This window comes from Psittacula echo (assembly GCF_963264785.1).
Source record: "Psittacula echo genome assembly, chromosome: 4".
Lineage (NCBI taxonomy): Eukaryota > Metazoa > Chordata > Aves > Psittaciformes > Psittacidae > Psittacula > Psittacula echo.
Genome location: NC_137738.1, coordinates 49637190 through 49781368, shown reverse-complemented (window position 1 = coordinate 49781368; position 144179 = coordinate 49637190). Strand labels below are relative to the sequence as shown.

At 38.9% G+C, this 144179-nt stretch overlaps 2 protein-coding genes across 2 annotated transcripts; one reads left to right on the top strand and one right to left on the bottom strand.

The window, feature by feature from the left end:
• Nucleotides 1-44849: 44849 nt before the first annotated feature.
• AKAP7 (A-kinase anchoring protein 7) lies at nucleotides 44850-130554 on the top strand (the record flags this gene model as incomplete). The annotated part of the gene is made up of 8 exons (XM_080616154.1): nucleotides 44850-45036; nucleotides 48083-48232; nucleotides 49231-49373; nucleotides 53051-53187; nucleotides 58354-58514; nucleotides 70777-70889; nucleotides 81704-81848; nucleotides 130352-130554. The coding sequence occupies 8 exons, from the start codon at nucleotides 44850-44852 to the stop codon at nucleotides 130552-130554; spliced, it is 1239 nt and encodes a 412-aa protein (XP_080472280.1).
• On the bottom strand, nucleotides 74812-77727 carry MSH5 (mutS homolog 5; the record flags this gene model as incomplete). Its single annotated transcript, XM_080616152.1, has 1 exon — nucleotides 74812-77727. One exon carries the CDS (start codon nucleotides 77725-77727, stop codon nucleotides 75298-75300), a length of 2430 nt encoding a protein of 809 aa, XP_080472278.1. The 3' UTR covers nucleotides 74812-75297.
• Nucleotides 130555-144179: the final 13625 nt, after the last annotated feature.

Genomic DNA, 144179 nt, shown 5'->3' with positions numbered 1-144179 from the left:
TGCAGAGGGGGTTACTATCAGCATGACCATCTTCTTGCCCTCATCAGATATCCCTTATCCTCTCTTTCTCCAAGTGCACTAAGGAAGGAAAAGGAGACAAGGGGACCAAATAGTACCCATCCCCATGGAGCTTTCTGCCCCACTGCAGGGACTGGGATTTATAATCAAAACTGTCTGGGACACATAGACTGCTGCTAGGGTTGCCTGCAATGCTGGCAGGCTATTGAAGTTACAAAGAGAGAAGTACGAGCCAAAATATGTACTCTTGCTTGCCAAGCATATAATCCTGGTGCATACTTCCTGATAGGAAAAGGATTTAATAAATATGAGACAATTTCCCTTTCCCTTTGCTTAGAAACTATCTTCTTTCCCACGTGCTTAAGGTCAGAGAAAAAGAAACAACACAGTTTCCACGTTTAAAAGAAGCCTAGTTAATTCTCTGCCTGGAATACTCAGCTTCGTTTGATTAAGAATATTCCATATTTTCTTAGCAACTCAGGACAATGACCAGGACAAGTTCTGTAATTTAACACAGAGACTCTGTCTCCTGTTACTCATGAAACACTTCAAAACACATTGGAGGTTTAGATTTTTTGGAGGATATGGCCTCAGCTGTTACTGGGTCTGCTCTACTGAGTGGTCTACTAATAGGTTGTCTCCTGGTCTGAAACAGTAAAGGAATAAATGTGAAGGATTTCCACTTGAATCATGACATGCCCTTGGTTAAAAATAGAAGGAAAGCTTGTTACAAACTTTCCACTGCCAGATGTTTTAATTAAATAACAGGATACATATAAATTAACAGGTAACTTCTGATGCTTAAAAGGCAACAGAAGATAGTAAGTAGAAAAGAAAAATACAAGGTTTAGGGAATCAGCTAACAGACAGTATTACATCACTGAGGCAATTGTTCCAGTAATTAGTTTAGTGTTAACACCAAATGACCGATACTAGTAGACAAACCCAGCCTAAGACTTCAAAAGACTCCTCGTTAAAGAAAAACTAAGAGTAGCTAACAGTAAATTCAAAAGATCTTGTTGGAGAACAAATGTGAAAGAGGTATTAATAACTACTCTAAAACCCTGCATCAAAGATAATCTTGAGGCACTTAAGAAAATTCTTACTTTCATAATAAGGTTTCCAAAGAAGAATCAGGTGAGATTTAGGTCTAACAGACAAAAGCTTTCCATGTACTAAAAGGTGCCCAGCAAATGACTTAAGTGTTGCTAAGGTAACAATCATGACTGTATTTTCCCTAACATGCAACATGTTAACATCTTTTCCTATTTGTAGGAGAGGAGGAAATAAGACCTTTTACTCATGACAAGCTGTCAGAAATTTCAGTTGATAAATATGATATACTTAGCTGAATGAACTTAAAAGCTTACAGAGGATATAGCAAAAAAGTTGACATAGTTTTTGGAACAAAAGCTGTAGTGAGCAGGCATCAGTCTTTTCTCCCAAGTAACAGCACAAGAGGAAATGGCCTCAAGTTGCACCAGGGGAGGTTTCGATTGGGTATTAGGAAAAATTTCTTCATCTGAAGGGTTGTCAGGCATTGAAACAGGTTGCCCAGGGAAGTAGCAGAGTCACAATTCCTGGAGGTATTTAAAAGACATGTAGATGTGGCACTTAGGGACATGGTTTAGTTATGGACTTGGCAGTGCTGGGCTAATGCTTGGACTTGATGATCTTAAAGGTCTTTTCCAACCTAAGTGATTATATGATTCCAAAAACTCACAGATTGAGTTTGTATAGCAGCAAAATTTGCCTGACAGCAAAAGGCAGTCTAAATACTAATTTTTACCAGAAGTACTAACCATTCTTTAAGCAGAAAGCCTGCTGAAGTAAATTGGAATTCTCAAATGAAATTGGAAACATTGGCTTCTGTCTCCCAATAATAAAATTTCCATAACTGCTCTCAATCTAACTACTGTGCCTCACATACGGAGTTCAAATCCCACCTGACATCTCCTGAAGATATACCCGTACAAGTAATGATCTAAATTAAACAAAACAGAAGCTAAATCATGTAACTTTTTATTTTTAACCATTATATTACAAATAACAAGCTAGGCAAACTTCTTATGTATACATACACACATACTTAAAAGTAAACCCCATTCTCTGTATTGATCATCTTTTCACTAATCATATCTTATCCTATTACTACAATACCTTATACGAGCCAGGAAGCTGGTCTTCAAAACGAAATATGAACCATATGTTCTTATAAGGAGTGCCAAGGTTATCATGGGCAAAAGGTACACAGACCATACATGACACAGCATTACAAGACAAACTAGTGGGACCCTCCCCCATATCTAACTGATGCCTATAGATTCACAGTAGACTTCTCTGCCACCATGCCTCCACTGCACATTACAGTTTGCAGGTTCATCCAGTTTTAGGTTCTCCTGTACAAGACAGCTGAGGATATACTGAAACAAGCCCAGCTAAGATGACTCAAGGCTTGCAGCATCTGCCATATGATGAGAGGCTGAGAAAGCAGAGATTGTTTAGGAAAGAGAAGGCCTAGGATCAGGTGATCTTATCACAGTGTATAAATTTTACTACTTCGGAAAAGTTACCCACACACCTAAACTTTTGCAGCTCACAAATCTAAGAAAGCAAAACTTTAGACAGTCATTCTGGAATTTTGGCAGCAGCAATTCAGACTACAAATAAATTATGTCATCATTTCTTTACCCCCCATCACAAGGGCACAGAATTTGTTGTAGTTTAGTTTATTGGGCATGGTGACCTCTTAGACTGGAAACAGAGAGCACTGTGCATGGAAAGAAGTGTCATGGCCTCAATCAAAAGGTTACCTTTACTCACAGCTGGGTAGTCCAATTACCTCTGATCTGAGCACCAATGGACAGTTTCAAAACTGCAGTGATAGTGCACACAGACTCATCTTCACATGCAGACAATTCATAGAGCACTTTAGTCTCACTCAGGGAACTGACTATACCAACTTCCATATATTTTTCTTTTGAAGAACATACCAAGTCCAGTAGGCTATGTTAAAGGCTATGTTAGAGGTAAATACATCAGAGAAGTTCATTTGCAGTCTGTGTAGAGCTTAAGCTGCTTAAAAAAATTTCTTGACTTGGAAGAAAACAATATAAATTAAGTTACAATACTCTTGAGACTCTGTGGGGAAGAAAAAAAAGTGAAGGATCTTTGGCATCTTATTACAAAAACTCAGCACATCTGATTTACAACTCTCATAATGGCATCTCAACCTTTTCTGAAAGGTCAGGAGATACCTCATATTTAATAACACTCGGGTCTCCTAATGCTTATGTAAGCTGCAGAATGACATAGATATAATACTCATAAGACCACCAAAAATAAAATCACTCAAAAGCATTCAGAAGTATCTTAATACATAAGTCTTTGCATTTTGGCGGTAAAAGAAGCATAATTTTCACCACAACAAATCCTTCCCAAAAACGTATTTTCTGTCTGCCTATCAGCTCCTATATTACAACACCTCCTTTTGTGTGAACTTACAGATTCATATATGAGTGACAGATTATAAAATAACTCTATATTTATAAATGTCACTCTAAATAACAATTTTCATGCAAGAACTTTTTTAACTGAGAAGTCACATTTATCACCCCCAAAGTTACACCCTCTTTAGCGCTGCAATCAGAAATCAAAAGCTAGTGGAAGTCAAAGTCCAGGACTGGTACCTATTTGTTCCATACGCACTATTGACTTTTCTCTTGCTATCACTTCTCCTTGTGCTGCAGCATGCCAAGAATTTAAACAAGGGTTCCTCAAAACTTCTACACTAAAATTTCCAAGTGTGTTTTGAAGAACAGCAGCAAAACAATAAAGCGTACAAATGATTCAAAAAAGTAACTACAACCAAATCACTAGATGTTTGATCACAGATTTCCAGATTAAACTGGAAAACTGAATATAGTACACAAGCTCTCTTGGCTGAAAAGCACTGAACTTCTGACAAAACTCTCGCAGAATATTTTAGCCCTCTGCAGAATTACCAGCCCTTCAGGGTATCAGCATCAAAAGACAGCTTTGTCATGTGAATGACTGCATATCGTTGAAGTGTAAGTATGCCTGTGGCAGTGTTTCTCAAGCATAGAGACAAGTCAGTAAACTGAAAAGTTTTTCATGCAAAGGAAGATATACCTGAGAAGATAATGAGGCATCTCCCTTAGTCTAGCCAGGTGAAAGGCACAACAATTGTTTTCAAAACAAAAGTTTAGAAGTCTTGCATGGGAGAATATTCAACTTAGCCTGGTTTTGCAGGAGAAGAATCTTTATATTCTAATCATGAATATAATTATCACAAATATATTTATATTCTAATAATTCTATTTATATTCTCATCATGATGATGGTCTATATTAGGTTCTCATTTGTAGAAATAGTTACGTTGCCTATTTTTAAACAAAGAATTCTGAGGCATCTGCTTCAATTTCAGGTAAAGCCCTGTATGTGACTACCTTCATATAAAGCAACAAGAAACCTTCTATATTAGTGTACCATTTAAAAACCCAGCTGTGGATCAGGTAACATTTTACTGCTTGCAGTGGAGACAAAGTTATGCATACCTTTGCATCATATCATTATCAGACCACTGTCAACTCATGCCAAATGTTTCTTTAGCAATGACTAGCAGAGGAAAAGTCATCTTCAATTCTTCAGGAGTACAGGACTTTGCAAACAACAGTGGTGTTTACTTCAGAGTTAATTCAAGGGGAGACCAAAGAGACAAGAGAACAGAAGAAAACTAAGTGGGGAGGAAAAGTTACAAAGTGTTTGCTTGGAGCAGAAAGGATGATGGGGGAGGGAAAATACAGGGAACCATGCCTTTAGAGGATGAACTGAAGTGGAAGCGAGGAAAAGGAAAACACTCAGAAGAGTACATCTATTGCTGAAAATGGAAGCCCAACTTCAGTTGCGTAACATAACCTCCATATAGACCACAGATATACTCAGCCTCCTATTTTAAAGGCATCTCTAAGCACATTCTTGTTTTTAAAGTCCCATGATAGGAGAGATAGTTCAAAAGTACTGTCCTTGAAGGATCCATGGACACAGAGCTTCCCAGCGATATCACTACTTCAATATGCTCAAATCAAGTATTGAAGAAAAAAAAGTTACAATCTAATTAGCTGCCACATTTGTTGTTCAACTGTTTGTACCTACCAGATACATATGACCAAAGGTACAAAAGTCACAGTCTTCACTACAAGCTCACCAAACCAGGCAAACAGTGTCATAGTCAGAAGCGTCTCTAGTATCTCCAGTTTCAATTCACTCCTACACAGTGGCACATTTTCCCTCCATGCTGTCATAGTTTACATACCATTTGAGACTAATAATGCTCTGCAAAAATATGTTGAAAGAAAACAAATCTCTGTAATTTTATTTTATGATATTGTAAAGTAGAAATAATTTGAAGCCTGCAAAAATCTAATGGCAAAGCATGGTCTGTCATCTATAAAAAGATTTGTTAATACCCTAACAGCAGCAAACAAGCAACTCGAAAAATGGTATAAGTGTAATTCCCATGATAGGAGAATCTTGCTGTTCTAATAAGAATGTTTAGTAGTCATAAAACTTTAACAGATGTAAAAGTTGCTATTTTATGATTGTTATTCTTTTATAACAGAAGTACACACTGCAAAACTTTCCAAGTTAGTTTCTGCACAGAAAATTGTTCTGTCATGTGAGAAAGTTAAAGGAACTTCAGTAAGAGAATTTCCACATTCAAGTATCAGAATCATCAGAAACTATCAGAGATTATTACTACATATGAAATCATCTGGAAGAGAAAAAAAAAAAGAAAACTGAACAAAATCAGACATTTTTGCATCTGCATAACAAAATCAGACTAATCCGAGTCATAGTTGTCATGAAACACTGTTGTTTTTCCATAAGCATACAGAAACCCTCCCCTCAAATCAGGAAGAGATCATTTCAAGAATTAATGCCATCTGACAGCAGACAAATGCCATTACGACACAGTGCTGTCCAGCAGATTCCCCACACACACATGTAGCAGCAACAGACTAGGAGGTAAGTGACCAGCTCCAATACACTGGTTGTAGGCAAAACCTGAAGCAGAAGCTGCTCTTCTCTGAAAGAAAATTACAAACTCCATACCCCTGCAAAACAAACAAACAAGCAAACTACTTTGTTTCCCCCCCAAAAAATGGGTTCATCTTTAATCCACTTTATACTAAAAAAGAGGGTGGTGGAAGAACAATCGAGATTTGACAAACTTGCCACAGAAACTGTGGGCAACATACAAGTACTACCTAACACAGTACAATTCAAAAAAGTTGATAAAGCTGGACATACTTCCAGAAGCACTAAGTGCCCACTGCACCACTAAGTTTCAGCTCAAATAATTACATATTAAGTCACCTAACTTGACTAAAGTTTAAAAAAAAAAACCAACCCACATATATAACAAACTACCTTTTCTACTAAAAAGTCACCTCAAAGAGGGGAAACTGCAAAATTTAATTAAAAATGGATTCAAATTTAACAGAGAACAGCATCCAGTAACAAATAGAAGGTAGCACTCAAGAAAAATACAACTGACTCCTAGTAAAAAAGTCATAAGCCATTACTAAGGTTGGAAGAGACCAAAAAAAATCCCATGGCAACATCAATGCATTTTATAATATCATCTTGCACTAGCTCCTGATGCTTAAAACTTCAAGCACTTTCCCTATTAGAAGAACTAGGATAACTTCCTCATACACCATGTAATACAAATTCTAATGCACAAAAAAAAACCCCAACCACCAACCTAAAAACAACAACAAAAAAACTTCACCGGGCAAATTAATCTTCGCACATCATTCAACAGTTTAAGTATACATGATGTTTCTAGAAAATTAGGGCTCATGACAGTGACTAAACAGTTCATCCAATAAAAACTATTTTCATCTGGTCCCATTCCAAAGGTTTAATGCTGCTATATATGGCATATGTCTCATCCTTTATCTAAAGCATATGACATACTCTAAACCAGTACCAACAGCTGGGGAATTTTATGGTAAACCAACCATCTTCCTAGTAGGTGCTGCACTGTGATGAAAGTTAAGAGAATGAATAAATAAATCAATCAATCAATCAGGGGAAACTCAACAAAAGTCTGAAAAAAAACCAAAGAAGCTGCATTTCTATAAAAGCAAAAAAATGACTGAATCAAATCTGCTCCAAATATACAGGAAGCATGTTTTGGTTTTTCACATAGGCTTTTAAAAATCCATTTGCAGGCAATAAATAAAACATTCCTAGCCCAGTACTTCCAAGTCCCATGATTCCTCAAGATAAAAAGTGAAATTATTTCAACTTTTGAATAAGTCAGCATAGTAAAATACACCTCAGCTAACATATTAGTATTTTTATAGAGCTTCATTAGGCTTTCTTGAAACACAAAAAACACAGGAGTTGTGACACGTAACAGAGACAAGTAATGAAGCTTCCAGCATCATGCTTTTCTATCAAAGCCAAAATCGCACAAACTTCTCCTCCATAAAGAACTGTCTCACATTTAATAACTGATCTCTAGTTGTTGTGGTTTAAGCCCAGCCAGTAACTCAGTTAAGACTGCAAATACCCTATCAGGATTATTGATCTTTTAATGATTGACGGATGAAAGTCAAATGTAGGGCTCTATGTTTTACTAAATTTGCCAAAACAAGTCTGCATGAGTGTGTGGGGAGATGGAAGGGGGGGTGCCATGGTAAAAGTTTCTATCTTCAGCCCCTTTAGGTCTTCAAAAAGCAGGAATATCCAGTTAAATTCATTATATGTGGTTTCTTAAAACTATTCTATTTGAATCAATCATGCTGGCACTCTCCCCAGGTCAGAACACTGTCATTCACTACCGTGCTCTGTAGTAAGATTTCATTTTGGTTTTGGATGAGGTTTTTAAACATAAATCTCTAGTAATGCAAGTCATTTTATAGAACGCTTTTCTGGAGAAGGCACCTTTTTCCCCCAGCATTTTCTCACCTGCAATGCAGGACTGAAGTATTCCCAAATTCACTTACGTACAGCATCCTTACTTTCTGAAATTACATTCTGACTAAATTTAACTGAGATAAAAAAAAAAAAAATTGTTTTAATATGCTGTGTTTCACCTTTTCTATTGAATGGAATTAAGAGATAAAATCTGAGAATATGGATCTCAGTCTTCAGAAATGTATCTTACCCTTCTGGCTGAAAATATTACAATCTACTCAGAAAAAGTTACAATGCTCTCATTGCAAGCAAATGTCATACTCAAGGATAGGAGGGGAAAGAAAAATTGTAAGTGCACAGATCTCATTAAACATTAATTGATTTCTATAAGACACATCCTTAAGTACACAAAGAGTAGAGAAAGCACATTGTGAAATTGAGTTCAAATATCCAACAGCTTAAGTTAATTAACATGAGATAACTGCAGGTCCAAAACAGGTTTAATACTAAAATCACTTGTTATTGGGGTTTGTACAGAAGTAGTAGCATTGATATGTAGCAATCTCAGCCTTGATCCAAGCAGCTGCCTCTTACCATTATGTAGATAACTTCTTGTCAAAGATCACTGCAATACAAAACCGTTCACTACAGAGGGGACAAAGCAGCCTTAAAACCAAACATGGACTTAAGTATGAAGTTTATGCTGTGACATTCTTTGGGTTTTGGTAGTGGCTTCTGTCCCACTTCCCCACCTCTTTTCCTCCAGATATTTGCTTCAGATTCATGGTCCAATAACGCAATATCCTACCAGGAAAAGTACCCAAAAAGCTATTCAAGGAAAAGGATCCAGTGCCCTAAGACAGTATCAGTGATGTACTGGCTTGCTCTTTTGCCAGATTTCTTTAACCAATTGATGATGGAACAACAGCAGTTACAGTATTATTTAAGTACAGCATTCAAGTACAACTTCAAAAGGAGAAAGCCAAAAAGGGGATAAAGCAGCTTCCAGCTTGGGAAACAGCTAACAGCTCATTTATATGTAGTGACTACAAAGTACAAAACTTGTTCAATTTGGAAATTGAACAAGAACTTGCAGTTCCAAAGTCAAAATGTTTAAACTCAAAGGAGCTCGACTCAATGTCCTCTAAAATATTTTATTAATGAATTCTGGTTTTTGTGAGTAACTGGAAGCAATAAAAATGTTTCAACAAACATGAAACCTAAGTATATATTTTTATCATCAGATTCTAATTTTGGTTTGATTTTCAGAAGAAGTAGGATACATGCTGAGTCAATCAGAATTTAAAAGTTTGCCTAGTCCACACTCAAAAGCCTGCAACAAAAATATACATTTTAATCCCATATAAAGGACAACTGAATGTTTCAAATTAGAAAAAGCTGTTTTAATTTTCCACTGTGGTAAGACAGCACATCATGCATTTTAAATATGTACCGAAGAATAGTTTTTATATTTTTAATAACATCTTCTTAAAACATTGTAGTCAAATTCTTATTCAGGCCACTAAAAAGAATACCACAGTTAAAGTCTATACTTCTCAAGCCACAGTAATGGGATAGCAGTAATTTACAGTAAAATCTGGTGTTACATTTAGCTGTACAACACTACTAATTATAGAGTAATTTCAACAATAAATACTTGGTTAAACTCTGCTTTGTCATCAATGCAAGCAATTTAAGATGAAACTGATCTTTCAAAGAGTCCACACTTTTTTAGAGTCTATTTTTATTTTCTGGTAACTGAACATCTTCTCCTACAGAACGTTTCTCCAGAACTACCGCTTTGCAAACAGAAAACCACATAGACAATGTAGAAGCAAAAGGGAGATTCAAATTTGGAGCACCAAGGCAATCCATAGTTCCCTTTAAACTGCCCTTGGCTAACCCTATTTTACTATTCGTTATCAAAGTCTTCTACCAGTGACCGTAGAGCACACAGGCTGCATCACTTAACAGCAAGGTAAGTTAGAAGACAGGTCAGAAAGAATGCAGGGAAGAGAAACCAAGACACAGACAAATATGAGAACCATGGTAGATGCAATATCAAGTAAAACACCCAGTTAACCCCCTAGACACTGACAAAGTCTCCAGTTTTAAAGGGAGTATCTTCCTGCAATGTCCCTTCTCAATGAGGTCTCTGAAGAGCCAAGCTACTATTAATGAAAGCACTATACAGATGAACGGCAGTAGGACCTTATCTCCATTAGAGAGACAAAAAAAAACCAAACTAAAAACCAATAAAATATAACTACCTGCTTCTGAGAGTATTCAGAGCCAGCCAATCAGTTTTTATAAAAGAGGCCAACCTAACTGAAGTTAGGCCTTCAGAGAATCTCCTAAGCCCAGTCATGAAACAAGTGATGTGCAGAACAAAAGGTAAGCATCTGAAATTCTCCTTTATGAGATCTCATATACATTATCTACAACTGAGTAAAGAATTAAAGGAGATGCAGCCCCAGTTTTCCCCTAGAACTAGGAAGATAACACAGAATGCAGGAATGTAGAAGGCAAGAAGGTGAAAAAAATTACTGGAAAAGGGAAAAAGGATTTGTGTTTTGTTTGGGTTTCAAGTTTTACACATCTAGTCCATAGATTTCTCCTGATTGTTTCTATTTTCAAGGTAGCGTGTCAGATGTAAGGAGCTACATGAATAATATAAAATGGAGAAATCAAGCCATGAGCTGGAAACTGAAATCAGACAGCACTATTCAGCATTATTGTCAGCAATGCCTACACAGCTTGCTGGGCAGGCAACAGCACTTGTATAGTTGCTGTAATGTAGTGTTTGCACAGTGCCACTAACCTATCAGACACTATTGCAATGGAAACAAACTTTTTTTCCCCCACGCAAGTTAAAATAAACAAGCCTGTATTCCCGCTGAGCTGCCCCACTTGTGTGACATGCAAGTCTATAATCTCATATCATACACAGAACATTCTTTTCTTATTTGACCAGCCAAAGAGCATGGCCATTTTTGGATTATCCTATACTAATTAATCAATGATCTGTTGATGTGGCCTTCACTTAGAGTGTAAATCTTCACAAAGCACTCAAAGTGAAGTCTATGTAGGAAATAAGTTACCAGTAAAATTACCTTCACAGAAGAGCTTATATCACAAATATTTTAATTAATAAATAAGATTTGCTAAAAATCTAAATATTTACAGTATCGTTAACATGTTCTTTCCTGTATAACATTATAAAACTGACAATTTAAACCATGTAAATTTATTACAACAGCAGAAATATTGGACAAGTTGAAACAGAACACAGAACTTCATCTATTTAGTAAATTCCTACAGTGAATTTTCTGACATTAAAAAAAAGTTAAAACCAAGTTACCTTTCACTCCAATAGAAGTCTTTAAGATTAGTAGAATCCAGTCAACTGTGACAACTGGGTAAACAGCACAATATCCTCTTCGCCTGTCAGAAAGAGTTAAATTTGGAGTCAAAGTACATCGAAAACTATCCCACCCACCAAGTGAATTAGAAAACCAGAGAAGTGAAATTGAACTGTGCTTAAATGAGAAATACCTTTTTAAAATGTGAACACCCTTCCACATAGGAAGAAAAAAAAACCAAAACCAAACAACCAAACCACCCACCAACACAATCAATTAACTTGCTCCTTGATTTTATCTCCTTTTAAAAAAATGGAAGTGTGGCAGTTAATTGTAAAGTCTAACACTCTTAAATCAAGATTAGTCTTTCAGTTTAGAAAACTGAAAATAATCCCTTACAATGTAGTTTGACTTCTTGTATAACCTAGGCTATAACACAATCAGACACTTCCACATCCCCTTTTCTTGCTCCCATCCCCTTTCTTGTGTCCGGACATTGTTCAAGTATACAACAAATAGTTTTCCAAAACTACTTTTCCTGGGTTAATTTTGCCTGCAATGAGGAGAAAGCCCACCTTCCCTCCTCCTGATCCCCCCAACTTATGATCAGTTCCAGAATGAAACCACCGTTAGAATTAGTGCATCTTTCTCAGGAAAGCATTTAATCTTACTTTAAAGATATCTAATGGCAAATATGCTATACACAAGAGCCTTTGGTAAAACCATTTTTACCCTACTGAAATTTACACATAGTAAACCAAAATGTAGAAAACTTGTCCTCTTTCAACAATTAGAGTAATGCTGTACACTAGAGACATAACTATTACTAATGTAAACCATTTAGATCCTTTTCCAGCCACTAAATCCTTTCATAGCCATGATTAATGGTTGTTGTTCACATTACAGGCACAAATATCACCATTTTAGTTTGTTCCATCCCTTTTTAATCCTTAAATAGATGAATCTTTGTACTGAAACATGCTTCCCAGTTCTTCACTTAACTTCTGCAATTCTTTCAGGTATTACTCTCAACTTTCTGAAGTTTAATGCCAAAAGTGAACACAGAATTCAAAAACGAATCACATAAGCACCAACTACAGAAAGGTTTTATTATCTTGTCATGTATTTTATATGTCGTTTATGTGCCTAGCTTAATTTTAACAACAACTTACAGGAACTTATGTTCAAATTATTATTATTCACAACCCACAATACGTCTTTCAAATGTATTTACTTCCCAGAACACTTTTTCATTCTCCATGACCCATGTTCTTCATCCTTAAATGTATGCTTAGGAGATGGCCACACGAAAAATGCATATTTTGCCTATATTTGACCTCACTAGATTATTCAGATTATATTGAATACAATAAGAAATGCAATTATTCTTCAGGTTATCCTCTCTAAATGAGACATATTCAGTGTTGCTGCTAAAACTCCATTAACTCACATCAACAAGTCAGACTGGCTTCAGAGGGCTGCACTTGCTCCTACTTTTTAAGTTGTGCAAAAAGTGGCAATAAAATCTATTATGAATTGACTGCAACTGCTGGAGATTTATCAAACTGGAAGGGGAACAACAGGTATATTTTCAAAGAACTGAAGCCTGGAAGTCCATTCCACATGGCCCTGACTGTTCAGTTTGAACTCTCCCTCTTCTCTACTGCAAGATGTGTGCACACAGAACACGTACAATTTCTGAAAGCCTTATCTGGACCATTCTAAATGCTATTGCTACAATATAAGCTCATCTGCCATGGGTACAGACTGTTGATGAAAACTTTGAGATCCATAAACTCTGAAAACATGAAAGAGAAGGTCACAGCGTAAGCACAAAGGGAATCAAACTCATTAGAACTCTGCAATTTAAGCAAGAGAAAGCAGTTTAACTTCCCACCATAGAGGTTAAGACCAGACAGAAAACAGCATGGCAAGCAGAAATGGAAACTTGTTGGAAAGGAGTACAGTAGGCTGAAGCAGGATGCTTCAGCTGAACACCCTTTCAGGACTGCTTCTGTGTAACCCAGGATGCCACAAAACTGGTTCTGAACCAGGTCTGTTCTATAACTGGACAGCTCTGCAGCTTAGGGGCTGAATTTATGTGATGTTTGAAACTTAAAAATATCACACCACTTTTGATTTCAAACACTCCAGGTCTGGAAATACGTGTTTTTGTGAGAATTTGCTGAAGGCTAAGCTCTGCAGAACTATGTGCTTGTTGCATTTCACTAACACTCTGGAAGCACCCATGCTAGCACACAGGAAAATGAGGCAGTAAAGCCAAGTAAAGCACTACCTGTCAATGAAAAAGCTATAAATTAGACTGTTTTAATTAAAAATGGGTCTTAGACAGCTTTACATGAAGAAAAAAAAAAAAAACCAACTAATTGATCTGCTTGCTAGTCGTTACTGGTATCAAAGCACCTTAACCTAAATTTACTTCCTAACTGGTTACTACCTGTTCCCTGTCAGTGATTTATTTCAGAAGCTGTTTCTGGAAATCCTAATCAATAAAAAGACAAACCCTCAAACCAACTCCCTTTCTGTCAATCAGCGATCATTCATACAGTAACCTCCTTTAAGTCCATTCCAGCCATACACATGCATGCACAATACTATTAACATCAAAAGGCATTATCTTGAACTCAGTGGTATCTTCACCTGTGGAAAAATGATGCACTAAAAATGTTACCACAGACTTAATAGTTCTTTTGAGAGTATTCAGACTTTACTGCCCTGTAATCAAAGCCTCCCAAAAGAACAATAGGAGATGAACCTCGGACCTAAATTTATAAATAACACCTCAATTTTTTAAAGATGTCAGTGCTTAATGTTCACACAGAGGCCAGGTCATCACATGTTGAAAGGTAGACTTTTTTTTTTTTTTTAATAGTAGATAAAGAACACACACACAATAGGATTCTAAGCTGCCTTTTAGTCTAATTCTGAAGAAAATTAGGAATGCGCAGTCTTCCTCAACTTCATCCCCTACCTAGTTACTGATAAACAGCTCTAGCGCAGAATCCTATTTAGCACATTCTTCTGCAGTTGCTCACTTACAGCTGAAAGAAAGAAACTGCCCAAGATGCAAACAGATGAAGTTATCAGAATGAAGAGTGGTGCTCTAACAGGAGAATTAAAAAAATTAAACACTCCTCTCGCAGTATTCACACGACGGGTGCGGGAGAGTAACCAGCAGAAAACAGGACATATTTTCAGGGAAAAATCCTCCTCTCCTCCTTGCCTCTGACGAAGGAAGTGGCGGACGCGACAGAGCAGCAGATGCGGGGCCGGGAAGGACCGCGGGAGCACGCCCAGCCCTGACGGGCCGTGCCCCGGCAGGCTCGTAGGGCACAGCGGCGGGTGGGCAGTACCCGCCGGGGCAGCCCCGCGAGGGAGATTTGAACCTGAGCGGCGAGGAGCTGCTCCCCGCGGCGCGACTCTCTGGAAGTAGCGCCCAAACCCGTGGGGAGAAGCGGGAGGAAGAAGCCGGCCCCTTCAGAGACCTCTGTCCGCCCAGGAGCGTGGAAAGGCCCCAGGGCGAGGAGGGGCTGCGGCACCAAGACGATCTCCCCCACCGAACCTACCGCTCAGGACACGCTTCCTCAGGGCCGCTGCCGCCCCCTGCCGTCCCCGGCTCTGACAGCCCCCACCGACCGACCTCCCACCCGCCCAGCAGCCCCTCGGGGCCGGGAGAAAGGGGACAGCTCGGCCCACAGGACGATCACCCGGCCCGGCCCCGCCCGCGGCCCCCGCATCCCGCATCGGACCGCGGAAAGCGCTGACGGATGCAGGGCAAAGCGGCCCCTCGGCGCCCAGCCGCCCCCCTTCGCCGCCGCAGCGCTGCGGCTGCCCGGAACCCTCCTGCCGCCTCCGCCGCCAGCGGGAGGCCGGGCTGCGGACCGCAGTGCCCGAGGACCCACTCCTCGCCGGTACCTGCCGCCCAAACGCCCGTCGCCGTTGAGCCTCACACACGATATCGAAGTTGCAACTGCACCCGTCAGCGCAGTCCGGGAGAACCCCCGCCGACACCGCCCCACGACCAATCCGCGCCACGGCCGCCCCTGATCCCCTCTGCCATTGGCTGGCGCGCCCGTCAATCGTCACAGAGGGCGCTTCGCCACCGCCCCCTCTTCCTGGGCCACTTCCAGCAGCCGCTGCTTGTGAGGGGTGCGGTGGGGTTGGGTCACTTGGTGGAGGAGTTAAGCGGTGGGGTGGGTTTCGGGGGTGCCACTGGGGCAGCCTGCACGCCCGCACCGGAGAGACGGCTGCCTGGGAGCGCCGCAGGCGAGCCAGAGCACCGGGCGGGCTGTGCGGTGTGCCGCAGGCGCCGCCTTGCCCCTCCCCTCCCCTCCCCTCCTCGGCTCGCCGGCCACGGCTGCGGACGGCGTGATGCCGCTGTCCTGCAGCCCCTTTCGTATCTGTGTCACCACGCAGGCTCGTAATCCGCTGGTATTAGGGGGAACGAGCTCTTGCGGGGCTGCGAAGGAGGCCAGTGGCACGGCAGGTTGGGCGGGTGGGAATGCTGAAGAGGCGGTTACCCTTGCCAGCGGGGCCCCGTGCCGGGTGGACACGGACACGCTGGAGGGAGCTCAGCTGGATGCCAAGGTGGCCGGGCCAGAGGACCCCTCCCGTGCTGGGAGGCTGAGAGTCGGGACTGATTTAGCCTGAGGGAGAAGGCACGCTGGAGGGCTCACAGCAACCCTCAGCACCCATGCGAAGGTGGTTGAGAAGACACAGCCAGTGCTGCGTGGTGGGAGGCTGAGGGGAAGCAGTCGAGAATTGAAATGAGAGGCTTAGGCCGGGTGTAAATAAGTTTTCCTTGCTCCTGAGAGCAGACGGGCAGTGGAGTGAGTTCCTCGGGGGTTTTCCACTCCAAAACGAGAACAGCCCTGAGCAACATCTCCTCTGACCATGCAACTGGCTCTGATGTGAGCAGAAGATTGGAATATAGATCTCCTTTCAACCTGTATTTTCTAAGGTTCTACAGTGGTGATAGGGATTGTCCACTTAGCTAAAGAGCTTTCAGATGACTTTGTGGATGGTGACTGCTGAGAGACCAGATATGAAAAACCCGATGTTGTGTAATGGCAGCTAGTGGGCCACACAGGCTGCAGGCCCCAGGGATGCCATGGGCAATCTGCCCTTGACACCACCTCAGCTTAAGGGCAGGTCTTTAAGCCTTTGGGCTCTCCTTTAAACCATGTATAGCCTTTTCATGCTCTTTGTAACTTCTAGCATACAAAAGGTGCGGCAAATCGTGGACTGAGAGGTGATATTTTGGCCTGCAATTTGTGCATGTATGTACAAGAAAAAGAAAACGCTGGGAGAGAAATGTAGTACCAACAGGTGTAAAAAAAACCCAACAAACCCCAAACAACCAAAACCTGAAACAACTAAACAACTAGCTGGTTAAGGAAATGAGGCCTCTCTTAGCTTTGATCTTTTTTTCTCATTGCATGCAGTCATACTGAATTTACATAATCCAGCACACAGTATATGTTGCCTGTGCAACTTTATCCCGTTTATGAATTATAACCTAAAGTTAACCACACACTTCCCATCTCACCCTCATATGCACGCCAAACGATGACTATTTTTCTACTTTGGAGCAGAGCTGTGCAATGAAATGAATTCATTTGTATGTAATTCCTGTGTCATTTCTAGAAAAATTAGAAAGGGCAGGCGGGGGGAAGAGCAGGATCATGACAGGCTGCTGAGTGTTCTTTAAGAATTCTGTAGAAATTGTAAGATGCCAAGTTTCCTTTGTCAAAAATGTCTGTGTGATGCCATGTGCCACACTTGAATCTGATTTTGTGAAGGGGTTGAGGGATGTGTTTTCACAATGCCAATCTTAAGATGCTGGGGTCTCATTTAGGGTAACTTACTACTGAAAATTAAGTCAACAGGCATTATACCATAAATATTCTGGGTATTTCATAAGATCGAGAAATCAAGTCCTATTAGAAACTGATTAATACCTTTTCTTTAATCTTGGTGCTTCAGAGGTAAAAACAACCCTGCAGCTCATAGGAGTGCTGTTAAAGGAAATTAATGTAAGCACACAGAGAGGCAATGAGTTGGCAGTGAATAGAGAGAACGCAGTTTTAGATACCTGTGCTTAATTCCACATTGTTCAGTGAAAGAGGTTAGGAATCAATAATTAAAGAAGCAATTATAATACATGTGCACAAGCAGTTTTAATTCTTACTAGCTATATTGCTTTATTTTGTAATCTTCATGTTTTATTTATTATAGTGTATAAATTAAGGTAATGAAATACTTTCAGTATCTGTTGCTCTACATTCAAAAATGGCATTAAAAAAAGCCTTTGACTCTTTGAAAGAGGAGGTGGAGTATCATTTGTATAATTTTTCTTTTTCAGGAAAACCACTCACTGTGCTTTTTTTTAATTTATTTTCTTTGATATGGCAGATGCTAAAATTACCACAGCACCAATTGATTAGGATCTTACCTCTTGGTGCTTCTTACATGCAGAATGGACTCTAAAACTCTGTATGGGATCTTCCCTGGTTCATTCCTCAGATGCTTTGACATAAGGAATGATAGATTATGCTCCAGTTTCTCAAGAAATAATATAGCAGCTGCACATGCCTGCCTAGAACCAATAGCTACTACTATAAAAGGCTTAATTTACAGGCTCACTGTTGGTCTCTGCAGCTTTCTGAGGCTACCTGAGGCTGCACCATCCAAACTGCTCTTTCATAATGCTAGCACTTGTCTGACTGCCAGTATTTAATACCATTGGCCTGACAAAGTTTAATTGGCACAGTACTACAGACAGCTGCACCTGCAACAATCTGGTCTTCAGTAATGTTGCTAATGTTGATAAAACCAGTGGAAATGCCTGTAATGAAATTTCCCTACTTGCAAAAAGTCAGGAAGAGCCTGAAAGAAATTGCTTCAGGCTCTTTTTTTCTTCATCCCTCAGAGAGACTCGAACACCTCTGCTGAGAATCCCAGTTAGTTGTGCCTCCCCAAGAGCTTTAATTGTGCCGATGTTTCTTCTCACACTCGTTTTGGGCCTTTTTTTTCCTGAAAAGATCTGCTGCCTTATGACAAACTTTCCTTCTTTTCTGATGTATAATTCTGAAAAGTAAATAACCAGTTTCACTCAATTTAAAAGCCATGCTGCTTTTCTTTAAATGGTATAAAATATAACACAATTTTTGGTGTATGCTTTTCCTTAACTCTTTTACTGTGGGACGTACGTGCCCTAAAGAGTAGATGGATACAGACAATTTGATAAGCAGAGTAATGAAACATCTGGGTAGCCAGATAAAGTCTCTGTCATTCTCCCTTCAGCATGTCAGGTGGCAGGTTTCATAATCTGCTGTTTTCTTTGGAGATACACTGCTACTGCACTAGTACTAGAGAAATGCCATTAATGCAGCTTCAAATATTATCCTCCATGCCCTTTTCCCTCTTCTGAGTTTACATCTAATTTTGTGTAGGTGCCACAGTGGTAAGAATGTTAGTGCTATGCTGTTGCACTCAATATGCAAAATCTCTTGAAAGTGCTGATACAACCAACACTTGTTTAACAGATATAAAGACTGCAGCAATACAACTGAATGTAAACACAGCAAATTTCGAACCTCATATTGGAGCTGTTGTTTCTATAGATTATAAATCTATAGTCAAAGTGGCTGCTTGCTCAGCTCTTGCACCAGTTGGCTTCTTGGCTTTACCTAAACACTTGGGTAACTCCTCCTGTATAGTGTTAAGCCTGCAGTCTACACATTAACCTCATGGCACAGCCATCAGCACTGTCTGTTATAAAAGAAAATCAGGAAAAATCATTTCAATTTCTAATTTAAAGCTATTTTATTTTAAAAGAAAACACAACATAAGGAAAAATGCTGCCTTCTTGTTTATAAAAATGTCTCCATTTCATAAATTTAGGAAAAAAACCCAAAAAGCAAATAAAAAAATTCCAAGAAATTGACAAAGTAAACACAATAAAATTACATATTCTATTCCTAGTCCAATCATAGAACTACTGTTAAACTTAATTTTAGTTAGTTCAGCTATTCAACATCATCACTGTGGTTTTTAATGAGTAAAATACAGAGTGGTCTAGAAATGGGTCCCGAAAGATTGTCTCTCCTCCTGTAAAGTTACTTATAGATGGGAATAAGCTTCTAAAAGGCAGCTTTCTGGAAAGGAAATGTTTTTCTTTTTTTGTCCAAAGGTCTGCCTGCTGGCGTTCAGAAAGTTTCAAAGGCATTGGAAAAGTAGGTGAAAATATCTTCCACAATGAATAGAAAATGTGCTACAGCATAAAAATGTGCTCTAGGAAAAGAAGTTCAGGTACCTGAAATTCTACTGTGATAAAACAGCATTACTGATCATGATGCTCATCATGGACAGTACTTTAAATCTATTGGCACATGAGGCTTCATGTGCCCTGTAATATAATTTGTATGCAGGGTTTCGGGGTTACATGACTTAGGCACATGCATGTGGTCATGTGAAAGGTACCCTGTGGCATCACAGGAGTGGATGTTGCTACCTTTGATTGCTCGTCAAGGAATGTGTGACTCTGCTTTGCATTTCTTACAGTAGAATAGTGCTGTGTGTTCCCTCTGGCCTCAGATTTTGACACATCAGATACAGCCCGAAACAAGAGACAAGTTATATTGCTGTAGTGTGAAGGCATGAGTTTTCTCACACCCCAGCTGTGGTGCTGACAGAGGGGACAAATGTAGCAATCCCACTCTGATAGCTCTTATATGGTGATTATAAGATTATAAATGTAATTGTGAGGCTTTGGAATTACTGAGATTCCAATCTTGCAGACACTACTGGTTAAAAGACTCTTTACTGTGAACGCACTTTCTGAATTGCTAAGTTGCTTCTTGGTTATTGCTATACTGGTTTGAGGGTTGTCCTCAAGTTAGGACATGTCGCCTCTGTTGATTGTCAGACCATACCATTAAAGAAAAGAAGCTTGCTTTTATCTCTGGAAGAAAAGGCACACCTTAAGGGGGGCATTTGCACCTTTTATAGCAATAGAAGTTGTGGAGTGTTAACGGCAAAACGCAAAATAACAAAAACCCACAGAATATGAGCAGTATGTGATGTAAGGTAAACACAATGAATTTAAACTCTATTCAGCTGGAGATAAGAGGGAGGGAGAGAATTGCATGGAAAGTACACCATGTTGGTCCTAAAATTGGGTGATATTTGTCTTTTATCTTTAGATTTGTTTGATTCTGTAGTGGTGTTAAGTATCAAAATCAATGCCATAACATGAATTCCCCTGAACAGCAAAAAACAACCAGTAGTTCAAAGTGACTGCTGAAGTGAAAAGCCTGTATTCTCTTGATGTTGCTGCTTGGCATTGCTACTGACTGGGTAGTGAAGCGGATAACAAATATTGGCATGGGTAAGTGGCAAGTGTCGCTGAAGACCTAGATTTTGTTTGTAGAGCAAACATCCACAACAGACTGAAAGATCCAACTTGGCAGACCAGCCAGGGCTTGAAATCAGTTAAGGCAAAAGAAACGTAGTTGAAACACTATTGTGTGGTAATAAATAAGAGAGTGAAAGTCATTATGAAAGAAAATAATTTACATACTTCACAGCTGCACCATACCAACCAAGAGAGACTCCAAGGAAAAAATAATCTTAAGAAAAGCAAAGGATGCATTTTTTTGTAACTTAGTGAAAACATGATTGATGTGTCTCTGATATTTCAATTGCAAAGCTGATAATTCTCAATTCATATACAATCTGTTAACAACTCTAAAATGTCTCTGATTCTAATTTATTTAAGTACTGATGAAAGCTTCAAGACTCTGGTAGGAGAGAGTTTGTCTTCATCAAATCAAAAGCTGTGATGGATAGATTTGGCACATATACACTAGCTACATCTTTTAGGTGTAAGGCCATAAGTTATAAAGCATTTGGGATGAGAGAATGAACACCTTGTAAAGAGGCCAAAGCAGCTGTTTCAGTCATACAGTGTAAAAGAAAGAAGCTGAATATAAAAGAGAGGACTGGAAGAAAATGCTGTCTCTCTAAGATACCAGTGTTAGTGTAGAAAGGATTAGATAAAATGGATACATGTGCATTAATAATAATAGTAATATCATCATCTAACTTGCAGAGGCACATCTTACTGCTGTCCCATTAAGATAATTCAAGGACGGAGCCCACGTTCTTTGTGCAGGGATGTGCATAGGTGCTATTGCAGCAACACAAGGTTTCTGTGTGCCTATATAATCTCTAATCTCTACTCCTTCTTGAAAAATTGTTGCTACCAAAAGCCTGTGGAGTGCACTGATCATACTGATCTGTTTTCCTCCTGGGGGTAAAGATTTTCTTGTTTTGACTTTCAGTGTGCAATTTCAGAGCGAGCAGATGGGGTTGTGTGAGAGAGGGCTCTCACTTAGCTTAGAAAAGATATGGAGAATTATCGCATTTGAAAGGCATTTTCATGCAGCTGATAAATAGAATCTTGGAAGAAATGAAGGCTAGGAGGGATGTTTTTTATTTATATTGGAGTCCCATGAAAGCTGTGCCAGATAGGCTAAGGTCTCACTTTGGTCCTATTATCCTGGATGGCAAAATGGATATTTATGTCACCAGCGTGGTATCTATCATACGTATTTCTAGAATCATCCAGCTAAAAAACTTGAAACCAAGCTGTGGGCAACCTTACCAATTAGCAAAGTTCAAAGAAGCTGAGTCTGATTATATATATGTGAGATATATATATATACTCAGTATAAATCACTTAACTGTTCATAGGAACAGACTCACCATTATTCTTTAAAGAAGGTCTTGTATCACAGTGGCCTATGGTAGGAAGCGAAACCATTCACCAAGAATGCTTTGGAAAGAACATACTGCAATGTGACAGACCACACAATGAGGAAAGATGATATTGGTTAATTAGATGAGTTACATATTAACCCCACAACTCTGCATGGGAGTCTTGGCCTCACTGCTCTGACAAAGACAAACCAGAATATGTATCAGAATACTTGTAAAGGAATAAAGTTAAATTCCTGCAAGAACTTTGAACAGAATATTTCTATACTTCCCCTATTGCTTTATAAAATGTTTCTACCACTTGCTGACTTTATTTTCCTGCTAAGCTTTGAAACTTTCCAATGGCAAAAAGTTAACAGGAATTCACAACATAGGCACAAAATCAAATCAGCAACACCTCTCAAAAACAACCACTAAAACCAACCACCATCCAAGCTTGGTAGTTACACATTTCTTCTCCTCACAGTTCCAGTAAAGAGCAAAAAACCCACAGATTTGATACCGTATCCAACCATTTTCCTGGAAGCTAAAACTTTTTCAAAATAAAAAACATACCCAGCATCCACTCTGCTTTTCTTTGGGATATGTGCTGAGGATCCTCTAAAGCAAGTTTTCTGAGGCCGTAGTGAGGGACACAGGATACTGGCGGTGTGTGTCACCTCCTATTTAATTTGTGGAACAGGGACAACCACAGCAAATGCTCCAATGGAAAAATAGTGTTAAGGAAATATTTAGGTTCCAGCCTTCACTTTCTCTGTGAGGACCCTGCATATAAGGACACAAGAGGTAGTTAAGATACTTATTTCTGTCCCATTCCAAGTTCTTAAATAAGGTCCCTGACTTTTTTTTTTTCCTGGCTACTCCTCTGAGTATCTGGAAAGAAGAAAGCAGCGCTATGTATCATATCATCTACAGACCATTAGAAAATTGCCTGCTGATCCCATCTTGGAGATTGCTGCTATGGAAAACACAAAAGTTGTGTGCCTGTAACTGTAATAATAAATCCATTTCACTTGATTGTGACATAAAACTTCTCTAATAGTTCAAGCTTATCAATAGCTTGGTCCACTGCTACAAAAACCCAGATATTTACAGAATATCTTTCTCTCATACCAGTACTTGTGTGACAACCCAGCTCCTCATGCTGTGACTGTGTTCCCACAACTGTGTAAGCCTTTCACAGAGCAAAGAAGATATAATTAATAATGTAATAAATAATGTACATTTGTAGCAGCTGAAGCAGAACAGAATATTCAGGTTGGTGTTAGTATGTGAAAATAAAATTTTCTGATCAGCAAGGGGGTTATTCATAAAAATGTGTCACTGGACGTGTAGGATGTTATGTGTATTTTGTGACACTTCATCACAACTAAGAGAGACTTTTTCTTCCAAATAACTGAGTTTTTTCTCAGTGCAGTCCCAGTGTTCCTCTCTTAGTTTATCCACATACTTTTCTACAATTAGTGTGTTTTGTAAGCACACATTTCCAGTATCTCTGGGCTTGCTTCCCAGGGTATGACCCAATCATTAAGGCTGAACTAGTCAAGTGATTTAACATACAAGGATTTCAGGTAGGGTGTAACCGGAGGGGGGAATGCAGCCCACCCAAGTCTGAGCCCATGAATGCCAAGTTTAAGTAAATTTACTAGCAGGCTTCTTCCCTGTAACCCCCCTTCTCCCCCAACAAAACATAATCAAAAGGTGAAGAGTTCAGTTATGGAACAAACAGGACTTCTTTAAAAATATGTAGCTTGCTGTAGCCAAAGACAAACTATGATGTCATTGGGTGGGAACTTCCCCTCACTGTATGCGAGCAGCATTGGTGTGATGTGATGCAAGATGAGAATAAAATCACAGGGGTGATTTTAATACATTCTGGGGTTTAGTTGTTACAACTAATCTGCAATATCAGTGATTTTCTGTTTGATACCTTTGACCATTGTTGTTCATCTGCCATAAATTGGGGTCTGTGCAATTTTCCGGTCCTGGCCACACTACTGTCATACACAGACTGAAAACTAATCTGATTTGCAAAGTTGTCAATCACAGCATCGATTAGGTGGTAGATAATGCTGTTAATGCAATCATTAAATGGCAAGCAGCTTTTGCAATGTTTTCTTTGAATAGCTTGTTGAGCCCCATCTATATTGCAACCATGGCTGATTCGGAGGACCTGGCTATTGACAAGTTACCCTATAACTGGGTTTTAATGTTTGTATTGATTGGCCCAAGGTTGCTAAGACCTCAGTCCTGGAGACCTTTAGGTACGTAGTTCATACTTTTGTCTGTTTGCAGAGCTAGAAACTAGCCCACAAGAGATTTCCCATGCAGCCAGTTAGGCTTAGATACCTTCATAGCAAATGCCTTGAGAAAAGACCATGTGCACCATTGTCAGAAAATGTGTCACAAAAACATATTTTAAAGCAAAATTGTTACTTACGTTGATGTTTCTAATTCTCACCATCCCAGTAAAAAGTCAGTCCACTGACTTCAGTGGTGATAGGAGAAACAAAGGGCAAATCCTGGCTTCACTGCATCACAAAAAAACAACCTCTCTTGACAGTAACGGGACCTGAAATTTATCCTGTATGTTTTACAGCAGTGTGAACCAACTCTTTAGAGCTTAGATGAAAATAAGATGAAGAAGCAAATGAGCTTGCTGGTTTTTTCCTACACAGTGTTTTCTCATGGAAAGGTCAGGATTGACTTCTGGAAGTTTTTTTGGTCTGTGATGAATTACATTAATATATACATCTGAGAGAGATCCAGATAAAACATCCACCTCTTCTACATTTTGCTTTTCCCAGGAAGAATGGAATGAGTATTTCATTTTTAATCAATTAGAGTTTACAATTTCAATTATGTGATTTTTTATTATTATCAATCACACTCAAGAACAAATAGTGGGTAACAAGCAGCTTCACAACTGGCATTGATTTTCAAAGAAATCTGTTACAAGTTTTCAAGTACTATATTCCAAAAGGTCAATAAACTCAAAATGCATAGACTTACAGTTTGAGCCTACAGAGTGCTGAGGGGAAAATGTGCATCATGAAGAGCTAATCTCTTCAAAATCATCACTTTGAAGTATTTGCCTCAGGTCATTTCTTAGCATAAAAAAAAGCATACTATGTATAGCCATGACATTCCCAAGACATCTGTGATGTCTTGTATCAAAAATAATGAATATCCTGATTTTCAGATAATTTAAAATTTGCCTGACCCAGAGCCAAAAGCTTTACAGTCTTCTTTTTTTCAATATGGATTATTCATTTTGCTTCTTGAAAGGAAGAAATTACAATGAATATAAATATTGGGCCCAGTTATTCAATTTCCAATTTTTTCTTATTGCACATATCCATAAAATCTTTAATCAAAATGGTTACTATACTGATATTTATCATGATACTAACTTTGATTGTTATTCATATGACATCGAGTAGTATTTCAGTTTCATACAAATAAAAACATCCCCCACTGTTAAAAATTTATTTGGCTGATTGTATCATTAGTGAGAAACATGGTTATCCTGTGTGCAATTTTAGATTAATGTGAATTAGGCAGTGATGTTGTCCTCTGGGTGAGTGGAAATAGCCATTTTATATATATATATCTATATATAAAATCAGAGACTAGCAGTAACAGTGTATTTGTTTACATCACTAGTGTTTTGCCCAGAAACTCTTGGTAACTAACTTTTGCATTCAAGATCTGACTTGTACACACAAAGTAACACATACCCATGGGAGTTGTGCCCAGAGCAGGTTAGAGTGTGTTGCCAATTCCATATGCACAAAGTAACTTCACTTTAAATTGATTTAATGTGCCTGCACAGCAGGTGCGTGCTAAGTGTGTGATTCAGGGGAGACCAGGAGTGCATTTCTCTGGAGTCAGCCTCCTACAGCTTTTGAAAAAGAAATGATAGCAAAATCAATGTTGCTTGTAATGTCCTTTGGAGCTGAGCAGAACAGTAGTGCCCCTTGCAGCCCCTCCCACTGACTCGCTGCACTACTGAGAGGGAAGAGGAGCCTGGAGTAAGGCATGGCTGACTTCCCCTCAAATGCCCTCACAGTCCATAATCCACAAACCCTGCTAATCTGCACTGGGGCTTCCCTGCATTATTGTGGATTAGTGATATTCTGCTGTATCATATAGTGTTTGCAGACCCTGTGCAATTTAACTCATGGCAAGTATTGGTCTGTAATCTCATATACCGCCAACCTTGTTTAGTACAGGTATAAATTAAAAAAAAAAAAAGAAGTATATAAAAATAATAGGTATAAATAATATTATGCTTACTTTACAATAAAGTTCTATACTACATGTATACTTTATAGCCAAACAGTTTTTCACAGCCTTGCAAAAGGAGGTTAAATATCTCTCGGCACCTTCAGCTGTTCCTTCGCACAATGGCAGCCTCTCACAAATCTGTCATTTGGAGGTGGTGGTGTTCAGGGACTTTGCCTGGATTCCCCTTTACTCCACAACTCTTTTCTAGTGGCTTGGCTTCCAGCCTAGCAGCATTATTTATTCTCCCTCTCTCAAATAAAATCAGTAAGCCTCTATCCTACAGGAAGCCTGACAGTCCTAGCCTCTCTGCTCCTGCAGGCATCAGTCACCCTGGTTTTGTGAGGTCTCTTTGTAGTTTTCTGCCAAGCATGGCTCTGTTGAAAAGTGGCCCTGACTAATTCAAAAGGAGCAGCAATTTACAGGACTCACTGAGTTCCTTTAATCATAGTATTTGTTGGCTCTCTTCCCTACCCATCACCATCATTGTCTCTTTTCCTCCACTTTTCATGGTGAGCCAGAGGGCAAGCTGCTGTAGGTGAGATCAGGAGGACCGGGAGAGACCTTTGCCAAGCTCCCCAAGCTTCTTCTGGTCTTACCGTGAAAGGTGCCTGGCACTCAGGATGGTGGTGGCCCCTCTCCTCCCCCTTCCATTACTTCAGTCCACAGTCTCACTGTGCATAGCTGCCATGGGAAGCCACCATCGCAAATGCAAAAATATCCGTACAGGCACTACAGAAGGATAGCAGCACTGAACCATTTTCTCTTGGTCGATAGGAAGGGCTGGAGCCAAGCAGTGTGGTGCAAAGTGCATGACCCAGAGAGGAGATATGGGGTTCTGCGGAAGGACAGGGGGGTGACTGAGCAAGGAGAAAGGGCAACCAAATGCCTCCTAAGAGTCTGCTAACGGCATGTGGAGACAAACACAAACAGTTCTACATGCCTCACAAACACTTGCATTGCAAATCCTCTTAAGTTCTCTTTCTTTAAGAAGAGAAAATATTATAGCTGGAGTTGCTGCGGATAGTCATGTCCGTCCATTCCTTCAGGGCTCAGCCAGGGCACCCCACATGAAACACTTTTCTTTTTAAAACTTGCACCTCACTCAGCATCATCTGCAGCCTTTTCCCTCTCTTCCTTTCCCTGTTTGACTCGCTGCAAGGCCCTGTATTCAATCCCTGCTTTCTGTTAAAGCTTCAGCTGAGTGATAAAATGTGACAGGGACAAGGGGTAGGAAAGATTTTGATGCTGGTGAGAAGGTGCAAGCCTGAGTCATATGGAAGAGTAATTTTTGTGACAATGAACTATTGACTACTGCTGTACAGTCTTCAGCTCTAACCCTAATTTCACTGTGAACAAATTCCTGCTAGTCCTATATAATAGGTACTCTTGTGGCTTGCCACACTTGATGTACCATTTTTTATGAAAAGACTTAAAATAGAACTCAAAAAATATGTCCTTCTTCTCTTCTAATGTGGATGAAATTTTAAGTTTCCTTCTTGGCCTATTTTATTTTTTTACTGGGATCATAACTAATGTGAAGGCAGGAAAGTTAACTCAGATGAATTTTGTGGTCTATCAATCTCTGGACTACTTCTATCAAAGTGTCTGGAGATGTTACCTCTCTCTCTTCTCCCTTTCCTGCTCCATCAGTTGTTTTGGGTTTTTTATGATGCACAACTGTCTTGGGAAGCTGTCCACAAAAATAAAAAGTATATCCAGGACCTCCTGCATACAGTAATGACAGCACTGAACTGTATTCTGTACTCTCTGAAAAATGTAAAGGTTTAGTACAGGGGTGCTGTATCTATGGAAGCAAAACCGGTAACACCTACTGAAGTTATTATCCTTATTGAAGCACTTTTTCCTCTTGACTTGGAAGCATCTTGGAGAGGCTTCTGTAACTTGCATCTCTTGAATTTTGTACTAGATGCAGCATTTACCAGCATTTCTGAGGAAATTTCTAAGCAAACTGAACTGTGAATTGGCTATATGTATGACCGTGGCATACTCAAAAGAAGTTGCATACTTCTTTAGAGAAGTAGGAGGAACAGTCTTCACACAAGATGCACAAAACCTCTTATGATTTAAATGTGAACAGACTATGTATCTTTGCTATGTTAGCTCAGTAATCCAGACTTCCCTCGGGCAAGTTGCCTGTGTGTCTAAACAGCACACATCTGTTCTTTTCCACCACTTGTTTACATGTTCTTCCTAGCCATGTGCCTGCACCATCCTCATTTTAAAGACATTCCTTAATGCTTTGTTTATTTCTCACATATATTTCACAATTGCATGCTGTAACAGTAGTATGTCTTGAGTGCTGGTTTTATACAATTTATGATCCAGTGGGATTTTTCTTTTAATATATTAGTGTGTATTAAGAATAACTCCACGAAGTCATTCAAGGTTCAAATCTGGCTTTCTGGCTTCAGGCTGACTGGGCAGCATCATGAAATATCACATTGCATGGTAATGTAACTAATGCATCTACAATGATATATACTATAATACAGAGTAAGGCATTTAGGAGAGCAGGAAAAAACCTAATTAAAGTTAGCAATTTAAAAAGCTTAGCAATAGTGGCATTCAAAACAATATATTTTTAGTAAGCATAGTAAGAGGAAAATACACATTGAATTAAGAATCACAGAATGATAGAATAGTTAGGGTTGGGAAGGACCTTAAGATCATCTAGTTCCAACCCCCCTGCCATGGGCAGGGACACCTCACACTAAACCATGCCACCCAAGGCTCTGTCCAACCTGGCCTTGAACACCACCAGGGATGGAGCATTCACAGCTTCTCTGGGCAACCCATTCCAGTGCCTCACCACCCTCTCAGTAAAGAATTTCTTCCTTATATCCAATCTAAACTTCCCCTGTTTAAGTTTGAACCCGTTACCCCTTGTCCTGTCACTGCAGTCCCTGATGAATAGTCCATCCCCAGCATCCCTGTAGGCCCCCTTCAGATACTGGAAGGCTGCTATGAGGTCTCCATGCAGCCTTCTCTTCTTCAGGCTGAACAGCCCCAACTTTCTCAGCCTGTCTCCATACGGGAGGTGCTCCAGCCCCCTGATCATCCTCGTGGCCCTCCTCTGGACTTGTATCTGACACATGATTATTTTTTAAGTAATGACTTTATCTTTAATTTTCTGTTCTCAGGTGTTAAACAGCCTGATTTTCATAAATGCTGAGCAAATATGTGTTCAGTAGTGCTGAGAAAATAATGCTGAATTGCCCGGGGAGGTTGTGAATACTCCATCCCTGGCGGTGTTCAAGGCCAGGTTGGATGAAGCCTTGGGTGGCATGGTTTAGAGTGAGGTGTCCCTGCCCATGGCAGGGAGGTTGGAACTGGATGATCTTAAGGTCCTTTCCAACCCAAACTATTTTATGATTCTATGATTCTAAGTCCACCATCTTTGCAACATCAGTAGAATACTGTACAAATATTAGGAAAATGAAGATGCTCATTTTACCCTAAGGATGGAGGAAAGCATTGCTGCTGTTTGAGAATTATTGCTAGAGCAGCCCAGTTCTGAGCACTGCCTTAGAGACCTTTTCACTTAACATTACTTTCTGTTATATCTTTACTATTTAAAGTGTTCTACAATTAATAAGCCAGATAGTCTGAAGTGACTTGTTTGTTCCTCTACTGAAATGACAATTGGTGCTACCAAAACAAAGCACTCAGCACAGGACTTGTTTACATGCTTAGTCTGCTTGCTTATCATATTTGAGTGCTGGTAGTGCTGCCTCAGTCTCTTTCTCCAGAGCCTCTGCTTGCGAGAGTGGAGTGGAACCTGCAGTGTGGGGTTTTATGAAAGGCTTAGCAATAAAAAGAAAATTCACAGAGAAATATTTTCCCTTCCTATGTAGAAATCAGAGCAATAAAGCATACGAAAAAATCTATGACATGAGAAATGGGCACATCTGACATTTCATTCCTATAAAATGCGCCCACAGATTAACAGTGCATTGTTTAGAAAGGAAACCCAAGTATTTTCAAGGTACAAACACAAACTAAAAAAGTATTCTGGTACATGACTGGAAATTGCTGTAAGAAAAATGGCTTCAGCTGATTTATCTGTGCGAATTACAAGATCTTAAAAGTGGCAGAACAGATTGGTGTAGAATTAAAAATCAAACCCTAAGGAACTCATTGAGATAATTATTCTGCTCCTTAGGCTATTTTTTTTCTTTGTAAAGTAACTTAGCAATGCACATCTCCTGTTTGTGATGGCTACAAAGGAACAAAAATATTTTTGAGATGTGTATAAATACTATTGCATATGCTATATTGATCTCTGCCCATTGTAAAAGCAATTCCTTCAGACAAAACCCTCTGTTCATTAGCACTGAATGGTATTTATCAGTCTTTTTCCTGTTTAGACAATTTGTTCAGTGTTGATATATTTAAAAACATTCAATTGGTTGGAATAGTATCTGCAGCTTCCCATCAAAAGAGTGATGGCGGTAGCCGTGGGTCTAAATCTCAAAGCACCACTCGGTAGACTTCCTAAGTGATTAGTACAGAGTATTATCACTCTCCACCATCTGGCTATCTAATATGGAAATGATGTTAAAGGAATCAGAAGACCTATACAGGCTTCAACACTTCAGGCATAGTGTTTCACAGGGCAAACGTAAAAGCTGTGTTTAAAACAAGAGATATGCTTAAACATAAAAGAATTATTTCTGTTTGCAGAGAAGATATGTGTCTGTCTCCCTCATTTTAATTACTTGCAAGTGTGCAAAGCCATACATATGTATGGCTATGTATGAGATAATACAGCTTAGCACATACACGCAGGCTGAATGTTTAGCATGCTAGGAGTGAAATCTGTTTAAATTAAGAGTCTCATTCTGGTTTTGATGTCAGACAATTACTTGATGTGTTGGATGGATTCTGGGGCTTCGATTTATTTATGCTTTAAGGGTTTTGAAGTTAAATGCTTTGGATGAGGCGGAATTAAAGAATCATCAGAAATTTCTGTGTTAAAGCCTCACAATCCAATACATAAAAACACTTGTAATTCAGTGTACTGTATATCTTTGTGTATAAAAATATCCCTTTATAAGGAAGAACAAAAGATACGCTTCCCCACTCCAGGAACATTACATGGAATAAAGAGCCTCTGAAAACCTCCAAAGCACAGAATGCAAGCTTGTGCTGCCAGACAAAAGTGAAAGCCTATCCTGTTTTCTCTCTCCCTGATGTAGTTGCTGTGTCAGATGAGGGCATCAGGGCAGATTCAAAAGTCAGAATGAAGAAAAGAGAAACGGTGCAGAGAGAAGTGTGGTGAATTCAGTCCTACGAACACCTAGGTTTTCCCTGTGCAAGCCCAGATTTAGGCTTTTTAATTTGTTTGGTTTGCAGAATTGCAGATAAAGGTGGTAATTAAAAATGGGCTATCAGATTCCACTTATTCATAGGTGTTATGCTCCAGGATATTGGGAGCTTTGTATCCGGTAAAGAGGAAAGCAGAAAAAAGAGAGGTCTTTTCTCCTGTTTCCTCCAAGCTGTTCAGGATGTTATTTCTTTACTTCTTTCTTCATGGTTTTATTTTTACCTCATAATAAAAATCAAACCATTTATTTGCATTGCCAGAGAATTCGAGGCTAGTGGTCTTTCACTTGCGCTCATGTCAGGAATGTTCAGTAGCTGTTAATGAGGAAACAGCAAATATTTTGCTGAGCAGCACAACTAATAGAGTCTGGTTAGGTAAAAATCTGTCTCTTCTGGTCCTGAAATCTCCCGCCCTACTGCAGTGATCTCAGGTCCTCCTCTGTCTTCTGTGGCACCTGCCCTAGACAAAGGAGAATGTGACCTGTGGCTAACCTGAAACAAGGAGAGTAGCTGAGCCTAGGGTTCCATCTGCTAAAGAATTATTTTGCTTTCTGTTGTAGCCAACTGTGGGGTCTTTTACAAAGCTTGTAAAATGTTAATTATCTTTAAGATCACTACCCTCTTGCACACATGACTCAAATTGGTTACTGGCTTCAAAACCTAAAGGCTGACAATACAATCACATGCGCCTTAGGAAACTAGGCATACTATGGAGCACTGCTTTTGGTAGCAAAGTCATCTCAAGTCAAGTCAAGCTGATGGACTCTGTTCTACTGCTCCTGATCTTATCAAATCAGTATTGTGCTTTGCATCCACATCAGCTGTGTGAACACAGCTGTCTGTGGACGCTAGGGTGAGGTGGCTTGCTAAAATGACTAGGAATAAATATAAAAACCCAAATTAATTTTTTTTAAGGTACTGTTAATCCAATTTTTTTCCAAAATTCTCATTCTCATCTTTTCCACTTCAGTGGTGCAGGGGCAAATGTGCACAGCTGCAGTGAGGAAATGAGCAAGGAGATGAGTCTTAAAATGGATCTGCTGTTAATGAGGAATTAATTTTGAGTTACCCCTGAAGTGTGAAATTCTGTCCTAACTGAAGATACCAGAAAGTTTGTCTTTTACTGCAGAGTGGGTAGAATTTCATTCTGTGCAGCCACAGAGCAAGGGCAAGAATACAGCCCCCACCAACATCAGGAGTAAAATATCCCATGAATTCAACGTCTTGGCACTGAATAAACTCCAATAGTTGTGACTCTGTGCTAGGATAGCAGTAAAACCTGTGAAACATTATCTGTGGGTAGAATCTGCCCTGCCATTACGAATTCCAGTCGCAACTATGGAAAAAGAATTATTAAAGGACCAAAAGGTAAAATTAGTATTGCTCCAGACTTAAAACTATGCTGATCTTTTCAGAACTTAGTTAAGATATAAAAAGCTTTTAATTCCACTGTGCCTATATTTACATTCATAGTTTAGGCAAATATTTTATGCAAGTATTTAAACTTTCTTGGTTCAATTTCTTACTTAAACCGGCGCCAGCTAATACAGACTGTGACCTGTTTTCCATAAAATTGGCATTAACAGTGCGGCCAGAGATATGAACACCAGAAATTTAAATAGTTTTGCAGTATTCAAAATATGATTTTCAAATGCGTCAGAATAAAATCAGGTGCTGGCAGGATATACAAGGAGAAAGAAAGAGAACTGCCAGCCTCTCTGCTCAGTGTTCAGCCAGTTCCTAATGACCTTCCATGTGCTGGTTCATAATGTACAGAACCCGCTCATGAAGTCCTAATTCTGGCAAAAATTCCTTTTCCCTGAGTAAGAAGAATACAGCAGCCTTCACAGTGAGCACTCGGAGACAAGGCATGGAAAAACTAGCACAAGATAGTAAGGAAAAATACAGTAAATGCATTTTCCAAACAACTTAGATACTTTGTCATCTGGTTTATACTCAGCTATTTCAATATAGTCAAGCAATTGTAATAAGCTAACTCTGTTAAGTATATTTGTACTCAATTTTTGCTCATTGTTAGGCATGTATAGTCTGGTTGAAAGCAGGAACACAACAGCAACAGTGTTGATTTCTGATCCTAAGGGGACAGTATTTTTGGCAGAAATTGCCCTGATATTCCAAAAGCTACCGTCTCCTTTCAGTGTGCTAGTAGTTTTGTAGTAACTGTTTAGCAAGAAGCAGATGGATTTAACCACTCTTTGCCAGCAAGAGGAGAATCACACACAAAAAAATCTGAGTCCAGCAGAATCACGGTAAGCATATACCCCTTTTGTCTGCAAAGGACTTATTTAATATTCTAGTGTCCTCATTGTAGAGAGGCAATATACATTATTTCCTGTTTCATGGTGTAAATCAGGGGGAAAAAAACCCCACCACTTTCAAAAAGGCAAATTTAAATAAAATATAAAGGACTTTATAATTAGATGGATAATTCCTTCTAGTACAGATTTTATTACAGCTTTACATCCTGGATTTCTACCAACGTAGATGTCAGCTCGTGTAATTAACTGGATCATTTTCAACAGTGTTGGATGCAATAAGTCCTTCAGAAATCAACATTAGGAAATATACCTGGAGGAAAGTATACTTCTCAAGTAATACTACCTTAAAAGATTCAGGAATAGGTATTTGCAGGAAGATGTGCCTTTTATGACACACAATTTACTGGTATTTTTATGGGTTCTTTTTGAAGTTATTTACTAATAATTTAAAATGAGATTTTAAAATAAAGGTTTACAAAGGGATATCAGCTGTCCTGTCAAGGCTTGAACTGATGTATATATCACACAAACAAGAAGTTTCTTGTCCAGTTTTCATGAGCCAGATTATTGTTCTTTGCTGTTTTTCTAGTTTTAAAGCAGACAAGCTCCATCTAAGATAAATAGACAGGGATATATACAAGGGAGCCATAAGCGTTAAATGGCTTAGAAGATCGTCTTACTGCATTACTAGCTCAGCAGTTGTAAGGATTAGTGTTGTTGTTGCTTGGGATTTTGTTTTTTCTGGCAATATCATAGCAAATAACAGTTTCAAGGAGAATAACAAAGAAGTTTTGCTGGTGCTAACAGCATTTTTTTTTTTTTTGCAAACAAAAGAAGAACCATAGGAAAAAACATGGATTTTGTATCTGCACAGTAGTAATGTAATGATGTGCACAGATATCTGAGCTGCTTTCGAATGAGTTAAAATCACACTGGAAGCAGAACAAATTCATTAGTGCAGCATTATCTTTAGGTTGTTTACCCACCTAAGAATTACAATCTATTCATCTAGATGTACAGCCACAGTAATACAGCCACCTAGTTTCCAGTACCCAAGACCAGTTGTTAAGATCTGGTCTGTTTCTCTTGAGCTATGCAGGCACAACTGATAGCTCCTGTTTAGAAATTAAGTTACAAATCTTCCAGAAAAATAAATCAACTTTCTCAGTATTAAACAAAAGACAATTAACCATAAAGAATGAGTCATGACACCTAAATTGTTTGCTAAAACACAGAAGCTGTGGAGGAATTTAAAGATAGGTGACATTGCCAAAGCTGAAATTCTAGAAAAATTAACTTTCCAAAAACTTTCTAAATTACTGCATAGGGGTATTAAATTGTATTTGTTGAGGCCAGGGTAAAAAAAGGATGTTTTAGTATTAGAGATGTAAGGTGAAGATCTGGACAAGAATTTCAACAGTAAGCTTTATAGGTTACATTGACAAAATTCTACGTTAGATAAAAAGTTAGCTTCTGCATAACACATCTTATGACAGATTGAGCAAAAACCTTTGAGAGGTTTGAGACAAACAATGCCTATATGATAGGTACTAACTGATGGGCAGGAAGATGTGGCTTGTGACTGAAGGAGTATGGAGAGATAGGACAAAATGTGTTTCATGATGTTGTACGCAGGCTGGAAGCTAGGCATCCACAGGCAGACTGACAGTCAAAAACAGGCTGAGAACTTAATTAGACAAATATAAAGGACAGAAAGACCTGGGAGTGATCTTGATAAAGATGGTAATTTGTGCTTTAAGTGAAAGAGGGTGAGAAGTGAAGGGTATACAGAAAGGTTAAAACAAATCCTCCAAAGGCAGTGCTGAAAAATGGGAGAATCATAAGTCAGTGTTGTCATAAAAAAAAGCAAGCAAGACAAGACTTCAGTGAGAGAAATCTAACCATATGATTTTCAAGATGTCAGCTAGCCACTAAGAATATTGATCGAGTCTTGTTTCTAGTACTTGGGACATTTGAGACTTGGGTGAAAACATTTCAGCTGTAAGACAGAAACTGCACTGTAGAACATGCAATTTTAGGAAAATTTAGACAGCAAATGTAAACAGTGTATTGAGTGAGTCTGGAGCTGAATGGGTAAGATGTGTAACTTCTATAAATACAAGTATATACAGACTTATTATCAAAGGGACAAAGGCCCCCTAGGTTGCCAGTTCTTATGGGAAGTCAGTGAACTCTGTCTAATCACTCTCTCTTGCTCTGAAATCTCCCTAATGATCATTCAAATTGCATGGATATGACAAGTCAACAGTCATTAGTGGTACTTCCCATGAGTCTCTGGAGTCCTCCAAATACAGTACATAATTGGTAACATCTGCTGTAGATCTACACATACATTTGACAAAAGTGCAGCTCAGCATTTCCTTTGGCAATTCAGTTTGCTTTTTTTCTGCCTTATTCTTCTGCTGGTCCTGCTCCTCTTCAATTAAGGCCATATTACACCACTGAAGGAAAACATGACTTCTTTCACTGAATGCCCTTCAAGTGAGTGATCCTATTACTGCTCTTCCTAACTGTCCCAAAAGCATAACACAACCTTTTCTGGGGCGGGATCTCACCCTTTTTGAAAGTCTCCATGCAGCTTACATGTCTCAGCCAGCTAGACTGTGAGGAAGTCTATTCCTAGGATTGTAGATACCATTGTGCCAAGACATAGCAGGAAAACAACTATATGTCCCATAGTATTATTTGTTGCTATTTTCAATTTGCCTATTATTTGCAATTTTGATGCTTGTCTGTTTTGCTCAAAATAATGATGATGAAGTTTTTTAGGACCCAGTACAAATTAGAAAGAAAGAGAGTAGCCATGTCACAATGCTATGTTACATGGGAAGTTATATCATTTGGTCAAAACTGAATGCAAGCATATCTGATACTGAAATATTTTGAACTGAGTTTGAATGATGTGTCAAAAAAAAAAAAAAATCATTGATTCTCTGGCTGCCCACCAAAAGCAGAGTTCTTGACAGAGTTCATTTTCATATATATCTGAGCTCCTGCCTTTCAGTGTTTCAGAACATGTGTTCACCTTTCATGACTTTTAAGCTGTAGGCTGATTTTCTTACATAGAAGTGAGTCTGGCAAATTCAACTCTTCAAATGAAAATCACCTAGAAACTAATTAAAAATGACTTTTTTTCTCTCCTACACAGGTACAAGTTCTTATGGTAAGACCAAATAGCTGTTGTGATCAGACCAAATGAATTACAGTTCTTCTGGAGCCCTGGGAAGATGCTTTTCCTCACCCTCTCCTCCTCCCTTTGTACTAACTGTATTAAACAGCTGTTAGTCCACTTTCACAGATACATGGTAATGGGCATATGCTGGTTTATGGAGACAGGCTGGATGCCTGACAAAATGACCCAAATCTGGTCCTTGCAATAGGGCTGCTTAAAACACTGTTCTAACCTGGACTGAAAGTCAGATTTACCAGTGGAAATGTAAATGGTTTCCTGCCTTTCAGTTATTGCAACATACCTAGTGCTACTGTATTAGTGAATGTGAATTGAAAGTGGCTCAGCAAAAGCCTGCTGGACTGAGCAAGAACTGCAAGGGACCGACTGCTTAAGACATAGCAATGTGCTAAGCTGGAAAATTAAAACATGTCTCTTTCCCCATTATCCAGAATGTGTTGAGGTGTTTTTGTTTAATTGTGTTTGTTTCCTTTTTCATGCTTTGTCATAATATGAGAATGTGGACACAAGTCTTTCACTTAATGTAAGTTAAAAATAATGATCGTAAATAGGGGAGCTTTAAATTGGTTTGTCCTTGTGACTTGATACATTAAAACCTTGAGCCTCAAGAAGAGGATAAGGAAACTCCACGGTCAGCAAAGAGATGGCGAATGCCCTCAAAGCAATACATACAGACTGATCCTGATAACTGCAAGAGATTTCAGTGGCAGAAACTGGATGCCAGATCACATTGCTCCAGGTGTGAGTGGCAGCTAAAACAATGTTAGAACTGAGATCTCTCATTTCTGTTTAGGTAAGGGACCCCTTTCTCCTTCAAACAATAAGTTACTGTTTCCCTGAATAGCTCCTAGGAAAGGTATTTTGAATATCACCCTTTTTTTGGTTATACTTCTGGTTAAATATAAACAGACACCTTAAGAGACTGCTGGTATGAAAGCAGTGGGTGGGATTTTTTGCACAGTTAGGCCCAGTAACACCAGGGGTAAATCAATTTCAAAATTCATGTGAAACACAAAACAACACCGCTTAATTATTTCTTACTAGGTAGGCTCTAACTTGGCAGAGTCCCAAAACCTACACTGCGTGAAGTTTTCTGAGCTCTTGGGCTTTGTAGCACTAGCCATAGCCATCATCAGGTTCTAACTGGATGAGGGTTAATATAATATTTGAGAAAGGCTGTTTTGACACAACTGTTTCCAGTTAGAGAGTAGATGTTGAATTTAATTGTCTGGGCTCCAAGACGTTTTGCCAGAGGCTGAAATTTTGAGGCGGAGCACAAAGCTTTTTTCCTAATTCTGAACAAGGTGATCGCAAAACTCAGGGCTTGATCCATTTCACCCAACCTGAGCCTTCTAACTGACATGGCTAAGCAGGACACAAGTCGAGTTGTCCTAGCCAACTCTGTTGTCCATGAGGAGAGAAGAACATCTCTAGAACAACTCTTACTATGTGAATTACATTTTGCCTCTGGAAAAGACTCAGTCCGGCTGAAGAGTCCCAGGGCAGGTACATTCATATCTTAGGCTAAGTTAGCAATTGGCTGAAGCTCTGGTAGTGCTTGTGAACTAATGTCTCAGCTGCTCTTAGGAAGAAATGATTGCAGGGCCAACAGTGATGATCTGAACTTCAGGAGACACTGTCTTAGGTTCTGGCAATAAGAAGCTTTGATTTGTTTCCTTTTAATTGGACTTTGTGCTCTGCAAACGTGCATGAAAGATACTGCCCCTATTCCACATAACATCGTAACTTTACAAAAGTCCATAGGTAAAACAGGAAAAAAGATACAAGGCCACACATGAACCCTACACAGTAGCAACAAATACATAGTCTGTTTGTGCAGTACCTGTAGTGGGGAAGGTAAGGAAGCCACAGCTAAAACAGAAGCTTGTGGCTGAAGGAAGAGACAGACAGAAGAGCAGGAAAGAAGAGGAGAGCAGGGAAAACACAACAGAGAAGCAGCTAAGAATCAAGATTTTTCACTTTAGACAATAAATACGTATTTCTCCCACCCACATCTGGAATAATATGAATTTTGGATTGAGAACTGCATTCTTTACTTGCCTAAGACTCCCAGTAAAAGTGTCTTTTGCTCGAGGAATGCAGGATCTAGTGTCTCAGCTGTATGACTTCCGCATGTAGTTGGCAATATTCACTGCATTCAAAATCAAACTGTTTTTTCATTTCAGGCAGCGTCTTTTTAAATAAAATACTTTCCCTCCACATTTCTACTGCATGTACTTTTTAAAAAACTTTATTTCAGTCAGAATATAAGAGCAGCTCCAGGAAGCTGGAGATTCTGGATCAAACCTAACTTGACCTTTAGAGCTAAAATGTCCATCAGGTTTAATAACGTTCCTGAAACAGAAATGTGTTGTTATTTCAGTTCATGTTGCTGATCTGTGAAGGCTTCCTATCAAACTGAATGGTATCTTCACTTTGCAGACTACCATTCCTAATGGTCTCCAGAATATTCAACTTTTTGCTGAAATCCAAATTATACATATCAAGAGTAAGAAAAACAAAATTGTAGTCATCAAAATTAGTTAAAGTTATTTTCTATTTAATGATTTTGTTTGTGTGTGTATAAATGTTTAGTAAAAAGAAAGCTATCTTCTCATATCATAAAATATGAAGGAGTAGAAGTATCCCATTATATTATTTGTATTCTAGTTACCCTATATTTTGGAAACTGAAGCTATGTATATCACATTGTTTGATGGAATTTGTACTTCTGAGACAAAGGTAAAGAAATTAATAGTGTCATTTAACCTGATGGTGGAGCAACACAGGGAAGACTGGTTTTGTCGACTATAGAAGGACGATGTAATGGCTGCAGAAGGAGGATTTACCTACACTATATGACTTGTGGTGGATTTTCTGTGCTGACAGGTGAAAGAAGAGTTAGATTAGGAAAGCATACTCTACCCCTGCTGCTTCAAGTATTTAAGAGGGAATGTTAAAACTAGCCAATAAGATACAATTTGCAGGACAAATGGGTAAAGGAACTAGGTCTAATAGTTGCTTTTTTTCAGGCAACAAGGGCTGTAGGAGTTCAAGCTAGAGATTACACCCTACAATAATGCCCAGCGCAGAGTCCAAGTTAGTAAAAAATGTCATGGACTGTAAGTTAATGCAGATGTGTATCCAGCTGCTTTTGCCAAACCTCATCTGTCCCAGATGCAAGATTTTATATTTGTCTTTGTTGAACTTCATGCATCAAGCATTTGTTGTTCCACTTCTCCAGCTTGCTGAAGTGCCCTAAATGCTAGTCTGTGTGCAGGAACGTGGAAGGGTGCCCGAGCTTGCAGCTTGCTCAGGTTGAGGGACAGCCTCTGCCACCATCCTATCCTGCATCTGCTTTCCCATTATCTACCACTAATCTGTCAGCACACCTCTTCTAGCTTTGCAAGTTTTCTTCCAGCTTAGGTTTGGTGGGACTGCTTCATCCTTCAATAACCTATTTTAAAGCTCTCCTTATGAGGCTGGCAAGCCTGTTGGCAAAGACATCCATGCCCCACTTTGTTAGGTGAATCCTCTCTGCACGCAACAGTCATCATTCCTCAAAAAGCCTGCAGGAACCTGGAAGTGTCTGAAAAAACACCTTGACATTAATAGCATACAAGTGTCCATGCTGATCTTTAGCCAGTGTCCCTCCACTGCAAGTGAAGAGTTGCTGCTCTGGGTAATCAGTTAATTTTTTTCAACTGATTCCCATGGTTCCATTCCCTCTTCCTGCAATGTAAATGAACTGCTTGTGATCAACAGATCGTGAAGATATCCACTTACCTTATTCCTTACACATTAATCTTCACATTCATGTTAGATGCCAGTCAAATGTAATTTCTATTCATTAAATACAACTGATAATATCTTCATGTGCTTCTTCCTTTTATACCAGTTATTGTAGAAACTCTAGCATATTTGCTTTTTTGATCTTTGCATGAAATTACTTTATCCCAGGCACTCCGCCACCTCTTTTACTGCAGTTCTGCAACTCATATTTTAATTTGTTTCTCTAGCAAATCTTTTATGACTACCAGATCACAGTCCATTCTTCTCTACTTGTCAGAAAACAAGTTGCTGTATCATAGTGTCACTAATGAAGCCTTGTTTTGTACCAGTTATGTCCTCCCTTCTTATCACAATAACCCAAGCTTCCCCTATAGTCTCCATGCCTTCCCACTACAATACCTTACCTCCCTCCCACATCCGACACAATATCCCAATGTTCTGATATTTTGGCCTTCCTGTAACACATCCAGTTCCTTCCCCTTTATTTCCTAACTTCTCACAGTAAGTCATGTCCCAAATCATAGAATCATAGAATCATAGAATAGTCACAACTCCCCCATATCTCTTGCTTGACTAAGATAATACGTAGTAAGTATTGATAATATGTATGAGGGCCTATCATATAACAAGCTGGCCAATACTCATGGCCAGACACTGTTTCATGGAAAAACATACACATAGCACTGAAGGAGCTGGCGAATGAAGTTGCTAAGCCACTGGACATCATATTTGAAAAATCATGGCAGTCAGGTGAAGTTCCCGACGACTGGAAAAAGGGAAATATAACCCTCATTTTCAAGAAGGGGAAAATGGATGACCTGCGGAATTACAGACCAGTCAGCCTCACCTCTGTGCCTGGCAAAATCTTGGAGCAGATTCTCCTGGTAGGCATGCTAAGGCACATGAAAAACAAGGAGGTGACTGGTGACAAACAGCATGGCTTCACTAAGGGGAAATCCTGCCTGACCAATTTGGTGGCCTTCTATGATGGGGCTACGGAACTGATGGACACGGGCAGAGCAGCTGATGTCATCTACCTGGATTTGTGCAAAGCTTTTGACACTGTCCCAGATGACATCCTTGTCTCTAAATTGGAGAGAGATCAATTTGATGGGTGGACCACTCGGTGGATAAAGAACTGGCTGGATGGCCGCATGCAAAGAGTTGTGGTCAATGGCTCGATGTCCGGCTGGAGACCAGTAACGAGTGGTGTCCCTCAGGGATCGGTGTTGGGACCGGTCTTGTTCAACATCTTTGTCGGTGACAGGGACAGTGGGATTGAGTGCGCCCTCAGCAAGTTTGCCAATGACACCAAGCTGTGTGGTTCGGTTGATACGCTGGAGGGAAGGGATGCCATCCAGAGGGACCTCGACACGCTCGTGAGGTGGGCTGATGCCAACCTTATGAAGTTTAACCATGCCAAGTGCAAGGTCCTACACCTGGGTCGGAGCAATCCCAAGCACAGCTACAGGTCGGGCAGAGAAGAGATTCAGAGCAGCCCTGCAGAGAAGGACTTGGGGGTCCAAGAGCACTGGAACAGGTTGCCCAGAGGGGGTTGCGGAGTCTCCTACGTTGGAGATATTCAAGGCCCGCCTGGACAAGTTCCTGTGTGATGTACTCTAGGTTACCCTGCTCTTGCAGGGGGGTTGGACTAGATGATCTTTTAAGGTCCCTTCCAACCCTTGGGATTCTGTGATTCTTCTTTTCCTCATTTGGAAGCTAAAGAAGTTTCTCTTTTCTCCCAAAACACTAATTTTCAGGAGAGGTGTGGGAATATCATACATCTGAATCCTCTTACTCTCTCCTGAATTGAAGTTAGAGGGTGGATTAAGAGACCATAAGGTGGGTGAGAGGCTAACAGGTTTGGGCAGTGTGATTCTGTAAGCAAATACATTTGCAGAGCTTACACAACTACTTTCTCTTTCTGTTAGTGTCACTGTCATTATGTTATTCTTTTTCCTCAAAGGGACAACTGTAGTGCTGAGAGGCTAATCAGAAACTCTGCTTAATACAGGCAAGGCCACATAAAACTGACACAGTGCTGGCTTTGGCCCCAACCTCGGCAGTAGTGAGAAACAGTTTCTGCCAGGCACCAGGTCAGTGACCTCTGTGAAACTTGCGCAGTATTTGGGCAGCCAGAAAAATCACAAGTTGTTACTTCATCTTTTAGTCCCCAGTTGAACGCTTCCCTCCAATGCCACTTCTATGCCTTGTAGGGACAATTCATGATAACTGTTACTAGGTCCAGCTAAGGTACCTTTCATTTCTTCCTTCCTCTCATCCTGGAGATAGTATATGGAGGCACACTGTGAACCTAAACATGTACATGTTTGCGCTAGGCTAATGGGTTAGATATAATTTTAGCTCCACTAAAAATACATTTTGTTTTCAAAAGAACCATTAAATGCTAACTTACCTAAACATTGCACCGGACTTCCTTGTCAACTGTAAAAACAGAAATGTTTTTCTCCAGTGTTTTCTTGCTGAAGATTTGTGTGAAACACCTAATGAATTGGAGTAGTTTCAGATCCCAAGCTGCATTTTAAATTAATATTTTTTTAAAGACATTTGATAAGAGAAGATTTTCTCCCAGTATTTGACTCTCTGGAATCAAATTTTTATGGAGGTATCTTACTTGCCAATGCTGGCAGGCTAGGAAGAGGTGAACGCTTACATATTTAATTTCCTAATGATAGTTGACGTTCAGCTGAAATGCATACAGTAAGAAAAACTGCCAGAAGCCTCACCCTAAAGCTTCTCTTGGATCCCTCAAAACTCAGACTTCTGTGTCACATCCAGCCTTTGGTCTCCACAGGACTATACAGACCAAATGAAAATGCTGTCTGAAAGGTGGTGTAAGCAAACACCACACAAAATCATTCAAAAGAGTGGTAAAATATTTCCAGATTTTATCTCCCACAAAGTGAAGGCACAAAGGAGCCAAATACAGAAACTGACCTCATTTTTCACTCTCAGGTTCTAACATTCAGCACCCACGCAGCTTCCACCAACAATTGGTTCCCTCAGATCTGGTCTATGGGCACAGGCTGATCTGCAAAAGCACCAGGCAACATTTGGCTTGGCTTCTCCCACAGAACACAAGGATGGGATTTGGCTTCCCAGTGGCATCAAGTTTTTATTTCAGCAGGAAAAGCGCATCTCCCAGGCCTCTCCTGTATGCTTCAGAAGCAGATTCCCAAAAAGAGACTGTGTGGTCACCTCAGACCCCTTAGTGCCAGCAGTCAGGAGATGCCAGGGCCATCCAGGCCAGCTATGTAAAAGGAAGGAGTTTAGAGCAAATTTAGAGCAAGACTATGCATTCTTCCCCAGACCGCAGCTAAAGACGTCAATTACTGTTGTGCAGCCCTAAGCAACAACTGGTTATTTTGCGGAGACACCAGCCCAGACCACTCCCGGTGGCCGCAGCCCTTCTCTGAGACGAGCACCGTCAGTAAAATACTGGGTGAAAGCAGGACACTGAAATGCGGACCGCACGTTTCAGGACACGCTATCCCAGTGCCTTCGCTGTGAACAGGTCTGCTCTGCCGCATATTGTCAGCAAAGCGCAAAATGCGGACGAAAACGACGGGTGCGAACTCGCTGAACTCCCACCGCCGCCCGGTCGAGACTCTCTCCCTCCACGCCGCACATGGGCCGCTTGACGCGGAGCACGCCGGGAGCTGTAGTCCTGCGGTCGTGCGGCCCGGTTCCCGCTCTGCCGGGTGTAGGCATTTGCGCGGCATCCCCTCCGCCCCGCGGTGTCTTGGCGGGCAGCTCTGCTCGCTTACACCGGGCATGCAGGGGCTGCTGCGGCGGCTTCTCCCAGCACTTTACGCGGCGCGGCCGGCCGCGGCCCGCTCCCTCCTCGCCCGGCGGGCTCTGCCCGTGCTCCCGCGCCTCATGGCGCTGCGGCCGGCGGCGGGAGCCGGAGAAGGAGAAGGCGGCGGCCTCTTCAGAGCAGGCGGCGAGACCCCGAAGCACGGTGAGGAGGCGGCAGGGAAAGGGGCAGGCGCTTGCGAGCCCCTGAGTTCCGCCTCTCCTGCCGACTGCGGGAGGGTGCGGAGGGAGAGGCGAGAGGGGTGAGCCCGGGGCTTCGCAGACGCCTCAGCGCGGTCCGGGCGCCCTCCGGTGCTGAAGGGCAGCGTGTGGGTCTTACGGTCCCCCCGCCGTTGCTAATGTCCGTTAGGCGTTAAACGGTCACGTTGGGCAGAGCGACTGTAAAAACTATGGCTTGTATAGGCATATTCAGGAATCGGATGGAAAGGGTTCATAGCAGGGGCTGTGGAGATCGTAGGGGAAAATGATTCAACGTAAGTGCGGGCTGTCGCTAAAAAGTCTGGAGTTTGTTTTCCCTGTCTGCCCAGCTCTGCCTCTGGGCTTGCAGTCAGTGTAAACGTCTGACCTGGCCGAATACTAAATCTGCAGGTCTTTTCTCCAAAGTTCTCTGTTTGTTGTTGGTTTGTTTGTTTGTTTTTCAATTTCCTTCAGTTCTCTAACAGTGTAAGCACTGGTGCCAGCACTAGCGGTTCAAAATGCCTGGAGAATAAGACCATCTATTTAAGTTAAATTGTGTCCAAAGGATTACTTTGTTATTAAACATATGAACACAATCATTAAACATATGAACATAGAATCATGGAATGGTTTGGGCTGGAAGGGACCTTAAAGCTCATCCAGTTGCAGCTATCGGTCACAGGCAGGGACACCTTCCACTAGACCAGGTTGCTCAAAGCCCTGTCCAACCTGTCCTTGAACACTGCCAGGGATGGGGCAGCCACAGCTTCTCCGGGCAACCTGTGCCAGTGCCTCACCACCTTCACAGTGAAGAACTTCTTCCTTATATCTAATCTAATTCTACCCTCTTTCAAATTAAAGCTGTTATCCCTTGTCCTGTGTATAGCATAAACATATTAAACATTAGCATAAACATACTAAGCAGGGAATGGTGTCTGGAGACCTAATCTCACTGTGATCTGTGATGTGTAGGTGTCAAAAAATAGAAGATTATTTGAAATTATCTGAAACTGTAATCTATGTGTGGGGGAAGAGGGCCAGGAACAGGGTGCAATCAAATAGGTTTTATTGTTTCTTATTGTTTGCATTCTCTCCTTTATGAGCTAAGTGTATGAGAATTTTTTTTTTTTTTTCTGTTGGAACAGTTGACTTAAATACTGCTGAAAATCAGCAGCCACTTAAACAAATACAAATATGGGAATAACGTATGCACCTGTTCATATATGAAATTCAGGCTACTTAATTAAACATCCAATTAAGAAAAAGGAGTTTATCTTCTAACAGTTTGATGGTCAAGGAGTGCCTATGAAAGCTGATTTTGTTACTGTAGGTCTCAGATTTTTGAGCAGAGCAAGGTAAACACTAAATCTGCAATATACACCCCTCAGATTCATAAGAGTCCTTGTTCTGTAGCTGATGCTACCTTAAAAAAATCCCTTTTGCTCCTAGCTGGTTCTGATTCTGAATTTCTGAGGGGTGTTGATAATTTTTCTGCCTCAAACTGACCTATTTTTTTGTTGGCTTCGTGGATTTCTGTCTTGCCCTTCACTTCGAGATCTCTTTGAAGGAAGGGCTGTTGTTTTCTGCATGCAACAATCTGTTTTGTGTGAGCTTTAATCTAAATGTTAAATCCTGATTTCATTATTGCTCTAACATGTTTGTTGTGTGTACTTCTTTAGTGTCAACAGAGGGAACAAGCAACAAATTAAATACTTTGTTTCTCTTTAATAGCCTCCAGGATAAAGACAGGTGTCAGACCACAACTACAGAGTGATTATGACTCCCTCCTGTAGACTGGAGTGAATTAGCATTTGGTCAGGTTCTTCTTTTACTTATCTTTTCTAGCATAAAGCAATATATGCAAGAAACATTCCACAGGATGATAATAACCCAGACTGGGTCTGTAATGTTGATTTTTATATATGTAGTGTAGCTTTGCATGACCCAAGAATATAATATGCACTTTTACTGCCAAATTTTCCCCATGGGCCAGATTTGGACTATCTGCACTGGTCACAAAAGGAGCTTTGAAAATGCGTTTTCTGTAGTAATGAGCTGTCCTGGGATAATCTGCAATTCTGACATAAGGCTTCTTCCACTACAGTAATCCCATTGTGGAGTTGTCCCAAAAGAGTATTGCTGGATGCCTTGTTATGTGCACATTTTTTGCTGCTAGAGAAGATTTTACTCTTTCATTTTCTAAGGTATAACTCAATACGCCAATATTAGAGTTTACTGATGCAGAAACATGAAGCAAGCTTAAGGAAATGACTCATGCTTAGTTAGTACTCTGGGGGAAAAAAGACATTTTTAAAAACTTGTTAGTGGAAATTATTCTGTCGTTGTGGTATTACTCTGAGATAGAACTGCATGCATATCTTTATACATGCAAGATGAAGTTTGATTTGCATTGATTCCTTTAGCTTAAATACTAAAAGTTTTCAGAGTGAGAAGTTCAGATCATTGCGGTCTGTAAAATGTTTTATGGTGTGGGAGATGCAGGGATAGAATAATTGTCTCGTGTCTAAATGATATAGTGAGCTGAAAACTCTTTGTTATATGTGGAGTGGTAGGATTCCCTTCCTGTTCCTTCAAGCCTTATTTTCTGTGTGTTTACACATTGGAATTCATTTGCCAGTGTTTGTCTGCACTGGATTCATATGCCATGCAGTTTTCTAAAGTGAATGTTGTGTGATGTCTGAAGACTTTGTTTTTTTTATGCTCAGTTGTATCATTTTTTTTCTTGCATGTAATTCCTTTCACTTAGAACCACACAAGACCAGAAACTATTAAATTAGAATGCTCAAGTCCCTTGTTGTTGCTGTTCCACGTAAAGCAGTAAAGTATTTTTGCTGATATGTTGACAAGGAAGAAGAGCAGCATTCTGAAGGGAGTTATAGGTCAATATTTATTTACTGATAATTAGATAAATATATACTTGATATATTGCCTGTGTATAATATCTCTTCACTGTCAAAACCTAAGACCCAGTGTGTTGTTTTAATATATTTCAGGTGGGCTAGAAAATGTACAGCAGAAGAAAATCTTTGAAGAGAATAAGAAAGAGACAAAACAGATGGAAGAGCCATGTCCTGCTGATTCAGTAGACTCTCTGATGGCAGAAATGCCATTTGTCAACACAGATATTGAGGATAAATTTATTAGTAAGTACATTAAACAGTAATGTAGAAGCATAGACACATCATGCACATAGCAGGCTGTGTACATGGAACAGAGTCTCTCTGCAAGCAGGATCCAGTCCAGAGTCTCTCTTATTAGTACTCAGTCCTGCAAATACTGGAGTATATTAAAAATTTACCATTTGGGGATCCATTGCAGCAATGAGTCACAGAATAAAGACACCTTGTGTGTCACATTACTGTATATGAACTTCTCAAGTGACGGCTTTTATGAGGTGTCTTCCAGTATGTATATTCCCAACATGGGGCTAGAAGTACACCTCTAATTAGACAGTGGATATCTGTAGCCTGGTCGTCTTTACAGTATGTATCAGGCCACATGGTTGGAGAGGGTCTGCAAAGTAGATGGGAGAAAAATAACTTGATTGGTGCAGAAGAAGAATTGAGGGCACACACTTTCACTATGTTGGAAGGTGTCTTTGGGAAAAAAGGTAGAGAATAGATCTGGCTTGGATTAAATTTTCTTCTGGGCTGGGTTTGGTCCTTGAAATGTAGGTTGGCCAGGCCTAGTCTAATACAACCTTTTTCTTTAATATTCCTATGTATTATGTAATGTATTATTGTGCTTTCTATTTCAAAATGCAGCATGCGTGGGATTTTTAAAACTTAATATTGGCCCTTTTGCTCTAAAGCCATGTCCATATTCAAGTGTAGACAATTTGGAGGTCCGTTACACTGGAGTTGGCTAAATGAAACATAGTAGTTTGAAAGCTGCATATCAGTGTTAGCAGCTTGTAAACTCTGCTTAGTAGCGTAGGCTCTTAGTTCAGGTATGCTCTCCACTTGTCTGACTACAGTAATTCAGGCTGGATTAGGATCTTGTCAGTTCAGAACATAGGCAGATTAGATGGCTGGCAAGACACCCTCCAGTCAGTTAACTGAAGTCCAGCTCCTGTTGTCATGATATTGTGTTTTTGTTCTGATTTGTCTATATGCTGAAAGTAATTTTTTTATCTCTTCAGTGCACACAACCTCTGAAATAAATATAAAGAAGAAAAGAAAGAAGACTAGTGGGAAGGAAATTGAGGAAGACACTGAGAGAAAGAAGAAGAAAAAACAGTATCAGCCAAATTATTTCATTTCTCTTCCAATTACTAATCCAGAGGTGAAATTCTTTATTATACTGATTTAGTATAACCAGAATTATCTCAACAGTTGCATATGTTTATAAGAAGAACAGTGTCTGATCTTGAGCAAAATAGTTTTTTCCAGGTAGTTTTAAAGGAATATTAGAATCCTATTCAAAGAATATATTATGTAAGATTTTTGTGAATAAAATTGCCTACCTGAAAAAGAGTAGGAGAAAAATATGTTTTTACTGAGTTTGTCAGTCTTATGGCTTTCACATTATTTTGCCTGAAGCTGGCTTTGTACAGTTCCAGTATTGCTTATTTTGTCGTTTACTTAGAAAAAGGGAGACATTCCTATTTAATTTAATAAGAAAATCCCCAGCAATATTTTTAGCTCTCCTTATAGATAAGAATTTGGATCTTTTACTGTTTTAACTGGTCAGTTTGTAGTTTAACGTTTTCCATCTTATTTAAAATTCAAACAGTCCATTGTTTTAGTGAGATAATGTTCAAATGGATTCAAGAAGTACAGAGAGCTCTTTAAGAAAATGTATTTTCTTGTAATAGCATGTGTTGTCTGATTTGGACAGTAAATGAGAATGATTTATTGCATGCTACAGGATGTCTGGTACAGCTTTGGTACCTTTTCTGTCTGCAAACGAGAAAAGTAGATACATAATGTTCAATCAATCAGTTTACCACCATTTCCAAATTTAGGTGTATTTTTTAATACCAGAAGCTATCTTAAGTGAATTTTAATTCATCGTACAGCTATACTATCTGTTCTCTGACAAAGTCAAATATTAAAAAATCCAAAATGAAAATAAACCAATGTAGGTTTGAAAATTACAGTGCAGTCTTTGAATCTTTAAAACATACTGTGTGAAGAAGAGATTGCAGGGGCTAGTTTCATAAGATCCAGGATGGCCCAGCACAAACATTGTGGGAGATCTTTTGTGCCATCTTAGTCTTAGTCTGAAATACCTTTTCTTCCTGTCTGTTCCATGATTTAACAAGTGCAAGAATAATGTAGGGGTTATACAATCTGATAATTGAGATTTCCAGCTCACAATTGTTACTATGGCTGGTTAAATGGCTGGTTGAGTGGAAAATTCTTAGCTGTGCATGCTTTTTTATATATCATGTATTTAGCCTTGTATAATTTACAGAGGTAAAGGAGCAACTATACCGAATCTCAGAGCGTTAGGGAATTCCAGGACTTTGCTAGAAAGTTTTGTTTATACTTGTAGAGTTGTTCTGAAACAGAAAATACATGTTGGGATTTGTATGAGCAACATTAGCCAAAATTTAGACTTAAGACACCTGGTTTCTTCATAGCCAGAGGGAATGTGATAATTTACTGGTAGTATTTCAGTTAGCAATGAGAGACCTTTTTTTTTTGAGCATCTGATTTTATTCTACTGAAGCGTTTTAAGCATTAGCACTCTATATTTTATGTAGCATTGCAAGCTTTACACAGAATCATTTTGTACTAAGGGATGTTTCTGGACCATTTAATGAACTCTTCCTCTTGGAAATTAAACACTTTCCTTTTTATTCCCTTTTTGTCGTTTTAATTATGTGTTGAATCTTCAGAAATAAAATGTGGTATACCATTAATTTTGAATTTATCTTGAATTTTTATTCCGTTTTTGTCGTTTTAATTATGTGTTGAATCTTCAGAAATAAAATGTGGTATACCATTAATTTTGAATTTATCTTGAACTTTGCATTATTACTTGTGCAAAAATAGTTAAATGGATGATTATCATTGTATCTTTTTCTTGTAAATTTTTTTTAAGTTGTGTTCCATTTGATGAAACCACTTGGTCAGTTTGCCTTTCAGCGTCCTCCAGTCTTGCTTATAATTGTAATTAATCTGTTAAATCTTTAAAGCTTACAGTCTTTTTATTCACTTACTAATAGCATCCTTGCAGTAAGCAGAACTAAGTTATTATATTACTCTTCAGAATAACATATGCCAAGTAATGAGAGAGGGGACCTTGAAATCAGAATTTGAGGCCTTATTTTGGAGCACTTTTTAAAATAATCTGAGTGGGAAATTGTTAAGTATGATCTGCCTTCTGACATTTCTTTAAGTTAGCAAATATCAAGTTAAAAGAAATAGCATGATAGTAGTTGATACGGAACATAAAACTCTGTAAGGTAACGTAAGTAGCAGGTTAAATAGCAATTTAAAGTTTTCATTTATGCAGTGGGTCATAACTAGTTATACAGAGAAGCTGGAAGAGTCCTGTTTCACTTAATAAAATTCAGCACGCTCAACTGTCAATTGCACCTTAGATTTATTGACAAAACCAGAATGAATCTAAAGTTTTATTATGCATTGTGATGGCATAGCTAGGCTACAGCTGTTGTGTTACATTTTGACAACATAACTTCTGGGAAAACATATTAAAAATAAACTGAAAATCACAAAAAAAGACTTGATTTTTTTTTTTTTTAATTAATTCCAAATAGTGTAGATTGTGTAGAATAATGTCACTTTAGGCAGAAAAAAATAACCTACAGTCTTCAATAGAAATTTTGCCTTTATCAGAAAGGCAGCTTATTTCATAATTTCTTGGTGGGTTCAGCAGTAGCTTGTCTCTGAAACTGCTAACTGTCCATCTTTAGAATTAATCCTGCTCCAAAGATATGTTATTTGTTACATTATTAGCTTGATTTCCTAGTGGATTTTATGTAGGTGTGAGCCTGCTTATCTCTTTGCCTTGTAACCTCTCTGGGGTTTTCAGCCTTTACACCAAAACTCATTTATCTGTTAGGTCTTTGCTTACCATGCTTTAAGAAGTAACTCATTTTGTCAGATGGTCAAGGTTATTGGATTTAATTTAATTTCCAGTAACATATTCAAGAATTGTTGTAGATTTTTTGTTTTGTTTTGTTTTCTTTGGTGTTTTGGGTGGTTTTGATTTGTGTTTTGTTTTGTTTTCTGGTCTGTTTTGTTTTGTTTTGTTTTTTTTTTAATCACTACAATAAAACTATTATTAGTTTTAATAGTTTTTAATTTTTTTAATAGTTTTAACTGCAAGCACAGTTAACATTTTGTATACAATTTATAAAGCAGGTATAGCCATACAAATGATTTTCAACAAAGAAAACCTAATTCAACTAATTTTTAAGAAAAAAGACTGAAGTTTGAACTGTGTACACGTTGTATGGAATTTCATTAAAATATGTTTGAAGAGAATATATAAATTATATCTGTCTATTGGGTAGTATAATCAGAATTCTAGATCAGGTATCTCTACAAATTATTTACTAGATATTCCTGTTTTGTATGATCCTATGTGCCTGATCCTGAAAAGTGTCTTTCCAGACACATGTCTGCACATAGCTGCACACAAGTTTAGCAAAGCAGGCAGAGAAAGTCCTTGAAGAAGCTTTTTATTTGGATTAATGGCAGTATAAGACTGATTGATTTTAATCTTTTCCGTGAATTTAGCGTACATATGGAAGCAGACTCCTATTAAGATGTGATGGGGAGTGTCCAGTGATTTATTAATCACTCCATTTGTACCCACTTTGGGTTTACTCAGCTCAATTAACACAGCTTTGTCAGATGATAAAACTTTCTTCTGCTAGAATGGTTTTTACATAGAAGTTTGATTTCACTTTGTGTGTTTTCACTTGCATGATGGGATACAGTAATTGTAACTGCTAACTGTTGTTTCTACGTCTTTCTTCCCAGATTAATAGGAGTATTCAGGCTGTCCAAGATGCAGTAATACAAAAGGATCAAAGATTTTCCAAGGCAATGGTTCACTCTGGCTCATTGCATGTCACCATGTTCGTGATGCATTTATCCAACGAAGAAGAAATTAGCATGTAGGTATTTGGTGTTAAATTAGGCATATACAAGTATTCTTGCTGGAGGAGTTCATAAAAAGGGGAAGGGGTAACCGATGGTTATTTTTTGCAATGCAGGGCCTTAAAGTACTAGGGTTACTGAATATTTACTTCTTCTTGTTCTTAACATGCTAATATTAATGTTAGTAATTTTCATAATTTGCAGTATGTCATGAGCTCTGAACTAAGTATGAATTTTTCCCTTGCATTTTCCTTATTGTGTGCTGAACTTGCATGCACAAATCTCGTGTTTGCTAAAGTAATTATTTTAAAACAATGTTTTGTTGCAAAGCCCAATGAGCAGATTATCAGGGGAATTTTCATAGTTTAGCGAATGTTATAAGCTGAATTAGTAATTGTTGCTGAAAGACTTCAATGAAATAAACCCTAACTCCAAGGTTTTTTATGCCTCATGCAGTTATAGGTTTGCTGCTTTTTTTTTTTTTAATGTCCCTAAATTAATTTATTATGCTCAAAATTTACGTACACTTAAAAGAGAGGCGGCTGTTAGGCCTTATCAAAAGTATAATTTTTATGTTACTTCAGTGACTGCTGGTTTTTTTTATCATGTAAAAGATAGAAAAGTTGTGGAAAGATGTATGTATTATTATACAATGATGTCTGTCATGTCTAAGATGCAACTACTTCCTTTATAAAATGCAGTTCTTTAGTTATTTTTTTACTATTTATCACAAGCCTTCTTTAATGTACAAGTTCAATGGTTGATACAAAGATGTTCAGACTTCAAAGTCTGTCTATACAGCTGTAATTTATAAATGTTCAGAATAATAATTTATGTGTCTAGTTGTAATTTTGAAATGAAAACAAACAGTGTATTTAATAGTCCTACTTTACACAGACTTTCTTGGCAGTTTCTGTTTAGATGTAGTACGTAATAGCTTGCATATGTGATGTCTGTATATTCACATATTATAATTGCAGAATTGATATTGCAAACACTTTGGTAACTAACAGAATACTATGTGAAGTGCTGATAAATGGCCTACTGGCATTATAAGAACATCTGGGAATCCTCCATTGCTTATGTGTCAGTTTTGCAGTGAATTGCTAATGAATTAAAATTCATCATATCCTTTTCAGTCTGCGAAAGAGAAGCCTCATGGTTTCGTCTCCCACAGATGTGTTCTTTCAGGGCCCCTCTGTCATATATATGTGTGTGTATATATATATATATGTGTGTGTGTATCTTACTGGCTTTCTCTGCAGTGTTAGCACGCATGTGGTCCATGTACTGAATTACCTAGATAAAATACTGAGTAAGTGCAGTGAGACACTGCTTTGGTTATGGTACAGTTACAAAATAATGTGTCTAATAAGCATATGTTGAATATTTTTTTCCTCCAAAGGTTTGGCTGTTAAAGTGCAGATTGCTCATAAGAAAGCAAGAATCCAAGACAGAACATAAGAACCATTTGGTAGTCAAGGGCATGCTTCTAATAAGGAGTATTTTAGCTAAAAATATTTAACGCACCTAAAAATGACATACATCAGTATATCTAAATCAATTGCCCTGCTTGTTTTTTACACTCATTTCCTTGAACGCTATATCCTTGAGGACTCTACACTCTTTGACTATTCTGTGAGTATGCAAGTCTGTCAGCAACCTTGGTTCCAATGGTCTCATCTAAAGGGAGAGAAACAGGTAGCCAGGAACATAGAATGTAAAGGAAAGCAGAGGATATTACATCTGGTAGACTCTTCTCTCCATGTGCCTTTTGTCTCCTGGGGTAGACACATAAGCTTCTTCCTGCCCTGCTTGATGAGCAAACTGTAGTAGCACCTGAACATGGGTGAGAACAACCACTGACTGCATGCCTGAGATTTTTTAAAAAAAGGGTTTGAAGCATGAACTTTTTAAAAAGGGAATGTGAGAGGGTATCTTGAAGGCAAATATGCCTCCTCATAAATACTTTTTAAAGTCCTAACCTATATCAAGCGAAAATTCTCAAATTCAGTATACTGTGCTACTCCTGGAACTCCTTCTCAGCTTTCATTGTCTGACTGCCACCCAAACACTTACTTACGGAGTTCTTTTTTGCCTCTCCCAGCAGAACTCCACAGTTGAGGCACCCAGGAGTTGTCCTCTAGTCAGCAGCAGCTTCTCCAGATTCACCCCCTTCCTTGGCCAGATGCCTCCTGTATGCATCTAGCTCAGATATCTTCAGGTATTCTAGATTGCATTTTCTATTAGATGGGATTCTGCTTTCTGTTTTTTCGTGAGAAATTGAAGAGTAAAAAGTTGAATTTCTTTTCTTTGCTTCACCATTCTTTGATAGCAGGTTAATGGGAAGAAACCAAGATCCAGGCTGGCAAAAGGACCTGTGCATAATGTAGGCTGACAGTAATCCCTCAAATAAAGTGCAGGTAGTCAGTTGGGTGTAGGAGAGTTCGCAGAACCTTGGGTTTGGATCCATTAAATTACTTAGATATCTACAGTTTTTCTACTGTGTTTGCACAATAGTGCCTCTGTCTATACAGAGATGAAATGTGTTGAATGCTATTTGAAGTCAAAATGCGTGATAAGAATGTGCTAAACATAACATTCAATTCAGCCCAAAGCCCTTTGTATGCTATTTTAGTGCATACAGCTTTCACCCTGAAAATGGAAGATCTGTATTCCAGGCCACTCTTTCTAAGGGAATCCAGACCTGCAATACCCCTGCGAGTTTCCTGACTGATTTGCTGTGGTCTAGCCTTTATGAATACACTTCACATCTCTCTTTTTAGGACTATATGAAATCAAGAATGTGAGATTTTAAAAACCATAAAGAAAAGCAAGCACTCCCTTCAAGCAAAGAAGTTCTAGTCCATGCTAACTGTATGCATAGCCATGTGATCATGGCTAGAAATCAGGATACCTGCCTTTGTAGTAAATGCCTTCGTTACGAGACCATAATGTCAAGTTCTTCTTCCTTCTTACATGTTAAGGACTCTGTGAATCTAACCTTTTCATTATAAATATGAGAGCTGGAAGGATTCAGTTTGGCTTTTTTTTTTTTTTTTCAGGGTTACTTTTTCTAACACGTAATCAAAATTAACAATTCAGAAATTTCTAAAAAGAAATCACTTAAAACTTAAATGCTATAATGTTAACATTACAACAGTACAGAAAAAACCAGGCACTGCTTCTGTAATCCTAGTTTGTATGGATTTAGAATATTCTGCTTAAGGCTTTTTTTTTTTTTAATTCCCTTTCCCCACTTTGGAGCAAAATGCTTGTAAACTTTTTTGTTATCCCTGAGGGTTAGTTGCACTGAGTGTACTGAGTGTAACTACTGTTTGGCATCGTAAATACTATTTGGTATGAAATAACAAGAAGATAGTACTGTTGTGTTTGTTACTATTGACTTCAGTGGAAATGTTTGTCCTTGTGCATTATTCTTAGAAAGCAATTGTTAGATGTTATAAAGTGATTGATAGAATACAAAAATATAAAATATGCTAGAGTGAGATGACAGCTATTCTTCTAAATATTTTAGTGTATACAAGATTATCTATTAAAGAAAAAGAAGAACTAAATCTTAAGTGACAGAGTGCTAAACTGAAAACACACTCCACTCTTTAAATTGGCCTTTCATAGACCTAATCAGGTGGAGTTGACCTGGTCAGTGAGTTCTCCTGCACACCCTAAAATATGGAAATACAATACTTTGTTCAGCTGGGGATCAGAGCTTTCCATGGCTCTCTGTGTACTAGTTCTCAGATACAAAAAAATCCAGAGATTGGTTTTAGGTATTTGCATGATTCACTACTTGGAAGCCTTGCTGCAGTCTGACACAGAGTATTTGAAATACCTTTGGATTATTTGGTTTGGAGCAATTTTCAGGTTCATGTGAGTAAATAAACCTATACATGATTACCTGAGAAGTAATCTGACAGGTATAATCAATATTAGATGGTGGGTTTAAAGGGTCTTGAAGTATAGCACATATGGAAGACACAGGAACAGGCTTGTTTAACGGTAATAAAAGGGTAGCTAAGTGGCAGAGATTATGATGAAAGAAAAATATCTTTGCTAAGGAACAAGTAATGGCATTGTTGTTTAAAGTGGCTGTATAGGATATAAAGTACTTTGAGGCTGTAGATTAAAGCCGCATAAAAAGCCACAGGAGGACTACATCAAATAAAGGTATTTTGTCATGTAGTCCACCTTAACACCTTTCTTATCCTGGCCTAGGTTTCAATTAAATGCATAGTTCTCATCAAGAGTACATCTTGTTAAACACAATGGAAACGTGTGTAGGGTTATTTGTAATTGTACAGGCTTAAAGACTATAATTTAGCCTGCTTTAGAAATCATAACGATGGTTTTCATCCAGCTAGGACAGAAAAAGTGAAGTATATTCTTTTGAACGTTTTTAACCTGTTACTGCCATCTAGCGTTCAGAAAGTAAGGATAGGTTTAGTGAAAATCAGTTTCTTTCAGTAGAAGTAAAAACTGTGAGCATGTGAGAGTGCTTTAGAAGACGCTAAGAATGCTTATACGGTTTTTGTTTAGCAAGTGAATCACTTCAAGTGCAGGTTAAAACAAATATTTCGTGTAGTCATACGTACACTTAATGTGGCTAATAAAATTATTAAAAAGCTACCAGGCTTGCGCCTCTTTCCTAAGTTACACGTACATTATGTGTGCGTGCTACTTATCCCGTAAAGAAAGTGAGCATCGGTTTAGAATGCTACTTCTTTTAATAATTGGAAATTCCTGATAGCTCAGCTGAAAAAATTAATGAAAATTAATGAAAAAAGTTAATTACTTTAAAAATGGAAAACCGAGGGCTTCTAAGTAAGAATCTTATTTAAATGAGATGCACAGAGTAATAGAACCACTGTCATTGTGATATGTAGTCATGTTGAGGACTGAGATACACTCTTTTGAGGAATTACAACTGTTGCCAGGTCTGCCTTATTATTTCTGTGGTTTTACAGCTGGGTGTATGAACTGGTTTACCTTTGTAAAATGGTAATAATACTGAGTGCATTGGCAGGAAGTAGTGCAAAAGTATCTGAGTAGATAATAAATTGATAGTAATAAAACTTTGTGTTTTTTTTTATATAGAATCATAGAATAATGATTACTAACAATGTAAACAACTTTCAAATAAATATTTTCTTTCCTCTTGACAGAGCAGTTGGTGCTCTTTCAGACAGCAAGGATTTTATAGAAGATCTCCTGAAAGGAAAAACTGTGGATTTGTCTTTTCAAGGAATTCATCACTTCAAAAATGAAGTTGGATTTGTGAAGTTGGCAGAAAATGATCATACAGCTATACTTAGAGAAATAGCAGGTACAACTTGTCAATCTAGTCTAAATGCTTTAAAAACGTTTTGGCAACCTAGATGAGAATGGAGCACAAAGATAAGTTGGTGCTAATTTAGTCAATATTAATTTACCTTTAACGTCTATAAGGGCTATGTAACAAATTTCCCAGCATAGTTCAAAAGATTATTAATGAATTACAGGCAGTACTGTTCTATGATATCTTTATGTTTAGTAAATGTAAAAAACATAGTAGTTGTAGATGGATATAAAGATTATGTTCTACCTTGTTTTGGTCCAAGTACCATCTGCTGTTTCTCAGCTGATATTTGTACCCCTTTCAATTTGCATATTCATACTTCCTGACTTTGAGAACTGTATCCTTGATACATCTTACATGGCTTGCAAAGTTACATAATCCTCTCATCTGTGTTTATTCTGAATAGAGCACTGAGGGACAGTGATGTTCTTTCATGATCTGGGGAGTCTTTTAAGTTTGCGCTTCCTGCGTGTTACACTATCACTCTTAAATCTCAGTCAATTAATTGTGACTTACCACTCCCACATGTGTAAGCACATATACAGACAGACACGCACACGTGTGTGTATATAGGTGTATGTATGTACTTTGTGCATATGAAATAAATGTAATCATAATGTAATCATAAAATGGACTTTTATTCTTCTGTATAGGTATAAAGTAAAATCTGAGCTTTCTTTGCACCCCTGGAGGATAGGAGGCGTTCAGGAAAAGGACATGACTTGCCTGCCAAAGTTGGATTTGATGCTGCTTTAGCTTGATGATTTTTTAAGGTTTTTTTAAGCAGTTGTGGAATCAGTCTGTGGCTTGTTCAATGTTAATTGCCTTCCTGTAGCAATTAGGAAGTTACTGAAAGATGTGGCAGAAACATGCTGCTATGAGAGCAAACCTCTCAGTTCTGTCTTGCCAGTGGAGCTAAAGCTACTGCCTTTGCCAGTCAGATAAAATGCATCCAAAGATACAGTTCAAGTCATTAGGAGTCTATAAATTAAAAGGAGTATAAATACCATCTGAGAAACAGCTCTCAGTACCTAGACCAAACCAAGGTGGAATTTTTATCTGTCTATGAGTCTATGCTTAAAGTATGTTGTTTACAGATCCTAAATAAAAATTCTCAGAGAACAGTACTGATTGTAATTCATTGGTGTCCTTTAAAACTATCCTGACAATTCCAAGTATTCCTTAGAAAAGTTTCTTTAAAAGAGTTTTTCAGTATTGATGAATTATCTTTTGTGCTGTGAGGAATGTGAGGTCACACCATTTTTTAATAGTGCAATAACCCATATAGGGAGTTTTGCAGAGTAGCAAAGACTGCTGCTGTCACGCTACCTTTTTGCAGTCCAATACAGAGGAAAAATGGGGAAAGTCTTTATTATTAATACAGTCCTTTCTCTAGCAATTCATTAATTTAATTTCTGAAGTGCCTTTAGAAAATACGTAGTATTTTTTAACTTAGGTTTTAAAGAACAGTTGAAGACTGTGAGCTTTTCAGCTTACTAAATTGCTTATACTGTTATTGGAGAATGCTTTATTTGTTTAAGCAGTGCTTGATAGCAGTGTATGTCTAGTATTCAGTATGGTAGAAATGGAATGATTATTAGAGTTCCGGAGAGGCTTCAATTGTCAAATAATCCTATAATTATTCAAGATTGAATCTATGAAGTATTTCTTCAGTCTTTTGGACTTTGCTTCCTCATCCTCATCTTCGAGTTTGTCTTTACATTTCTTTGAGGGTGACAGAATATTGTATGTGTGCTGTTCTATAAACTGAGATAATTAATAAAAGGTATTCCCATTCAGGACCTCTTGTGGAAGGAGATGAATGGTTTTCGTTAGTGACAGAAACTTGATTTTGAGAAGTTTATAATTAAGAACTCCAAAATAATTAATTTGCTAGACATGGAGAGCTAAATATCTTTTTAACTACAGGTAATAAAGGAGTTTGTTATGCATGATTTTCTACACAGCTGAGACTAGTGAACCAGATTCTTATCAAGAATTAGAAAAGAAAAGATGAGGTCAGATTTTGACCTGTTTTTCAGTTTGACAGTCCTTAGTAGACAAATTTGTAGTACAGTTAAATTTAGCAAACAAGCAAACCTATGTTTTCTGTGTAAAGCGTAACTACTGACACTCACTGGTGAGCATTCTTTGCTTGTATTAGAACTACAGCTGTACATCACTATTTTCACAACACTGCTATTTAGTAAAAATGTTCTTATTCCATTGCTAAATTTTGCCGACCCAGCAAAGCATTTCTTGGCTTTAGGCCTGTCCTTCAGTCTCTACACTTCTACAGTGATGTTTGCTTTCTCTGGCTTTAGTTCTGAAACAAGGTAGGAAGCTGAACATTACCAGGAGAAAATGATAAAATGACTGGAGATGTTTAGTGGGCATGACTTTAGGATATGTTGTCTTAACATTTCTTAATGACTGTTGTAACCTAACTTCTGAATTGCTGATGATTTTGGAGTATCTTTTTGTGCCTTCTTGGAAGTGCTGATATTATTTCATAACACATAACCTTTGTGAAAGCAAATTCAGTTTTTATATTGATGCTTTTGCCAGAAGAGAAGACTTTACATCTGTAACTAAGTAACACTGAAGATTATACAAGTGCGTTTCAAAAGTTAGCTTAGTTACACGTCAAATTAGTGGAAAGGCCAGGTATGAGCAGGAAGAAAATGAATACACTGAATAGCTTCTATGTATGTCTTCATTAGATAAAATAGCAAAGCATTTAATGTAAGTAACCTGATAAAAACAGATAATTTCTTATTACATAAACACCCTTCAGGGCAGTGCAGTTTGGAATAGAAAATAATATTAAATGAATCCATGTGAACTCTTCAAAACTGGTGAGGTAAACAACAGAGTTGTTAGGATTCTCTCCCCTTCCCAAGTGTATAGCATGTATAATTCCTTTAGTGTAAGAGTACACTTACAGAGTTCATTGCAACACAGTTTAGTTTGCGTGCAGTTTTTACAAAACATTAGCAGACGGTCCTCTAAGGGCCAAACCTCCCATGGGAAGTGTTGCATTTTGGAGAAAAGAACATGTAGTACTTCCTCTGTGTTGTATGTGACACAATAAATACACCTTCAACATAAAGAATCATATTAGCAGAAATGTGCCATTGAGTTTATTTTCTGTAATACATTTCATTATTAATTCAAAACGGGCTGTATGTCAAAATTATGCCTGGTATTCCTGCTTTGTGGATGGTATCCAGAATAGACAGTTTTAGAGCTGCAGGAGAAAATATTGTAAATTCTTTTCTGCTGGGCTGCTATTGTCAGGATCTTTGTCAAGGTTGCTATTCAGCTCTTCATCTGTACTGTTTTAAGCTTATATATGTTTGACAAATTATCTGTCACAAGTTTATTCTGGCTCCTAGTATGTCTTGCCCTTGATAAAATGTGTCCTTATGAAGCTGCTACTTTAAAACTGAACCTGGCAGGAAGAAAAAGATACATACAGTACTGCCTGCAAGATGTTAATCGTTCTGGTGTTGTTCATATAACAGTAAGGAGAAAACACTTCTGCAGCTGGTTTGATTTTTTTGCAAGACCTAAGTTCAGTTCATTACAGAGTTACTCTTTCGCTACTTCAAGATTATGGTTGGTTTCTGCTGTGCTCTAAGGTGAATTTTGACTTCATGTGTTATTTTGTGTTCAGCGTGAATGTTGTAGGAAAAACATTCGTAATAAGCAATAGAAAAAATATAAAGTTAAATTAGATTATTGTAAGAGTCCATTTAGTTCCATAAACTGTACGGAAGTTTGTTTGATACCAATAACGTCTGAGTGTGGTACAGCATTATAATGGTAAGTGCATGTCTAACACCAATTTAAATGTAAGTTTGCTGGAACCGAAAGTTCAAGAAAAGCAGAGCTAATATGGATCTTCTGTTTGTTGTGATTTGCTAGTTATTTCCCAACAATCAATTAAAAGACATTATCATTATAGAAGTATCTACCAGAAATAGTGCTAAACTGTTATGACAGAAGTTTGAGGAGTATTTTAATCATTCTTTGTCCAAGTCTTTTTAAAAATCCTGAGCTAAAAGCGATGTATACAGTTACAGTGATTTTTTTAAAAGAAGTTTTCATTTCTTGTACTTCGCTATGCTGCAGAGTATTTGAAGGACTGTTGTGGTTTAACCCCAGCTGGAGACTGAGCCCCACACAGCTGCTCACTCACTCACCACTGTTGGGATGGGTAAGAGAATCAGAAAAGTGAGAAAACTCGTGGGTTGAGATACAAATAGTTTAATAGGTAAAGCAAAGCTGTATGCACAAACAAAGCAAAACAAGGAATTCATTCCTCACTTGCCATGGTCAGGCAGGTGTTCAGCCATCCCCAGAACAGCAGGACTTCGTCACGTGTAATGGTTACTTGGGAAGACAAATGCTGTCACTCTGAACATCCCCCGTCCTTCTTCTTCCCCCAGTTTTATGTGCTGAGCATGAACATCATATGGTATGGAATATCCCTGTGATCACCTCTCTCACAGCTCTCAGTGATCTGTCTCAGCTGTGTCCCTTCCTAACTTCTTGTGTACCCCCAGCCTACTTGCTGGTGGGGTGGGGTGAGAAGCAGAAAAGGCCTTGACTCTGTAAGCACTGCTCAGCAATAACGAAAACATCCCTGAGTTATCAGCTCCGTTTACAGCACAAATTCAAAACATAGCCCCATGCAAGCTACTACGAAGAAAATTAACTACCCCAGCCAAAACCAGCACAAGTACTAAGTGAATTTGGAAAAGGTAATGGATTGTTTGGCTTCAGTTTTCATTTTGGTTATTATATTGTGAATGCTGTTTGAAGCTGATGAAAGTGAATAAGTGAATCCTGCTTTTTTTACCCACAGATTTGCAGATTTTGATTTTCTGGATGAATGATGCTTGTTGTGGTATGACCATGAGGGGGAGCTTGTATTTCATGAATAAAAAAGTTACGTTTCTGTTTATGCAGATAATTATTTCCTTTGCGTTTGGTCCCTTGTTTTTAAAAAATGTTGATTTGTTGGGTCAAGTGTTTTAAAGGAATGCACCGGACAGAATACAGTACACCTAACTAGTAATTTCCTTTAGTTTTATATAAATGACATTTAGTTCAATTTCACTAAATGGATTTTCCTAACAGCCCATACTGGAGAGACAAATGGAAAGTGAGTCGTACTGCCCATTTTCTCTAGGTACATTACAGCTTTACTCAAGCATATACTGGCATTGCCACCATAGCAAAACAGTCTGGCCCTTTTTGTTGCGCTGGGAATTTGTGCAGCCACAAGGTGAATTCAGCTGCGGTTAAATTAATGTTTCTACCTTTGCCAGCTAATTTTTAACCTATTCACAGTTTTGCAGTGCAGTTCACTGAATAGCTACATGACTGTTGGCACAGAAGATAGGAGCAGGAGCAGGCTTGGGGCTGGAGAGGACTAGTATGTTTTGGCAAGGATGGTGGTTTATGAGCTTCTTTAAAAATTATGAAACCACATGTTTAGCATCTGTTTTAGGGTGAGTTACATTGCCCTGACTTCAGAGAGCCTAAGGAAATAGTTTAGTTCAGTTAATTTAGTTCACTTTAGTTCCAGATGGCTGAAACTAAGATAAATTGAGTTTGCCTCTTGTCAGTTATTAAGTCATTTCACTTGACAGAAAAATTCAGAACTTAAAACTGTTGTAATTTTCCATTAAAACAACTGATTTGCACAAAGTGAACAAAAAGCTGCCAGTCCAAATCCAGTTACAAATAACAAATGTACAAATGACCGTCAACATTAGAAATGTACTGCTGTGACATGTTTGATTTTCTTCTAGTCCATGTGCCATTAGTTACAGTTTCCACTAATGTGTATAGCAGAACTTCACTGGGTTCATCCTAGAAATTTGGCTCCATCCACAGCAAGAAGTGAAGCATGCTCTCAAGTAGAAAGTTGCAATGTTCTGCTGTCTCAAGAATATAATTTTCTGTGCCAGCAAATATATATCTACTGTGTTGTGTGATGAATATAACCAGCAGGAAAAAAAAAAACCAAAACCCACTCCAAATCAATAAAAGATGTGATTTGTCTGTATAATGGCATTTTCAGCAAGGTACAGAGAGGATAGATTCCCCTACAAGGGGAAGAGTATGGGTATGTAAAATATATGAAACAAACTAACGATGTCCATGCCTGGCTCTGAATCTGCCATTTAATTTCTCCTTGATTGTTTATTATGAGATGTGTTTGTTAACATCCCTCTGTACAGAACAAATACGCTGATCTGGTTAAAGGCCAGTAAGCACAGCTGTATTATTTAATGAAACAGGATGTGTTGTTCACTATGTTCTTTGCCTTCATTCCTCTAAAACAGTCACTAATGATCTCCACGTTTGGGTCTTTTTAATGCTAAAAATGTAAAGGATGGAACTCCGAAAGCAAGAATAGCAAATGCTTTTAAATTTTTGTTTACGTTCTTCATATTTTTTGCTGCCAAACATTGAATAACAATAACTCTGATAAATGCCTCATTAAAATGAAGTGATAAGATATGGTTTTTGTGATTTAAAAGATGGTACTCTCACACACTTCTTTTTGTGATTGCAACAAACTTTTAGGATGTATTGGAACAGATTAAAGCCAGTAAAAGAACTAACTTTTAGGTAACCAACTTTTTAGGTAGCATCAAGAAATGCTACCTAAGTTTCTGTTTCAGTCTAGCACTTTGAGCCTTCACATTATCATTGTCTGTCTTGTAAGGCTTACCTTACATACTGACATCCATGCACAAAGTGGGGATTGCTTGGTCCAGCTGTTCCTTGGATTTTACTTTATGAATTGAATGAGCACATCTTTCTTCTATATGTATGTATGGTAACGGAAACGGAACCCATGCATTCTGCTGATGCATGTTTGAAATAATCATATATCTCACTGATACATGATAGTGGTGTGATACAGTGGCAACTCACTGTGGAAAAGCCCAAGTAATAAAGAACAAAATAGCAGTGGAAGAATCATTAAGAAATTGGCTTGGCTCTGTTTTACGTTTTGGCACATTAAAAAGCTGTTACTTTGATGTTGCTTTGGCACAGTAAAGCTAACAACTAGAGAACTGCTAGTACTGAGAGGGAGAAAAAATACCCAGTTTTCATATGAAGAGATGAGAAACAAGGCCTTTCCTTTTCTTACATCCTGTGGATAAAAATCACCAGCACAGGAGGTAGTGACTGGCCCTGGTTTAGCCACCTTTTTTTTTTTCATCAGAGATTGGGGATTGCTGAGGTGCTCAGGAGTCAGTAGTTTTTGACAGGCAGAAGCCAGGGACATTCTCCACGCTGATCCTATCCTTCATAACGGTCTGAATAGTAGGATCGTAGAAATAGTTGGGTTGGAAGGGACCTTCAAAGGACATCCAGTCCAACTCCCCTGCAATGAGCAGGAACATCTTCAGCTAGATCATAGTACAGAGTTTGGTGCTTGATGCAGCCTTTGATTGTATATTATATATTTGAATATATACTGTATATTTCAAGCATAACATGATATCTAGGATATACATCTTTAATTTGGGGTGGTCACCTCTGATGACATATAGTTGAGGTCGTGCTAAATATTAGCATCAGCATTATTCTCAGTGCTATTAGGAAAGAAAGGATGACCAGAAGACCTTCTTTGTCAACCCCAAACTTCTGCTGTAAGCCAACAGAATACTCTTAAAAATGAAGAACTTAAAAAATTTAACACAGCTTAACTTGAGTTACAATTATAGAATCATAGGATCATAGAATAGTTAGGGTTGGAAAGGACCTTAAGATCATCTAGTTCCAACCCCCCTGCCATGGGCAGGGACACCTCACACTAAACCATGCCACCCAAGGCCTCATCCAACCTGGCCTTGAACACCGCCAGGGATGGAGCATTCACAACCTCCCTGGGCAACCCATTCCAGTGCCTCACCACCCTCTCAGTAAAGAATTTCTTCCTTATATCCAATCTAAACTTCCCCTGTTTCAGTTTGAACCCGTTACCCCTTGTCCTGTCACTACAGTCCCTGATGAATAGTCCCTCCCCAGCATCCTTGTAGGCCGCCTTCAGATACTGGAAGGCTGCTATGAGGTCTCCACGCAGCCTTCTCTTCTCCAGGGTGAACAGCCCCAATTTTCTCAGCCTATCTTCATACAGAAGGTGCTCCAGTCCCCTGATCATCCTCGTGGCCCTCCTCTGGACTTGTTCCAACAGTTCCATGTTCTTTTTATGTTGAGGACACCAGTTACCAATGTTTGGCTTTTCTTGTGTTCCAAGTGTGAAGTCCAAAATTTGTTACTAAAGGGACAGAATACCTTTTCTAAATTCTAAACGTTTTGAGGGAACATTTCCTAGTGACAAGCAGAAATTAATAGACTGGAAGAAAACGTACACACATTGCAGTTTTCTGTATCTCATGAAATCTTGGAAAAGAAAGATGGCCTTTTGTATTGTGGAATATGGCTCAATGTGCAATTTTTTCCATTAGTCATTCTGTATTAATCTAGCTGTTGAATTTTTGAGCCTTTCCAGTATGTAATAGTTCTGAGTAAGTTTCATGTATCACATTTCAAGTCTAATTATGGGGAAACAGTTGTATAATGGATTTAGCTGCATCCAGTGTAAGAGAGGCAGATGACATTCAGTAATTTTGACATTATAAAAATAAGGTACAAAATGGTATTGCAGAGTACTTCAGATTGCATGAAAAACAGTCTGAAAGCTGTCCAAAAATTTGTTCCAGGAAGTCAGTGAGCTTGTAAAAATAGCCTTGACTTTTCTAGGGTATTCTTGAAGTTACAAACATTGTGCGTCCTGAGACTAATAAAGGAAAACACAGATCTTGTTTGATTTTTCTGTCTAGCTAGTAATGATGATGAGTGGGGAAAGATGGTAGATCCTTGTTTGTTAAGACCCATGGGCATTGTCTGTCTATGACTTGTCATTGGCCTTTAATTTCTTTCAGTTCGGGCAATCCCTGTTATAAACTTTAACCTTCCTGTATTTGCTCAGTCTTCACTTTCATGCTGTCCCATAAGTCTGGAACTTTCTCTTGCCCACAGCATCCATCCTTCCTCCCCATTTATTTTAAACCTTTCTTGTGGCCACTTCTTCAAAATGCTGCGTGCCTATTAATAGTATTGCATTATCTTTTAACCTTCGTGTACTGCCAGGAAAACATTTCACTTTGTTTCTCCTCTCCCTCCCCACTCTCTTCCCCCATCTACGCAGATTTTTTTCTATTTTCATTATCTTAGAAGAAGGAAACATTGTGCTAATTATGTTTCCAAGTCACCTTTCCAGTAAAATGTCACACTTTCCCCAAGTGTCAAAAACTGCAGAACTGGAGATATTTATAGTACCAGCAAGTGTGGCTGATCTTCTGAGCCTGTGATGTTTAGGATAACTATGCCATGACAAAACTGTGTGAGAACTTTGATCATCATGAGAACATATGTGGACACATGCACATAGACACATAAATTTATTAAACCTAAAACTGCAATCTCTCCCTGAAATTATGCTTTCCTTCCTCTGACAGTTTTTTTATTGTTTTTTCTTGATTGGAATTGCCAGGTATGAAAAAAAAGATGAATTTAGAAAGATAAATAGAAGCAGCCATTGAACAAAGCTATTCTGTACAAAATTAAGACATGCGGGCCATGTGGTTGCTGTCCCCCTGTAACACATGTTTACAGTGCCATATAATCAGTCTACCTCATTGAGAACCCTGGATTTAAAATCCTGTGATCAGATGCACATTGGCAAACCACTGGTCTGACCCTAAGTTCTTACTGGGGTAAGGGGACACCCTCAAAGGCGCAAATCTTCCCGAGCAGAGATCTTAATTGCAGATTGGGAGATAAGGCACTGCATGGTATAAGACACGATGGCAGAAAGAATTTGATCTTTTAGGGGAGAAAAAAAGACTACAATCCACAAGACTGAGCCAGAATACCACAGGGTAGCATAAACCTGGTTTTGGTAAGACTAATCCTTTGCTGCAACAACAAAGTCAATGAGTCCCCAAATTATACAGTTCAGAAATCCAAACACAGGGACCAGAAAATGGCTTTGTTACTGATAATTTCAGTTTTACATAAATGTAGGGTTTTATTAGCTTACCAACATCAGAAAATAAGCAGGCTGTTAGATGCATGGAAATACGTGCACACCATAACTAAATGACTTAATTTGAACTTCTGTGTCTCAGTTTGAAGAAGTAGCAAACATTTATTTGTAGTCTTCTATTTTGATATGTTAATGAAGTTGTTTAGAAGCATTTGTGTGCAGAGCTGCATAATAGCTTAATGGGTCTTCAGTTTAAATTTAGAAATGTTCCCCACAGGCACAATTGTAAAATAATACAAGTAGGTAAGCTGTACTTGTGGATAGATATATAGCTGTATTTACAGATAAATGGTAGGCCTACCCATCTAGGTATGTAGTCTGTAGATTTAGATATATAGGTCTATAGATCTGTATAGCAGTTATGCTTGGCTGTACATATATATGTACTTGAGGCAGCAGGTAGAGAGAGAGAATGGGCATCAACTGAAGCAGAGGAAGGTCCCTCTGAACATTAAGAAACACATTTTTACTGTGAGAGTGACCAAGCACTGGCACAGGTTGCCTAGGGAGATTGTGGAGTCTCCGTCCTTGGAGATATGCAAAACCCATCAAGACATAGTCCTGGGCAGCTGGCTGTAGGTGGCCCTGCTTGAGCAGGGGGGTTGGACCAGATGTCCTCTGGAGATCTCTTCCCATTTTAACTGTTGTGGTAGGTTTTATCAGCATCTGCCACGATAACATGACCCCTGTTACTAAATCCTTCACTAGTTTTAATCTGTTTGTCCTTTCAGCATCCTGTGAGTTAGAATAAAAAGTTGGGCTAATACTTTTTAGTAAAATATGTTAGCATCTTTGAAGTGGGGAGTGATGTTAAAAGAGAATTTTCAAGTGGGCCTGTGTAAAAGGTGGCATTTGGGTCTTTGGTTTCCTTGGCTGCTTTCAGAATCCCAACTTTTGCATAGCCTATGGAGCCTAAGGTTATAAATCATACACGGCAGAGAAGGTGAAGTGAATTTTGATCTCCAGGTCTCAAATGAATGTTCTGAGCTGCTTCTAGAACTTTTCTGTTGCAAAGTGATGCTTAAGCTTATAAAATCTATTCTTAAGTGTGATGTCAAAGTAGCTCACTTAAATAGTTGCTGTAGAAAACAAAAAATGGTAAGAGTAAGGATTCTGGAATGATGTGCTACAGAAGCAGAGCTGGCAGACTTATGCTAGCCAGCTTTATGTGCCTGTATTCCCATTCCTTGAGCCTTCCTCTTTTTTTTCTTATTCAGCCAGCTATGCTGTTCACTTTGCAGTGTAACGTATTTTCTTCCAGCTGGGAGAATAAAGCACCAGATCTTTCTGTTACAGTTGAACTGTCAAGCCAAATAAATAACACACTTAAATGCAAATAGATAGTTATGGTAAGGGTTGATTAAATTCATGTGATAGGATTGATTATTTTTTCCCCTATTTCGATTTTAGTTCAAGGATAGTGTGAGACAGCTAGACCTACAGCTGCTGGAAAATTGGAAGTTGTACTTACAAGGAAAAAAAAAGGGGTTTAAGATTTTTCTGTATGCAGATAAATGTATACATTCAAAACAGTAAATTAGCTTGGAAGACAGCAGTGAAGCATAAAAAAAGCCCAGCAAACAAAAAGCATCAGCATACCTGGTATGTTCTCTAATTCTGCCATGTAAATCCACGGCAAGAACTCTGAGCTTTCAGTTTCAGATTTCCTTTGGTCTGAGTGAGAGGTTACCCAAATACACATACTACAATTCACCACAGAATAGTGTTTTTGAAGAGAGACAATTCTGTTAGATACTCTGAGTTTTCCTGGAGTTTCCAAAGCTTCCAGTGAGAGTACCTCCTGAACAGTTCTGTCATGTTCCTACTTTGGTAGCAAAAGCAGACAGCATGGACAGCTTTCTACTTGCCCTTATTTCAGTAAAGCCAAATTTGTGACCTATATTAACTGCAAATATAAGACCATTTTCCATGTGAAGTAATAGGTACATTGAAAGTTAACTAGAAATTTTTCTGTGTTTTAAAGTACTCATCATCTTGTTTCTTCTATGTAGAGTGGCTGTAACTCATATTACAGTTGAAAGCACATTTTTAAGCATTCTGTCATGGAACATCTTTGTACCTCTACATTTTTTCTCCTCTCAGAGACTATGAAGAAGATATTTCAAGAAAAGGGCATCTTGGCAGGAGAAGAAAGAGATTTTAAACCACATCTGACCTTCATGAAGTTGTCAAAATCCACACCACTACGTAAGCAGGTGAGCTCACATTTCACACAGCTCAGCAGAAATCTAGGAACTTTTAATTTGGAGTTGAACAAAGGGGTTGCTTATGCAATAGCATCATACTTTCTACTTTGTAACCAGCTGAAGAGGTAAGATTTTATAATACTGGGGTTTTAAAGATGAAAATAATCAGTACATCTATCATACATCTGTACTTTACCACTCTTGATATTCTCAGTACTATTTTCTATTTTTGTTAGGCAAGACCACAGGATGAAAGTACTTGTTCAAAATTACAGAATTATTATGAGGGTGTAGATTATATGTATGCAGTTTGTTCGGATATTTTTGTTTTCTTCCTGTATTGGAGGAAATAAGCTAATAAACAGTGGAATTTGTATTATGCATAATAGGCAGACTGTCAGTTCAGTCTGTTGAATATGGTTTGGTGAATTTCAGAGTAGGGATAAAACACATCTTGTATAGTCTCTCTTGAAGGTAGTTATTTCCTGCCTATTTATTAGCTTTTTTTAAAAAATACACAAATACATTAAAGTAGATGGTGATGATAACTATATAGAGCAATACTAGTGTATCTAGGATTTTATTGCATACTAATTTAACAGAAATACTGTATTATTTAACATAAGGTATACCTCCTTTTTTTTTTTTTCTGACATTATATAGAATGTTTTACGTGATCCTTTAACATTGACCAGGAAAATAATTTCCAGGAAAAAAAAATTAAATAAGTATTGAAGTACATAATGTAAATATTTTGAAGTTTTTTTTTTCTTTAAGTATTAAAGAAAAATACTTAAAAATTTCATTAGAAATAACTCTAAAATGCTGAAGATGCACATTTTAATTTAGTACTGTGAAATCAGTTGAAAGAAAGTGGTGAGATTTGAGAAACTTCAAGAGCACACATACCTGATCTGAAACAGAAATAAGGACTTTTCCACAAGTTGTAGGTGGTATATTATAGCTACTAAATTTGTAAGCTCAGATAAGCTTTTGCTTGTGTTAGCAGTTGTTAACACTCATTTTAAAAATCCACAGCTCTTCTACAGTATTGGCTGCTCAGTAATTTAACTCTTCGGTTAAAACATCTGAGAAAGCCAGGGTGGGGGTTTTGCTGTTCTGTTTCTTGGTTGTTTTTGGGGGGCTGTTTTTTTGTTTTGTTTATATTTATCTACCTTGCATGAGCTATTAGTCAGGGTGCATACTTTCTGTGTTTTCTGATGTTTACTACTGCTGACAGAACCAGGTCAGTGTCATTCCAAATCATCTTCCTTAGTCCTCCATAATGCTGGATAATGCAGCAGCTATGGTTTTATAAAGATACACTGTATAGAAACATACCATGTTTCTATAAATAAATCTGTAAATTTTCCTCTTTTCAATCCACTGTCAGGCATAAGCATTGGTCTTTGCTATCTTTTGTTTTATTGTATTTGTGCCTTTAGTGAGATAGTTTTATGCATTTACAGAAAATAATAACATGAAACAAAAAGAATAACTATTTTGTAATATATTTTACTATAATGTCTAATTGCATTTTCAGATCATACAACAGTATGAAAAACAAGAAAGGGGGAGTGAATGAAGATTACATGAGAAAGCATAAAAAAGAGCAAATAGAACAAAGTAGTTGAGTATAGTTCACAGCTACTGCTTTATAACTATATTAATATTTTTTTAATGTAAGTTTCCTTATTTGAATCAATACTCTATTAAGCAGTTCTCCTCATAATGGTATCTAAAGCCCACGAAAGTTATCTTTGAAAAGAAAAATAACCTGTTTTTAAAACCTTAATATAGCTAAAAGAATTTTTGAAGTGCCTGTATTCTGAAAAGATTTTAACTTTCCCAAACTGTTAATGATATTTACAAAGCAAAGAATTTGAGAATCTAAAATTAGTAAATATCTTAAGAAATCACCTTTCCACTTTGAAGGCACAACATTAAGCTAAAAATGGTAAATGCAAAAACCATGGAAACAGCCATTAATAAAGGATAAGAATGTGAAATAAAGTGGTTTAGAGAAGAGCTGTCTGGGTTACTATACTCCCTTCAGCTTCTCAGGTTAAAGAACCTACTCAGAAGTGGGAGCAGCTCATTCTTCAGGCTTAGTTGGGCAATTCTGAGATCAAATGTGCCACTGAAAACTTCCCCAAAATAAGGAGGTACAGTGTGCTTCTCAGTGTCCTTGTGGATGGAAGTAAATGGATGTAATTTACTTGCACATGTTCAGCTTTCAGTTGTTTGAATGATAAGAATCTTGAATTAGCGTCATCTTCTATTCAAAGAACGTAATGAAATACAATGAAAGAAGCAACTGGAGTTTTGCACTTGAAGATAACATTTCTGTTCCTGCTTCTTTCCCTAGCCTGCTGTGTGGTCACAGGTTTGTCACAACCCGTGTGGTTTTCATTCGTCCAACTGCTGTTTACCTTAGGGCATGTTGTGAGGCACACTTGATAAATGCTGTATGATGTTTGGATATCCTTTGATATACCTAGTCCTGCCAGAACTGCAGATACTGTGAAATGGATTTCATAAGTAGAAGATGACTGACAGCTAAATTACTTTGATAGCATCTGCTTAATTAGTATGGAGCATATCCTTAGCCTATACAGTGGTTGACAAGAAAAAATACCAAAAAGTATAATTTATGAATACTTAATGTATCATATTCTTCTGTACAGTATATCTTTAGAATGCTGTATGTATAATTAGTAAAAGAGAATATATTAGTGAGAAAAATCCATTTGTATTTACAACACTTACAAGTGTTGTACATAGCCTTATTCACTATTACAGTCAGCTTCAACAGTGACATCATAGGATGCTAGGTACTATTTTGGAGACAGTATTATTATGATAGCACTGGAAATAGCAATAACTGCATGATTCAGTTATTTATTCTTGTATTTTTTAATGTAAATTATGTAAAATTTTTGCCACTATCATAGTTTCATATAGAGATAACAAGTTATTTAATAAGTCATTTAATAACAATAATACTAGCAATAGTAATAATAATAGTAATAATAATAATTCTTTCATCATGAAGGAGGGAAATTTTCACACTGAATCAAACTGAAAGCAATGGCTCCAAATTGAAATTTTTCTACTGTGCAGTCACATTCATCTTGTTGCTGTTTTCAGGTAGATATGACAGATGTTTAATACTGATAATTATGAAGGTAATTACTTTTTTTGCATGTAAATTTTCTCTCAGTTTATGTGACGTTACTATTTTTGGCTTCTTGAAATCAAGGATAGCTGAAGAGAGGTGTAGTACATCTGCTGATGTCTTTTATTAGCCATACTGTAAGAAGTTACAGCAAGTTTTAGCAGTCAGACAAGAAGCTAACTCATGTTTCTTCTGTCTTATTTAGACAAGGAATCTCAGGCACTTATATCGTTGCAGGAATGGCTGTTACTTCTGTTGTACTTAGATAATATGTCTCCTGTGTCATTTATTTATTAATGAATTTTTGTTGCATGTGCATGCATCAAATACTGTGTTCAGTAAAGATGACAAGAGAAGTGAAGGGAAATCTTCCGCTTCTGGTATTACTCCTTTAATATTACGTTTTACTCAATACTCAAAAATAGAATATAAAATGTGAATTTCTGTATTACATTCCTAGTATACTTTTCAGTTTCCTAGATTTGTAATTTTGTTTTTATTTATACCCATATACACCGATACATAGCTGTACCATATAGGACCTCATGAGAAGAGAGTGATTCTCAGTATAACCAAAACACTTCTCTTTTATCTATCCCTGCTGGTTATTACCTCCAGAATTATTTTTACAGTAACTCCTGGGATCTCTGGCATTTTAAACAGGAATGCTGGCATAAGAAGAGCCACAGAGCTCATTAAATCCCTTTATATTTACATTTATCAGCCTGTAGGTCAGTGGTTTGTATTGTGACAACTGTTACTTGCTGATATGGGAGTCTGGGGCACATACTTATTTGGAATCTTAGATGCTGATCCTGAAATGGCTGAAAGGATCCCTTTGGCACAGTACAAAACAATAAACGCTTTGCTTTCACTGTGTTATGAGATCAACAGAAATGTTTTGTGATTTTTCTACAGTATTATTTTAATCTGAAGATCTAACAAGGGCAGAAAATGCACAAACTTGTTGACTCCATGGCTGGAAGAGGTTCTTAAATTATCTTCTTTCAGTCTTCCTGCTTTCATATCGTACACCATATTGTAGAGATGTGTAACTACAGTAGTTGGTGGGGTTTTGTGGTTTTTTTTTTTTTAAAGGACATAACTATAGACAGTATGTTACAATGTAGTAATGTAGTCTGAGGCGTTAGTCATAGCGATCATTCTTTAGATTACTAAACTCTCTGACTGCACATGGTAGACATGATGTAATCTATGCTTTTACGCACACCACACACGTTACATGACTGAGGCTGCAGAAGGCAGCACCTCTTTATGCATGAACTCTTCTAAGTCCACATGGGGATCATCAAGGTCTAGGCAAAGAAACTTTTCCACAACAGACTTGCATTTTTCCATCCGATCATTTTTTGAAGGATCATCAATACGTTTGATAGCTTTTCCATTGCGAATCAGTTCCGACACTTCCACTCCTCTTTCAATAATTTTGGCTGGCATTCCTGCTAATGCAGCAATATTGGCAGCATGACTAACAGTGGACATGCCCGGTTTGATCTGATAGAAAAATATCAGCTCACCTCCATCCTGGTGGGTCTCCATGGTCAGGTACTCCAGAAGAGGTGTGTCAGGCAGGAGTTCTAGCTGCATCAAACTGTGAAAATTAGTGGAGACAAAGACCTGTGGACACTGCGTTCCTTGTCTGATCCAGTACTTCAGGACAGCAGCCAGAAGGGACAGGCCATCCAGTGTGTTGGTCCCTTTACCAAACTCATCAATAAGTACCAAGGACCTCTCTGTGGCATTGTTAACTGCCTTGGCAACCTGGTTAAGATCAATCATGAAAGTGGAGAGCCCTACAGAAACTGATTCCCTACTGTGGATTCTTGTGTAAATCCCATCAATTGTTCCAATCTCTGCCTCTGCTGCAGGGACATAACTGCCAATTAGAGCCATGAATACTATAAGACCTACTTGCTTTAAGTAGACACTCTTTCCAGATGAGTTGGGCCCTGTGATGATCTTTATGCGTCTGGTGGCCTCTCCACTGTTCACAGGATTGGCCACAAAAGTCTTTGCACATAGTTCCATGAGTGGATGTCTTCCATCCTTGATGTGGAAGCCATGGCGGTGAGTAAAGCTTGGCCGACAGTAGGCATTCTCCCGGGCCATCAGTGCCAAAGCCAGAAGCACATCCAGATGCGCAGTATACTCAATCACGCTGTTAAGCACTTCAGACTTCTCCAAGATCTTTGTCTGCAGCTGGTGCATAATAAGTGTTTCCTGATCTCGGATCTCACAGTGCAGGTCACCCAGCAGGCTGTCTAGCTCCTTAGTCCTAGCACTTCTGTAGTGCAGCTTATCCTCTGACAAGAACATGAAGTCCAAGCCTTCAATTTCAAAGTCACTCTTATCCACCATACTTGGTAGCCGTGGAATGGAGAGAAGGAACCCAATCAAAGGAATGTAGATCACACAACAGGAGGGAATATGGTTGTCCAAGTCCTCCAGTTCTTTTCGTGCCACTTCTGTAAGGAAGTCTGATAGGCCCATCAGCTTTCGTTTCTTCTCATCAATGGTGGGGTCCACATTGGGTTTAACAGTGAAGCGGCTCTCTGAGATGCTGCCTTCAAAGTCCACCACTTTGCTGATTAGACTAGCAATGTAGTGCAGATCATCAGTGAAGACACGCGAAATAGTCTGGAAGAGTTCAATAGTGTTGGGCAGAGAACGACATGTATCTCTAAGACACACCGCACTGCAAGCTGTCTTATAGAGTGCTTGCCAGTCAGTAACTTTTGTGTGAGAAAGAGTCATTCTTTTTAGAATAAGAGGCACATTTTTAATATTCTTGAGGCAGCCTTGAAGAGTGAGGACTGTTTCATGATTCTGAGCCTGCAGGAAGAAGTGGATAACATCTAGCCGTTTGTTCAGCTCTGTCAAGTTCCGAGTAGGTCGTGTGAGCCACAGCCTCAGCAATTTTCCTCCCCACTTACATCTGCAACGGTTTAAAATTCCGTATAAACTGAATCCTTCTTTTAATCCACTGGACAGCTTATACACGGAAGGATGGATATCGCTTTTAAATATCTGCAGGACACTGTAAGTGTCTTGGTCCATATTCACAATCTCTGACAGCACAAACTTTTTAAAGGCCAGAATAGGAACTGCAGTAGAGCTTTCTTCAAGCTCAACTCCAACCCTTCTCCTGTCTAGAAACTTAAATAGTCCCCCTAGGGCTCGTATCATAAGTGGGCTCTCAAAAGGGATGACTGAGGACAAGTAGAGAATTTTCTCTGTTGCAGTCATATGAGATGGGATGAATGGAAATTGCCTAGATAGGATCCGTTGCTTGCTGACTTCTAGGCCAAAATCTGTGTTAGGAAAAAGGACAATTTCTGGTTTTCGTATGTCTGTATCACCAGCAGTAAGGTTGGTCAGGAATTTGGCAATATTCTGATCCTGTTTTGCACTGGTCACTATGCACTGAGGATTAATTTCCCCAATTACTTTTTGCAGTAGCCTAAGGTCTTCATTATCAGGTATGTCAGGCATGAAGTAGACTGAGCAATCTTCTGTATCATAGTAAGTAATTGCAAGCTGCCCTGCATACCACATAACAGACATGTGTGTCTCAGAGCACTCTTGATCCTCTTGTTCAGGCCCAGGCGGTGGTGGCAACGCACAGTTCATGGCTGATGTGGCAGTCATTCTGTCGGAAAAAGACATTTTTATTCATAACTCATCCAGAAAGTCCTGAGAAGTAACTAATTGACAACAGCAGGTTAGCACTCGCTCTTTCATCCCTGGAGAAATTGAGATGCTACCTGCAATTAAAGATACGTATTACCTGTTCAAGTGCAAAGATGCAGCCAGTAACTACTTGGAAGCCATCTTGCTTCCAAGCAAGGTGTAACTGAGCTAACTACCAGCAATGCTGGAATAGTTTGTTGGCGGGTTTTTATCCATTATTTGTCTAAGTATATGTATGCCTAAATACCGATAAATACAGTAATGTACATGTACATCCATGTACAAAATCATCCTCCCTCAGAGGTACAGGACACCCATGTGTGCTGACCCCTGCTCCTCACAACAATACACCCACAGAAACTGTTTTTCAGGGTCCTACCCCAGGATTTATACAGCACCTTCACATAGTGCCAGTTTCTATACAAGTTCACAACTTGTATAGATCAAGCTGCAGGGATCGACCATGCTGAACAGTTTTCCCTATGGAATCCTCAGCAACCCCCTTAACAACCCTCACCCACTTCTTTCCCACTCCGGTCACCCTTCTCACCACAGCCGGGCTGCTCGACTCGGCTGCTGCGTCTCCTTGCGGCCAGCAGGTTTTACCTTGACCGCCTTCCCCTCCCGCTCCGGGCCGGCTCTCTGCGCTCAGGGCGCTGGGCTCCCCGCCGCCGGGCCCTGTCAGGAAGGCGCCGCGCTGTGGCTCTGACACCGACCCTGCGGCCCTGCCGCGCTGCCGTAGGCCGCCCGGGCGCCCCCCGCGGCAGGGGCCCATGGCAGCAAGCCCCATGTGAGGAATGGACTCTCGGCCTCACTTGCAGCTTCCCAGCCCTGTTCTTCTGTGCTTCAGCTTCTCCTGCCAGCCCCTGCCTCTCCCTGGGAGCAGCTCACTACTTCCTTCCCAGCCTCGTCGGAGCCCTGTGCTGAGTGCAGGAGAGGAGGCGATCGGAAGAAGCTCCATGAGCAGCCCAAGCGTGCTGCCAGCAAGGAACACCACACATCTCCTCCCACTTAGCCTCTGCACTGCCTGCCAGCACTCAGTGGGACCCAGGTCTGTCCCTGCCACTGCTCTCCTTTTTCAGCCGTTGCAGCTGCTGTACTTCACTGAACAAGCTACTTCAAGCAACTCTAAATGAATCTTCCTGTGCAGCCCTTGCCTTCAGAGAGCTGGATGTGTGGTGCTGAAGCTGGGAATTTTGGCTGTGGGGTCTGGTGTGTGGAAACTGAAGCTGCTGGCACGAGGATGTTGGGCATCTCGCTTTCCAGCTGTGTAAGGCCTGTCACCACTTGAGCCTTCCTGCCTCACGTCCTATGAAGGGGTGAACGGTGCCTGGCCACCTGCTGTCAGCAGCCATGGGCACTCCATGCAGCTGGAGGGTTTAACTGCAGGCCAGGGACAGCAGGCTGCACCTACCTACCTGCACACAGAAGAGGCTCAGACTGAGAGTAGACAGGCAGGGCAAGGCTACCAAATGCTCTCTCCTTGCTGCACTGACAGTCTTGCAAGAGCTCCACATATAATGCCTTTCCAGGCCCATGCTGCATAGCCAATGTCTCTTTAAAGGCATCCATTCACTATAACACTTCCTCAAGGGGCAGGTGTCTTCTTTCTCCCTTCCAGCTTCCCAGTGGCCTCTCAAGTACTCTTGTTTCTCACCCTCCCCCAACTACAGCATATCAACATCTATAGCTTTCCCATGTGGTAACAGCAACTCTCTTTCATATGTACTGTGCCAGACCCTTTCAATTAAGAAATGAACCATGACTTCCCGTGCACCTGCATTGCTTCATCCTTTCACATCTCATTACAAACAGTGCTCCAGAAATTGCTCCGAGTTACTAAAAATAGCACAGTTTTGCCATGGCTGCTTTTCCAAATATCTTTCAGTAGCACATCACAAGCATAACTCCGTTCTTGAGCATTCAGCATTTGATTCACACCTTACCGGTTTTTGACAAGCAACATCTCAACCTCTCGTAAATAGTATTTTTTTTTATTGGAGTGATTTTGGTATTTTCCTCATTTCGTTCCATGCTACTCAAGGCTTCACATTTTTGACAGGTGTTCTGCTGGCTGAAAAGGCCTTTTTTATTATTAATGTGTGCATAAATGTATTTAAAAGAAATGTCAGCCAAAAAAGGCAAAGAATGATGATTTAATGTCAGAATAAGTTGAGTGCATAAGGGCTAATCTAGCCATAGAATATCAAATTTTAGATAATGACAATGAGGATGGAATAAATGTATACTTCCAACGAGATTGTGTACCCGAAATGAAAAGCATCCACCACTAGGTGTCACCGTTTCAGAGATTAAGGAAATGGAAAGACTTTTCTGACCTTCGCTAACTTAGACTTTAGGGGACCAAAAGTCTAATTTGTTAAAGGGGACCGAAAGTCTGTAAATTAGACTTTCTAAATTAGTAGAGGAACAAATAGGCAGGTACTTACTCAAGCAAAGTGTCTCTGAAGTCAGTAATTTTGTACCTAAGTAGAAGCTCCGTAGACATAAGAACACTGAACCTATCTTGCATATGAGTAATTGTAAATAAAGCACCACAAGGAATGCATGAGTGTGATGATGTTCAGATAATTGGATATAGCGTAAGGGTATGAGGAAGGAGACAGCATCTGTACCCTTTAGGGTGACTGGCAAAGGACCTTTTAAGTGCAGGAGGGGATAATAAGAAAAGGAAGAAACCTTAAACAGCAGTGACACAAACCTGACCAACATACAATGAGGGAAGCAGTAACAAGAGCCAGAGCTGGTCTGCCACATGGACTGATAAGGGCATATGGAGTGTGGGGATGTTTATTTCTGTAGGATTGTCTGGTTGCGGACCTTGTCAACTAAGACAGTAAGGGTGAAGGGGAAGCCATAAACAAAATAGAGAGACAAAATCCTGTCAAACATAACACAGAAAACCAAGAAACAAACCTCATCAGTCACACTGATGGGCTGTCAGTAAGTCACAGGCAAAACAGCACTTTGCAGTTGTTGGGGATGTAAAGCTGAGGGTTCAGGGTACTTGCAAATGGATGAGGCATGTGCAGGGGAAGGGGATGGGGAGGAACAAATGAGGAGTGGACAGAACTGTCTGTAAAAGGGGCTGGTCCTGTGTAAAATGGGGCTGATGGGTGCAGTAGTCTGACACAGCCTGGGATGGAGCTGCTGGAGGCAGTGGTCACTCCTAACATCCCGTAGCATATAGTAAGTCTTTAAAAAGCAAACAGCATTACTGTGAAGTAGATTGAAGGAGAAAATACTTAATTTCTACAGAGATCATGTATTTTTAATGAAAATATGATGGAAGAAGGAGCCCTACACTCTTAAAATAAGTACTGAAGTTAGGTTTACTGAAAACAGCTTAATAGGATATTTATTATGTTCCACTTCATATATACAAAACTACATAATGATACTGATATTATAAATCACTGTATATTTTTAGATTTGCTGAGATAAAAAGTCTAGTGCAAGTTAAATACAATCACATTTTGGTTGTATTTATCCTGCTTGGTGATTTTAAAGACTCAGAAAAATGGCCTTGACAAACATTTGAGATTCTTTCTTCTAGTAGCATGTCTAGTGATGACAGCAAGAATAATTTCCAGTTACATGTTCCATGAAAAATGCTCCAAGCCATTGGAAGTTAAAGCAGTTGTAGCATTTATGTTGATTTGTTTCCTACAGGACTGAGGAGGGAGGAGTAGAAAGGAGGTAGAATGACACTTTTATGTCATATTATTAGTTCTACAGTGGACAGTACTTAAACATAAGATTTGGCACATTATTGTTTTAGTATTATTTTGCATCTTGAGGTAGTTTTCCATCCTACCTGTACTTCTGGTTAAAATGAAAACTACAGGAATTGAATACAAAAATTCAGTTTTCTAGTAGAATGCCTACTTGAATTTTATGTTGCTATTTAAAGGTGAAAAAAATTGACCCAAGCCTATATGAAGATTTTAAAAGCCATTACTTTGGAAATGAAATGCTGCACCGCTTTGATCTTTGCTCCATGTTGAAAAAAAAGCAACCAAATGGTTACTACTACTGTGAGTCCTCTATTGTTTTTGGTAAGTACATCTTAATTTTCTTCTTACATCATTGTGTCTCTAAGTTGTATGCCTGAAAAGCCATTTTTTTCTGAAATCTGTGTTAGGCGATTCTTGTAATGATACCCATAGGGTCTGACAGAAGTCTGTCCTTCAACCCTGGCCCTCCAGGAGCACTCTGCACTGCTTCTTGCTGACAGCTAAAGTTTATGTTCAGCTATCAATCCCCAGAATCCATTTCTGTTTCTCATTCTAAAATGAGTGTTTAAGGTAAGTTAGATGTATCACTCTCAGGAGCTGCTCATCTCTCTGTTGACTATAAAGACAGCCTGTGTGACTAAGTTGGATTAGATGCAATAATTATAGATGATTAAAGTGAAGTGAAATGTCTCTGGTTTGGCAGAGATGTGACCTTACTTGGACTATATTCATGTACAGAGGGATTTTCAGTGTTACAACAGATTTCATAAGACCTGTTCAGCATACCATCAGGACTTTAAATATTGTACAGACACCTTGCCTAGATCAGTACAATGCTAGAAATCACAGTTGTGTCCTCCTGCTTTATCTAAACAGAAGCTTCACACCCCTATAATTAATTTTCATTTCTGCCACAAGTTGTATATAGCTGGAACTTCAGGTGGTAAACATGGGAGGTCTGTGGACTGAGAGACTATGGCAAAATGGCTTGTACAATAAATGCCTCTGTGATGGTTAGTTCCCACTAGCTGATAGTGGATCTTGGGGCTGCTATTAATCATATTAAGAACATGAGTTAAAACACTAAGTGGAATAACAAGAGAATGTTGAGGACTTTTTCTTAAATGCAGTCACCCCTTCAAATCTAGGAATATATTGTGTAATGTGTTTGGAATATCTTTACAAATGCCACTCCTATACCTGCAGATCTTTAAGAAATCAGACAATGTGGGAAGATGTAATAGTAGCAATACAGCAAAATGCAAAAGTTTTTGTATTAATTGCTTTTTTCACCTGTCCTAGTTAGGCTCATTCTTTATATATTTCATGTTAGAGGTGAGTCTTAAAAGACAAGATTTATAGCAGGAACAGGTCATGGTCCTTGGCAGTCAGTTTGTATTTTTAATTCTTCATATTGGTACAGCTTGGGTGTTATGTTTTGGGAATTATTTTTTTCTGCAGTCATATCAAAGGTTGAATGTAATGGTGTTGAAAGGCAATGGGATACTGAAATTCATACAAAAAAGTTCATGTGAAGACTTAGCTTTGTCTTTTTTCTTTAGAAATAGAAATTTAGAAATAGAGTGAAACTGTATTTGGTATGTTTTCAATGGGCAATAGCTCCATCTCAACAAGAATATGGACAGTATTAATAAATCTTAATAAAGCAAAGTCTTAACTGTGACCTACTTAAGAACATACTGTTCTTGTATGGATCCTTTAATTATAGGAAAGAAATGTAAAAAATCTTTTACAAGGACCCTCAACAATAAAATGCTTACTTAAAGACTATGATAAATTTGTTCTCGTATACCTAGCAACATTTTCCAGATTTCTGAAAGTAACCAGAAATATAAAAAAACGAAATAAAAAAATTGACCAGAAATCATTCCAACAAGCAAGTTATTCTGTGGATCTAATGTTTCCCACTCCAACTTCCCACTCCCACTTATTACTAGCCTTAGCAATGAAAATATTCATTATGAAGAATGATCATAGCCTCAGAAAGAACAAAACATGCAACATCAGGGACATCTTCCAAGACTGTTGCCACTCCAAGTAGAAACATCTTCACTGGAAATTTCAAATAGAAACATCTTCACTGGAATCTTTACTTGTGTGGACAGTTTTAAAGGAAGGACCTCTCTTCATCCTTAACTAATAAGGAATCTCAAAAAGATAAAAACTTCTATTTGTTATGAAGATACATCTTCAAGGAGTAAGAAACCTAAAAAAGATGAAAACTTCTGTTTGGTATGAAGATACATTGTTAAGGAATAAGAAATCTCAAGAATATGAAGACTTTATGAAGGTACTGTGTCTATCCCCAAATTCTGCAAAACCTTTAAAGGTGAGCATAAAATGAAAGGAAAATTCTAATTCAGGCACCTCCTCGTCTTGTTGAGCTAATTTTGATGGAAAGGTCCAACTTTCAAAGGCTTATAATTGACAGAAATACATGTGAATAATGCATTGTACTCAATTTTTCCTAAACACATATTGTTTTGGGTTTTTTTTTTGATAATCATAAAAATTATACCTGATTAATAAGCAGGTTATACCTGGTTATACTTTGTATAACCAATTTATAACTTGGTGCCTCACCTGCTGTTTTTCAGCTATTTTTCAAGATTTGAATAATTTCATTCTTAATGCTGTAAAACGAACACCGTTGTGGAGACAAAGGATGTTCATGAACAGTTAGTACTACTTCTAAATTCCTATTGTTTGGACTCACTTTATAGAAATGCCACTGTTAAAAGCTAGGGCTGCTTCCAGGACTCTGTGTAGGGCTTTGGTGATGACTTGGTTTCTGCCTTGAGGTAACTTGTTTTCCTGTGCTGCAGCATTGCTGGTGGAAGTGCTCACTCATCTTGAGGACTGTTTTGAGGACTTGTGGTTAGATACTTATACAACACTTTAAACACCTTAGGCACTTGAAAATGCTAGTTGCTGTTCATGCATTTGTTTGCACTTAGGGCCACCTTTATTTAGCTTAGTAGAGTGTTACAAAACAAATCAAAAGCAGTACAGAGTTAAAAAAAGTGTAGCATGTTTGTTTAAATTAGTGTCAACACTATTGCAAAATCCAGACCAGTCCAAACCAAAGTGAGATATATTTATATGTATCTGTCTATCTAAATATATTATCATATTTATTACCTTGTTATGCATATTTCATATTTATATTTGTGTATATAACTAATGTCTTCTGTTCATGTTTGTACATTCAAATATTAGTTATGTGCTTCCAAATGTTTAAAGAAAAGGGAAATTACAAGATTATATAATGTCGCATGAAATTTTTCATTTAGGTGAAATTGAGGCTCTGCTGCTCACAAATATATATAAGAATATTTTGGAATATGTATCTGATTAAGGAATTTGGTAAATAACTCATTTAAATAAAAGCTGATTAGTGCTGTATTTGGTAGCTACTGACAAAGTTTTTTCAAAACATTTGTTTAAGTCCTTATTCTTGAACTTGTCTTGTTACTGACGTCTCAGAATGCTAAAATGAGACAGTCAGTCTTTCAGCTGTCTTTTGAATATGAGTACCATTAAATGGTTTATAACAGCCGTCAATCAACTGGTATTCAAAGCAAGAATCAGATGCTTGTTTGGCTTTAACTCAATCCTGCTATGACAGTGTGTAAAGAATTTAAGGGAACTATCATTTTCACAGTCCTAACAGAATTGTCCTTAGAATTATTTTCACACAAGTACTACATCTGTCTTTCTCTAGCCATAGGATTGAAATGGATGTTCTTCACTGACACCACATTAAGAAAGTGTAGTTTTATTATCTTCACTTGTCATGGAGGACACCAGGACACCACTTTCCTCAGTCCTATATGGACATAGATGCGTCTTGCCCAAATATGTGCATTTAATTTTCTGGATTTGTGCATGCTAATATGTATCTATCTAACACCGATAGGAGAAGGGGAATAGCTATATTGGAACAAAGTTTGAATTACTTATTTTTTAATTTCAGTTAAAAAGAAATTGTATTTTAATGAATTTTGAAAAACTAATTTTAAAATTTAATTTAGTAACTACAGGTAGCCAGGACATTAAAGTAAACACAGGAGGGAGTTAATGCAGTTCTATTAATACATCAGAAATAGTGAAATTTGAGAAGTAATACAGACAAAACGCCGTATCCAGTTCTAGTTCTTTCTACCTGTACATGTACTCAAGCAGTTATCTTGTTTCCTTGAAGTGCATAGAAAATGCAAAACCAGTATTTAGTTGGGTTGTTTTTTTTTTTTTTTTAGCTAGAGTTTGAGCCAGACTTGAGTGTTATGCATCTAAGAAGATGAAAATATCTCAGATCAGAACTAATGTTAGAAACAGAAATTGGTATATGACAAAGAATTGCTAATAAGTGGCATCACGCATAGCTTGGTAGCTGCACATTTTAAAAGCATGTTTTAAGTTATGGGAAGCATAAGAGATTTGCATGAATAAAAGCAGAGGTGAAGCACCTGCTGACCTGCAGCAATATGCACAGCAGGTAAACAGGCTTTGACAGTATATTACAGAGCAGCATGCACTGTCTTCAGCAAAGCCTACAGACAGCTGCACTAGAAGATTTCCCAGCATCTGCATGCCAGCCACACAATGTGTTCAGGAGTTAAAATTTGATGTGACAGTGACAATAATGTGGAAGCTTCATCCTCAAAGTGGAGTTCAGTTTATTCTTTAAAGCAAACAAAATAGTAAGCCAACAAAGAGTCCTTCTTCAGACCACCCACCTCATAGCAGCTTTTGTATGTCACCTTATATCCCAAGGAAGACCAGTGAATGCTGGAATGAGTTGAGCTTCTCCATATATAGTCCTTCACCCGAATGATTGGTTAGCTCTTTAAATCATGGTAAAGATGTTCAGTAGACCCTCTGACCATCAAAGGGAGCATTAGGTAAATCTTATGTTAGATATGCCTTTCGCATTATGTATCTCACTTAAATATTTTCAAAATCCATTCATGAAGATTTTAATAGACTTGTATTAAGAAAATTTGTTTACAATAATGTATCATAAAATAAGATTAAATACACATTAAAGAGAGTTATGATATGCCAAGCTGTAGTCAGCTTGTAAACTGTGATAAGGTTTTCCTGAGTGGCTAGTAAGAAGTTTATACATCAGACTTCCCCTCTTCTATCTCTGAGGTGCAAAAACTTCAAGAAGTTTGTTCCTCAGTGGAAATCACCGAGCAGGTTAGTCCTAATTTCTTCACAGCCAGAACCCGTTTATCTGGAATATGTGGCAAGTTGGAGGTTAAAGTGCTGTTACAGTTTCCCTTAACAATTGCAAACTAGCAGTAGCAACATGGAAACTGAAATATCAGACTACAAATACCGATTTTATCTGGATAAAAGTTCAATAATATGGTAAAAGATAATGTTCCTTGCTGCTCAAGTAATGCTTCAAATAGATGCCTTTCTAAGTAGCCAAACACTAGTGGGTTGATTTACATTTCAGTGCAACTAGTATGTACAAGTTCAGGGTCCAGTCTGACCTTGTCATCAAGGTACCTTCTGCAGTCTCCCTGAAATGGGAGACCTACAAAAAGTAATTCATCCCATCTGAAAAAGAGTGTGTCAGACATAGGCGAGATATGAATCTAAGATACACTACTTGAACAGTTGTTAATATTCATTAATTAGCTTGCTAGCTGATTTTTTATATATGTATATAAAGATGCAAATGTTCAACTAAAAGAGAAAAAGTTGGGAGATAATAACGTCATGAATGGAACATGTTACAAACAAAACTTATTCTTGCAGATTGCTGCTGGTAGGCTGTTTGAATAATTTAAGTAACTTCTCAGTTACTTAAACTTTAATAACCTCGAGTTAGAATTTAATGGGGCAGTTTATGCTTCCACATTACATTTTATGATGTTAGCCAGGCAGCTGCTCAACATCCATGTCACAAATAAAGATGCTCGTGGTGGTGCCTTGTATAAGAGCTCTCCAGACTGAAAAGTTTGTCAGCAATAGGTTTGGGGGATACTCACAAAGAAGAAAGAATTACGGAAGAAAGAAGAACAGAAGAAAAGAGTCATCTATACCTGAAACAGAAAATAGATATGATAACGTCTGTCTGTGAATTCAAAATAAAAACTGAGAAGAAATAGAAAACTGAAAAGAATTGGAAACCAAATGATAGTTGGGTAGATCATCAGAAGCCCTTGGTTTGCTCTTTTTTAAAAAATACACTTATGGTGTCAAGCAAAAAATACAGTAATATTTTGTCTTCAGCATCATGGAAGAAGAGAGTTCAAATACAGTCTGCAATATGAAGTTTGCCCAGTTCGTCTGAAATCTTTTTAAATGAAGAGAAAGACTATCATTTGTCTCCTTTAGATGCTGTTCTGCTTCTCTGTCTGCAGATAGTTTGACTATAATTTGATTGATTTTATTCATGACAGTAACTCACTTCTAAAATAATTAATCATTCCTTGATTTTATATGTCCGTTTCTCTTCTTTTTATGTAATTTCAGAATACTCTTACGTCTCTTTCTTTCACTTCTTAATTTTTCTTTCTTTGATAGTCTATTTGTAGACTACCTTCTACTTTCTCCACTCTGTTAGTTTGTGAGTAACTGCTCTTTAGTTTCTGGCATATCTTTGGCACTTTTCCCAAATTTTAATTAATAATATAGCAGTTGTACTGCTTTTGGATAAAAATGTCTTGGGTGGCTTCCCAGGGGCCATCTCTTAACATTCAAAATTATTAATGAATTCACTGTTTGTGTTGAGTTTATCCACAGCTGCTGCAATTTTGTGCATGCAGTATGCTTAATAACTGCCTACATAAAAAGCAACAGGTAATGCGTGCTAATCAGAAAAGTCTTTCCCTAAAACACTATTTCTTAGAAGAGTCATGAGGTATAACTTACAAAAACGATTCTTTTAAACATGGCGAAGAAACACTGACACTTTAGGTATTAACGTAAAAGCCAAGATTTTTAGGGACAATGAATAGAAAGTGAAGATCCAGTAGTTTGTTACACACATCATATATTTTCCATTCACTACTGATAACAGAGTGGTCCCCAATTAATTTGTTTTCACTAGTCTTCCATTCAAACTTGGGGGATGTTCTTTTACACTCTAGTATCTTGTATCGCTACACTGAGTAGTTTCTTCTGTATTTGGTAATTTTCTGATATTGAAAAATTGACCATTGGTATAGTATTTTTCATAATGAGATTACATTTTATATAAATTTTGTAATGCCAGTTATAACTTAAAAGCTATATTTATACGTTCAGTGTGTGGTTAAAGAGAACAAGCTGATTGAGAGAGAAATAACCAATGTAAATATGGTTTGAAAGTGGAAATTTTAATTTCAGAATAATATTTCATTGTTTTGAGGGCAAATTGTAATGTCCTTGAGTTTGAGCTTTAATGTTGGCAAATGTGTAACAAACTTTTCATTAGAAAGTGACAGAGAGCTTCAAAAACAGGAACGTGAGGTTTAGAATTCAATCATTAATCTCCCAGTACTGAAAGAAAGTAAAAGCTTCACTTCCTGTGGTTCATGATTCTGTCATTATGAGATATGTAGTATTTGCTTTATTGTACAGGGTAATTTTTGCAATTTTCTTTAAAAAATACCATAATGTAATTCTATTCAAAAGGCTATTTATTGTCTTTTATTTTTAAATAAAAAGATGTTTGCAGCAGTGATGTGTTTTCATGCCAGAGCTGTTATCTGTAGCTGAAAATAGGTGAAAATAAGATTTTCCACAAATTACTTTCAAAATATGTGCAGACAATGGGATAAAACTAATGAAGTAAATCTGACAGGAAAGCACAAAACCATATTTGACATAAGTAAGAATGTGATTCATGACTGAAAATTTAGTCGAGTATATAAAAAAGGCAGAATTCACAAAATAACATTGTATTCTATAACATACAATTTAATAATGTCCAGCAGCTTTTTTGTATGTTAGGTATTTCTGCTTTAAAGACATTTTTCTCCAATGTGTCTTTGGTGTCCAAACAACTAATTTATTAATAAATTTAATATATTAAAAATATACTGAAAATACGTAAACCACTATTTTCCAGATATGTTAATTAATTGACTAATGTTAATTGCAGAAAGTAAACAGACCACTTAGGAGGAGAGGAATAAATTAAGTATGTAATATTCTTTCATTGAATAGATCAGTAAAAGATAACTACTTTTTATTCTTAAAATTTTCCTAGCTAAGCTGTTGCTTGTGTTGATCTGTATGTATTGTATAGTTTTCATTTGTTGATAGTTACTGTGGATCTGAACAGCTTATCCAGGGTGCTGCATGGCTAAACAGAGAGAGTCTACTGTGGTTCTTACCTAATCCCTGTGAGATATTCCAAAATAAGACATGGTTGGAGATCAGTAGAGATCTGTACTTACGGGGTAATACAAACACTGACATTAAAATGTAGTTGTTGAGTAAAAGGGCTTGTTTTGCTTAATATCACAACCTACATTTCTCTTTCAGGATAGTACTCAGCAACAAATAGAAACATGGAATAATTTCATTTCTAGTAGTTTTCTTATTCTAGACTGTACAAAACTATTTTGGAAGCCCCTAATATTTGTAAGAGTGGTTTCTTTTCAGAGGAAATAATTTCAAGGTAAAATACGAAAGATTTTGAAGAAGCATTGCTAATGTGACATATAGTGTTATTTCTTGTTTTGTAGAAAACAGCAATGGGCTGTTTCTTAGGGAAGCAATAGAATGTAAGAGTAAGATAACATCAACCACAAGCTAAAACGTAGCATTACTGTCTTAACAGTAGCCTGCCAAATTACTTGAAGTTTTAATCTGTTCTTAAACACATCAGAAAGGACCATCACAGTACCTTCTGAATACAGAGTATGTGATCTTCTGTTTTTCAAATGAAGACCAAGCATTTATGATCTGAATTAAGCTTTAATGACAGAAGAGAAATCTGAACCCCCGCTCTGTTTATAGGACAGTTTGGGAGATCTCTTGGGTACAAACAGTTGGAGGGTGTCACTCATGGAGTACAGAGAACTTTCTGGGAGGGTGCAACACAGAATTCAAAACATGTTGCTTTGTTACATAAGTGAAGAGTTTCCATTTCTTCCTAGAGAAGTATGTCTGAGTCTGCATGTGGACCCTTATTTGTCAACCATCCTGTTGGGGACAGTCCAGCATCGCACTTAATCCCCCTTCCCCACAGCTTGAAAATTTACCAGAGGATGTATTTTAGAATAGAGCCACTGTAGGCAGAACAGTGCCAATACTTGCCATTTACAGCCAGTAATAAACAGCTGCGCGATGCGTAAGAAATAACTTTTTTACACTGCCTTTCATCTTGCGTGAACATTTGTCATCTGTTCCATTGCAAGATTAATCATGTTACCCACTCATGATGTAAACTATCTGATATTACTTTATTGTAAGGTACCCAGCTTGCTTGTGCTGTGGAACCAACATGGAGCATTTGGCATCAGATGGAGATGACAATGCTTAATGAAGCTTAATAAACATCTCTAGACTGATGCTGTAGTGTTCAGTGATGTACTAATTTCTACACAAACATCACTAAGTCAGGATTATGTGGCCAAAGCGGTGGTACCAGGCCTAAGTCAAACAGGCATACATACTTACACTTGCTAGGCATACTTACAGACACCTGAAGTTAGGCTTTCAATTTTTTGCATTTCTAAACCTGTCTACACTGTATTTTCCGAGTGAATGTAGATTCACACCACTTGCATTCTGAGCAGGTATCTGGGTATATGTGGTTGGCACAGTACTGAGTTTGACAGCTTGAGTTGGCATCACAGATTCTGTTCACCTGGATTTGAGTCAGCTGTGAGTACTGGAAGAGTAAGCTTCTCTTGTCTTCTCTAGACTGCATGGGTTTACTTTAGGTAAATAGCACAGTTTCTGAAGTGCTGAGATACTACAGTTGACCCTTTGGCACATACTTTTAAAAATCTCTGCTGTAACTTCGTGTTTTGCAAAGAGCAGATTGTCTTAAAGAATTCTGAGTAACCATCCACGGCCTATGAATTACAGGTGAAAGTAGTTTCTGACTAAAAACTTTTAAAAAACCTTTTACCTTTGAAATCACTTATTTAAGGAAACAGTGAAAATGTCACAATTGCATTTTAATATGTAGGCACTGTTGCCATAGCTTGTTTATTTTAATTTTTTTATTGTTTAGGCTGTTTTGAATCCAAAACCATAGATACTGAACTTTACTGCTTTAATCAAGAGAACAAAAGGCTTTCTTACACATAAACCTGTCCCTAATTAAATACACTTGGAAAGTGGGTCAAGCTGAACAGGAACAAAGCACTCTTATTCCAAAATAAGAGCATTCACATATGGACTTATTCAGAAACAGCTCTTAGTGCTTTAAAATTCCTAGTCAGTGTTAATCTGTTTTATCTTTCAAATGCAGGCATGCCCTATAATTTTCCTTTCCTATACCTATCTATCGTCCTGCAAACACAAAACCCATTGGATCTTAAAAATTTACATCATTTGATTAGGATGTTCTACAACCTTTGGCAGAAGAGGAGACTTGTTAGTGTATCTTTAATATTAGAGATATTATTTTCACAAGAAAGCAAGTAAAAGCAATCATTATTTTACATGGCAAATATACCTGCTTATGAATGTACTCTTTTAAAGCATACGTTGAATCCTTTGTGATCTTTATTATCAGTGAATTCTATTTTCTATACATTGTAATTTCTTTTCCTGACATACTACCCAAGATGGAGAGATGCTAATCTCTAAATATCTCTATTATGATTCATAGAATCGTAGAATGATTGGGGTTGGAAAGGACCTTAAGATCATCTAGTTCCAATCCCCTTGCTATGGGCACGGACACCTCCCACTAAACCATGTCAGCTAAGGCTCTGTACAATCTGGCCTTGAACAACACCAGGGATGGAGCATTCACAGCCTTCTTGGGCAACCCATTCCAGTGCCTCAGCACCCTTACAGTAAAGAACTTCTTCCTTATATCTAACCTAAACTTCCCCTGTTTAAGTTGGAACCCATTACCCCTTGTCCTATCGCTACACTCCCTGATGAAGAGTCCCTCTCTAGCATCCTTGTAGGCCCCCTTCAGATACTTGAAGGCTGATATGAGGTCTCTAGGCTTCTCTTCTCCAGGCTGAACAGCCCCAACTTTCTCAGCCTATCTTCACAAGGGAGGTGCTCCAGCCCCCTTGTCCTCATGGCCCTCCCCTCTGGACTTGCTCCAAGAGCTCCATGTCCTTTTTATGGAGACACCAGAACTGCACACAATACTCCAAGTGAGGTCTCACGAGAGCAGAGCAGAGGGGCAGGATCACGTCCTTCGAACTGCTGGTCACGCTCCTCTTGATGCAGCCCAGGATACGGTTGGCTTTCTGGGCTGCGAGCGCACACTGAAGCCGGCTCATGTTCATTTTCTCACTGACCAACACCCCCAAGTCCTTCTCCGCAGGGCTGCTCTGAATCTCTTCTCTGCCCAACCTGTAGCCGTGCCTGGGATTGCTCCGACCCAGGTGTAGGACCTTGCACTTGGCATGGTTAAACTTCATCAGGTTGGCATCAGCCCACCTCACAAGCGTGTCAAGGTCCCTCTGGATGACATCCCTTCCCTCCGGCGTATCAACCGAACCACACAGCTTGGTGTCATCGGCAAACTTGCTGAGGGCACACTCAATTCCACTGTCCATGTCACCGACAAAGATGTTGAACAAGACTGGTCCCAACACCGATCCCTGAGGGACACCACTCGTTACTGGTCTCCAGTTGGACACTGAACCAGACCAGAACTCTTTGTGTGCAGACAATTCTTCATCCACCGAGTGGTCCATCCATCAAATTGATGAGCTGCCGGCTCCTGGGCAGGCCCTGTCGAGGACTTGAGGCTCCTTTGGTGTCTCTCACTGCTCAGAATTGAGGCTCTGGACACTGTGTTTGCCTTTGCTCCAGTGTTGAAGATTTCCTCTCTGGAGCTGCTCACCTCGGCAAATGACCAGTTCATAATTCAGATGAATTTATCTCAATCATTTACATCTTACAGTTGTCTTGTAGTTATCTTGTTACCTAGTCAGGGCTTCTCATATATTTCTTTTCAGAAATACACAGAACATCTGGTTTGTATGTTCAGGCATGCATGTCTACATAGCATAACTTCTGGTATTTACTTTACTGTGAGATAACGTGAAAGGTTCCTCTTAAGCAGCTCTTTTCTTGGTGGAAACCTTTTAATCAGTTTAGCCACAGAAGTGGATGGAGTTCACATGGAGGAGGATAAGAAAAAGCACACCAGAAAAGCATTGAATAAATGTCAGCTTGAACAGCCTTTGACTATGGGACCTATGTTATACCTTGACATACATCAAAGCTGCTTCCTACTAGTTGCACAGTAGATTCCCTGTGATAGGCTTTGGACTGAGTACAGCCCAGATGTTTGTTTTCTCATGTATTGTTAGTACATGATTCATTGAAATGTTCCTTCTCTTTGGAAACAGTTGAGGTAGTCTTATACACTGACATGCCTATGAATGTCCATTTAAGGAAGCATCTTTTTTGATTGTCATATGATGTTGTCTTTTGTATGTGAGCTTATTTTTCAAGCTATGCTATCTTTTGAATTCTTACATAAAAGCTGAATTAGCACTTAAATAAAAAGTTCATGTTTAACGTTGTAAATAAAATAAATAGATAAATCGTATTTATTAATTAGTATAAAACAGGAATTTAAAAATCAGAGCATCATATACTGAAGGTATAACCAATGATTTCTCCTATCTCCAAAACATATTTTATCATTGCTAAGGATGAAAACAGATGTCTCTCTCCCTTCTCCAGGAGGGAAACACATTTGTAGTTTGCACAGTACACAGATATTTAATAGAAATAAACAGGATCCGGAGCAAACAAAGGAAACCATTTTACTTCTTCTAAAACCTGATTATACATGAGTACATTTTGTAAAGAAATATTTTTCAATACATTGAAGAAGGGAGAAAAAAATTGTTATTTCACTTAGTAGATATTGTATCCTCTTGTTGTTCTGACAGCAAATGCAGAAACACTTTCTTTTTATTTTGACCTTTATAAATGTCACTGTGTCCTTGAAATATGCTCACTCAGTTACTTATGTTGTACTCGGTTAATATAAGCATCTCAGTCAAAGCTCCTAATTCCTGAATTCCTTGTTAAGAATTAAAATATTTTTCTCACAATGATATAATTTTTGTACAAATTGAATAGGTGTTTATATATGAAGCTAAAATTCCAGAACACTTTCTCTTCACAAATATTAAAACCTGAGGTTAAAAGAACTCATGTTTTTAGATGAAGATACAAGTAAGTCTTCTAGGTGTAGTGCTAGCTGTTTGGGGTTTTTTTGAGAACCTTGCAGTAAATGACTCGTAGCTGTTAGCTCACTTGTGACTCCGTAGGTTTTTAGGAGGGCTTTCAGGTTATGTGTTTTCAGTGTTACCAACTTTATATTAAGTAGACATCACTTCTACCTACATCTTTTTATAGAGATGTAGGTATAATAGAAAATCATAATGCACAAGCTTTTTTTCACTTGTTCTTACTTTACGTTTTACTTCTTCCAGGTATACATAATGTAGATTAATTGCTGTCAATACTCTTATACATAATGACTTACAAAATAACTTCTTGATATGAGTTTATTTTAAAATGTGTTTATTTTTAATTAATTGTGTTATTTTAAATTGAAAATATGTTAATTTTAAATCTGTAAGTATGCTCTGTTCACATTTGAGTCTCTTGGGTAAGTAGTTTAGTTAGGTTTACAGGATTTTAATGAACTCTAATATTTTATCTCATCTGGTGATTCCAGTAGAATTCCAGAGACCAGTAGAAAACTGGAAGAACTATTTGTTTAAATCGATGTTAAAATTAGGAGGCTGCTGATCTGTAGAAAAAGAATGGTTGGGTTCCAGCAGAAGTAACTGTTAACACTGGGGCAGGGCATGGTTTGTGTGTTACTTAGTTTTTTCTGAGAAGAATGTATAAAAGGAATAACTAGAATCTGTGTATGACTAACCGAAATGAGTTCAGTCATCTGAGAAAGCAAAAGCTGGCTGACATTCCCAGTTCTCCTTTCCTTTACATTTAGATTGAGTTTTCTGCTTTGGTCTCAAGAAAACCTTGGAGCAGAAGACTAAAAGAAATGAGTCAGTGTTACTGCCTGTCCTGATCTTTTAGTAGAGACTATCTGGTGCTTCTCTTCATGATGATGAATCTGATTGATAGAATCACACACAGGCAGCTGTGGCAGTGTAATACCTATTAGTTAAAATTACACCAGCAGTTATTCAACTTTCAATCCTTTGGTAAGGTGTTTTTGACGTGTGGGTAGACCATATGCCAAGGGGTCACCTGCAAGTGATAAATGCAGATTATTCAATACATGTGCTGCAAAGATGCATTAATAATTAATACATTTTTGTGCCTGTTTGTGAAAATGAGCATTTCGAATTCTATGCTGTTTTTTTTTTTTTTTTATAGTGGAAATTAAAGCAGCAAGGAAAAAAAAGGCAGAAGGAAAGAAACAGCTTTTTAAAATTACAGTCAATAAATGATTGCTTGACTAAATGTTTACAGTAATCTAGAATATATGTGGGCTATATCCTGAAATATTTTCCATTGCCTCATTTTTGTCTTTTAAGAAAGGACTGAGAGCAAAGTTTTTCTTGCAATGAGTTTGGTTTAACCAGTATACTCAGAGCAGAGCTTAACAGTTTAGCACATTTGCTATCTGCAAAAGATTATACACCACGTATCAGTTCTCACTGGCATAGATATGGGTTTAATCTTGTACATACTGCTTGAAATTACATGGTGTGTCTCAGATGAAAGATACGGTGCTGCAAATGAACAACTAAAATGAGGGCAGCCTGAAGGGTCTGTACTTGATTTCTGTTTGAAACTCAAGGCGGAGACTGCTGAATTTCTCAAAAATAGCTGTTGAAGCTGCGTGAAATATAAAGCCAGAGATGGTTTCATAGTCTAGTCTGATCTCTGCTATAGTGTGGGCTGTTAGCCCATCTGGCCCTTTGCTGAGCCGAATGGGTTTAGGTAGGCTGCAAAGATGACTTTCCTATGGAGTCTTACAGGTGCATGATGCAGGCATTGATCAAGGATGTTTACCTGCTGCCAGTGCTCAAAGCCCTGGCAATGGTGGAGAATTAAATGCTTGGAAGACTAAGCTACTTTTTCATCTCACTGGCGTGGAGGAAGCTAGAGTTCCTCTGGGGATCAGTCTTGGTCACTAATCTGACTTTTTGCAGTTTCATATGTGTGCCATATGTCAAGCACTTAAAATTAAGGATTCTCTTTAGTGTACCTTGTCACTGATCAGAGCATCCTTTTTTCCCACTGCTCCATTCACAGGCCTTCTTCCTACTGTGGCTCATTTTTGAAAGGACTGTTAGCTGTGAAAGAAAAGGATGTGTTTAAGGATATATTCAAATCTAGAGATTCCTTTTCTGGAAATCTTAGAGGTGAAATATGCTTTTTCAAAGGAAAGGGAGTCAAGGGTTAATCCTTTTCTCTCAGAATGTATTTTTTTCTTTATAATCTGAACAAACAGATCGGTTAGTGTGTGTTCCTTGGTTAGCTATGCTGTTTATGAAAGCAGATGACAGCACACAGGTGGATTTCAGTGAACCATGTTAAGGTGCAGCAATCTATCAAGTGCTATCAGCTGACAACATCAAAACTTCATTTGCTGTGTTTATTAAATACAAGTTTTACATGGGTTCCTTGCTGACTCATTAAAAGCCTTTGATACAATCTTAAAAACATAGCTGTAATCCACAGTAACTAGCATTGGTCCCTTCATGTCTGTTCTATAATGCTAAGTATTTATTTGCACAGCACCAAATACCACGTTTTCACTGGCATAACAGAATAAAAGGGCAAAAGATCGAAAATTGACCTAAAATGCTTGGATTTTGTTGTCACCAGAAAGTCAGCAGTAATAACCTGTTACTGCTGATTTCCAGAGCTTCAAAGAGCATAGGGCAGCTGTCTGTTCAACAGTTACTTTTTTTTCCAACTGTAAAAATACACATTTAAGGAGTCTTCTGCTGTTGTACTATCAAGTGCCTCTTAAATAAGTGAGGATTAAGGACTACCTTTAATCTCAACTCTGTCCTGAATTGCATTCTTACCAACAGCTGTAGCAAGCAGGAGAAAATGAACTTTGTAATATTCTCAGAAAGTTAACAAATCAGTCTGTGGAGCTCCAATGTAGATTGGATAAAAGTTGCAACACTGAGGAGTGTTGCAACAGGAATGGAAATATAAGGCTGTAATAATGACCTCCCTGTGCAACCTTATGCCAGCTGAATTTTGGGCACAGTCAGTGAGCCAACTTACATAAGTGATCCAAATCTCAGAAGAATTCTAGTATAGAACGATAATGAAGAGCAGTACATCAGCAATAAAATACTGACTGTGTTTAGCGACAGTAGCAGATCTGACACACTGTGGTACAATGACGGTGCATTTCACTGACTTTATTGACAAACTTTGAAGGGAAAGAATATTAGTGGTCACCTTTCTTTTGCCTTTAAAAAAAATATTCATTTCTAGTGGAAAATTAACTCTTTTTTTTTTTTTTTTTTTAGCAAGAATTGTTCTTCTAGGCTATGCATAACACTCAGTGTTCCAGAAAGCAAGTTTTACCATGTGATCAATAATATATATGCATTGCAAAAATATCTCACTGTGCTGTGTTCATATTGCGTTTTATTTTAAGTGTAAAAATTTGTCAAGGGAAGGAAGGACAAGAACAGACCTCTATTTTCTTTTTCTTGGTAGCCAGGTTTTCTTATTCTTCAAAATAAGCATTTAAAAATGCTACATGTAATCAGGAAAGTAAAGAAACTATTCAAAACAGCAGCTTTGGAATGTTGGATTTCCTCTTAAAAAAACGCAGTTATCACAGCATAGTGATAATTTGTTGGAAATTAAGGTTTATACCAATGTAGATATCAGAACATAGTCATTAGAGCCTTGCCACTGCCACATCTATCTCTTGTTTAATTTTTATACACATAAGAAAAAAAAAGATAATTATTTTGCTGTTGTAAATAAGTTGAAAGTAAGGGAGAGTTTTCATATTCTCCTTAAAACTTTTTTGGTGTTCTCACAGTCAGGTTCTCTCAGTAAGCCATCATTGGACAATGATAGCTGTCTCTAGCTACTTACAGCTTAGCAGGATCATTGAGAGACTGCCAAGCTATGAACATAGCTCTTTTCGAGCCTCATTATCTCAGCTGTTCAGTTCACCTTTGAAATTTTAGAAGGGAAAAGTATATAAGTACTAAAATTTTTGCCTTGACTTAAAGGGCACTATTTTTTTTGAAAAGGACATTTAATAATTTGTATAAAATTTAGAGATTCAGTTTCTTTTTGTGATTTTGGAGAGTTCTTCCCTCACAATAGCTAACGTATCCTTTAGTTTTTTTGTCCTCTGACTTTTACACATTCCATAATCTTTCTTTTCCACATGAACTAGCTGAAAATTGAATTAAATGAATGCTTGATAGACTTCAGAGGCTTAGCCTTGTAAGGTGAGCCTTGGGAAGACCCTGAAATATGAGGTGTACCTTGCCCCAGCATTTCACATTGTCATTGTCTTGTCACTTATCTGCGAGTGTCCCATGTCAAGGGGGACACATTCATGTATGCTGGGGTCCACTATGAAGTCCATCTTGTACACCTGCACTCAGTCAGGCAAAATCATTGCAGGATTAGATGGGATACCTCGGATCTACACACCACAAATAGACACGTCCACTCTGCAAAGAAGTGTGCCGTGAGTACTCTGCAAACCTTGAATATATTTGTGGTTTTCACCCAGAAGTGCTCAATGGCTTATTCTAAACACAACTCTGAATATATTCCTGACAGTAACAGTCTGGACAGTTGGCAGATTTGGTCTTGAGCCTCGCCCTGAGGTTGCACTTAAAATAGAAGACAGGCATATCTGTGGCTGGTGTCCCAGCCTTTGCTGAAAAGGTACAATGTGTTCAGCAAATGGAACTCCAGAAATAGTGATTCAGAGTGAATAAGAGCAACATTCTCTCTCTAGAAGGCAGTGTTGTAAAACACATATTAGCGGTGAGATTTCCCTGGAAGAATTTTAATAGGGTTTTAAAAAGCAGAACCAAATTAGGCACTTCTGGTTTGGAATGCAAATGCCAATTCAGTATTATTTTTTTCTTTATAATGCGTGTTTCTAAGAATATCTTTAAGCCATTGGAGAATAAGAAAATCAAATACTTTAAAAATAATTTAGTCTAGTCATTTAAGCTTTTTCTCCAGAAAAAAAAAATTAATTGGAAGTGTCCTCAGAAGGACGCAATTGAAAATTTGATGAATTATACATTGTATTACAAACCAAGTATCAGAAAGAAATGGGAGTGTAGTCTGCACCACCAACCACAGTAGGAAAATGTTTGCATTCTGGGGAGTCCAACAGGTGACTTGTTTATCCCTGGTTTTAATTCTAGATGGGGATTTGTCATGGTTTAAACTCAGTCAGCCACGCAGCCTCTCTCTCATTCCTCCCCCTTCTTCCCCCCACTCCTGGAGGGATGGGGGGAGAATCTCAACCCACGGGTTGAGATAAGAACAGTCCAGTAACTAAGGTATAATACAAACCACTGCTGCTACCACCAATAATAATAATAATGATAAGGGAAATAACAAGGGAAGAGAATACAACCACTCACCACCTGCCGACCAATACCCAGCCCGACCCGAGCAGTGATCTATCCCTTCTGGGTAACTGCCACCCAGCTTATATAGCGAGCATGATGTGCTGTGGTATGGAATACCTCTTAGGTTAGTTTGGGTCAGGTGTCCTGTCTCTATTTCCTCCCAGCTTCCCCTCCTCCCTGGCAGAGCATAAGACTCAGAAAGTCCTTGGTCAGAGTAAACATTACCGAGCAGCAACTGAAAACATCGGTGTTACCAGCGCTGTTCCCAGGCTGAAAGTCAAAAAACAGCGCTGTACAAGCTACTAAGAGGGAGAAAAATGACTGCTACCGCTGAACCCAGGACAGTATCCACCATAATATACTCCTTATTCCATACCATTCACGTCATGCTCTGATCCCACATTTTCAATATACCATCCGTCTTATCTCATATATATACATACATATACATCCACACATACACAGAAGGAGAGAGAGATCATTCCTTAGCGCATGGACCAATCCCTATAAAGCTGCTGAGTTCATCCGATCCATGATGTCGGGCTCCATCTCTTGTAACAGTCTTTCAGAGCAGGAGGGAGGGTGTGATGTAGTCCATCTGCCAGGCCTCCCCATATTTGTACTTCAGCCATCGTCCTCCATACCAAAGAGGCTTTAACTGCTTGGCTTCCTTAATTGCAGCACGTTTCACACTCTTGAATAACCTGGACAATAGTGTCCATTGCTAAGTCCACCCCTCGATCATGAGTCCACCTGAACGTTGCGTCTCTGCCCTGATGGCCTGAGGTGTCATGGGCCCACCAGGCTCAAAATAATTCACCCTCCCCTTCAGCAGTTTCTGCAACTTGTCGCTGAGGACTCCACATAGCTGCCTTCCATCTCCGATGCTTCCAAAGCACTGGAGGGGCCCAGTGGACTAGATACTCGCCCATACTGTCCCACACATGCTGCCACTCATGACTGTCCAGCCTCAGGGAAAATCTCTTGGTCCTCCTATATCGTCATCTGACCCCAGACAAGACTCAAACATGACTCCGCTTAACTTTTGAGGTGAGACGAAATGGTTGTGGATAAAACACACTCTGTATGTGTGCCAACGTGGTGATCCCCATCACAATCATCAGGCAGGTCTTAAGGGTAGCCAAAGGCCATTCAAATCCTTCAGAACTCTCAAATAATGCTGCTGTACTTGTCACAGGGGCTGGTGTAGCTGCTGTGTTTGGAGTTGGAGTAGCTGCGTTGTCTGTTGCAGTTGGAGTTTGAGTAGCTGCTATACTTGTCACTAGGGTGTGTGGGAATGTCTCCCTCATGGGTTGACTACCCGAGGAGGGGAAAAATGATGTGTAGTTGCTATACACTCCTGTTATATACCTCCCAAAGTATAGAAGTGGTGACCACACTGGGAACGCAAGCCAGATCAGTTTCATGATCAATGATTCTTTTGTATTAAAAGTCATTACCATAAAGTACAGTGAAACAAGAACCTTAGCCCAAGACCCCCAGCCGATAAACACTAACACAGCAAATACTGGCTGTAAGTAAGGTACAACATGCTGAAACTGTGAGATCAAGAGCAACAACTTTAAGAGCCAGTAAACCAGCATTGTGACAAGTGACTATTAATCCAAAACAATGAATGCTTATCACAAATACAATTAGACACACTTCGGTCAGATCTGTCGTTATCTCAACCCTTCGCACCCCACGTTGGGTGCCAAAAAGAACTGTCGTGGTTTAAACTCAGTCAGCCATGCAGCCGCTCTCTCATTCCCCCACCCCACCTCTTCCTCCCCTCAGGCTCCTGAAGGATGGAGAGGAGAATCGAAAGAATGTAACTCCCACGGGTTGAGATAAGAACAGTCCAGTAACTAAGGTATAACACAAAACGCTACTGCTACCACCAATAATGATAAGGGGAATAACAAGGGAAGAGAATACAACCACTCACCACCTGCTGACCGTACCCAGCCTGACCCCAGCAGTCATCTAACCCTTCCAGGTAACTGCCCCCAGTTTATATAGTGGGCATGACGTGCTGTGGTATGGAATACCCCTTTGGTTAGTTTGGGTCTGGTGTCCTGTCTCTGCTTCCTCCCGGCTTCCCCTCCTCCCTGGCAGAGCATAAGACTCAGAAAATCCTTGTTCAGAGTAAACATTACTGAGCAGCAACTGAAAACGTTGGTGTTACCAGCGCTGTTCCCAGGCTGAAAGTCAAAAACAGCTCTGCACCAGCTACTAAGAGGGAGAAAAATGACTGCTACTGCTGAAGCCAGGACAGGATTGTAATTCTGATTTGGTAGGTGCTCCCAAAACAACACTGACAGTGACACACTGTCTTTTGCACTCTGTGCATGTATGTGTGTTTATATACGTAGGCTTCAGAACAGCTTAAGTTTTAAGTACAGAAATAGTTTTAAGCTGAAATGCAGATCAGCTTTTCTTCCTCACCCACTTTATACTAATTTGCACCACAAGCATAATCTAATGCTAGGTTTCTTCTGCATCAGCTGAACAGTATTCAGGAGCCTTAAGAAGGCTGAAATTGCCTCTGTTTAGAACGGAAACCTTTTAGTTTCTCTTAGTCCATATCTGCTCTGAAAAGAGACACTTTCCAAGATTCAAAATTACAGGTTTTGCTTGTTGGCATCCAGTATTTCTGTTTGCTGGTTCTGCATCAGTTTGTTTTGGCTAGTCTAGACAGTGCTATCTGTTCTTGGTAACAGATAGCGCCTTGCTATTCCTCACCTGGAAAACATTCCACCCCTTATTTTCAATCCCAAGGTGCTCTCCAGCTTCTCCACCTCCCAGCAACATACACGCCAGTGCCTTTTAGGGATTGTTCACTTTTAATAATACTTTGGCTGTTTAGGCCTCACATGGCTAGAGTTATTACTATTCTATATCCAGTCACACTTACGTACCTGAAACAGATGAAAGCTGTGACACTGTGCTGTAACTTCTCTCAAAATGTACATTGTGTATCTCGCCAAAGTTTCAAGAGATGTCAAACAGAACATACTACAGACCTTGAGCTAGCGAAACACTGAAAATGTGATCAGACCTGCTTTTCTTACTAAATATATGCCCAAATGCTTACAATGGACCAGTTCTTAAGGTGGATGAAGCTCTGGAGGTTTCTGTTGACTTCATGGTCCCTACCCACATCTTTCAAGTTAGAGAATGTGCATTGATCTAGCCAGTGTTAAACGGCCAGCATCTTCCCTGAATCCTCTTTTTTCTTTCCTGTAACCACATCTGTGCTTATGTTTTGTTTTAAAATTAGTTTTAGCTAAAAGATGGCTAGTAGATGAATGAAAGAGATCTGTCACTGGTTATGACTATTCCAGAATTGCTTAATAGAGTATTGTCAGCCTGACATTCATGGATTGCCAGGACTGCTTAGAAAGTGATCAATAAGAACTATAGTTTTAACGGAAGGATGCTTGGTTTTAAGTACAGGAGGACTTTATGCTTCCTATGCTGCTTTGTTAAATATGCTTGTCAAAAGACCACACTGGGAGTTTTATATTCATTTAGATTCTATGTAGATGTGATCAGCCTATAGAAGGAGATTATGCCTAGATAAACCCAAAAAATATTATTGGGTATATTACTTGAATGTTTCTAATGTTTTTTTGGTTTCTGGTTGGGTTTCTTTTAATTTTTGCTGGTGGAGAATATTTGTTTTCTTGCCTAAAATGTTGCCTGTGTTCTTGTTTTAATCCTGAGCAGAATGGAAGATACTGCTCACTCTTAGAAATAGTCTCTCTGTGCTTTGATGACTGGCTTCACTTATGCCCTGTAGTATTCATGTTTAATTCACTGATGTTGTAGAATATGGGTCATGTTCTTTCCTTTTTGCTCTTGGTTAGGCTGGCAGCATCTTCTCGAGTGAGGCAATGGCACAGCTGAAATGAATTTCTGTGAATATAGAATTTAATAACTTACAGTTATTTTAAAAACTTGCATGCCATCCTGATTTTTTGTTTCTGCTACTGGAAGATAGTATTTCTTAAAACAGTAGATGATTTAAGTATTGTTAATAACAGAGTAGTGATGGAAAAGAATAAAAAAAATTACAACCTCTTAGTCTTATTTTAATGCATGTTAGTATTGGAATAATACTTAAACAAAAGAGAGTTCTGTTTTCATAGGGAGCCATGCCCTCCAAATATATTAAATATATTATACTTGTTTTTCCTAGATAAGCTGACTTATCTCTGTAAGAAATCTGAAATATTCATAGGATTCTCCAGTCAGAGATTTTTACATGTAGGAAAACAAACATATAATTTTGTGAATCAAATAGTAGTTTGAATATGAAGCACTAGACATTTTTATGGGGAATTTCTGCTACTGCTGAAATTATTGGTGTCATACAAACTAAAGCACTATAAAAATGCAGGTTAATAGTTGCAGAATTCATACCCTCATTTTGTGATAAATGGATTCTTTGTTCAACTGTAAATATTAGTCTTTAGTATACAAACAAGAATATAAAAAGAAGCCGTCTAAATCTTATTGTTTATTTTATTGGTGTGATAAGGAAAACAAGTACATGCTTTATCCGTCTTTCATATTAATATTAAATGTTAAGAACCATTGCTGTCACAGGCCCTTTGTTACGTTCAATAACCAAAATGTATGAATACCCAAAATGTATCAGTGACCTGCAGATATTATCAGAGGAGGTGTGCAAGAGTAGGTCTTTTAATGGAAAGAATGTCTAGATTTGGTTTCTTCTCTTCTCTTTTTTTTTTTTTTTTTTTTTAACATTCTGAACACAAAAAAAATACTTTCAAAGGCAAAGTGACTGCAGGCATGAAAGGCTGCTTTTCCAGTGCATGCAGATGGTCTTTCAGTGAAACACCATGGTTTTCCTGGATCTCCTGGGCAGGAAATTGTGTGCAGACTTTCTAGACTGTAATCCCACAATTTCTAGGCATATGTGCATGTGTTCGTTAGTAGCCTAATGATGTGTATGTGTGTGTGTTATCTGCCCATTACAGCAATAACATTAAGAATTGTTGGCAAATTTCTGGTAAATTAAACAGATGTAGAAATCTCAAAATATTAAATACCTACATGTTAGCAGAAATACACATCCAGGTAGAAGAGGCAGATTCTGTTAATTCCCACAATGAAGGAAAAATTGCAGTATGAGCTCAGCTTTCAAGAGCCACAGGGCATCCAGAGGCTGTTGTTCTCAATGGCTTACTGTGGGTCAGTCTTCCATAGGATTTCACAGGACACCAAAGAGCTACTTCTCAGCAAATACCTCGTGCTTTCTTTGTTGTCTAACAGAACAGTTGGTGATGACATCTCTTTGCAGCACAAGCTGGGATGTTCACAATTGGCTTACCCTGCAAGGATGCTTCTATAGCCAACAGCCTGTGAACACCCCAGTAGTGTTTGTCTAATTCCTTTAGAAATTCAATGAACCAGAACACACAATAGGTAGGAAGCCGGTGGTTTTGGTTCTGGTGAATGCACGAATACTTAAATAAAATGCATGTGTTTACATTTGGCTTTATTTACATACTTTGAATGAATAGACCCAGTTGGCCAAGCCATTCAGGCTGTTATCATTTGCTGTCCTGTCTCGCTGTGTGTGCCAAGCTTCCATTCTTAGGTGGTTTATTACGTATTTACTTTCGAGTAATTAATGACTGTGTTGGGTAACGTTGGGACTCCTTGATTATTTTTCCTCTTTAATCACGAATTTACTCCTTGTTGATGTTGCATCCCATTAGTTTTTTATTTACCTGAGAGAAGCCAAAGTTCATTACACCCCCAGGTGACCTTCACCCCCCATACCTGTAACACACACCCTGTTGGGAGGGAAGGCTGGTGACCGGGGTTGAAGGTGACCAGCTCTGTCTCTGCTGTAGTGGGTATGGAATCCCCACTGGTCCAGGAGCAATAATCCCAGTTTGTTTCTCAGCATCTCCTGCTAGGGCTGCTGCTCCTCCTGCTGCTCCATAGAATCATAGAAGAGTTGGGTTGGAAGGGACCTTCAAAGATCATTCAGTCCAAACCCCCTGCAGTGCACTGCAGGGACATTACCTAGTTCAGGTTGTCCAGAACCACATCCAGCCTGGCCTTGAATGGTACACGCCCCACCTCTCTGAGCAGCCTGTTCCAGTGTTTCACCCCCTCATTGTGAAGAATTTCTTCCTCACATGCAGTCTGAATCTCCCCTCTTTTAGTTTAAAATCATTACCCTTTGTCCTATCACAACAGCCCCTGCTAAAAAGGCTCTCTCCATCTTTCTTCCACCAGCTTTTTCCTTGCTTACAATCTTACAATCTCAGTTTTGTTTCTGGGGGAAAGGAGAGCCTCTTTATTAAGTATAAATACTTAATATATATGCTTAATATATACTTAACCATATTTTATCTCCTTTCTCAGCACGCTTTTTCGGGGGGGGTGGGGGGGGGTGGGGCGGGGAACTGTGGTGTCAGGCGGCACCCGGCCACACTGTCGCTTTTAACCGGCTGGTGCCTTATTTAATGTGGCCACAGGGTGCCGATTTTTTGGAGTGCCCATCCTTCCTGTAGCGAAAGGGTGAGCAAGGGAAGACCGGGCAGCTGTCTTTTAAGACACGGTGCGTGGCAAGAAGGAGGGCGCGGGGTGTGAGTGGTGCCCGATCCCCCACCGGGGCCGGGGCTGGGGCTGCCAGTGCCGGTGCCGAAGCGGAGCAGAGCCGAGGGGCGGAGCGGGGCGGGGCCGGCCCTACCGCTCGCTCCGGGTCCCCCGCTTCTCCTCGAGCAGAACAAGCAGTTTTTGCACGGACTACAGCCTGATCTGCAGCTCTAGCTTGCGGTGCATGCAGAGGGGACGAGGAAGAAGAAAGCAGTAAATGCCATGGGCCAGCTCTGCTGCTTCCCTTTCTCCAGAGGGGAGGAAAAAATCAGTAAGTGGGCAGCAGCGGCTGCGGACAGCTGCCGCCGCGGGGAGGGAAGAGCTGCGGGGATAGGAGCGGGCGGCGTTCCTAGGGTTTGGGGTTTCCTCTTGGAAAATTTACCGCCTGCTTTTTAGAGAACGGGTGGGGATAGGTGGAGACAAATCGAGCAGCATTTCCACTAAGCAGATTAAGGTTTCTCTGTAATAGAGATAAGTCATCATGTCTGATTTTGTTTCTGAGCATTCTTGGCAGCCCATTCCTCTGTGATGTAGCCAAAGTGAGAATTTTAATCTTCCTTTTTTGGTAAGCGTGATGTAGAGTAAGAGGTGAAAAAGGACGAAATGCAAGTGCGATTTTCACAAGTGCAATTCAGAGTAAGAGAACGGTTTGATACTGGGGTGTACATGCTGATGTTAATGGTCATTAGCAACAGATAGAATGGATATTTTGTTGGTGACAATGTTGAGAGATAGTGAAGGAAACCATCAGTACATTTTCCATTTGGGTGTTGGTTGGATGTGCAGTTTTCAGATGAGTGAGGTAATAGTTACACTTTATCTCTGTGTATTCATCTGGTAGTGCCTGGAGTGACTAGCAAGTATGTATCTCTGGGTTTGCTTTTAGTTGAGTAAATACAAGTAGAATTAGAGGAAGCAGTTCCGACTGCCTTATCCTTTGGTGCACTGAATCAAGCTAGCTAATTTGGCTGGAATGTTGTTTCTGTTAAATTATGTGCTGAAAATGATGTTTGTCCTAAGTTTGGTTACACAATAAAATATTTACTGTTGACTTTTTGCTCAGTGAAATATTTTCAACCTTTCTTCTAGAAGATACAGCCAAATTTCTGTCACATTGTGTCTGAAATGAGTTTTAACTAAATTCATGTAATTCATTAGCTGTAGGCTAGAAAATCCAGTTTTCTGATTTGGTTTATATTTCACTCTTGATACTCAGGAAAATCTGCCTAGGCGTAAATAAAGTGAGAGTTTAAAAAGTAAACGTGTACACCAGTAGTGCAAGAAATCTAGAAGAAAACCTCAAGAAAATGAGTTGGCTGTTTTAAAATATCTTTCCTTCACAGGTCGTGGTGTGAGGGTGAATATTGCAAGTTTTGCATGGGAAAAATGGCTAGGAATTTTTTACATTTCAGAACTTTTTGATCACATAGCCAGTATAGAAAAGCAAGTAGTTAGTGTATGTCAGTTCTAATATACAGAACAGGTGAAGACAACAAATACCAATTGTTTTTAAGCTTGCTCTGTTGACACAGAATACAAGATACAAAAAAGCAATAGATTCTTCTGCGTCCTGCTTCTCTCGGTCCCCTCACTTCATTGCTATTCAACTTTTCTGGCATTACCTGTCATGCACTAGCTTTCTTCATATGAGCTCTTGTGAGTGCATGGAATATACACTGAATGTAATGTTTAGCGTAGCGTGACCTCGAACTGCTTGTAGTCAAAAAAATCTTTCGGGAGATGTCACTGCATACAAAGCCACAAAGGCTTTTGGAAGAGGTGGGCTTTTGGCATGTAGCAACTGAAAGGTGTGGCACAAACCCCTGAGAGTGGAGGAAGGGACAAAAAGGATAGTTGAAGGGCAATGGGAATCTGAAGCAAGGTTTGGCTATGGACGAGGTAAAAGAGTGGTGTCTGAGATGAGAAAAAGTAGGTGTGGCACTGTTTTACCAGTGTTCCTTGGGGAGTAAGATAGACTGAGACGCCTTAAAGACGGAGAAATAGAGGAAATATGTGACAAGCATGGTGGATATGATTGGCTTTCCTGGCAGTCCAGCCTAGTCTGGAGGAAAGTGAGAGAAAAGAAAGGGCTCTCCTTTCAGCTAGTCCCATGCCCCCCCTCCATCTCTTCTGCCTCACCTGGTTCTCCCTCTGGGCAGTGGGAGGAAATGCTGCTGTGTATCCAGCGTGGCTGTGCCCCAGCCAGACAGGCTGTCTGAAGCTGGGCACACAGAACAGGAGGAAGGGAATGACTTTCACATCCATTTTTATCTTCCTGTCATGTTATCATGATGGCCTTTAAACTAATTGTGTTGGGGAATTAACCTGGGCTTTTTATCACCACTGAATTATCCTGGTTAGCAAACATGCAGGTGCAAATCACGATCATGTGATTATTGTATATGAGAAACAAAAAGTACATTAAATAAAGGCAAGCATTTGCAGCAAACAACACCTTGCCAGGCAACCTGACTTGCTTTGGTGACAGTGAAGATGAAAAAGTCCAAACATCATTATGGTCTTACTATAAGTTTTGTTTCATCTGAGGTTCTTCAAGTTAAACACAGCTGACAAATACCAGTTATTGAATTGCTGAGATTTCTTTGCTTACTCAGTAAGAAAATGTTTCCGTTTCATGTTTAGCATGGTTTCAAAAGGTGTAGTGGGTTATACTATCTGGTACTGTTACATAGTATGTATTTGTGTTGAATGAAGTAAAAGCTCACTGCTTTCATTGTGTGCGTATTAAAATTTGAATTTAGATCTATTTTACATCAAGTCTGGATTGAATTCAGCCTCAACTTATTACCTAACCTTCATTGTTTAAAGAAAAAATAGGGAAAAAAAGAAAGAAATTTAGAAATTAAGAGATGCCTATGACTGAAATGCACCAAAGTACTGACAAGTGGAAGCTAAGTTGTGTTATCAAGTTTGAACAGCCACCTGCTTACATCTTGTATCCACACACAGTATGTATTTCACATCCCTCTTTGTTCTTTTCAGATACAGGTATAATCTTGGAAAACATTTAGACAAGTTATGGTTATGGTAAGACCAAAAGACAATGGTTCTGAACCAAGTTTAAGATCCCTCTCTTCAGCATCATAGGCACAGGGTGTTTTATAAAACCATTATGAAAGGGCAGGCGTAAGAAGGTGTTTTCTCAAAACACAGCCCAGGTGCTGCAGCAGTTCAAGGCTTCTTGACTTTGTGAAGTGGGGTGACATCCTTGATAATTAGAAGTCTTTAATAAATTTTTCTTCCAAGAATTTTTCCAGTCACCTCTCGAATCCATGTAAACTTTTAGTATCTCTGCTAACATCTGGCAATGCTTAAATACATATTTGGTGAAGAATCTTATTAACCATGCCAACAAATAGAATGTTTACTAGTACTATCTAAATAAAGAGTTTTTCCGCCACACCTGATAGAAATCAATTCTCAGAATGTACTCTGGGAAGCAAAGAGCTAGGGTATTCTGCAGAGAAGGGAAGGAAGCAAGGATCTGTGCTCACCGCTGTTTGTGGAACAGAGGCACAAGTGAAGTTGTTATGATTTAGACATTTAGGACCTTCACAGCCTATTCTTTCAGTTGTCTCAGGGAACGGTCATGTAACCTCTCTACAGTGATGCAGACACTTGATTCAGCATCTCCAAATGCTGCCTTTATGTCTATTCATCTATGCATCCTGTGCAGAGTCCTTTACCAGACAACTCTTCTTAAATAACCAGCGGCTTAATGACTTTCTCTTTGATTTTAGGTATATTAGATGAAGCCATATCGATATTATTATCCTGATCTTGTGCAAGAGATCCCTCAGGTTCCTATAAATTTGACTGAAGTTATGCTTGTGAATGGAAATAATAGTTTTTGAGGTTATGTGAATTTTGAAATTTTATTAAAGTTATGAAGATTTTCCTTTTTTTTTTTTTTTTTATTTTTTCAAAATAAAAAGTCCTAAGATAAACATCTGGGGCTTTTTGTTTGTTTGTTTAAAAAAACCAAACAACACAATAAAAAATCCCAACTGTATTTCTTCTCATTCAAAAATGTTCCAGTGAGGTTGGTGGGGGTTTCAAAATTTGGCTTGCTATTTTTAAGGAGGAGCTTTTGAAAGAGTGTGTATTCCAAAAAAGGGGTAGTGTATAGTGAGACAATTAATTCTTCATGAAGCAATTCCTTGTATGATAACCCTGGAGTTAAAGCTGGTATTGATTTGCTTGTGTTAATGCTAAATGAGTACTTTTTCATTTTGGAAATGATCTCAAATGATCTTTAACTGCTTTTTGAAATTATGTCATTGAAAGCTTGCTGATGACCATGGAAAGCTTGGTCTAAAGTTGTTTGTTTATTTTAACTTCATAGGACGACGCTTTTTAATGTGGCATAAAAGAAAGCATTTTACAAAATAAACATTGTTACACTTCATTTTAGCTGCACATGTGTTAGCCCATTTGCTACCTAATAGGAAACCAGAGATTAAAGTCTTTGTTGTACTGGCCAGAAATTGTTAAAAAAGGCTGTTGAATATTGGATACATACAGAATTCCCGTGTCAGGCAGTTACTGACATGAAATAAGTCTGGTCACATCAAATAGTATGCAAAACTTATCTGCATTCTGAAAGATGTAATTCACAACTTGAGAGGGCAGAGAATAATAATGTGAGCACTTTTACATGTTTTGATTTAATGAGATTAAGCACTTAATTTGTTTGATAGCTATTATACGCTATTGCTTATGGTACACCATATTGTATATAACACATGCAAATAGTTGTGGAAATAAGTAAAAGAACACAGAGCCTGGGGCTATGTACCCTGTGCACAGGAACCAGGAGAGCTCCAACACACAGCCAGGCCAGCGACATTCAGGCCAGATCTTACTTTTTTTAGGCCTGACCAAAAATTACCCAACTGCATCAAACTAGGGCTCGGTTGCTGAGGATACAAGAAAGTTCAGTGAATGACATGCAGTTATTTTATTTAGTTCTTATACTGATTTTGAAAGTCCTGAAAGTTACACTTGCAAATCAATGGCTTGGTCAAATTTGCAGTTCATTGTAAGTTATGAATTATTTTGCATTTATGTGGCTATAGTACAAAAGATGCATTGTCTGGCTTTGTCAGGAGGGAAAGGACAGGTTTCCCTACACAAATAGTAAGTCAATCCCTGTTTTTGAACAGCCTTTGTACATTTGCCAGGCTGTTGAACTAGTTTCCAATACTGGTAGCTTCCTGTCCTGCAGGTTGTATGTCCTTTTCCTTGTGAGCTTTTAACTCTTAGTTGATCAGAGTGATACCTGCTGTGGCAGTATAAAGAAAGACATTATCATTTTCCCTTCTTCCCAGAATGTAAAAACACACTCATCAGATAAGCTTGGTGAGTCCTAAATACATTCCATTCTTCAGTGCTTATAGTCTTTTGTGTCTTGCCAATCTCCATGTGTGATGTTGTTTCTTCAGTCCGACACATACGTTCACTCATATACGCAAGATGTACACAGGCAGAGGTAGAGGAAGAGAAGGAAAGAGATTTTTAAAGAGCCTTCAGCAGTGGGTGCCTATTTGTGGCCTCAAAAAAAAGAATATAGTAATCTTTAAGAGAATAAAAGTAATAGTGACTGTGAAATTGGGGAGGTTTTAAAATTATGTTAGATGTATCCTTAGGCAATTCTCCTTGAAATGAAATTGCCTCTATATTTTTGGGTTTGTGGTGGGGTTTGTTGGTTTGTTTTGGTTTTTGCTTGTTTGGGTTTTGTTTTGTTGTGTTTTGGTGTTTTGGTTTGGTTTTTTTTTTAAATTTTGAAGCACAGAATTGTATTGTTTTTACAACTAAGCTGTTTTACTATTTGATGAGTATGCAGCAGACTGTCTTGCTCTATTAACTATTAAATTGCAGATGTTAGGCTCCCTTCCTCCTTCCTGGCAGGATTTTTTCTGTAAAATTTATTGCAACCTGAAATTCTGGACATAAATCAAGTAAAATGTGGTTGCCTTGCTATTAAGTTATGTTACTGGTGGGGAAAAAAGCTGCAGTGTTTGTGATAGAATTTCTTTAGAGATATGGCAGACCTGCTTTTTCCCTGAAAGGAAACATAAGCAAAAACAGGGAGTTCTTTGGTTCATAATCAAAAAAATATCCAGGCTAATTTGTAACTGTTCTCAAACAATGAAAACTGTAAATTCAGTTAAAAGTCTGATCTTTATAACTTGCAGTTATGTCTGAGATGAAGACGTGTGAATACTTTGGACCACAGTGATCCATAACTACTGAACACTGAGAAACTTGAGCAAAGCCCTTAACCAAACCTGTTTGTATTAAACGACTTGAAGAATTACGTGTGAAAAGTTAGGAGGAGATTCATTTCAGCTGTAGCAAGCAGAAGACCAGGACTAGCTCATTGGTATAGGTGACTATGATGAGTTTCATGATGGGACGGGTACCAACACCTCTTGATCACGCTAAGAGATGAAAAAAATTACAAAAAAAAGTAATAAAAAAGTTAAGAAGACCCTAGTGAGAAACTTCGAAATGGAGATGAGGTTGCTAAAATTGACTCCATGTTTGTAGAGTTGGAACTTCAATTAACTTAATGATCACCTTTCAAGAAATGTGTCAGCAAAGTACCAGCCCTCAGTGATTTGTGACTTTGTAGCAAGATGAGAACTGCCCAGGTGCCTCAGGGCAGCCTGCTGTTAGTGCGGTATCTTGGTTGTTTTCTGTGTTCCCCTGGTACCACTGGGAACTGGCTACAGAAAATATCTGTGATGATGGCTAAGATCCTCTTAAAACTTCCCTCCTGGATGTTTTCTGGGGCAGTTTGTTCCTGTCAGGTTTATCTAGACTATCCATTTTCTGAAATATTCAACAATAAATAGCTAAATGTTCATCTTATGGTCAGTGTATTTGCCAGACCATCACTTGAAGTAGGTGGAAAAAATAAGGATCTTTTCAGCTATCGGATGATACAATGTTTTGCAGAAGATTCCTCCTATATTGTTAAAATTGCATGTATCTTCCATATTGAAGTCAAGTGTACCATCGTCTATTCATATGCCACTATTGTTTTACTGTCAGTACCTCTGCAGCTGTATTAGGTCCCAAACACATTGGGAGAGAGAGAATTATGTATATATTTTGTATCTGCTTAAATTGACTGGCAGAGGGGGCGCAAGATAACTCGTGTTTTGCCTTCACCTTCACTATGATCACATTCCTCTTTACCCACTATGTGCCTTCCTTGATACCACGATGAAAACTGGCCACACTTTTGGTAACCCTGCCTGTGCTTTGCAGTATGTTGCTACAAGCTACTGTCTTTCATAGTGCGTTCTAGTAAGAAGTATGTGATCATACAAGGACACATGATGGTAACCATCACCTAGCCACAATAACTTCTTCCACTGTATGACTGGATCTAGTAAAGAGTATCTGTTGCTTCAGAAATGCACAGGGTTAGTCTTGGAGAGTGCTGAGCAGCCTCAGTACCTTGTGAACGTGCACATATGGTGATGCTGGCTTCCTGCTGCCGCAGAGGATGCTGGGGTGACAAGGACCTGAAGCTTTCCTTGCATGTGAGAAGGATTAGCTGGCAAGGGAAGGGACACTGAGCAGAATAGGTTGACTATGGTGTCTGTTAGTAATATTTATATTGAGATAATGTAAAACTGCACTACTCCCTTGGTGCAATGAAAGGGATTTTACTGTGTCTAAAGTAATAAGCTCTGTATTGTGCAGATTAATACACTGATACTTGTGGATCAAACACTCAATCATGTAGATACCAGATGGGCCAGCCTTCCCACTAAGTTCAGCATTCTCAGGACAGTAGAATGATGCCTCTGTACCTACCCTTGGTCAGATGGAGAGAACAGGGAGAATCTGCCTGATTGTAGTCCAACACTTTCGTGAACTGCAGCAAGAATAGTTGGAAGGATGAATCTGTGAGAGGTATATGGACTATGTATCTCCCTTTTGCCATCCCTCTCAGTTGTATTGCCTCATGTGGCTTCTGCCCTACAGGATAAAGTGCTGTACTTCTCGTTGGTTGGCTAACTTCCAAGGTCCTGCACCATTTATCATGCTTATATTCCACAAGAAGGTTATCTTCGTATTTGTATGCTTCCCCATCCTCTTCTGATCTACAAAACCATTAATTCTCTGAGAATACCAAAAATTGATTTATTGACAAAGAAGTTATAATTAATGCCAGTCTGGGACTGTTAAGAGCCACGGAAAAAAATGAAACAAGTAATGCAAGCTTATATCTAATTTCTTCTGTGAAGGGCACTGTATGAGCCATTTGTGGATTTTTAGGCTAAATAATCTATTTAATTATACCAGAGCAGATTCTTCATTGTTTAGTCATACTAGTACTGCAATGGATAACTTTGTTATGGGATTTTTTTCACTGAGCAAAGATGAGAGTTAGCATTGAAATAGTTTGTTTACAGGTGAAGGCTTCTTTGAAGATTATGAGAACTGAGCCTGTAATCTCAGTGAGCCCATGCAAAGGTCACTGCTGCTGAAACTAGTCAGCACACTTGTCAGATGAACAGAGGCTGCTGGTTGAAGGGGCTGTGAAAAAGGCACTATTAGTTATACTATGGGTATGCAATTCTTTCTGGGTGGAAATAAAACGTAGTAAGAGATGATGATCAGTAATGTGCGGTATTGCTGCTATTGCATGCATAGCACTGTAAAGGAAAGAAAAAATAATCCCGTTGTCAAAGAGAGGCACCTTCCTTAAATATTTATTTTAATGCACATTGATACAAGGACTTATTTCCTTCGTTTGTTTCCTTGCTTTTGCTGATTATTTTAAAATTTATGGCCAAGTAACCTTTTAGTACACTTTAGAACTGCTACAACGTCAGGCAGTCCACATGGAGAAGCAGTGCACTGAAACTTGCTTATGTGGAGATGTTTAACCATGACACTAGCCAGACATTTTATTAATTGTTTCTGGAAGATATTTCATTCAAAGAACCACATGAATAAAAGAGCAGATTCCATGCTGTATTGTCCAGTAGTATTTTCTTGATCTCTTTACTGAGTGCACTGATGCTCCTTCAATTAAATGGATTGGCAAATGTTTGGGAGACAAGAAGCTTAGGTTAAATACAGAATTGAGCCCTGTATTTCTTAGGTAATACAGATATTGGTTTAAATTCCATCCACCACAGGTTATTTCCTTGCCTTTTTAGGGAGGGGGAGGCCCAAGAATATATCCAAAACACTCCATATGGCAGTCCAGGGAAAAGGAAGCTTTACAATGATTTAGAATATGAGTGAGTTCTGCTGTAATAGCTTTCAAATATCCCTGGGCATTTTTGTGGGCCACCAGCTGCAGTGGCAGATTACAGCTGAAAATTACATTTAATATTCCAAATTGTGCTGCTTCTTGGTTCAAAAAACCAAACAGTAGTACAGACCAAAGAATGCTGAATACTCTTTCTTGTAGGGCCACATTTTCCTAGTGCAATCGGTTTGTTTTGTGCATCTCCAGCATGAAGTTAGAACAAAAACTTGAATAGAAATTAATAACTCTTTTTAAATAAACTATAACGGACAATAACTTCTCATTTTTTTATAAAGGGGAAATAATGATAGTTAACTATTGTCTGTCAGTTTGCAACATAAAGTAAATAAGAATACATGTTGCTTTTGCCTACAAATTTATTTCTGTATAGTAGAAATTATACTTTTCTGATAGTGATGAAATCTCAGAAAAGTTTCCAATGTACAGTAACTGAACTGGAAATTTTAATAATGTTTATACTCACTAAAAACAATCATTTCAATTATAATATACCATTTAGCACTTCAGTGCTTGGAAGCTCTCTAAAAGGACACTTCAGTTGAAATATTTAATTAGAAGCAAGCTATTATTCAAGAATAAGCATTTAAGGGTTTTGCTAAACACACAAGTAAACCCATGAATGTGAGACAGATTATCTGGGACATGAATCGAGCAGTAGTGAAAATGTCAAGTGAAATCCTTAGCAGCAGTGAGCAAGAACAGTGCTGATTTATACCAACCGAGGGCCTGGCCTGCCAAGTGTCATGGCTGTGATAGTCAGTGGCAGTCCCTGGAGTCAAGGGCTGCAGCGAGATGGATGAGAATACCAGCTAGCCCATTTGAAAGCAGACCTTCTATAAATAATATCAGAGAGATTGGTTCAGATAGCAAGCCAACAAATTGCCAACTCCATCTGGAATCCTCTATGTATGTATGTGCATAACAAGGGAAGGAGCCTGGGTAAAATGCTGTTCCTGAAGCCCTGGCCATTACGAATCAGGCTGGTAGGTTTCTCCCATGGCTCTTGCAGGAGACTTCCAGCATTATTTCTTAAAGCAAGAGTGAGCCTGGAAGGAAAATAAGATCACTTTTAAATTTTCTGCATTTACGCTAGTTTGCTTAAGCAGTGAGTCTGCTGCTATCCCATATCCTTTTGGGTTTGAAAGGGAGAACAAAGAGCGAAAGACAAAGAAAACATGGGTGAACTGAAGAGAGTAACTTTACTGACTGTCCTGTATGCAGATGCTCCACTTAAGAGGAAGTGTATTAGATTTCTCATACTTTTAGAAATACACAGGATAAACATTATTGCTCATTGACGGAAATTATGTTTTTATTTACCTTATTATTTTAATATATATTTTTATAAAATTAATATATTAATAATATATTTTATTTATTATATTTAATTTAATATATTAAATATATAATTTTATTTACCTTATTTATTTTAATATATACACCTACATATGAGATTCTGTCTTTTAAGCAGTTAAGATGATTTAAAGATTATATTAGTAACGCCATTGCCACAACATAGGGAAGACTGCGTTCTCAAAGGAACTCTTCTTTACCCAAGCATACTACTGAATAAGGCAAAGGCTACATTATCTTTCTGTTGATTTGCAAAGGGTAAATTACAGGTTGTTGCTATCAGGTAATATGAAAAGCTGCCCTATACTCCCAGTGAACAGCATCCAAATACCTTATTTTGTACCATGGAAGTCCAGAAATCCCCTTAGTATCTTCTCTTATAGAGAAAAGAACAAGTACTGGCACTGCAAAGCTCACTTGTGTAAATGTAGCCAGGTACCTCTGAACAAAACACTGGGTATCAGAGACGTTACTGTGAGGACAGGTTTGACTAATTTTAACATAGAACCCAAGCTGAATTTTCCTTCTCTGCTTGAAAGTGATGTGTGAGCAAATCCATATAACAGCTAAAAAAGAAGTGTGACATGCTAAACATGAAAGAGCATTCTCTGTTACTATATATGAACCACTACCCCAATTTAGATACTTGTTTGCTTCAACCTGTTGTATTGCTATATGACAGGTCCTACTGTAACCTAATCCCTATGATCTTACAGTGGAGCCAGTCACAGTGTAGAAGTTGTAACATATGGAAAATATATCTGTTACAGAAATAGAACAGCCACACTTGGGAGTGGGAAAGTGTTATACAACCAAAATGTGGCAGTTGTCTACTTCTTCCTAACCTGATGTTTTAAATGTGGGTGTTTTTCTTTTATACTCTCTTGTTTGTGGTGCTTAATGCTACCTAATGGAGTGCTTGATTTTCTAATGGAGAATGGTATTCCTGGAAGTAGGCAGGCAGGTTTTAACTTTTATTCCAGAAACCATTAAAATATTACAATAAAATATATATATTAAAAAAAAAAAATTAGTCTGCACAGCCTCTCTTAAAGATACCATATAATTAAGAAAGACAAAATAAGTTATTTTATTTCATTAAAGGTCTCTAGAAACAAATAATCAGATTCTCAAATTTGACATTTCTATACTGACCTGGAATGATCAGGAGGCTGTACTGACTCCTCTCTGAAAAAGGGGTAAGGGGCAAAGGGAGGAAAACGGGTTTCATCTATGGGAAGGTTCACCTTTTGAAGTTAAAAAGCAATGCCAAACCTTGTCTCTTTTTCCAGCAAAATCATGTGCCACCAAACCTACAACATTTTAGCAGAAATGGCATGTGTGCAGTGCTAGCTAAAACTGCCTGGAAAGATCAGTGTAACTATTGTCCTTGGAGCTCAGGAGGCACAATCCTGGAGCAGAGGAGGAAGAACCTGGGAGGAAGGGTTACATTTTCAAAAGAAGATAATGCTCCAAATGAGAAGCAGGAGCCAAGGCTGCACTTCCAGAAAATGCCTGGGGAGCTGCAGAGCTACATCCTGGGGAGCCCACGTGCTCTGAGAATAGGAACCAGCTAGTTTTGGTGTTAAAACAGAAAAAAGCTGCAAAGCCAGAAAGCAGGAGGGGGGACTGGTTAACATGATTAAGCAACTCTTAACATAGCATGGGATTACTTCAGTTGCATCATGTGAAATAAGTACAGGAGAGAACATTTTGTATATATTTCAGGAAAAGCTTCCTGTCAGTGACAGATGCTGGACTGAAGAGTCTCTACATTTTGCAATATTGTGACCAAGATTTTCAGATTAATGCAGAGAAAGAAAACAAGGCAAACAAAGGTCCTTGATCCAGTGAGGGCTTGTCCTTTAGATGACACTGATCTGTTATTATTTGTGGAATTATATGCAAAGTGGAAAATATGTTATCTTGAAATGTATTGTACTGAGGCATGCTGGCACCTTGGTCAGCAGCTGATTATCACTGGTTTAGTAATGTTTCATACATAATAATTTTTGCCATTCCTACAATGTGAGTGATTCCATAAGCTTAAGGTGTAGAATTGGCAGAAGAGACTGGGATTTAGGGGGATTTGAAATATAGGGTTGTTTATGCTGTGGAAGCTAGCATGGACAAAGAGCTAGGAAATTATTCTGCCTTAATGAAAGGAAAATGGACTGGGTGTCACAAATGTTTAAAAATCAGATACCTTTAATTGATAAACATTTGATTACAGGCTAAGTCCTTGGGCCTTAAGTAGCTACAAGTACACCGTACCAGTGATAGATTTGGCACTGCCAAACTCTTACAATAGTCAGTGCTTTTAGAATTGTAATCTGGATGTTAGCATATGCAGCTGAACTTTTGTCAGGTCCTTCACCCTGCCTGTAACTCTCATGAACCTCAGGAACTGCTGTCCTAAGTTGGTATAGAGAAAATTTACTCCTTCTTAGGTATCTCCTCTGGATCCAATCCCCAAAATCCCCAAATCCACTATTAACTTTATCTTTTCTGCTGATGATTTAATCCCCTTGAATGTCTGCCAGTCTCAGGTGAATTTCATCTGAGTACTTGCTGAGTTTCCTGTGAGTTAAAATCCTCAGGCATGGATAATTCACTTGCTCTTGCTAGAGAACTTGTATCCTTTTGCTAAAATGAGAAATGTCTTATGCCATGGTCTATTATTGTGTTATTCAGTCTGTTTGACATTGTAACAATAATTTTTTAAAAGGCATTTTATCCAATTTTCCACTTTAGTACAAAGCACAAGGATTGAACAAAAGCATATTTGGTATCAGGCATGTTTTGTGCAGCACTCACTGTGGCTGAGGAGAATGAGCAAATGAGTAACATTTTTTGCTGCCTGAAAAATCCATTATAGCTTAATGCCATCCATTATAGCCTAATGCAATCAAAAAGATTTTCTTTTCTTCCTTTCTTCTCTCAGCCCGTTTGACTTTTCACATACACGGCATTAATAGAATGTGAGAAGATTTTCCAGCACAAATGAAAAGTTTATTCTTGTAGTTCTGCAAAGTAGAACCTGTGACTAAGGTGAGTTCTAGTGATTGAATACCCATCTCTTTCCTTCTCCTCATTCTTAATGAACTTTTCTTGGCCCCTGTATCCAAACACAGAAGTGGAAGAACTTTTCTGTGTGGAAAACATAAAGGCAAAGGGAACTATGGAATCAAATGCATTGCTGTTTAGCAGGAGCAAGAAGAAATACCTGCTTTTGATTTCACAGTTGGTTCTGAATGTGGTGAAGAGAAATGTAAAAATTGGTTTTGGCATAAATAGTCAACCTTTATTATTTTAATGTGAGTTGAAGAAAGAAAAATATTAAAGTAAGAGGGGATAAAGAAACAAAGATGAAACTACATTTTAGAACTGTTAAGCCTGATAGAACTAAAGGACCAAAAGACCAGCTGGCATAAATAAGCAGTTCTCCATTGATATTAATGGGACAGAATTAGAATTATTAGGAAGCTGAAGAGGAAGGGATGGAATTGCCTATACTGTGTAGGAAGAGATAAAATTTGTGAGTGAAGAAAGGAATAGAAAGAGAATAATCAGTTTTAAGGCATGGTAATGAGCAGTCCATTATGGTACAAAGTGTAAGTTGGTAAAAGTTGTGAGGATTAGTTCAGGCTTTGGCATTGCAGTTGTATTTTTCTGGGCTGATTTCATTGAGGTGCTGCTAGAATAGGCTTTGACTCACTGAGTCTGAGGAAGTAGAAATATGGGGAAAGAGAGGGAAGGGAGTTAGTCTTTTGCTAAAGTGCAGTGTAAGAGCTGTAGGAAATTACTCTTAGAGAAGAAGTGTTGCTATTACTTAATGATTTTTTGACATTCAAATTGACTTAAGGGTGTTCCCAAAACTATTAACAAATTTAGTCAGATCCTGTAGGCTTGATCTGTTAAATGAAAGACAGCAACAGTACTACTCTTGCATTAAAAAATACATAGCCTCCTGTTTTGCCCAAGAAACTGATGAAGTGGGTGCAGTCCCTTCACGCAAGACCCTGAGGAAAAGGGGTTAGACCCAACTATTTTGACAGTCTTAGAATATAGTTACACTACCAGTTCAAACCTATGTAAGATGTTCCTACTAGAAAAGGTGATGCTAACCTTCCATTAGATTTAGGGTCTAAATAAGTATGATTACAGTTACGTTAAAAACACCTTGCAAATGACATTTTCCATTAAAAATTGCGTTGTGTTACAGTACTTTATGGATGTGTGCAACACTGTTGGACATCCTGTTGAATTGCAATTATGCTTCCATCTTAATCCTTCTTGGACAAGATTTCATCTTCCTTTTGCAGTTCAAGCAGTATGCAGCTGTCTTTCACAACTTATGTTGCTGCAATTGAAATAAATAAATGAAAATGCATGTTGATTAAAATTTGACTTTTATCCCCACAATTTACAAATATATTCAAAATTGTTTTCCTTGAGGAAGGCCACATACTATGTGAGAGACTATTTGATAGCATGAGTTTGTATGGAATCTTTTTCTAAGCTCAGAAGGAGCAACAACACAGGATCAGCCTGTTAGAATCTTGTTAAGATTCACTTACTGATACCTGTTTAATATCTGTCTTAGTCCTAAAAAGGTTTCTTTTTTAGACAACATGACAAAAGCATGAAGAAGTCTCAGCCAAAACAGTGTCCCCTTGGAAGCTGTATAGTAAAAATTGAATTCTAAAGAAATAAAATCGTAGCTCAGAGAGTTTAAGGAGGACAGGAGCAGATTCTCCTGGAAGGCATGCTAAGGCACATGAAAAACAAGGAGGTGGTTGGTGACAGCCAGCATGGCTTCACTAAGGGGAAATCCTGCCTGACCAATTTGGTGGCCTTCTATGATGGGGCTACGGAACTGATGGACAGGGGCAGAGCAGTTGACGTCACCTACCTGGACTTGTGCAAAGCCTTCGACACTGTCCCACACGACATCCTTGTTTCTAAATTGGAGAGACATCAATTTGATGGGTGGACCAGTCAGTGGATAAAGAACTGACTGGATGGCTGCACACAAAGAGTTGTGGTCAATGGCTCGATGTCCGGCTGGAGACCGGTAACGAGTGGTGTCCCTCAGGGATCGATGTTGGGACCGGTCTTGTTCAACATCTTTGTCGGTGACATGGACAGTGGGATTGAGTGCGCCCTCAGCAAGTTTGCCGATGACACCAAGCTGTGTGGTTCGGTTGATACCCTGGAGGGAAGGGATGCCATCCAGAGGGACTTCGACACGCTTGTGAGGTGGGCTGATGCCAACCTTATGAAGTTTAACCATGCCAAGTGCAAGGTCCTACACCTGGGTCAAAGCAATCCCAGGCACAGCTACAGGTTGGGCAGAGAAGAGATTCAGAGCAGCCCTGCGGAGAAGGACTTGGGGGTGTTGGTCAATGAGAAAATGAACGTGAGCTGGCTTCAGTGTGCGCTCGCAGCCCAGAAAGCCAACCGTATCCTGGGCTGCATCAAGAGGAGCATGACCAGCAGGTCGAAGGAGGTGATCCTGCCCCTCTGCTCTGCTCTTGTGAGACCTCACTTGGAGTATTGTGTGCAGTTCTGGTGTCCTCAACATCAAAAGGACATGGAACTGTTGGAACAAGTCCAGAGGAGGGCCACGAGGATGGTCAGGGGACTGGAGCACCTCCCGTATGGAGACAGGCTGAGAAAGTTGGGGCTGTTCAGCCTGGAGAAGAGAAGGCTGCGTGGAGACCTCCTAGCAGCCTTCCAGTATCTGAAGGGGGCTTATAAGGGTGCTGGGGATGGACTCTTCATTAGGAACTGTAGTGACAGGACAAGGGGTAATGGGTTCAAATTTAAACAGGGGAAGTTTAGATTGGATCTAAGGAAGAAATTCTTTACTGTGAGGGTGGTGAGGCACTGGGATGGGTTGCCCAGGGAAGTTGTGAATGCTCCATCCCTGGCAGCGTCCAAGGCCAGGTTGGACAGAGCCTTGGGTGGCATCGTTTAGTGTGAGGTGTCCCTGCCCATGGCAGGGGGGTTGGAACTAGATGATCTTAAGGTCCTTTCCAACCCTAACTATTCTATGATTCTATGATAAACTAACGAGGGGTGAATGGTTATTAAATGCCTTCCCTCATCATGCTTGCGAGTAAACATTTGATTTTTTCAGTTGACTGGTCCATGAACAGGGACTTTGAGGATTTGTCAACACATTTGGACTTTGGTAATTAAATTCTGTGTACATCCTATTTTGGTTAGCTGATGAATTTTTGGGGCCTAGGCCTTCCTCTCAACTTAGTAACCTAGCAGGGGAACTTTCTGCCTTCAAGAACATCTAGGTCTATGGTCACTGGTGACCAAGATTGGTGGGGAAGCAACCTACACTGTCTCTCATAATGCATTACATTCTTAGTATATTTCTGGAGGGCCACTGAAGATGATGGGTCTGTCCTGTTCCAGAATTCAGCTTCTTACAAATGCCAGGAAGCCTTTCTCTCAGGCTCCGTAAACAGTGGGAGGCTCTCCCTTGACAGTGTCTTGGAAGGAGTAGGGACTCTTCTGCTCTTCTACTAAGCCCTGCCATCCCAGACGGCTCCTGTTCACTGTTTCCTGCTGCTAGCACCGCGCAGCACTGTGGATGGTGAAGGGGGGGTGTATGTGAATAATTCTGCCTGGATGTTTGCTATTATAATCTGACTGGATCTTCTGGTTTCCCCCATTATCAGTGGATGTTCCTCTGGTTATGTAAAATCTCTTCTGTCCTTTGGGCATTTTTCTCTACTTGTGTATTGATGAGAAAATTGAGTAAAACTCATATCTTTTTAAGCCATCTTCTTTCCTTCAGCTGTCTTTGTTTCCTGCTACACTAGACTTCTTATAAATTGATTAAGTTTAAGCATGAAACTACATCATTAAGGGACTCAGGAAATTTCTTTGTCATCAGTGTCTCTTAATAGAAAATAAAACCAAGATATTTAACAGAGCTTGAGGTATGCCAGAAGTAGAGTCTTAGTTACCTTTTTTGTATGTTTGTTTTGAAGGTTCATGACTGTGGCATCATCTAGTGCTCACAGAAGGAAGAGTAGGTTTAGCAGAGCACATCCTGTTTCTCCACTTTCAGTTAGAGATAGAAATTTTAGATTACTGAGCTTCAAAGGGTTTTGTCTGAAACAAAACAAACTTTTGGCATGTTTGCCAAGCCTCCAGCTCAAAGGGAGCTGTAGGTATTTTTGCTGTCACCACTGAAACTGGAAAAAGCACCATTTTCCCTGAATAGCTGCAACACCCACCATTTCCTCTTTACTTGATATTCCCAGTTTTGTTGGGTTTATTCCATGGTGGTCCAAATCAAATTAAAAAAATCTTTCCAGCAGACTAGAAACTCATGTATTGAGCATGAAGGACAGTATTGCATGTATAGCCTTGTTAGACAGTCCTGTATTCACAGAGCAACATATGTAAAACTAAAGAAGTTTGTTAGATTTCCAAAAGGAGAGCTAAACTAAACATGTTGCTTAACATCAGGTGGGAACATCCAGCAACGCAAATGTCACCACCATCATGTCATAATTTCACCCTTCCTCTCAGGTCCTTATTTGTGCCAATTCCTTAAGTGACCATTCAAGAGACATTTCTTGTAAGTCCTTCCTAATTAACAAGGAAGTGTTCAGAATTGTGACTTTCCTGTCTATGCTTATTGTGTTGATTAGATATGGGCACATGCTCTTGTTTGTGTTCATTACTTCGAAACTATGATCTTGAATGTGCTGTCTCATTCACAGGCTGTTGCAAGGGTGAGAAGCAATGGTCTGGTGCCTGTTTATAGCTTGTTATTTAGTTTATTACCGACTGTTGACTCACTGTCTTTACAGGGCAAAGGGGGATGGTATTTCTCTAATGCTACAGTTCTGTCAATATATATGGCCTACCAAATTTATCCAAAAGTCCTCAATAAATGAAATCTTCAACACATTGGTTTGATTCATGGGACGCTGCAGTTCAGTATATAGGTGTGGGAACTTTATCTGGTTCCCCTGGAAGTCAATGAGATTTAATTTAAGTTTGAATCAGATTCTGCAGACACAATAGTGTAGCAAAAACTAGATGTTTCCATAGGCTGAAGCCAAACACAGCAGCCTTGCAATAGTCTACGTCGCCCTAAGTGTTGTGAGTATAAATTACTTCTTCATTCTTAGGTCTTCTCATGCTAACATGGAGATAGTGAACTATGATAAGGGCACAGCCATTGACATCACAAACTGTATGAATTCACATGCTGAAGTCTATCTGGCATTTGTTTTGTTTACCTTCCTTTGTTTTCTCCAACCCTGCCGTATGCAGAAATAATTGATAGTAATTTGCAGGAGGTTTCTTAGTCCATCAATGGCTTAGGGTAGTTGTCTCCTTCCTTCTACTGCACACCAGCAAAGCTTTTGCCCCTGCACAGAGGCATTAATAATCAGTTATCTTACAGTGAGGGATTATTATGAGTTGGAGCCACTGAGGAGTCACCATAGAAAAGGAGTCTTGTGGTGAAAGCTTTGCATATATGCAACAGCAACTTGGCTTATCCTCTTGCTGTCAGTAAGAGGCACATACTAAGCAGAAAAATTAACTTTTCCAGCATTCACAAGGAATTTTTTTAACATTTAGGTTTTGAAAGATTGCCTGAGTCCCTCATGGGTTTTTTTGTTTCTAGAGTTGGTAAAAACAGTATTAGAAAACTGATGAACCGAAAGGTAGACAGATGCACGTCTGTTACACCACAGCCGTACCCAGGGTACACACTGTAACCTCTGCTGCCAGAACATAGACTTCCCAGCTGGTCTCAGTCACCTGTTCAGAATACCAAGGGTCTTCTTTATAATTTGTCCAGTGTTGGCATTATTTTGTTGTGATGAAAGTTTGTTGAAAGGAAGAACAAAAGCCAGTGTGTTGAGGCAAGGATTGCAGAACATTGTCTTGGAGTGTAGGTGGTAAAAGGTTGTAAAACTGGCTTTTCCTGTAAAAGAGATCCACTGTTGGTTTCTTCAATTAAATCTCTCACAAAAGAAAAAATGTTCTAATAGTGTGAATAGGAGAGGGATCCAAGTAACTGTCCCATCTCCCTCCAAATCTGAGATATCCACATGGACTCTAAAACAGGCTGTGTCCATGTCACCATGAAAATGCTGTACCAGGACCACAAAATCTGATGTGTTCCAATGCAGTATTTCAAAATCCCCATCACAGTCTTGAGAAGCGTAAGGGGATGCAGAGTTGGAGAATAAACCTAGTCCAGTAGAGAGGTACAGCGGTGACTTTGAATCCAACTTGGTTTTGCGTGCAGACGTGGTTCATATCCATACCTGCTAGCAGCATGCTGTAGGATCATAAATCCCCTTTTGAACAATTCTGTGTAGGTGATACTTCCCTTTTTGTAAAAACTGGTGGTCATTTCAGCACAATAGGTGTGCTTCAGTTTCAGTAGTAAAAAGCACTGCTTAGTGTGGATGCATTGAGATACGTTCACAGATTATGGATTTGCTTTCGTCTTTTGAAAACTCTGGAAGACAATTCTGGGATAAACAAAATGAAAGCTTTTTTTTTTTTTTGTTTTTACTCTGAGCCACGTACAGGAGAATGCAGTGGAAGTTTTATGTTCACGGACAAAGAAGTTAAATAGTGGCATAGCACATACTGAGAGGCACAGCATAGATAACGGGTACAGTGCACGTGGTATATCTGTTCCCTTTTCAGAACAAAACTTAAGAACAAAGCAATTTTTACTTTTCAGACCTCCCTTTTAAATCTAAACCATTCATATCAACAATGATTTTTTGTCATTGATGTTCTGATAATTCCAATAATGTAAGACAGTCCACACAAAGAAGCATTTACAGGCTGCAAAAGAATCATATGTATCTAAGAAGCAGGCAAACAGTAGATGCAACATGGAGAGAGAGATACGAACAGGACATATATGTGTGTTAAATATTCAAGTGAATATAGAGGATCAATACCTGTTATTATTACATGACCTATTTCTTTCTGTCAACAGTTGCGAATAGGAATGATACAACAGTATGCAACTACCTTGCCAATGAGCCTCAGCATTGCACAGACACTCACACAAATGCTATTTCAGGAGTCTGAGAATATAAACAGAGCATGAGTGAATCGCATAGCCCCATGTGCCAGTCCACCAGGGTGGCTGGATGAATAAATCCAAGGGCACTCTTCATACAGGGATGTGCACTCATTCTCACTCACCTATCAGTCAGACCACATGTATGTCTTCCCAGTGGGAGTATAGAGCTCACTTAAGAGGTGCTAGAGGCTCAACTGCTGATGAGCTGTGAGTATCTCAAAATACTAAAAATAAACAAAAAACCCCAAAACATTCTTCAGTAGCTATATAAGCTGTACTTTTCAAAGGCTTATTTTAAGTAGTCTGACTTTTCTTTCATGCTTGAGAAATTACTTGCACAGTGAGCTACCTACTTACTTTGAAGTTTTGAATGCAATAGTAGCTACATGGATTTTATACATATGTATGTAAATGAGAACTGTTTTGCAGAAAATATTTATTAGAGTTCTGTCCTTTTTAGACTGTAAGAATAACACATAATGTACTACAAGTAAAATCACATTCTGACCAAATATAATCATTACTGTTTTGTGCTATCTGGAGGCCTCTGTAACTGATTAGTCATGTTATGCATATTAAATACTGTAGGGTCAAGTGTTAAGAGTGGCTGAGCACCGTATTTCGTATTGATTTTGTTTAATAACAATTTCTGTGATTCATTAGCAGTTCTGAAAAATGAGAAGCTTTCCAGCTGGAAACCACAAAAACATTTTTTCAAGCATCTTTAATAAAAGTGAAGGAAATCTGGAATCAAAGGGTTGCACTGAAAGGAACATGTGAGATCAATTCGTAAAAGCTGGGAGGAGATGCTGCTCATATGTATCTAGGTCTCCTGAGAGATCAGAGCCAGAATTAAGTCCCTTCTCTAAATAAACTAAAGGATAGACTTAAACCCAGGATTTTACTGGTAGCAAAGGAACATGGTAGCAGTGGGCCAGACAACATGGAGTATGTAGCTGTTTGAGTGGACTTGAGAATAGTGCCTGTGCCTCTGCCAGACTCTCATATTAACCTAAAATGTTTGGGTTTGGAAGTGCAAACCTGTTTTAATGGTTTTGGTTGGTTGGGGTGGGGGGTTTGTGGGGTTTTTTTGGAGGGGTTTGTTTGGGTTGGGGTTTTTTGTTTGTTTTTGTTGTTTTTTGTTTTAACCAAAACTATTCCCATAGCCTTTTAAAATATTTTTTTAGAGTATTTTTCCAATTTTTTTTCCAAAATACAATGAAACGCTTTGCCAAGGTCTAGCCTGATGACCTCTGAGCTAGAGGGTGCAGTTTTCCCTACCCCACAGTAATGGTGCTGTGGAGGCACAAAACTGGAGGAGTTTGGTCTGTCATGCTGTTCCAGAGTGAGGTGCTTATATTAGCAGCTTATAAAGGTAATGCCTCTGAAAGTCAAGAGTTTTGTGTACCTCTCCCTCTCCCCCACAAATCACCATATGAATTATGTTTTATCAGTGAAATCACTCCCAGGTTGTGCAAGCCACTAGGAAGACTAATAAAAGTGCTTTATAATTATAATCTATATGTGCTGGCAAACTTGAATAAATTTACTTGTATGAAAAAGAACAAATTTAGATAATTGAACAGTACAAAGCTTTGTGCTGAGAGCATACAATAGTATCTCTTTCACCAGATGTGTATGACTAAGCAGCCTCTTATTACTGGTTGCAGAATGCTAACTTCAGAAAAGGACATTAAAAGTATGACCTTTAAATATAGATGGAGGCAAACAGTTATATACCTAACACAAAAAATTGCGTAGTGGCAAATTACATGGCCAGTGAAAATTTGCATTCTTCATTCAGTGGATTTCATTCTTCATAAAAGGAGGATGCTGCAGTAGGCTATATATTTAATTGGGAAAAGTACCATGGAAAAGTACCATTTCAACATACTTGTAATGGTGTATGAGAGTCCTTTCTATGTATACAGTTATTTTGTTGTATATATTCATTCATGTGAACTCGTAACAAAGCAGGGAAATGCCAACTTCTTGCTTTTATTGGCAGATATCTAAGAATAGACTGCTGGAGTTTGCATTCCTTCAATGTCAGAGCTTTAAGTTAGAAGACAGAAGAGAGGCAGGGAGGGAGTATATGGTTTTTCCAAGTTTTACACTTTGTTTAGAAAAACGTTTCTATCCTGTGCTTAGAGTAATTTAGTAATTTTTCCCAGGAGAAACTATTTCATTACAATCAGTGCATAAATAGATTTTAGATTTATTAAGCAAAATCACAAAACAGGGGCAGCTAAATTTAAGAATGCTGCAAAAATGTAAATTTATCATGTTCTTCATCTTTGCACAGGTGATTACTGGCCAGAAGAAATTAAATATGCACACTTACGCTTGTAAGCTGAGTGGGTGCTCATAGTGTTAGCCAGTGGCTTTTATTGAGGGTTACAATAAATGTGAGCAGTGAAATATTTTTTATGATATACTGTATACATTTTCATGAAACACTTTTGATTCAGAGCTTGAGGAGGGGGGAATTACTTTTTGAAATCAAGAAGAGGCAGTTATAACTTAAAATCCAGCTCAGACAGAGGCTCCTGATACAATTACAGCTCCTATCTTTCCGTGGCAATGAGTCCCTTCTCTTGTCTGTTGTGACGCATAGGTGAAAAGCATGCAGCAGAGCCAGACGATGCAGAGCTGGTGAGCCTCAGCAAAAGGCTGGTGGAGAACGCAGTGCTGAAGGCTGTACAGCAATATTTAGAAGAAACTCAAAACAAAGCCAGACAGACTGATGGAAGCCCTGTGAAAACTGAAGAAGCAGCAAGCGGCAGTAAGAATGAGAGCGACAATGATAACAGCAAGTGAGCACTGTGCAAAAAGCCCGGGAGCAACTATCCCACCAAGAATAACCACAAAAACATGTCCTAGCTCCCTGCTGAAATTTGCTAAGTGGTGCTGGGTGACAGGCACTCTGCTTTGTGAGTCTCTTATCAAAAGTTTGTTCTGAGTTGAAGGACACAGTCTACTGGTGTAATAAGTGCTTGCACTGCTGAAAATCTGTTGAATGCTGGGAGGGATGGATGCAGGAAAAAAAGACAGGAATGGTGAAGCAGACTGCTCCAGTCTTCACTTGTTCATGATACCAAGAGTCCCTTGCTTCTGAAGAGAAACTGAACCCTTTTCGTTTGCCTTTTGGATTGTCGTGAATGGCCGTGGAAGAGGCCTGGCCATAAGTGGAAGCGATGCCCTCTGCTCGAGGGTTTGGCACTGCTGCAGGGCTGCTTACTCCATGTGAGAGCACGTGCTGTTTCCTAGTCAACAGCAATCAACCCCAAGCTAAAAATTACCACTACAGATATTCATCACAGATACTATTACACAGTATGTAATATGACAGGAGTTTCTCTTAAATGTGACACTGTACTGTTCTTTACTTTTTGGTATTATTTGTTGATGTAAATTATATTTTTCGACAAAGTACCTTTTTATAAAAAAAATATGTGCAAAAAGGCATTTACTACTGTCCAAGCTGGATATGATCTCTTTTTCTCCATACGTTAATGATTCTAAAAGACATTAGTTGCTATAAAACATATTATATTGTTCTTTTCCTCTAGGAAAGAGCCATGAAGCAGACTTAGTAAAGGAAGCTTTACGTAGAGAAACGCAGGCCCTGTTATCCAGACTGAATCAGATAAAGGAGCTGTTATCCAGTCCTGAGATCCGAACGAAAATTAGCAAAGAACTGTTTGAAGACAGGCACAAGTCTAACAGTAAATGGGAAAGTTGTACTGACTCTGGATCTCCAAATGCATGATTGGAAATTGCCATGATGTGAAATGTCATCAGGTTGTTTAAAGACAGAAAATATTTCTTCAAGGAACTTTCCTTTCTGTTTCTTTTATACTGAAAATATGAATGGGTGCAAATGGGTCATGAGGGATCGTGCTGGAATACTTGTACAGAAGGACTATATCTCATAATGATGGAGTGCAGTCACTCCTCAGCACTCCTTTGGAACATGCTTGAATGTGCAGGTATATGTCATGACTCCAAAGTGGAAAAATACTGGTTTCCAATAAATCTGAGCAAACACTGTGCCCTTCCTTTATCACTGCAAATAATTCAGATTTTTCTCATAGATCCCTTCCCTAGCAATGATATACAAATATTAAAAAATGGATGCTTTTAAATACTTTTAAATGTGTATTTGAAAAGAAACTTTTAATTATCTGCCTTTTGGATATGTACTGGCATTTTGGGTTAGCATTGTCTGTTTTTCGGGGTTTTTTTTAAACAGCACTTGAATACATGTATAAATGCTGACATGTTTCTGCTGATGTTTACACTAAATGCAAGAATGTTTTAAATTTCTGAATGAAATTCAGGCTCCACTAATCTCAATGGCAGACTCTCATTGGCTTTAATGGAGTCAGGATGCTGCAATTAAGATTTTTCGTGAAAATAATAATATTCCTTGGGATAATACTTGCCTTTTTACTTTTGTAGAACAGTGGGTTTGTATTTTGTTTCTGATGTTTCCTCCATCTCTACCTTCTGCTGCCCAAGGTGGGGTGTCAGTTTGCTCTCATTGCTTCCTCCACACACCTGCAAGATTCACTGAAGCTTTGGATGTACAACAGTGCGGGAGTAGGTCCAATATTTACATTTTTTATAAACATTGTTTAAAATTGCCTCTGATCATAAAAGCTTAAAATATATGTTGTGATTGGTATTGGAATTGTGCTGTTAGAACAGCTGTGTGCACTTCATTGGTCTCAAGCACTGGTCATTTATCTCATGCACCAGAGCGCTTTTTTCTCATATATAACAGTATATTCTGAAATGTCTCATACATGCTATGTTCACAATAAAGTATTTTTCTTTTGCACCCTATGTATGTTTTCACCTGTCTCTAAATGGACTTCAGTAAAACAGAGTACTTGCAAATAACAGGGTTGACAGAAACAGTGCTTGAACGAATCACACTATTGACTACGGTTGTTGTGTCAAGATGCTGACCTAGAGCTTGGGTCCTGAAATCATGTGAAAACATTAATGCAGATAAGTTAGTCCCAAGTAATTCTTGGTTTAAATAGCAAAATTTTGAGATTCCAGCCATTAATTTATATTCTGGGCAGTGTGGGTGTAAGACAGAATTACTGGTACAGCTTCTAGAGGTCTGCTCTTCACCGTCAAAAATTGAGTTTAGTGAGTAGTCTCAGATTTGCTTTAGAATAATAATAATAATAAAATCTGTAGTCATCCCTGGAGATTAAAAACAAACCAAACACAGGAAACTTTCACAAGTGGATCTATACACCCCTGCACAGTGACTCTGAGCTCAGCTTGTTCCTTTATTCCATAGGCTGAGGAGAGAATTTTCATTGTTGTATCAAACTTTACTGAGTACTGGTTCATTCAAAAATAGCTATTCATATGGTATCAAGCATTTTAAATCCAACTTGCAGATGACAACACAAAACCAGACAAGCAGCTGAGAAAATAGGTAAGTAATGTATTCTGTCTAAATCTCAGGTTGCATCTCCCTTTCCTCTATACAAGTCATTACCATGATTAAGTGACTTTCTACATCATTCAGATTGTAAGAGTAATTGCTAGTTTAAAGTAAAACTGTAGAAATTAATCACTGAATTTATGTTGAGACACTTTGATGAGTGGCCTGGTTATTAGAGACTTTGCTTCTTATGGATGGGATCAAGAATAGCAACTCTGAAAAAAAAATATGAAATATAGGAGACTTAATGGCCTCAATATAGGCAGTATCATCTGAGATGCCCTGGAGTGGGCCTGGCATGGATCTGACAAATATGACACAAACCCCACAGGAAACATGTATTCTGGATCAGGAACTGGGGGCTAGAGGATACCCCAGAGGCTCTAAAAAGGTACTGGATACCTATGTTTAAGCAACTAAACCCCATCTTTGATTTTCAGATGTTTTGACTGATGCAAATCAGCTTTTGTTTCTAAACCATTCACACTCTTTTAAAATGCCAACCATAGCCTTTATTTCTGGTTTTGACGAGACACTGCTGTTAATTCACTTGAAAACAGAACAGGGTTAAAAAAAAAGAAACCCAAAACTTGCATCCGGATTAATTCTCTTATGGCAACATTTATTCTTGCTTTCTCTATTCTTCTTAATTAATTTTTTTTTCCATTGCTAGTGAAGCCTGGCTGCCAAATTAAAGCATAAATCTCTGGTATGGAACTGTGAGATGAGCACTGAAGAATGCAGATACATAGAGATTGTGAAGCTCTGAGCTGCACACACCAGAAAAAATATGTTGCCTTCTTCACACTCATAAATCATTTCCATACAACAATTTGTTTTTCCAATTAAGTGCTTCTTTTGGGGAATGTCTGGAGGCAGCGATGCACAGGTTATTCTGGGAAAGTGTTGGCATTTCAAAACAGATGGTGCAAGTTTGCCCATGTTTTATTTTCAGTTCTACCTTCTACTTTGTTCATACTCAAGGGTATTTATGTACTGCTGATTGTAGTGGTGTCTGTGACAGGTTTAAAAGCAGTAGCTCAGCTTCCAGGACTAGGCTATCTGGAAGTCTTTTGACTGCCCATGACCACTGAGAAACTGTTCCTGACATCTCTGATTGGTCTAGGTATAGAGCACAGAAGTCGCAGAAGCCACATGTTTGATACCTGAGTGGCCCTTGCCATAAATTGCCTGCACTGTTGAGCTGTGCATTAGAGGTGTTTAAGAGTTGACAGAGTAACCAGAGAATTAACTAAATCCATGTAAGTCCTGACCAACAGACACCAACTTTCTGATGTAGGAAGAAGGGCTGTTGCAGAAAACAATTATCTCCAAGCATGGCTGGACATGCCATAAGGATGCTTGGTCTGGTAGCTAGATAGTAATGTAGCAGATGAATGTGCATCTTTGTGAAAAGGAAACTAAATGGTGTTTCTGTGTTGACTGAAGGTGATACAAATCTAAAAAGCATTGGAGCTTAAGGTCAGATTCAGACACTGTAGCCAGATATACAGATATGGGACCAACACTAGATAATGCCCGTATCTACTAATGGTCCTACTGAAGTAAGTATGATGATTTGAGTGGTAAAATACTGCTTTATGAAAAGGTTATACAATCTGGCAGTTAGGATTCAAGAGGCTTCACATTATACATTTATAGAAGTTTCTGATTATAACTGCACACTTTATTGTATGCTATTTTAGCCTAAAGGCTGTGTGAGTGTGTCATGGATCAAAGGGTGTCAGCCATGCTTCATTCTGGTGACAAGAATGATACTATTTCATTTTTATATCAGTCTAGACATGACTCATATATTCTTGTTAGAATTCTGATTTTATAAAGGTCTTGAGAGATATCCCACACATTTATGCTGTCTCCAAGCAATAAAAATAGAAGAGCAAAGCCACAGCACTCGGTAGAGCTGTGAGTTCAAGTTTAGTAAAAATGTATACTTACTTTCAAAATCCACTTATGTCTCAGAACACACTAGTAAAATGAAGTGTAAACAGAAACTTTATTACTGCAGATGAAGTATTACCTGCAGAGCCAGGTGCAGCCCTGTGGAAGCCAGGAGGGAATCTGGTTGCCTAAGGTGGACCTGGACACCTCAGGGTTGCTTCACTCTGCTTCTAACCTGGGGCTTTGTTTTGCACAATATTTTTCAAAGCGGTCTTTTATCTGTGAATGCCCTCTGCCTCTGTTCAGCTGCTAATGGCATATTGTCTTGGCCTGAGAAAAGAAGGGACTGAATCCATACTGTAGCTTTCCGCTGTTTCCATCCCTTTGGAAGGGGGGAGAAGTTGTCACTGAAATCCCAAAGAGGTTGATGTCTTTGCAGAGACACTTCTGGTTTCACTCGAGCTGCCAGAGGTCAGAGGAAGGCCTGCATGACTGTTTGATGAAGTCTTCATCTAGAGATGACTACTGTCTGATCCTGAGGTAGCAGAGACAGCCCAAAACCACAGACATAAGCAGTTCCCAAGGGGTGCACCTTCCAGAATTGAGAAGGTGAGTGGGTCAACTGCTTGATTAGTGGGCAGTTGGATAAAGTAAGTGGTGTTTTAGGTTTATGAAAATTGTACTAAGTCATGGTCATGTTGTAATTTGATTTGTAAAAACCTTTTGAATTTTAACTCTTCCCTAAGTTTTCACATAGTGAGTGATAAGGGGTCTTAATCTCTGAAACTGATGAAGGTGCATTTGCTTTCAAAGAGCTCATTAGTGCTGTACCATGATGTTCTATAAAAGTGCTTCGCACTTTTTCAGTTAAACAAAATCATTACATTGGCCTGGTTTTGGAGGCAAGGAGTCACACCATTCTTATGGGAAAAGAAACTGTTTGAACTGTGGAAATAGAGCACGTTAATGCTGACATGTGTTTTACTCTGCTGTTCGTTTGATCAATACAGTTTCTGTATAAGCAAGTTCTTAGCGTGCACTCATCTTCTCATTTATATTCTCCTCATGTTAAGTCTTTATAATGAGAACATTTGTACTGAATGAAAATCAGTCCCGAGAGATGGCTGGGCTGAGAAATAAAACACACTCACAGAGGAGCAGTAATTAGAACAATACATAGGAATGCAAAAAGTGATATGCCTGCCATTTCTGGCATAGCAAAAAGGGCACTCTGGCATTGATAACCAAATACTTCTGCAGCAAGAGGCTGGAGTTTAACTGCTGGGTGCTGGTCTCTGCTCCCACTGCTGTTTGTGTGCTTTGTTCAATGACTCTTGGGCACAAAATGCATTAGCAGAGGCTGGGACGTGGAACTGTTTGTTGCGAGAGACTCTCCTCATTGCTGGGAAATAAAGCCCTCTTTTGCTCTTGGTGATTGAGGATTAAACCAATCAAAAATGCAGATTTAGGGTAGTTAAAAAGAGTTGATAAAGAAACTACACATGAGTATTTCAGCAGAAGCGTACTTGAAATAAAAGGAGTTTTTCTTTCAGGTAAGAAAGGCAGAGATGTTTTGAGGTCAGAATTGACCCTAGAGATTCTAGCAAAAGTACAATTAGAATTCAAAGCCAGGGAAAGCTCTGCAGTTTCAGAATCCTTTTTATTTTAATATTTTTTTTTTATTTTTTTTTTTTTCCCCAGCCATACAGAGAACTTCAGGCACTGGAAGAGTCAGAAGAGAAGAAAACATGCTGATATGATTTAACTTCAGTCATAACTCATGCACGCAAAATGTAACAAAACAAACAACGCCAAGAACAAGCTCCAACAGCTACTGATAAAATTCGAAGGTAACTGCCATTGCAAAAAAAATAAATGATGTAATAAGTCAAAATGTTTAGAAGTCTGAAGGGTTCAGCGAAGCAAAATGAGAGTGTTCTCTGCATCTGGTCAGCGAAATGGTACACACCTGTGTTTGTCACTCAGCTGTGCTGTACAGGCAAATGTCCTATTTCCCAGTCACATTTTCCAATCAAATGCATCTGAGAGGGGAGGCTGGACGAGCATGTGGCCTTGAAATCCTGCTCTGGCATAGCACTGACGTGAAGGGCTGCAAGAAGTATTCAGGATAGAGGCGAAGTCAAGGCAAAGCTCAGGGACATGATCTCTAGGGGAGCAGGAAGAAACAAAGGAACAAAGCACACATTTGAAGCTCCTTTTGCTAATGCATTTTATCATTGTGTAGGTCCACTGAACTTCTGTGTCTAGAAATCGAAGTGGACTAAGTAGTCAAACCTTGGATGTGCACAGAGATCTACATAAATTAATTGCAAATAATACTAAATTCAGGGGTACCCATGTTGCCAGCCAGTGGAGCAGAGTGAGAAGCAAACCTTCCTTCTCCAGAAAAGGATGGTTGACTGAATGCTTGCAAATGGGTGAATGCAATGGCTGCAGCATCAGGCTGCTGGCTGCCTTACTTCATGCCTGTAAAAGTACAGTAAATTGGAATACAAATCAAGAGTAAGAGGAATTGAAATGTCTATTCCTTGTATAGGTAACATCAGCAAACTTACTTAGGTTAATAACCGAAAAAGATCCACTTCAAGACCAGGAAGAATCATCAAGCAAATATGGTAAGTAAATAAATTAAAATCTGCTTTACAATTATGCTCTGAAATGAGATGTATCACTGCTCCAGGGTCGATGCTCATGTTTGTAGAATGATTGCTAACAAAAGGAATATATGGAGAATGGCTAAACCAACATTCTAAATGAATAATACTACAATGCTAATTAAAATGTTTCAGAAGTGGAGGTACAATAGGAAAAAGCTATTTAGTTTTTTAGTAAATCCAGATATTCTTAACTTCACCCTTCCCAGCGAAACTTCAAGCGCTGGACAGGCCTCTTCAAGTGCAGGTGTAACTCCATTACACCTGAACCATAAAAAATGTGTTAAGAAACACTTAGCTGAAACTACTTTTAGTGGTACATGTAGCAGACATATAGAAATAGATTCATTGCTCATCAAGCTAACATTTGTTATATATTACCTGGCATTTTTGTTACATACTTATTCTGTAATTTTCCATGTAGTCATAGTAATAATTTTTCTAGAAATACAGGGAAAACACTCAAATACAAAGGGCACCCATTTAATTTGTACCTTAAAAGATTATAAAAAAGCAAATGAAGTTATGCACTTCTTTGAGGGACTGGAAATCAGCTTACTAAGTTATATACAGACAGTTTTGGTATATCAGGGTTTAATACTTTCAAAATAACTCAGACTAAACACATTACTGGACATCACTGGATTTAGTGAGTCACACAAAAGATACGCACAGAGAAGCCACAGATCAATTTGTGTAATTTTGTCTTGTTGCTATCCTGTAATTTCAGACTATTGGAAGACCACTTTCATTTGTGGTAACTGCAATGATCCTTCATAATTACTTACTAAGTTTCTGGGTTTTTACCAGTGTAGCATTTCTGGACCATCGATGCAAATTAATAATTTATGTGCATTAATAATTTACACTAGGGAGTCTGACGGAGTCACAGAGGCTGGAAGCCATTGGATCAAAGGGAAGTAGGACCTTCCCTGTAGTGACTGAAGTCACCAGGCTCATGAAGAGAGGCTAAAGAAGATGTATGGGGACTCTCCTGTCTTTGTGGAGAAGAGCAATGTGCTCTACGAAGCCGGGTGAACAACCTACCCCATCAGCACAGGAAAACCTGGGCTGGGAAGGTGAGCACAAGTAGGTCTGATCTCAAAGCATGTTATTTTTTGTCAGTTTGTTTGGGCATCTTTAACCAGGCACAAAGAGACTGCAAACAGGACACGTACAACTCAGAAGCAAAAAGTGATAGTTTGTAACGTAACCCAACTTAAAAAATTAGACAAACTACTAAGCTAATTGTTTTCATGCTTCCCACCCCAAAGCCTCTGCTGGCCAGGTGGGCATTGGATGGGAGGAGAGGGGTCAGTCTCTAGAGTCCTCCTGACTGGAGCCTCCGTGGTGCTGAGCTGTCGCCTGCCATCCTCTCCATCAATGCTGGCGCAGTGACTGTGTGACCCAGTGATTCCTGGCATGGGGATCCTGCCACAGTGTCTCACCTCTTTCTCAGCAGCCTGAATCAGAGTTGCTCAGGGGGGCTGTGTCAGAGCAGGACTTTGGCACCAGGCTGGGATAGCAGTTGAGTCCCAGCCGGAGGGAGACTTATTACAGGGGCTGGCCTAGCTTTGCCATGAGCCAAGGTAAACTCACAAAAAGGGAAGAGGAGCTAAGAAAGACATGCTTGTAGGTGGCCTCCTGCACCACATCATCCCCAGTGCCACAACATGACCGGCAACCTCGCCACCCCCCACGCTGTCATGAGAGTCATTCCGTATACCAGCAGACATTTCCATACAAACACTACATCAGCTTATGCATGACTGGATTAATGTTGCTATTAATATTCCAGACTCAACTGGTCCTTGCAAGGACTAGAAAAAGGAGGTTTCAGAACAGTCTTAGCTAACATTTGTTAATCATTATTCTTGAAAGAAGTCCTACAACACTTGGCTCTTCTAAAGTGTGTTTGGCAAATGGTTCTTACCCTGTCTCCTTTTCTCACTCTAGAGAAATCCAAGCAGAAAATCACTTCAGCCATGGCTGGCCTCAGAAGGTTAATCACAGAGGCACAGGAGAAATATGAGCAAGATCAAGTGGAAACCTGAGGAGATGGATGCTAAACACACAGATAAAATCTCTGTATTGCACGTAATCCTGTCTTTTCCCTGATTTGCCTAGGAATCATCTTGCAGTGCCCCTCATGTGGGGGCTATGCCACATGGAAGTGCTCATGTTCAGCTGTTTTGTGTAATTCATCCTTCACTGTCTGTGTTATTTAGCTTGTAGTTTTGTATAAGACCAATTTAAAAATAAACATAAGCCTTGCAGAGACCTAGCACAGTCTGGTGTGAACATGCTGCAGCAGCTGAGTTTCAGTCCCTTCATATTAAAGAAACTTTATATCCTACCAGCATTTACTCTGGACATCATACAGATGAACTAAGAAACTTTCAAAAGAAACATTTCTTAAACCAGAGGTCGAGAATCTTACCACACATTGTATTAATTGTACAAGTGGGCACACTAGGTTCTGCACCAAGCACAGGCCAGAAAGTCTCACGGGGTGGCTATGTTGCGACTCCATGGTTATACATGGGCCACTTGTATCCCCTCCGCTTCATACTGCAGCTGCAGCAGCCCATGTCACATATGTCTTGTCTTGTATGACAAGAGGGGTTTTGCTCATACATAAGAGCACCATAAGGTGCTTCAATGGAAAGAAAAAGAAGCTCGGAGTGGCAGCAAACACAGAAGCTGAGCAAACCTGGGCTAAGAGACACCAAAGTTAGATTTAAAGATTAGATTTAAAATTAGATTTAAAATCAAAGTAACCTCCAGGAGGGTCTTCCATCAGATTAAAAGGCAGATGGAGAAGTAGAATACCAAACCTGAACAATTCAGTATTTGGTAGACTGTTGTTTATAGACCGGGCTGCTGGCTGATGTGTAAAGTAGCTGTACTTTTCATCAGACTACTTTAGAGTGTGTTGGAAAACTGTAAATGCCATCACGACCCACATGAGGTAAATATACCTAGCAGTCTACAGGAAAAACATACCCAGGATATGACATTTACATTAACAGAAATGGAAGTAAACTTAAGCCAACAGTGAACACTTTCAAAACTCTTGTTCCAAGCCTCTGGGATAAACGCAGTTAAATAATGGCAGAGTAAACCTGTGAACATAGTTACAGATTCATTCCACAAGTCACGTTATTGCTTTCTGTGGGCTTAAAAATCATTAGGCATAAAACTATGCAAGAATAATTAAACATGACATTAGAAAAATTCAGCATTTTTTGTTTGTTTTTGACTGTGTCCCTTTGTATATAATTTCACAGCCAAATGAGAATAGGAAATCTATTCTGTTTTACCAGGTATTGCACTTATCAAACTGTAGTTTACATGCAGAAGCATATTTCAAACCACAAATTTTCCCCATCTGCTTTGCTCATGTGAACATAACAACTGAGACAGAGCAAAGCTCCATGTTGCTGGCTTATAGGAGCAGCCAGCAATGGCTGCTTCAACAGGGGCAGCTGAGGCTTTGATTACCAGCCTGATTGCCAAAAATTAAAATTATTTCCAAAGAGCAGAGAAGAGACAAAAGCAGATGATGATAAAAGACAGTTGAAGTCATAAGTGAATTAATGAGCTAGAGAGAAACTCAGTTCTATGTAACAATAATGAATCAAGTATCATTTTGTGTAATCTCAGTCAAGGTGAGCTGCAAGATGCTGAGTGGCTTGGGTTGCTCATTTGCTCTACTGCTATTATCTATGAATCTGTCCATGGATGTCCATGTACTGTAGCATGGACAGGAAATGGCAAAGCTCATACTACACCATGGTTCTTAGCATCCTGTGGCAAGAGTTGCCCAAAGCACTTGAATACTGAGATTGACAGCTGTCCTTTTATTGCCCAGCTGAATCAGAAATGTTTGGCTGTTGTGGTAAGGAGGATGTTCCCTGCAGCAAGTTGGTGGACAGCTTTGTTTTTCAAACATGACACTGCAAATCTTTACCACATGCGAGGCCCAGAGGCCATGGCCACCAGTTGAGGAGCAGCCATGCAGTTCTGCCTGGCATAGATGTGTTGCCATTAGCAAGATTTTATACTCACAGAGAAGCAATTTGGATAATTTACACCCTCCCAGGGCAAATGTATTTCAAATAGACCAGGAGGTCAAATGCAATGCATTAGGCAAAACAGCTAATGTATGATAGAGTTGTGGCTGCTGAAAAGAAAGACTTATTTTGAAAGCAAATGGTCTTACTGTGTTATTAGGTCAGGAGAAATGTTGCCTGAATAGCAATTAGAATTGAAATTACAATTTTTTTTCCCATTTGGTTTGGGGGTGAAATAGCATAGCCTCAGCTAGCAGAAGAGTCTGGTTCTTAATGCACCAAACCTGATAACCTGAGAGAAAGTATTATTCATATTCCCTTTCTGTTATGCTCCTTCTTTATATATGTTCTTTTAAATTATAGTCCTTCTCAAATACATGGCAACAGGCTGGGTGCATATTGTTATTTGGGGCTTTGACAGCCTGAATGCTTTCAGTATTCTGTGTTGCAGTAAGGGGCATCAGAGGAAGCTGTCAGGACACAAAACAAACAAAGGGTTTGTCATACAGCAGATACTCGATCTGTGGAATGTATTGAAGAAGGATCTGGTTAGTGGAAAATCTTTACATGGCTCAGGGAGATGAATGGATGAGTATCTGGAGGGGAAGTCCACTGTGGACTGATACAGAAATCATATCTACTTCATGAATGTCCCAACTGTAAAACTATTTCTGCCTTTTAAAATATAAATTTTTTTAAGTCTTTTATTCAGCTCGTCTGTAAAAGCTGTAAGAATTTGTTATCCTTACTCCTTGAGCTTTGGAATGTTGCTGGACTATATGTATGACCATATACATGAAACGCATTGTTACCAAGCTACGATCAGATTATGGATAAAAATATAAACATAGTCTTGGTAAATTCAGGACTTTTGGAGGTGATAAGATGTGCAGATTGCTCTTTCATAGCCCAAGGGAGTTTTCATGCTTCAGCAGTATCTTTCCCACCACCAGCACAGAAAATTATCCTCCTTCCCCTTAGATCAATTTAGAGCTCCTTACTAACACAAATAACCTACTTGCTATTTCTCTTTTATTTGGGAGTGTTTTCTTCTCGTAGGGGCACTCTTCTGTATTTATGTATTTTTATTCTTGCTGGCCATTGCTATACCTCTTTAGCTGTAGGACAGGCCCTTTGGGCTGATGTGACTAGAACTGAAGACAGAGTTGTCATTCCAAAGACACATGAAGTCTGGCATGATGATATTTTCTTCTATATTCCTATTTCTTTCCTAATAATTCCTAACATTCAGTTTAGCTTATTGGTTATTGCCCTGAACTAAATTGAAATTTTCAGGGAAATACTGTCAGTGATTGCAAGATCTTTTTACCTGGCTAGCAATAGAGAGACTGTTATTGTGAATGTGTAATTAGGGTAGGTTTTGCATTATTTTGTATTTATCAGTGTTGAATTTCTTCAGCTGTTGCATTATTTAATGATACCTTTTCACAGATCTTTACTGCGAATAATTCAATATCATCAGCAAAGTATGTCTCCTAATTCTTCACATTCTTTTCATGATCACTTACAAACATTATGGAATTCTACAGCTATTAAATTTCCTATTACACTGCTAAGTTTATACTTATAATTGCTTCATTTCTTTAATGCACTATGAGGAGAGGCATTGTTAAAATGATTTGGTGATTAGCTCATGCTTAATTGTACATTTGTTGATATATTCAAATAACTCCAACAGATTTTACTCCAAAAGTCATGTTGATTCATTCCCTGTATAACACGTTTATCTATTTTTTAATATTCTTTCTGTTAATCTGCTCAGTGTACAAGTCAGCTTAATCTCCCTGTACTTCTCCACATTTCCCCAGGGGGTTTATTAAGTACTGATGCCACATTTATCATTTTCCCGTCCTTGGGATCTCAGGTGATTTTAAGCAATGGGGTACAGTTTTGACATTTCAAGCCATCCTAGGACTGAGTGAAGCAGAGCTTACTCATGGTCTGGTAGCTGGATTTCACCTTGTGTTTTGTTGCATTGCTGTGGGAAATTTCAGAGGAAAAGCAGTGCCACACTGCAGGCTTAGCACTTCACTCACCTGCAGATGAGCACACCTTTCCTTTGTATCAATTGCTTTCAAGTCCAGGACTTTTTGGAATTGTTAGGCTACTTATAAAGGCTCAACAGAAAGTAGTAAGAACAATTACCTCTTGCCAGTGACCTTAATTGAGCGTACAGTGCACTTCCAACTGAAAGGTTTTAGTGGTCCTTGTGTCAAAATATGCTGTATTAGATCCTTTATCAATGCAAGTGTAACAAAACTGGCATGGATTAGTTAATTTTGCTGTGTAAGAAGCTCA